The 120,102-nt window shown below is 39.0% G+C and overlaps 4 protein-coding genes across 6 annotated transcripts; 1 reads left to right on the top strand and 3 right to left on the bottom strand.

Moving 5' to 3' along the window:
- Positions 1-5,219: 5,219 nt before the first annotated feature.
- On the bottom strand, positions 5,220-10,367 carry LOC128973342 (lysozyme g-like). Its single transcript, XM_054389636.1, has 6 exons — positions 10,351-10,367; positions 8,737-8,811; positions 7,882-7,971; positions 6,469-6,665; positions 6,078-6,216; positions 5,220-5,439 (listed from the first exon to the last, which is right to left on the bottom strand). Exons 2-6 carry the CDS (start codon positions 8,777-8,779, stop codon positions 5,309-5,311), a joined length of 600 nt encoding a protein of 199 aa, XP_054245611.1. The 5' UTR covers positions 8,780-8,811; positions 10,351-10,367; the 3' UTR covers positions 5,220-5,308.
- An 8,686-nt stretch (positions 10,368-19,053) lies between these two features.
- TXNDC9 (thioredoxin domain containing 9) lies at positions 19,054-28,177 on the bottom strand. 2 transcript variants are annotated; one of them, XM_054399153.1, is made up of 5 exons: positions 28,022-28,177; positions 25,779-25,995; positions 23,602-23,720; positions 21,355-21,609; positions 19,054-19,205 (listed from the first exon to the last, which is right to left on the bottom strand). In XM_054399153.1, exons 2-5 carry the CDS (start codon positions 25,965-25,967, stop codon positions 19,088-19,090), a joined length of 681 nt encoding a protein of 226 aa, XP_054255128.1. In that variant the 5' UTR covers positions 25,968-25,995; positions 28,022-28,177; the 3' UTR covers positions 19,054-19,087. The 2 variants fall into 2 exon arrangements, with proteins under 2 accessions (XP_054255128.1, XP_054255136.1); XM_054399161.1 differs by lacking the exon at positions 28,022-28,177 and adding an exon at positions 27,401-27,643.
- Positions 28,178-30,133: 1,956 nt separating this feature from the next.
- On the top strand, positions 30,134-71,376 carry EIF5B (eukaryotic translation initiation factor 5B). The gene is made up of 24 exons (XM_054400189.1): positions 30,134-30,200; positions 46,242-46,367; positions 46,455-46,539; positions 46,940-47,522; positions 48,010-48,230; positions 48,399-48,549; positions 50,387-50,484; positions 51,570-51,684; positions 53,123-53,206; positions 54,940-55,235; positions 55,861-55,968; positions 56,110-56,220; positions 56,964-57,031; positions 58,278-58,419; positions 59,875-60,006; positions 60,690-60,872; positions 61,000-61,161; positions 64,604-64,735; positions 66,528-66,659; positions 66,768-66,844; positions 66,962-67,126; positions 68,040-68,178; positions 68,787-68,948; positions 69,818-71,376. The coding sequence occupies exons 1-24, from the start codon at positions 30,166-30,168 to the stop codon at positions 69,923-69,925; spliced, it is 3,615 nt and encodes a 1,204-aa protein (XP_054256164.1). The 5' UTR covers positions 30,134-30,165; the 3' UTR covers positions 69,926-71,376.
- A 2,575-nt stretch (positions 71,377-73,951) lies between these two features.
- Positions 73,952-114,299, bottom strand: REV1 (REV1 DNA directed polymerase). Of its 2 annotated transcripts, none has more exons than XM_054390279.1 (22): positions 114,242-114,299; positions 113,327-113,459; positions 111,547-111,715; positions 107,999-108,148; positions 105,300-106,012; positions 103,379-103,486; positions 101,753-101,869; positions 96,947-97,079; positions 95,896-96,024; positions 95,087-95,241; positions 92,639-92,758; positions 90,682-90,902; positions 89,684-89,856; positions 86,073-86,175; positions 83,840-83,996; positions 83,279-83,481; positions 82,424-82,657; positions 78,648-78,756; positions 77,367-77,578; positions 77,036-77,195; positions 76,090-76,192; positions 73,952-74,242 (listed from the first exon to the last, which is right to left on the bottom strand). In XM_054390279.1, exons 1-22 carry the CDS (start codon positions 114,296-114,298, stop codon positions 74,131-74,133), a joined length of 3,771 nt encoding a protein of 1,256 aa, XP_054246254.1. In that variant the 5' UTR covers position 114,299; the 3' UTR covers positions 73,952-74,130. The 2 variants fall into 2 exon arrangements, with proteins under 2 accessions (XP_054246254.1, XP_054246261.1); XM_054390286.1 differs by having other exon boundaries at positions 96,947-97,076.
- Between the last annotated feature and the right edge of the window lie 5,803 nt (positions 114,300-120,102).

Genomic DNA, 120,102 nt, shown 5'->3' with positions numbered 1-120,102 from the left:
TATAGGGGAAAGGCTTCTCTGCAGGGAATGGAAAACTTGTCCATATAAGAATTGCTGGCAATTTGACATAAAACACAGGAGATCACACATAAACAAGGAAAAATGTCTTGCAAGGGATGCTCAAACTGTAAACAAAAGGTCTTCAAATACATCAAAAGCAGCTAGAGGAAGGTCAGGGCTGCTTAGTGAAAAAAGTGTGAAAAGGGCACTCAGAGCTACAAAGCTTTAGTACTCCTTTGTAGCCTTTGTGCCAGTCTTTATTGTGAAGGCCGTGAGGAGGTTGCCTGGGAACCCTGGAACAGTGGATAGGAGCCAGACAATCCTGTGTAAATAGTAATTAAGTACTGGGGCAAACAGAAAGCCTCCTTGCCAGTGAGTCTGCCCTGGCAGGAATGGCTATGGGCACTGAGCTGTGCCAAGGCAAAGCAGGCTGTTGGGCAAGGGCTCTTTCCTGGTGACATTGCCATGCCAGTGGGCAGCTGGTGTTACCTCTGACTGAGGCACCAGCTCCAGAGGGGTCCTTGGGAACACAGTCTGGCACTTGCCCTGGTAAATATAGAAGTATGCTAAAGGTAAGATTACTGAGGCCATGAATAAACTTGATCAGCTAGGAGATGATCAGCCTATCTTCCATAATGGGCAATCCTTCCTTGTTTCCTGATGGTCTTCTAGGATGACGTCAGTAAGTATGTGGATAAAAGCCAGTGGGCAAAGTGTACTTGGATATTCAAAAAGGATTTTGTGAAGATTCAAAACAGTGTTATCAAAGGAACTTATGACCATGGCTGTGCCACTCAGGAGGCTGTAGAGCACATTCCCAAAGCAAATGGATGGATTCATGGGCAAGAAAGGCATACAAAGGATTGTGTCTCCTGCAGCCCTTGTTAAAGAGCTGGGGATGCTGGTGGCATAACAGGAAAATGGGCAACAGTATTGTCCTTTTTGGCCTGGATGAAATGTGAGGTTTGTGTTTACTAGGAAGAAAACCCCTGGTCCTGAGTGTTCCCAAGACAACCACCAGGGAAGAACCACCAGGCTAGGAACAATCTGCTGGCTAGGAAATCCCAGCCCACTTTTTCAATGAGTAACGAAGCAAAACAAACTCAGTTATTCACCGCTACACTGCTGTGGCATTTCCCTTTGTTTTCTGCATTTCTTTCAGAGAGAGACACACGGACATGTGGCTCAAACTGATCCAACTCCAATGTTCAGAGTCAGTCATCAGAACAACCTATTCCCCCATGTGGTTTATGGCTCTGGCCCATGGGGACTTGGTTTTGGCAGTGGTTTCCTACCACTTCAGTTACTGCTGAAACAGGTTGTTTAACTGCTGCCTCTGGTGGTGTTGATGAAAGCCAGTCACTACAGCCCCAAACCTCAGACAGATCCTTACCTGAGCCATGGAGGGATTGGGCCTTACCACCTGCAGATTAACAAGCTGATTAAAGAGAAGCTTGCCACCTCATATTTGATGTTTATTGTAAGAGCACATTTAAAACCACTTCCCAATACTGACACTGGTTGTAAAATCAAAGCATAGGACAATAACAGAGAAGCATTTTCTTCCCTAACAGTAATTTATTGTCTTTTCAATTTGCTCACTACTGATTCCAATGCAGCGATGATAGCCTGTAAAGGTCCTGAAACAACATGCATTGTGTTGCCCTGTTCTACAGCAGTGTGACATGCAACTACTTTTACGTGTGAATCTTCCTCATTCTTTAAAAGGCTCAGTGAATGTTGTATTGCTTCACTACCCTGAAAGATTTTTGAGGTACCCAACACAAACCTGCTGCCAAATACAACAGTATTTGCCTCAAGGGGAAGGGGAGGACGAGTCATTGCCCTCCTTTCTTTTGCATGTTAGAAAATCATCATTGTCCCCCCTTTCTCTTTTCTAGAAAAGAAAGAAAAAGAAAATCTAATTCCTTGTTTCCTATAGGCTATACCTTCCACCTGAGTTGCAGTCCTCCTGAGCACATTTCTGTTGGTATGACAGACTCAAACACCATAGCTGAGGGTCCCTGACGCTGACTGTTGAATAGTTGAGCAGAGAATTAACTCAAATGCTTCATACCCAGTGCTATGTTAAAGATAAGTTGCCAGATGGGATTTTCCCTCTTCTTTTTTTATTTTTTTCTCCTCTCCCTTTCCCCTGGTATCAACTCCTCTGCTTCCCATTGGAGCACTCAGCCTTTTCTGTGGGATGGTCATGTTCCCACTCAAGCCTTGCTTATGCTTGAGGTCCTCAAGAGTTTTTCACCCGTGTTTACTTTATTTCAGTACTTCAATTCCTAATACGCTTTCACACTTTTTAGCCATTAGTGGAAATGCTTTTATTCCCTATCAGCATGGCCATCATCCATGGTTTGATAGCTCTTGTCCACCATTCATTTTTCAACCACAAATTTGAGAGAAACTGGTGTAGGACAGACTTGTGCAGCTCTTGAAGTGCCTCACAAGTCTGACCACAACCTGCTGATAATCAGTGCTTTTTGTACTTATCTTAAGGCCTTTCATGTATGAGGGCACTTCAGATTGCTGCTGAAAGCCCTATCGAGTTCATGATATGGCACAACTGCAGCTTCTCTCTTGGCCCCTTACCCAGTGAGATAAGGACTTTGGTTGATCTAAGGTGGATTTTCCCTCCCCAGTCAAGCTGCCAGAGCCCTTCTCACAGTTTCTTATTGCTTTGTCATCCCTCAGGTGCTCACAAAGAAATCATTCAATCCCCTCTTCTTTGGTCCCAGCTGTCCTGACATGAATGTTGTGCTAATGAATGTTGGAGACAGCCTTGATGCTGGGCTAGCACTGCTTATCACTAGCCAAATCACTGGTGTGTTATCAACACCTTTCTAGATACCAATACAAAGCACAGCACTATGAGGGCGGCTATGGGGAAAGTTAACTCCACCCCAACCAGACCAAATACACCCCTGTTGCTTTTTTCTAACACCTTGCTTGGTATTAGATTGTTTGCTTTGCAAGGGTTTGTTTTGTTTTGTTTTGTTTTTTTTTTAATGGACCACAGGTCAAAAGGCTGACCAAAAGTATCACCACAGCAGCACTGTGTACACCAGTGCCTTCAAGTAACATGGACAAAGGTGACCAAGAAAAGAGGAAGGGAAAAGCAATCTGAACTCATTGTTTGTCAGGAAAGCTTTTGCTCATATCTTAGGGCAATGTGCCAGTGTTAAACCTTCCTGAATTATTTACTCCTTCCTGCCAATTTATTAAGCACTTACATTTCAACTCACTTTCTGCAGAGATTTTCCTTATTCACTACAAAGTGCTGATACCCTAAAATAATATTTGCAATAAAATATGAAATTGCCATAATCAGGATTTTAAAATAGACTTTAAAAACAAATAATCCTTTGTGGCAATGCTGCACAAGCTAGCAGGCAGATCTGCAGGTTATTGGGTGTTAATAACAGTAGCTTCATGGGTAATGATGCAGAAATAAGACTCATGAGGAACTCACAGATCTGCAGGACTGGCAAAACCAGTAGTCATGACAGCGAGGTTGCTAGTGGCAATTAAGGGCAGCACAAAGACAAGCAAAACCATCTCTACTCTTGTTTGCCCTCCAAACTCAAAAAAACCCCAGCTTTATATATGTAGGCAGCAACAAGATTCCCTGCCCCATTTGGATTTTACACTGCTCTACCAAAATGCATTCAAAGGTTTTACATAAGAGGTTTGTATAACATGGAAGTTTATATAACATAATGCACCAAAGACTTCAACTTATGAATTTTACATAGGCTACTTCAAGTAAAGGGGCTCAAACATGCAATATGTTTCATAAGTTTGTATTACAAAGTAATGACTTTACTAAAATGATCTTCGTATAGTGCAGAATTCACTAAATGACATATCCAATACCTGTGGTTGCTCAACACTGAACTGTTTCCTGTAGTCTTAATGAAAAAGAAACCAGTAACCTTAGAGACATCTCAGAGCTCCCTCTGGTCTCCAGAGATGATAAAATGAGTCTTCTTGCAAGTATTTCAATTGTGCACAGTCCTTGCCATGACAGTAAGCAGATGAGTGACTGGCAAGACAAGGATCACAGTGTTAAAGTTGTTCACTTGCAAAAGCTGTCTTCAAACCAGCTCTCCTCCTGCCTGCATTGACCCTGCCCTGGCAGCCTGGGCATGCCGCACAGCCCCATGATGCTGGGCAGGGACTTCCAGGCACATCACTTCTACATCAGCAGTGGTGGCAGCCTGCAGAAAAGCGCCCTGACACCTCCAAAATGGGCCCCATGAAATTTGAGAAAAAAAAAGGAAAAAAGTGGGATGCAGCATTTATCTTTATTTTCTCTCTTGTTCTCAATAAACCTAAATTTGCAACCAGACCTATCCACACAGAAGAACACTTTCAAACATAGCTTATAAACCCAGAGCTATTCACTCCCAATTAGAAGATGGAATTCCTGGCAAAGGGACAGATGCTGAAGTGCTTTTATACTTGGAGAAAACCCAGCATATAGGTGCCAAATCTAAAGCAGGAAAGGCTGTGGATTTTTTCTTTGTCAACACTGTGGCTGTGATAGAGCTCCTGAGGTGGGTACATATGGGGCCAGCTCCTACTCAGAGGGCTGCTCCCTGATGGAAAGGTGTTTTGCATGCTTGCTATGGAATTTGCAGTACCTTCCCTGTGTGAGGCTGCTTTCACCCTGGAGAGGTCTGCAGCCCCCCCATGAACGTGGGCTTCAGAGCTTGGGAGACTGGGAGAAGCATTTTTAGCGTTGTCCCCCACAAGGATGGCCACAGAAATAATCAGCTAGTGCAGAGATCAAAGGCTTGGCAAGAAGTCTCTTTGCTCTGTAGCAAACACAACTGGGCAGGGGGGAGAATTTAGCTTGGGGGTTTCATTGTCCCATTTCCCATTGGCCAGGGAGAGAGAAGGAAATGGATGGAGGAGGTGGGAAGAGAACAGCCAATGCCAACGGCAACCTGCTTGCTTGCCTGTGCCTGGGGGATGAATGAACAGCCCCAGGTTCAGCTTTGAACAGGAAGAGGCACCTTCCTTACCAGACACTTAAACATTGCTGGACTGTCCCTGTTTGCTTTCCAAGGGCCCTGAAGCTTGTGGTATTATGTTCCTGTGGATCCTCTGGAAGGCAGTGCTGAGCTCACCCATTGATGAGAGGGGAGCTGAGGTTTGCTGGAGTGAGCAAAGTGCTGTTACCACCAGCATCGGTCCTGCCAGGAGACCTGAGGAAGTGCCCTGGGTACTATCATCACTACTGTGCTAGTCTATGCAGAGGACAGGATCGGCAGCGGGACAGGTTTCTGAGCTAGAACCCATGTCTCTTGAAGTACTGGGCTCGGCTAATCACGCTGTTGGCATAGTAGTTGTCTCTACCGCATGGGTCTTCATCATAGACCTGGAGGTTGCCCATTCGTGCATGGTAAGTACAGATTCCCCCTGGAAAGAATCAAGGAATTGTAATGGATTTATAAGTAAGAAATAGAGATTTAACAGTAGCTTTTGTTTGGTTGGTTTCTAACTTAACTTACCCATCTGACACCCATTTCACTTGTAGGATGAACAGAGAAGATAACTTAAGATCTGTTCATGTTCACTAAGCACAATGCCTTTTCTATGGAATTTAAGGAGGTTGTGACCCTCTGTGAGTGCTTGTCACTGAAGTCAAGGGGAAGCCTGCCAAGGCTGTGTCTGACACCTTTGCCCAGATCTGCAATGAGATGCCTCCATGCTGCTGCAGCAGCTCCCAGGTTGGGCTGGTTTTCCACTGTTTCCTACTGCAGCAAAGTTGCTGGGGAGCTTGGCATACCACAACAGTCTCTCTTCTGCAGGCAGAAACATTGAAGTCCTGTGGATAAGCTGGAAGGCTGTCTCAGACCTCCTGACAGTCTATTGTTTGGGGATTACCTCTTTTAAACTAGAAAAGTCCAAGTTGGTTTTGTTTGTTTGTTTTGTTTTGTTTTTCAGATCTAAAATCTGCAGAGTGATGCTCTTTCTTGATTGAAAGTGATACCAAGAGATACACAGCACTCCCATCACTCAGCGTGTCCCTTTCCCGCATACGGCTCATTGCGTACCTCTCAGCTGCCGGTCCCAGGTCCAGGTAGGATGTCTTGCCCGTACATCATTAATTGCAAGAACCAGTACAGTAGAGCCCTGATTTATGTGTTCTTCACTATCCCACAATCCATAAAGGTGTTGTTGCAGCCCGCCAAGCTAGAAAAGGCAAGCAGAGAATGGGTTTGGCTCTGAGCACAATTGTCACTGTAGCTTCACCCTCCTCTTTATACTCTCAGGCTGTGATACACTGAAGTGATCTTATTCAGGACCACACTTAAACACAAACTTTGATGCAGAGGGAATGAGTTTAACTGCTGTCTAGAGCAAATAACAGTCATTTGCTAAGGTAAGACCCTGGATATACACTACATTACTATTCTCTTACTCATACTTATCATCCCAACATACCTGCATCAAGCCGTACCTATGCCGTCCCTGGTCCCAGCCATTGTCCAGGAGCAGGCCAGCACGGCTCTCCTGTGAGATGATGCCAGCAATGAGTGCTGGGTCCAAGCACAACCTTCTGGCTACTCTCTTAATTGGGATCTCATATTTCCTCAGGCGTACAATGTCTGCCTCAGCAGTTCTCCGCACTATGGTATATCCTGTGGTATAGGAAAAGGCAGACAGACTTACACACCCATCCTTGCTTTTCCCTTGAGTGGGTGTATCAAAGGAGTAACTTGAGTTTTGAAGCTACACCAATCTGGGCAGTGCTGCTTGAGGAATGTGCACAGTACTATCAGTTCTGACCATGGACAGAGACCTGCTGTGCCAGCACACAAAGATGACAAAAAAAAAAAAAGAGGGCAGCTTCTCAGGAGGAGGATGATGGAGCACTGGAACAGGCTGCCCAGAGAGGTTGTGGAGTCTCCTTTTCTGGAGACTTTCAAAACCCACCTGGATGCATTCCTGTGTGGACTACCCTAAGTGATCCTGCTTTTGCAGGGGGCTTGGACCCAATGATCTCTTGTGGTCCCTTCCAACATCTAATATACTGTGATACTGTGAGACCATGCATGTGTGGTCCTATTCTGTGGCCACACCAATGGAGTTTTGGCTTTGCAGTCAGAAAAATGAAATTTCGAATTGCATTTTAAAAAAAAATGAGAGATGTGTTACTAGTGACCAACCAAACTGCAGCACTAGCTATGTTTTTAGTCTGTGTATAGAAAGGTGGGGATTTTAAAAACTAATTTGGGAACAATCGAGCAGCTTCATATCCATGCTTGCACACCTGCAGTTAGATGTCTACCCTGGAGGCACCTACATCCAGAGTACATGGCAAAGTCTTCAGATATCTCAGTGGTATGAAGCTAACATAGTCAGCTGTGCAGGGGAAATACAAGATAAGAAAGAGGGAAACAGAAAGGAGTTACCAAAACTGGGTCACCCAGAGATAGGATGGCTACATATAGGATATGATGGCCACCCATAGGATGGACCTGGGACATGCTAGCACTCAGGGTATGGCTCTGTGCATCTCTCCCTTTGATCAGGCAGGCCCCAGGGTTTTGTGAGGAATCTGACTAGCTAAAGTTCTGGATGATGAAGAAGCCATTTTAACTTAAAAGGGCTTGTGCCATTTCCCTTTGGTTAGAAGCTCAAGGTCCTGACTACGGAACCTGAAATTTGTCTTCCCACTTACCACCAGGTCTGGAAGCTTCCCAGCACTTGCCATTTTGGGAGAAGAAAGTGCTGCTTTTTTCCTTTTACCTAATGGAATAGCTGCACCACCTTTAATTTGGCAATAACAGAAGGTAAAGCATCTCTCTGTCAGGTACAAACAGGTTGACAAATCGAGTAATGAATGATACATACCACAGTCTGGGGCTCTTACAGGTGTACAGGAGATTGTGGGGACTTGAAGAGTGCTTATATCGCCATAGCAACTGCTACTCATGGTTGGAGCTGAAAAATCAAATGGAGGTGTTTGAATACAAAAGATCTCAGAGCAATATTGTGCTGCAAATGCATACAAGTCAAGCATGGGAGATTCATCTAGAGCAATAACCCACATCACCTTGTCTTGGCCATGCTTGTATGGTTGCTTCTGGTCTTCATCAGTAATGTCATCAAAGAAAGATAAAGAACATGAATTTGTTCTTTTCTAAGTGGATGAATCTAATGACAGCTTATATTAAAAACATCTGCCAGGTTAGGTCTAAAGGCTTGTGAGTTCTTCCCATTCAGTGCCTTCCAATATCTGGGATTCCTTGAATGATGGCTGGTGGTACCTAAGCACCCCAGCTGAGAGCATCTCCTGCATACCTGCATAACTTGGTGAGGAATTAATTCAGGAGACTCCTTGCCTGGCTAAATCACCCTGCTTCCTCAGTAACTGAGGAATGAATAGCCTCCATCAAACAGCTTGCTGCATTTGTGAGACCACTTCCAAGTAGGCAGAGAGATTGTATAAGGTTAGCTGGGAAAATTAGGAAGTATGTCTACGACTCCCTTTTGTTGTCAGTCCTGTACTCCAGACTGCTGTCTTGAAGGATATGTGGGCAGCAAGCAACTTCACAGGGTAGCTGAGGACCTTTAGCCACACAGGGTTTTAGAGTGTTGCACAGAAAGGGGGCCTCAGACCTGACTGCACAACTCCTCTTTGCAGTCTTTCTGCAAACAGTTCCTTGGCTGCTTTCGACAGCAACCCAAACCCAAACTCCAGCTTACCGACAAGGGCCACAAGGCCAAGTAAGAGCAGTGTGGGGATCATGGTGATGGCTCTCTTCAGCTGCCCCAGGAGACCTGAAAAGACAGTGGTTTGCAAACTATGAAGAAATCAGTGTTGATTTTCAACAGCCCTATAGTAAACTCTGTGTGCCCAAAGCCCCCACCCTGAGACACCAGATGGGAGTGGCATTAGCTGAAGACAAATTGGGGAATGGATGCACCCTCTCTGCAGCATGCTCCCTCACCTCCAGCATGGGATGCAGCTGCCAGCTTCAGACAGTGGTGGGAGACCATCTGCTGCTTATTTCCTTCTTGTTTAGGGGAATCAGGCTTCTGTTGTGGCTGAATGTTATCTTCATTTCATGTGTAACTACACCATTACATTAAGAAGGAAGGGCTGAGCCTGGGGAGCTTGGGAGCAAGGAGGCCCCTGTTGGCAGCCTGAGTCAACAGGAATTATTTTAGTCCCTCTCACTTCACATCACTTGCTCATATGACTCTTGAACACTGGTAGCATGTCTTTGCAATGAGAAGGTAGAGTACCTTTGCTTTAATTAAGTGTTTAAAGTTTAACGTGCTACACAGTGCACACATCTTTTGTCTCTCTGTCCAAATGTGTTTTCAAAAATCAAGCAATATGACCCTTAATTCTCTGCTGAGAACATATAAGGCCACTCCAATAGTTAACTGGTAAAATAATACTTCAGTCTTAAATTTGGTATGCAATAATGGCAGATAATCACTTCAGTAATAAATGCATCTGTTGTGCTTATGAATAAAATTCAAAAATGTCATCAGATAATAGCTATCAACTGCAAAAAACATTGGCTGTACTTGCCTTCTTAGTGAATATATTTAAACCAAGTAGCTTTTTTGGCTAACAAATTTTTTTTCTCCCCAAGAGGGCTTCAAATACAGAACTCATCACAAGTCATCATGCAATGCTATTAACACTTGAAAATACCTTATTGAATTTAATAATATGTGACCTTTTCTCTAGCCTGTATTTCTACTGCAAATCAGACTGCAATGATGCAGAAACACAAATAGTCCACCAGTGGGTGTCACTGGAAAGACTCCCTTTTCCTAAGTGAGCTTATTCAGGTCACCAAATGCCCACTGCCAAAACTGGGTACACACAGTAGCTCTGTTTGAGTTCTAACACTGAGCATTCGCAAGCCCAGATCAATGTAACTTGACCCAATACCTGTGAAATTGATGGCAAATCCACACCGACCCCCATCCAAAGCTACACACTGTAGCTGTTTCCACACACGGGAAACTGACAGATTATAAAGTTTAAATCATCAGCCCGTTTTTTCCCCTTCCCATCACAAAAAATCATCTCAGGCCTTAGGTATAAACAGTGTAGCAATCGATGTTGATAAATCAAAACAAAATCAAGGCTTTTGTCTCTAAATAAATATTCTGAGTGAATTCAAACTCACCTGTCTTCAGTCAGCTTTCCTCTGAGGCAGATCATGACAACTTCTATATATATGTATATGAAAGGGTACCCACTCTATTGGCTTTGGAATGTTAATTCCTACCTAGTGTGATGACATTTGTTTAAAGTACAATAAGTAATATATATTAAGAGCTTAGAATACTTACTATTCCTTTCATCCAAAGATTTGCACAAGCAGTGATTAGTAAGACTTGGGACAACCCTGTGAAAGGAAATAAATACTATTTTTCCTCCATCAATAAGCACAACGATGCACAATAAATGACTTGCAGAAAGCATTGCAGTGAATCAGTGGCAGAGCCAGGCAAAAGTCTGATTCCTGTCTAGTGCTGTCCTTGTTTTGCAGCTGAGATCAGTCTGGACACATTTCTGGATGGATATTTTGATTGTTTCCTCAATGATTTTGGATAGGCAAGCTTTTAATTAAATATCACACTTTCATATGAATTCTAAAAAGGACAATTAAAGAAAAGATCTCACTACTCCATTGCTTACAGCAAACCTAATTCAGGAGGGTGATGTGAATACTTTGAAATCAAAGGCAGTGTTTGAATTTCAGATTTAGGAAGGCAGGATGCTGCAGCTGAAATAAGGAGGAAGACAACTGATGTCTCAGCAGCTGGAGACAGTGGGAGCATACAGAGCTCTGTCTCTGAAAGACTTGCTCCTTGTGACTGAGACACTTTGCGCATATTTCACATGGAGATGGAAAAGCAGTCTGGGAGGCCAGAGCCCTTCAATCCTGTCCCCTTTCCTATATTTTTCTCTTCTGAAGGCCTTGTCCAGCATGTACAAAGGCTGTAAAAGCAAGATTTTCTTACAGTTTTATAGTAGCTTTCCCTTAATTATTTAATACATGACAGACCCATTGATTCCCATTGCTCTCTTTTGGGCTTGAGATGTAGTGGGTAGGAAATACTGTTCTGGCCAAGTACCAAAAACTAGGCTCAAAACCAAGAGATGGGTACTAGTCTGAAAAGCACAGGAAATGGCTGAGTGAGCCATGTCACCTTAAAAATCAATACACACAGACATCATGGGGTTAGGTCCTAAGATAGAATGAAAGAGGGGAGCTTCACTGGAGAACCTAGCTGTGTTGTTACAGGAGGGTTGGGATATGAGTTAAGGCAGGTCCTAAGTATGAAACTCCTTCATTTGAGTGAAACATGGAAGTAATAGACATCTTCCCAAAGATCACAGGGCTAGGCATTCATTCGTCACGTACAGACCTGGTATCTCATTGTGGTAGACTATCACTTAATTCTTTTATCGGGGTTTAACATTTGATACAATGCAAGGTAAGAATCTATACGGTATCTTTGGAAATAACATGCAGAAAATAGGGACAGCACATGTACAATGTGGCTTTAATCACTTCGAAAGAAAACAGTAACTGAAGAAATGTTGGAGGGGAGGAAAGCCATAAGACATGAGCTGGAAAAAGGTTAGAGTACCCCACTTTGATGACAACAAAGTCAGTAGATAGATGCCTTCTATAGTACAAGATGTGTTCTTTCAAGCAGATTAAAATAATTTAGTATTAGCATCCAGTTACATTTTATAAAAACAGTATCACATTAGGAATAATAACTGAACCTGTGTTCATGCTTGTGACTTGGCACCTTTTTTTTGAAGTAGCCTCTGACTCTAGCATTGGCCACTTTCTGATGGTCCTTGAAACAAAGTTTTGAATTTAAATACTGTTTGTCTTTGTAATGTATTTTCTAGCTCCTTTATTACTCATGCAGTCACAGATTTTCTAGGTTTCACAGTACTGTCACGTGAATTCTTAATGCTTGCTCTGCACTGCATTGTTCTTTGTTTACTCATTGAATGGTGGACGTTGTAAGTACAATTACTTTTATTTGTGCTGCTGTGTGCTCTTGGGTCCTTGGGACAGGTTCCTTGTATTCACACAATCTCCAGCATAAGGCCTAATAAGAGGGTATTTTTTCACCAGCATTATGAACGGTCCTTTTCCTTTCTAAAAATCTCTTTCTTCTCACAAAATTTGCCAACTGCCTTTTAGAGTGAATGATGAAGGCAGGCACGTTCTATGTGAACAAGGTCATGCTCACACACACTGAATGGTGCAGAGCTCTTTGCCTGTTCACCTGTCCAAGGCACCACTGTGTAAAAGGGCCCTGTAGAACGTTACAAATCATGATCTTCTGCTCAAATGTCTTTGTGGAGCCAGACCACTGAATTCAGGTGAACCACTTAGTGAGAAACCACTTTATGAGAGCAGGTGGCACCTGTCACTAGAACAGCACACTTTTTCATTTTATGCTAGATATAATTTGGAAAATTATGTCAAGTCAGATATGGTCCATAACCCAACAGAAGGGATGTGATGTCACACAGCTGTGACGCGATGCTACTTTTGGTAGGCTGAAGAGGAGATGAGTTAGAAAACAGCTTTGTGTATATGATTACAGCAGCTCTTTCTAAGTGGATGGACTTCATAGATATCCAGGAATGTGCTGGACTGATATCCCTAAAAAAATATCCCTGGTGGGGATGGAAAGTCAAGGAAAGAGGAAGAATTAACTTATAAAATGATATCTATATCTTCTTAACCAGGAAAGGTTCCTGATATTCGCAGGGGCATTCTGGCAATGAGCTGCAGTCAGTGACCACAGACACAGTTTCCCCTGGGTCTTTCACAGACACTGTTAGTTATACCGAGCTAAAGGGAGTATGGTGTGGGGGGAAGAAAAAAAAAGAAAGAGCTACCTGGCAGAACAGCATTTTCCATTTGCTTCACATCATCTAGAAAGCAGCACACACAAGATTTAAAGCAGGGTTCAATGACACTAGTTCTTTCCTACTCACAGATTTTCACCTTTCTTTTCTTCACGCCAAGTGATCTACCAGGGCGAGGTTCTTCCTCGTTCCACTCAATAGAGATGTGATCAAAATGGAGCGTCAATTTGAAAAGCATTATGCATTGTACATGCTATTCTCCTTCAGGATGCAGGTTACAGCATCACATTTCACTGGGAGGTGAGAATACTATCTAAAATGACCTGGAACGATACCCATACTAATTACTGTCTCTGTTGTGAGTTTCAGCTCTGGTTTCATAACACCAACAGGCAGATGCATTTCTCAGGTTATTCCTTTTGTCTGAGATGTAATTATAGGTGACATCAGGTATTCACAGATTTTATAACTGCTTTATAGGGAAGCTGCCCTTGACAGCTGACACATGCTGGATGCCCACCACTACCTGGCCACTTAAAGATGTATCTGTAGCATCTCAGACAACCCTTCTAGAGCCATCTTTCCCAAGTTTCAAAGGGATACAGGCAGCTTAATAATTACATTTCCATAGATTTTCTTTCATACATCTAGTATACCTGTAAGTAATAGTAGCAAAGGTCTTCAAACTTTTAAGACACAGTGTTCAGAAGTGACCAGGTGCTGAAGGCTCCAATCTTTTATCTTGCCTTTCTGAAGAATGCTGATGAGCACTGAAACAGCATCCCACTCTGCACTCCCGAGCCCTAATGTAGAATAACCAAGACTGGAAGTGTGCATGAGGGAGGAAAGAAGTACTTTCCTTCTGTTCTCTGAAATGAGATTTTGAATTTTACTGTAGGAGAGGTGTTCTAGCAAAGTGGTCACTGGACTGGATCTTACAAGATCTCAGTTCACATCCCAGCTTAAAGACAGGTCATCTAAAGCAAGCAATTTGAAGCTCAGGCCAGGAAAGAGTCCTGCACATGGGTTCGGGACAATTTCAAGCACAAATATAGGCTGAGAGGAAAATTGATTGAAGGCATCCCTGAGAAAAAAGACTTGGGGGGTTTGGTTGATGAGAAGCTCATTGTGAGCTGCAATATGCATTTGCATCCAGGCGAACCATATCCTGGGCTGCATCAAAAGAAATGTGGCCAGCAGGTCAATGGAGATGATTCTGGCCCTCAACTCCACCCCGATGAGATACCACCTGGAGTACCATGGTCAGCTCTGGGGCTCCCAATATAAGAAGGACACGAACCCATTGGAACGAGTCCAGAGGAAGGTCACAAAGATGATCAGTGGGCTGGAGCTCCTCTCTTATGAAGAGAGGATGAGAAGATGGGATTGTTGAGCCTGGAGAAGGCTCAGGGGAGTCCTTATAACAGTCTTCCAGGACTTAGAGGGGGCCTAAAGGAATGCTGGAGAAGGACTTTTTATAAGGGCATGTAGTAATAGGCAAGACGAAATGACATTAAGCTGAAAGAAGGTAGATTTAGATTAGATGAAGGAAGAAGTTCTTCACCATAAGGATGGTGAGGCACTCAAAGAGGTTGCCCATAGAAGCGGTGGATGTCCCCCCCCCGCCAGAAGTGCTCAAAGCTAGGTTGGATGGAGCGTTGAACAACCTTGTCTAGTGGACAGCATCCCTGCTCATGGCAGGTGGGTTGAAAGCAGATAATCTTGGAAGCTCCCAAACCATCCTGTGATTCTGCAATAGCTATTAAGAGCATCTCTGGGTGTCTGAAATTCATGATACAAAGCATTAAGGACTGTCAACACTTTAGAAGTCAAGCAGGAAACAATTTCAGAGTCTTTTCTAGGACAGAACAACTAACAAATGAAATAATTAGCAAGGAGGAAGAAGATCAAGAAAGTAATTAATGTGGGTTTGTGCATTACAATCACTTGATTTGCATACAGTGTCATCCTGGGAAAAGTCCATGGTTACTGGAAATTGTATGGTATGTGAAGCAGGCAAGTTAATTTTTAAACCTATTTTTATAAGAGTCACATGTTGAAATCATAACACCAGGGAGATGATGTCTGAACAGGTTGTTTTCAAAAGGCAGATTCAACAGTGAGCTGATACAGCTACATGGCTCCTGCATCGGTGGAGGTTTATTTCAGACAGATCCAACCATGGTTGTAATAGCTAATTAAAAAAAAAAAAAAAGTAACCTTAGAATATGCACTTCATGGGATCTCTAAAAGCAAGTTTTTCTCAGTGCACATGGGCTTAAAAATTAATCCACCAAATCTGAACAATTTTTGGGGGGGTGATGCTCTGGTCTCTTCTGTATTAATTCATCCAGCAAAATATGTTAAACTGATGAAGATACTGGCATATATTCCCTTTTGCAGCATATGATACAGAACAACCCTCTTCATGGGTATGGATTACAAGAAGCATCCAGGAAACTGGAATGTCCTGGATCACCACAATCGTACTAGACAGGCTTAACGCTGAAGACTCCAAAGCATGATTCAAGAACAAAAGATGAGAGTAGATCTCCAAAGCAGTAATTTGCTCAAATGTGGTACAACCCTCAGGGACAACATCCCCCTTAGAACAGTTCTAAATTATTCTGCTGTAAGAAGTACCTTCTCCACTTCCATTCCTAGAAAGGCTTTCCTTAAATTCTGGAGTGTGACCCTCACTCTCAAGTTGTCATATAAAGCTGTTCTAGAGACAAGACAGATTAATCCACTAACAGAATTCTCATTTGAAAAAAGTGGAACACATAGCTATTGAATATGAAATGAGTACAAAAGTAATTCTGCATCAGCTTGTGTTTGTGTGTGTATGCAAGAGATAAAATGACAGCAGAGTCTTCATGCTGGATTGAGGACACTGGCTTTACTCATGTGAAAGACAAAGGGTACATTTTACACACCATGCTGTTCAAAGCCCAAATTTTCTACAGACATTTCTGTAGAGAAGTATTTATTTTAGAATTTCTACATGGGAAATAGCACAATATATATTACTTGGAAGAGAGGCCATTTGAGTTGGCCTCCCTCAGTGAGCTATATTACACTTACAGGCAACACAACCTACTAATGGGGTCTGAAAGCAGCTGCACAGTTCTTGCTCCCTCTAGAGTTTGTTTCTCATTCCATCTCTTTCAGGGCTAGACTTCTTTGCACTTCCCAAATCCCAAAGCTCAACTCAGCACTTCACTTGTAGGTAGATTTCTTGAGCAAACTATAACAAGCATAACACACACCAAGGAGTGCCCAATCAAGTCCAGGCAATCTAGCATTAAGAGCTGAAAACCACAAATCTCGTTCTGTTATTATTGTCTCCATACCTTTCTTTAATGATTACTTCATGCAAGCATCAAGCGCAGACTTAAGCACTAATCACAACTGAAGTTACATGCTGGGCTCACGCATAAGCCCTGTAACTTCAAAAGCAATACATGAGTATTTCTCTTTATTGCATAATGCCCTCTCATGGCTAACACATGTCAAACCAGGTACCATTTTTGTGATTAGGCTACGCTCAGGAACTTTATTTAGTCATGTACTTATGTATATAATCTGTCTGCTGAGGGCAATTAACCATATGCAACCTGCATCTTTTCTAGATACTGCAAATCAGCATCATCATCTCATCTCTTTGCCATACTGCCACTAGAGCACTGTTGACAAAGTTAAGCTTTGTGCTTTTCAAGTCTGTTCAGCTGACACTTGAGTAGTTCTTTGAAGTGCTTGCAATTCTAGTTTGCTGACCCAGGTCTTATCATCATGGATACTTCCACTATTTAATATGCACTACAAAATCAGTAGAATAATTTGTTCCTCACCACTCAAACTTGGAAGAATTTTCCAGTGCTTAAATAATTTGTTTCAGCAAAATAAAATTCCTGGATTTCAGTCGTTCATCTGAAATTAGTTATGTGGACCAAGAACGAAAATCTTACTGAGAGGACAGTTCAATGACAGTTAATCTTCACTCAATACAGAAAATAACTTAAAGCGGACATGAAAATAAAGACTTAAAGCAGACAGATCTATGAGGCTACTACTTACAAATAAATTTAAACTTATTAGTATAGACACTGAATCTTTCCTTTTACCTAAACCACACATTCTTGCAAACTCCTTGTAACAGCATTGGAGTACACATGGCCCTATTACAAGCCAGGTAAGGAAGAGGTCCAACTGAAGGGAAAAAAAAAAAATCAGCATCTTAAAGTGACAGAAAACCACAGACTATGATTAAGATTTGCATTGAGTTTGCAATGGAGCTATTCACACATGGAACTGAAAAACCTCTAACAACGCACCATTGCTGGAACTTGGACAAGCTCACGCTTCCAAACAGCATGCAACTACATGAGACATGATTTTATAGTTCCATAGAATATTGAACATAATTAGGACTCAGAGATGAGTCCTGTGAAGGCACTCCTAAAGTACTGTTGGAACACTGGCTTCCTAAATTAAATTTCATGCAACTGAATTAAAAAGAAAGGAAAAAAAAAAAAAAAAGCATTTTCTAACATGCTTTGAGAGGTTGTGCATTAAAAAAAACAAATCAAAGAAAGGACACTTTATCCTTCTGGTAGATTAACAGACAGCTGCATACATCTTCAGCTGATTGCCTTCTCAAAGTGATGTCATAACGTTAGACAGAACTGTGTGTGGTTTACTAGAGAACTATAAAGAGCACAGGCAACATTCTGATGGGCCTTATTGAAAGAAAAATCCACAGCATCTAGACCACCTTTTTTGAAAGGATGCAAAAGTCAACATTAGAATTAAAATAATTTTATTTCAATGTACATGAACAGAAATAAAATATCGTTTTAAAAAACTTACTTACAGAGATATATTGCTGGGCTGGCCCAATCACAACTGATCTCAACTACAAGGCAGCAAGACTGACCAGACCCGCTTCACTGCTTTATGGACCAACTGGATTCAAAGTACCACCTCTAAAGAATTCTTAAGCACACAGCAAACTTGTTTTTTAAAAAAAACAAAACAAAAATTCATCAGTTCTTCACCTAGCCAAAACTTTTACATTGTGTTTCAAGGAAGATCTTGTTTGAAAACTCTGTCCATTACTGAAGAATAGTACACAGATTGTGGCACTATATCTAAACTTAACGGAACAAGGTTTCTCCCAAATACTTTAATCCACTCTCTTGTACAAAGCATCTGCTACAAAAATCCACATGGTCAAAACCACAGCATTATACAAACCCATGAACAAGGCTGTGTTCAATATGCTTGCTGCAATGCACTATTACCTGCGGTATCAGCTTTAACATGCAGCATGGATGATAAAAGGGCATTTCTCTCAGCCATCCATTTCAGAATTCACAAAGTTATGACTGTTTTTACAACTTTTAGTGCAATGTAGTTAAGTTATTCAGTATCATGTTATGGCACCATAAGGTAAGCAATCATTTGTTAAAATCCACAATTCCTTTACTAATAATTTTGTGGCACTTGATTCATAAGTAATGTTTAAATTTGAAAAGAAAACTGGAAGAGGAATTGATAAGGAAATTTTTTTTAAAGAAGTGCCTATCATCCCCTTTAACAATGAAGATTAGCAAAAACTTGGAATTTTCAGAGTGAAAGAAAACAACAGTTGAACTGTGGACTCTGTGCCATATGATGTGGATGCCAGGATAGTTATGAGGACTTAAAGAGATTTTTCTTTCGTTATTTTAACCAGGAAATGCTTTCAGACACACATTACTTCAAGTATATTCTGGGGAAGCACTATCTGCTTGCCCTGTTTTTACTCTTCCTTGTGCATCTGCTTTTGGCCACTGAAACTGGATGCTGGGCCAGAAGGACCTTTGGTCTGACTTGGTACAGTTCTTTCTACAGTTACTTCAAAACACTTCATAAACTTGTACTTAAGAAAAAGTTCATCATTTGCCACATTATTTAATTAGAAGGACTCAGTTTTTTTTTTTTATTTACAAATTACTTCCAAAAGAGGAAAAAAAAAAATCTAAACTTTTTTAACCCTGCTATGACTCAGTTGTATAAAACTGTATAGAAAAATGAGCATTATGTGCAGATGTAATGAAAAGCTGTAAGCTTTATAAAAAACATTCTTAGAAATGTACCAAGCATAAACAAAAAATGATTTATTTAGCTGTTCTTCTAGTCATCATCAGAATCTGAATCATATTTCTTTCCTCTGATAGTCTTCTTATCCAACTTTGTAAAGCTTGTTCCAAATTTCTTTTGACTTTGAAAAGGTGGGTCCATCAAGTTTCCACTAGAGGAAAAGAGTACAATATGTTGATTAAAGCCATATTCATGCAGACAGTAAATAGCATCTCCAATTACCTGTCTTACGATGTTTTTCTGGAGAAACAACACAATCCCTACAACCTAAAGCCACCCTATGCAGCACTGAGGTATTGTAGCATAGCATATCCTGGACAAAAAGGGGAACTGTAGTTAAGAAAGGATTATCAGTGTAAATGACACCTGTAAGAGGAGCTCTAGAGAAAAAACCACTTGTCTGAAAGTTTTTGCTGCAAACTGTTAGATCAAGCAGTAACCAGGGAATTACAGAAAGAATTTTCAAAACAAATGAGCACCCAGAGCCTTCCAAAAGAAGCTAAAATTTTTTAACAGGGACTTTGGGTGAGATACAGATGAGTCAAAACTGAGTTTCATAATGACAGAAATCACTTTGTACTCTGTCTAGGCCAGACAGAGCAGCTTCCCCATCAGACTCTACACCCCAGCTAGTGGACTCACACCTCAGGGTGCATGGATGACCCTGTAGGGCCTTTCGCATCAGCTTGATGAGAAAAAAAGCTGGAGCACCCACATCTCCTACAGCAGGGTTGTAGAAGGAGGAGAATCCTCTCCCCTTACTTAGGAAAGGACGTGTGCATGCTTTCACTCTCATCACCTGTGAGGTGTTTACATTTAAGAAGCATCAGTGAGTGCATAAGCACTTAGAACCTTCTGGAATTAGCTAGAGAAAGGTGTTTAGAAATTTACAGGTATTAACATTTTGTAAATAATATTTTGCTGATGTTGATCTTAATTGTACAGTTCACCAATTGCTAGTTAATTACATGTCAGTAATAAGTCAAGCCCACTTGAATCCTGACTTTGGTCAAACAACATGACCCAGGCAGTTCTTCCTGTAAATACAGTATATCCTTTCACCATCTGCTATCCCACAGGCTGAAGGAAAAGAACTGTGTCAAAAGGTCTGAGGATGATCATCTCCTTTTCAAGAACACCAGAGAGTGGGATATTACATTCACAGAGCAGTGTGGAAATGCAACACTTGTACACAGAACAGAATCGCAGAATCCTAGGATGGATCTCCTGGGCTGTGCAGATACTGCAGCTCACCTTGCAAAACCAGGGTAGCAAACTTGGGATATGGCAAAATGAAAAAAGAGTGAAACAACTCCCCCATTCCACAAGGAGCTAAGAACAAAATAGACAGTAGCCAAGCAAGATGTAAAACTATGCTGTAATCAAAGGCACTAATATTCAAAAAATGCAATACAGTGTGGTAGAGCTCCACTGAAATATTTCTCCCATAAAATGGTGCTGCTGTCTAGAATACACATCCATGTTGTCTTTGACTCCTCTGCATATCTGCTTGTTACAAGTGGTAATACCCACTTCCCAGTTCAGTAATTTCAGTCATTTCATCAACTGCTACTAAGCTAAATTGAACAGTAATTTCTTTGCCTTTAAGATACAACACCACCACTTACCAGAATTTAGAAATCAGCCATTGACATAAATTCAGATAATGAAATTTAAAATAATAATAAAAGCCAGAAGACATTCAAAACAAAAGAGCAAAGTTAACTTAACAAGATATAGGTGATGTTTTAGCCACAATGGAAAGCAAAGCAGAAATTTTTGGTAAATTATTCTCCTGTAAAGTTAGATTATTATGGTGATAGAAGGCAGATGGTAACTATCCTGTAATGTTGAATACAAGATTTATGATCATTATATTGCACTGCTACACAAATAATTTATCTGCACTTCTGCATCTTATTTTCACTTTCTGTGCTGCTCACGCATCACTTCATTACAACTCTGACATCTGTATCTGATTTAGAAAGGATTACATTAGGTGCATGGCTGTGAGAGGCCGTATCAAAGCAGCATAGCTACTTTATACACTTCACAGCAAGAACTCAATTTTTGTTACTGTACAAACATGACAATGTAATTACAATGTTTCAATACCTTGCCAAAGGGATACTCTCCTCTCCCCCTTGCCAAAATACACAGATTATGTAACTGGATTAAACTCGCATGCCTTAAGCATAAGAACACACCAAAGTTACAAACTTTTGCAGATTCTCCTGTCTGCAAGCATGTTCTCCTTGTACCCTATCTGAAAATAAAATAATCACAAAACAATTAATTACCTGTAATTAATTATGTCTGCACAGCCTAATCTCCATTCTAAGGTTTCTGTAGTGAAGTCATCAGTGTTGCCAAGATCAGTAAAGCCCACAATATAGTCTTGTGTTTTTCCATCTTTTACTAATGCTAAAGTAGGTATTACTTTGATGCGCAGTCTCTCACACAAGAAAGGAGATTTTTCAGCATTTAATTTCAAGAATTTTGTCTCAACATGCTTTTTTGCCAATACAGTCAAATGTTTGTCCATTATTTGGCACCTGTGGAAAAAAAAATACACAAAGTGTTAGAATTGGAAAGTTGAAGAATATGTATTTTAGAGAAAGTTTAACATGAACAGAAAAAAATTAGTTGTATTATGTTAATTCCTCAGATATAACCTTTTTAATTAAGAATTTGGTTTCAACAGAAACCGTTTCAAAGGTATCTGGACTAATAGAACAACAGCCTGGAGCATATTTATTGCACAACTGCACCATCCATTTCTCTGATTTCTTCCTAATTACTCACATATAGGGGAGAGGGGTTAATAAAGACTATCTGTCAGCTGTTTAGTGGCTGGCCCAGCCATAGCCCTTGACATATCTGAAAGCTGCTCTCATTTCTTCATCGTTTATTGATGAAATTTCCCTCTGACTTCTATTCTTCCTACTCTACCTTCACTGCTTGTCAGCTGGAAAAACTTCATCTCACCATGTTACAGCATTTGGGATTTTTTTTCAGTCACTACTTCCAGAACTGAGATGCAGTTACTCACTTTATAAAAAAGAGAAGGAAAAACCCCGTGATTTGCACAGACTGCTTCAGTAATGCTACAGGGAAAAATATTTCACTTTCCTGTTGCAATGGAATAGGAGTGAGAATAAAATTACTGTTTTTCAGCTGAGGGACAGTAATTTGAACTGCTCAAAATACTTGTCAGATGGTAGAGATTTGTGCACTTGTCAGCTGCAATCTCAGATTTCTGGACTGTCTTCTTTAAGTAGTCTGGTTTAGCTGCGTTAACTCTGTGATGTGACTGCCCTTTAACTCAAGAGGAATGGCAAGCAGATCAAAAAGCTGGGGTAGGCACAGACAAAAATAATTTGATATTGTGGTTTGTAAACCTGACATACCAGCTTCAAGCTGGTTGTCAGCACAATACATTTTACAAAGATTTTTCTTTTTTCTGTTTTTCTTTTCTCTTAAAGAACTTTTACATACATTTTTCTCCTGAGTCTACAGACTTTGTTGATTTGAGAAACAAGAATCAAACAATCCAAACTTGTTCGAAGCTACTTTGTTTGCAGAGACAGTCTTTTAACTTCTCTGAGTTAAATACTAGCCAAATATAACCACTTCAGCTACTTCTGAATCATAAACGTTTAACTTTGACTATGTAGGATACAGATACCTCAATGCATAATCTAGCTTTGACATCTTTCAATTACTCACACTGAAGCTGTTTCAGTTTATATTCTGTAAGCTAAAGAGAACGTAATAGGAGGGTGTGTGGAAGTGAATGGCCCAACCAACCACAAACAGGACAGCTGGCTACTCCTTCAACAAACCACTCTACTTTGCAATTGCATTTTAATGGAGACATTGAGATACACCCACTGAGGAACAGCCTACAACCCACATCTTTTAAAATTCTTTCAAGTAGAGATCTTATTTTAGGTTCCTATTCCAAGTCAGGACATCTTCTCAGATCTAGTTCTCTCACACCCTAAAACATGACACATTCACAAAGGTGCAGACACAAAGGGAAAGTATTTGTAACTGGTATCCACAGATCCTTTAAAAGTAGAAGGTTAAATTCTGAGGATGTCTAGACAAGTTTTTGTTTGTATTCTTATTTCCCAGACTAAAAATATTTATATGCCAGAACCATCCAGAATATCTGCCTGGAATAACTAATGTGCTGTTTTTGAAATGTTGTTCCTGTATGGTCACTACATTTACAGACCTTGCTCCCTCAAACTAAATCAACACAGCACTCTCAAATGCTGTCAAAGAAGTTATACTTTTATATTCTAATCAACTATGTAACAGAGTATTAATTGTTATCAAATCATGTTCATATTAGCTGGAATGGAAAAAAAATAAAATAAATAAAACCCCCAAATCCCAAGAAGGAACCTAGATTGGATAATGAAGGAATGAGAATACTTCCCAAAATGCCTATTTATTTGTGGAATTTGAAAGAATGTGCCTGGGTTTGCAGACATTTATAAACAAAAGGTTCCTTGAGCGTAGCTCATTTACTATACCTGAATGTTGTATCTCTATAGAAATGGCAAACCACGTTTTTACTTTCTTTGACTTCTTGGAAAAAGTCTCTCTCACTTGGGATTTCTCTGTATTCTCCATGTCCTTTTGAAAGCCACTCCTTTTGGAAAACATAAACGGAAACAGTTAGTATAGAGTTTGTTAGTTGCACCTATCTTACCGGCTCTACAACTTCTCTTAAAAGTAAGAGGGGAGCTGTAGTAGAAACCCATTTCATATGGTAATAGAGGGAGAAACAAAGTACTTCCCCCCTTTTCAAAACTTTGTTTTGAAAATCTGCAAATGCCACTAGGCTAGACAATACTTTTAAGTTGCCTCTTTCTCAGTGACAGATAGGTGGTTGAGCAGTAAGGCTACCTGAGTTATTTAGAAATATAAATCTTGTACATAGCTGTGCAAATTTCTACACTGCAGCCTCTCAGTAAGACTTGACTAATTCAAAGAGAACACTAAAGACAGAAAATTCTTAGTATTTGAAGAATGTTAATTGACAGCTTCAGCTACTCAGATGTTTTCAGACACTCAAAGAACTCATCTAAAACTTACTCATTACATGCATTAAAATAGATTTAGTCTAATTTTTCCCCTCTCTGAAAAAATCTGGAGAAAAAAGCCTACTAACTTATCTGCAATGGATGATTATCTATCAAACATACACTGAAGGTATATGAGCCAGGCTTCCAGAAAACCATTCAGAAAACACATGGCTTCCACAAAATGTCTGAAGAATTCTAGAAGCTGAAATTTACAGATTAAGTACAGACTACACTAAATTATTAGAAGTACTGGAGTATGACAGAACTTCGCAAGAAGCCTTTAGTTTCTAATGGGGGTGATGGTTAATAATTAGGTCAATTACTATTCTTGATCTTGCAGTTTTGTTTTAGAAGTGGGAAAAAACAACAAAAAACAACAGAGGTTTCCAAGCAAACTAAGAATATGCTGTAAATCAATTTAGGAAAGAATAAAGAATTTCCTTTTGTATAGATTGAACACTGTATACATTAAAAATGCACAGAAGCACGAACACACAAAGAACTCATCATTAATGGTTATGCACTTGTTTCCTTCTGCACAATCCTGTTCCAGAATGGTGTGGCAGTATACTCCTTTTACTCAGTAGTGTCCTACTTCAAATTTGCATTTGAAAACGCATGAGGACAGTGACTTAAGATCAGCCGACACAGGTCTTTGCACGAGAACCACCACATATTCATATCCAAGAACGTTCAAGTATCATGACTGCTGACAAAGGAAAACTGAACTTTTGAAGACAATTATGGTGCCACTTCCTTCACTCCCATGTTTAGAGAACCAAAGCTGCTAACACTGCCTGTCCTCAAGCATCCCAACCATGCCATGATATTTTATTGTATTCCTGTTTCCAAGCATGGCATTAGCTTTTATTGGTTCCATCACACTCAGCACCTCCTTTCATCCCAGTCATATCCCATCCAACCCAGCCTATTTCTTTGTTTGCTTAGGTGGAGTAAGATAAGAAATCTATGGCTTCCCTACTTAAAATTCAGGTCTCACACCATATGTTACCAAAACTTTGTCGAGAACTACATTCAAAGAGACTTCTGGGGAGCATGAGACCTGAATTTAACAAGTATTAGGGACCAAAGCAGAATTTCTTTCATGCAAAAAGAAAGGAGCAGTCATACAAAGACAACATTTCACTGGGCTAGGAGTGAGACAAATGATCCCACCCTAGGAACAATAAAAGACCCTGTATTATTCTTCTACAAAATACCTTAAGAGCTTGCATCATTTACAAGTCATAAGTAACAACCTTCAAAATTCAGAAGCTTAAAGAGCCTAAAGGCTTGTGTTAGGTTGCCTAGAAGGTTTATACTTCCAGATAGCAACATTCAGTGAATACAAACACACTCAAATACTCATAGGAGACTCATTATCCTATCCTTATTGTAAACCATCATAGAGACTCTTCTACCCTGTTAGAAAACACAAAGCATGCACACATGGACAGACACTCAGTTTCCTGGATAATTTAAAAGGAGTAAGTACATAAAGTTAAGGAGGAAGAAAAGAAACCACCCAAACAACTCCAAAGCACTTAGCTCACATATACAATTTCCTTAGGATTTCTATAAATCCTGTACACATCAGGGATCTATATTACTACAGCAATTACTTGTTTCTGCTGCTGGGCCTTTTTTAGTGCCTCAAGTCTTTTTTGTTTAAGGCATTCCAATTCATCTTCATCCATTTGGTCCAGCTTCTGGATTTCAGCATCAAGATGTTCTTCCACAACCTTGGTAGTCTGAAGTATTTCATTCTCCAGAACTTTTTGAAGTATTTCAACAGAGGTATCAGCAGCCATCTCTAAATAGAAAGTGATCTCTTCAGAGCTGTGGAAGTAGCGATATACGGCATTAATACTTATACAAACTCTTAATTAAAAGCCTGACCCGTCTGGCTTGCAGTCCATGTTGCAGGTAAACAAAATGCTATGCCATTTGAAGATAACAGTAAATAGTTCTTTTCTGTATACTGCAGTCCCCTTTGGAGAATACTTTCACAATGAACACAGAGAATAAGAAAGTTATCAGTCAAGTCCTGTGCTCACAATCCCAAAGGCAGCTGTTGACAGTGCAGAGGAACCCGAAATCACTTGTCAGCCTAATGACAATTCATCAGTTCTGAAGGAATACTCATCCTGAGCCAGACCCATGTGCCTTTAATAAATAATCTGAAACAAGACAATTAAATCAGAAAGCTCCAATCTGCTGGGAAGAGACATTAAGATGCCTCAGAGTAAGTCTAAACAATGCTTGGTATGTAAGTTTCTGCCAGTAGTTTAATTACTTTAAGTACCTGGTAAAAAATTAACATATTTAAATCTGAATCAATATTCCTTAGATGAAAAAGACAAGGCACAAACGCTTTAGGCCAATATACTGCCAATACAGTGCTTCAATTAGTACAAGAAAACTATTACAAACATCACCCTATGGCAGCCAGCAATAGGATTTAGTACACTCCAACAACCATTACCTAATTGCTTTGTGAAAAACACAGCTAAAATAATTTTCTGCAGAGTACTCCCTGCCCAAACACTTCAAAAGGCACAAAATACTAATACTGGGGTGCATGAAGAGCTGACTGTATAACTGATCGTTCTTCCCAATAAACTTTACAGTACAAAAAAACTATCACTGTAATGCATGACTGTTTTGAAATGGGGACAATATGCAGTCTCCCTATTCTGATTCTCATCCTGAGGGCCACAGATCTGATGTGTTGAGTCTGATGTCCAGAGTACTCTTGGTTGTATTTCAAAAACAGCCAAACTACCATTGTCGTTATCTCTGTAAATACCTTCCATGGAGAGATAAAAAAAGCATTTTAAGTAGCAACGAACAAAGTATCAACATCACGGCAGCACTCAGAGTGTAATGCAACATCACCAGTGCGGTCTGCTGCCAACCTCTAAATGTGTCATGGCCACACTTGCTCAGACTTGCAGCACCTTGCCCAGGTCCTCTCCCCGAAGCTGCTAACTACAAACTCTCTCTGTATCCCACCTTTCCGTATATCCAGAGGAAGTAAGAACCTTGTTATTACAAAGTCAGGATCCACTAGGTCTACAGAAGAGGGAGGAAACACTGCCCAGCTAGGGCAGATGGAGGCTTGTCCTCCGAGCCAATAGGCAGAAAAACGTAAAACCAACCCAACCAACAGCCTGAAGTCCCCAGAAGGCTCTTGCCTTCTCCCCAAGCCACGGAAGCCTGGATGCCAACAAGCGTTTCCTACGCAGCAAGTCGCCTGAGCCCAAGGGCCGCTCCCGACGGACTCAGCACCGCTGACGAGACGGCAATCCTGCCCGCTATGCCGAGGAGGGGCACTGGGCGCCCGGCCGACCCGTCAGAGCCCAACCCAAGCGAGATCGAGGGACATCGCCGGCTACTGAGTGAGAGGGGCGGGCACAGAGCAGGATACCGCGCAGGCGCCGCGCCTCTCCGCGGTTCCGTTATAGACAACGGCCGCCCGCCCGCGCACCTTCCCCCTAACTAACTCTCCAGAGAAAGCTGCCACGGTACTGACCCGGTGCTAACCACACAAGGACCACTCACCCCTCCTTCGCCTCGCCGTTCCCCGCCCCGCCCCGCCCGCCGGTCAGCCGCGCCCCACCGCTGTCTCGCGAGAGTCTATGCAGAGACCAGCTAGCGCGTGCGTGAGCACGCAGAGCTCCGCTACGCGTTCATTGGCCGGGGCGGCCGGAGCCTAGCGCACATGCGCTGTGGTGGCAGTGGCCCGGACCGCGCGTGTCTGCCCCGCGGGAGAGGTGGGGCTCGCCCCGCGCCCACGCCTCCCCGCGCCGCAGCAGAGGGGGTTTGTGTATTCCGTTACGCGCTGCCCGTTCAGGTCCTGTACCTCTAGCAGTCATGCCCTTCCCGGCATGTGTAGCGGCTTTCCTCGCTTTTCCTTTCTCTTCTGCCTAACGGGCACGTCTGGGGTGCAGGGCGACTCCCCCGGCCCGTGCAAGCGGGGACGCTTTCCGCAGCTGGCTTCGCGGCGCCCCGTTGCTGGGCGGGGAGGGTGTTTCGCCGCGCCTGGGCGCGTCCTGCCCCACCCCTTCCCTCGCCTCAGCGTGAGGTCGCTCGGGGGCGGGTGCGTGGCTGCAGCGAGTGGTTGTAAGGGCTGCTGGCGGAGGGCCCATCGCCGCCGCCTTTCTTAGGGAATCCTTTGGGTTGGGTGTGTGAGGCCGAGTCCCTGCAGGAATTCGGGGCGTGGTGGGGGCGTGACGGCCGGGAGCTGCGGGGTCAGGCCCCTCGAGTGATGCCGTGAGGTAAGGACGGCCGGTGCGGCGAGGGCAGGCAGGGCTGGGGGGGAGGGGGCAGGTGCCGGGTTGCTGCGGGACTTGGCCGGACTGACTGTTCCGCTAGCCTTGCTGAGAAGACGGCTGTGTTGCAGTACCTCGTGCATGTTATCTCTGCTTTTCTTGTAAGTGTGCTTGAAGATCCACAGATCTAAATAATATGTGTAAATTAAAGTGTTTTTTAACAAAGCCAAGTGTTCTGCTTTCTTGTTTCCTGGAAATCTGACTCCTTGGTACTGAAGTATGCTGATTAGTTAGGCGTGGAAGGGAAAATAAACTCCTGGCCTTATCTGCAATCCACTGGGAGCCTGCGTGGGAGAGACTGATAAGGAGTTGTAGCTGCATCAAGGCAAAGAGACGTAGGAATGGAGGGTCTTAGGGAGGGAAGCAAGATGGAGATGGTGACCCGGAGGCAGAAAGATGAACTGTCGGGCTTGCTCCATCTGCAGCGGGAATTTCTGTATCCTGGTGGTGACAAGCAGAAAATGTGCAGCTCGAAGCATATTAAATAGTGTGATGTCTGTGACCCCTGTTTTCTTGTTTTGCTCTTGAGAAAGGTGGCCAGTGGAAGATGGGGTAGCACCTGAGAGCCCCTCTGCCATGATATGCAATATTTGCAATTTGCAATTATATGGCCTATTTCTGTGAACTCGGCCCATGTTCTGCCCAACAGCAGTAGTATCCAACCACTTCTATGAGAGTGCACACGGCACTGTTTTAGCTCCTATGCTACAAAGCTGCTTGGAGGGGAGAGGAAGGAAGTGCTTTGTATGTTGAGAAAAGTCTGTTATGATGAGAAGAAAATATAATACTCTTGATGTTGTAGCCTGGCAGCTGAATTCCCTGCAGGATCCTCTCTTCTGTGCCCAGGGCTGTTTTATCTTTCCTTCTGCACTGAGTTTGTAAACCCAACCCTGCTACCTCTGCCCTGTTGTGGTGGGAAGCCAGTCACCACAGAATCAGAGGGTGGACTTCATGTGTGAGCAGTGCTTGGGGATAAAGGGTACAGCCTTGCCAAGGGCTATGAGAGCACAGCTTGCTTACATGCAGGAGGAACAGACACACCTGAACTACTGCCTCGTCATAGTGCTGTCACAATGCATCCGGAAAGCTTTCCACTTCTTCATTCCGATACTAACCTAGGTGTCCTATTTGCCTTCAGACAAAAGCTTTCCAAACGTGTTTCCTTTATTTTAGCTATCTGGTTGGGTTTTGGAACCAAATGGGCTATGGCCATGCCAAGAGTTCTGGGCCTCTGTGCAGCCCTCTGGGGAGGCAGGAGGACTCCCTAGATTTGAGGGATTACTTAGACATTTTTTTTTGGACTGTCAGACTACGAAACTGATGGAAACAAAGTCGGTTTCAAGAAGTGGGTCGCACCAACCCCCGAGAGCGCCGGAGAACGAGCCGGCGGCGCTGGCCCACCCCAACCTGGGCCTGGGCCGAGCAGCGCCGCCTGCTCCTTCCTCCTCCAGCCGAAAGGGGGCGCCACCGCGCGGAGACGCTGCCTGTCGGGCTACGCAACAGCCGGTCGTCGCGTGCCGGCGCGAGGCAGGCCGGGATGACGGCGGGGGGCGGGGCAGGCGCGTGCGCGGCGCGCGGCAGGGCGGGCGGCGGGGGCGGCTTTACCATATGCACGGGGTTGCTGGCGGGCAGCCGGGCAGCGCTGAGGTGTGGGACAAGCGCCGGGGCCGCTACCATGGGCAAGAAGCAGAAGAACAAGAGCGAGGACAGGTAGGGCGTCAGCCACCCTCTTTCCACGCCGCCCTTCTCCTGCTGCTGTGACAGTAGCAGCATCAGTGGCGGCGAGCGCCGGTGCCGCGGCGCTGAGTCAGGCCTTGCCGGGACTCGTGGCCTCGTCGGAGGTGACGGGCAGGCGGGGTCGCCAGGCCAGGCGTGGCTGCCGTTGGCCGGGCGTCGTCGTCGTCGTGGAAGGCCCGGTCGTGCCCCTCATCTTGGGGAGCGGCACCGGTTAGGTGTGCGGGCCTAGCCGGCGTCGGAGGCCCGAGGAGACTGGGTGTCCCACGGGCGGCACTGTGGAGCGGGTGGCCGGCGACCACTGAGGCTGGCGTCGGCCGGAGAAATTTGGCTGTTGGTGCTGGAGCGGCTGCGTTGTTGTCGCCGCCTTTGCGCTCCCTTCTGTGAGCTTCGCCAGGCTTCTCAGGGAGTTTGTACAGGAACAGGCAGTGTCAGACGCCCGCTGGTTGTGAGCGCAGATCTGGATTGTCAGCTAAAAATCGCTACGTGGTTCATTTGCAGTGCCTGTAGTGATTTTTGGTTTATTGGGTTTCTTTTGGTTATGGTTTGTTGTATCTTTTTTTAATGGGAGGCAGTGATCGTTCTGTAACTTAGTGATTTGTGCATGTTTAATAAATACAGATATGACTTATTTTAGTGATGGGAGGCTAAGACGATCACATCTACAATTATATGTGTATCATCTTGCTACTGCACCATCTGCATATGTTATAGAGAGTCTTATAATGGCAACTATATTAACCATATGGAACACTGAATAATGCAGCATATATATATGCTAGGAGAAGAGAACATATTTTTACTTGTCATTATAAAATAATAAATAAAAGGTACAATCAATTTGGAGAGTAGTTTTAGTTCTTAATTCTTGAAATTAAAAACCAAAAACTGCCATCTTAAAATATATATCAACTAGAAATGACAACTTTCTTTCCTTACCTAGTCTGCTCATATTGTATATCCTTCTTGAGTCATTGCTTCTCTTATAGTACTACCTGTGACAGCTATTTCACAAAATATGATTTAATCTCTAAGCATATCTTACTACCTAGATGAATATTGCATTAAGATGTTGATGTTAATGACTTCAAGTTTTTACCCTTCACCATGTTAAGCCATAAACTTAGTTTCTTTGGTCCTGTTTGGGAGCTATCTGGTCCTGCTAGTGAGGTATCTTTCTCATCTGATTATTTTTCTTGACACCTTTTGCCATGCCATATATGTGTCTGTTATTACTAGCTTGTTTCACAGGCTGTATTTCATAGGTATATGTTTGGAGCAGCTCTGGCGAGGAGATGGGTCAAGTGTGATTTGAGAAAGAAGAGGGAAGAGTTGGATCTTTGTGCTTTAAAGGAAAGAAGGCCTAGTGTTCTTCTTTGTACCTGGTGTGGTAGGAGCCAGGATCATGCAGAAACCTTTGGATGCTGAAGCACTGCTTCAGGCCCTTCCAGTGACAGTGGCTGATATGCAGGAGCCTGTTTTAGAGTCTTGGTGCCTGCTGGATACCTTGTTCTATTTGTATCTCTGCATGTATTTCTGCATGTCTGTAAATCACTGAGCGTGGGCCTCTCTTGGGGGCCTCTCACTGTGCACAAAATCTCATTTGTTTAAAAATGATATGCATACTTTAAAAGAAAAGCCAAGAATTTACTGTTAGAGTAATTGAAATCTTAAGAGACTAACAATAAATAATTCAGATCTAATTGTTACAAAAAAAGGAAAGAACAATGATGCAGCTGAAGTAGTTACTGCCACTGTCTTGCTGCTGTTCAGAGTCCTAAGGTCAGCGGTTTCATCCCGGTGCTGATGAGATGTTACAGCAAGATGTCATCATCAGATGTCCTTCACAAGGAGCAATATGATCATGAACTGATGGAGTGGGGATCCACTCACGATCATTTTTATGCGTTTGCAAATGTGCTTATGTGCCTTTGCTCTTCATTGGTTTGCAGCTCTGCATTATGTCCAGAAACGTAAAAGACACTATATAGTGTTACCCCTAAAACAGTTTTGTTCAAGTCTGCGTTTCTCTTAATCAGCTGTTGATGGGTTTTGGGGTGTCCAGTGCCAAGTTCTATGCAAGCCATCTCTCTTTATCCCATGCCTGTGATCCCCTCTGCTGCATGCTGTATCTCCACTTCTCAAGGTCTCTGCTACCATACCAGGCTTGTGTTTCTCTGCGCTACGTCATTGTTGTGGAATTGTGAATCTCTCATTCTATACAGAGTAACTGCTTGTTACTGCTGTCTGTATGAAACTCTGATTGCAGAGTGCCTGGGTAAACAAAAGGCATAGGCACCTGGTCAGTTAGAGAAATTGCTGTCACAGCTAAATCAAGTGACAGTTGCAGGCAGGTCAAGAAAAGTTCAGCCAAAGTAAGCCTGACAGGCTTTATTCCTAAGGCTTTGCAAATGTGGTACAGAGCTGCTAGCAGTGGCAATGTCATACTACAGGACTACATAGGTGTATGGTAATGGGAGGGATGATGAGGAAGAAGTGTCCAAACAGTATCTCTTTGAGAAGAAGGACAGAATTGTTAGATTGGGTGTATTTTTTAGCAGGGAGTTTGAGGGAATGTACCTGGAAGGCCAGGGATGTTTTGGGATAGGCTCTATTTGCAGCTGTACCCTCAACATCTGATGATGTTGGTTTTAGCTGGCAGCACTGTGAATGTCAGATTGGCTTCATCAATTATTTACATCTGTAGCTTGAAGTTGGACTTTAACATCCCCCATCATTCTCTCTTCCATTCCAGTAGAGTAAGAGAAGAATGGTGCTGTGAAATCAAAGGCTTCCAGTTGGTTTTGACTCTTGCATCTTCAGTTCTGATTTTGCTTGTTGCTCTTCCCTTTCCTCTCTGCTTCCCCAACAGCTATGTTACAGTTACAGTCCCTTACATCGCTTTTGGCTGCAACTTCCAAAGCATGTGGCAGCTCACAGGCATAACTTGCAGTACAGAGGAGGTGTGGGAAGACGCAGGTTGGTATGTCTTTGTTATGAATATTGGTTCAAGAATTGATGTGACAGGAAGGAGATTTTACGCTTGTCATCCGATGTACTGAGACAAGCTATGGAAGGTAGACATCATCTTTGCTCTGCTTTCCTCCCCTCATCCCCATAGCTTTGACTTCTGTTGTGTAGTTTCTTTCTCTGCTGACTACAGCAGAGGTGACTTAACCCTAATGAGCAACTAAGCACCAGGCAGCTGCTCTCTCACTCCTTCCTGTTCCTAGTGGAATGGGGAGGAGAATTGGGGGAAAAAAGTAAAACTTGTGAGTTGAAGGAGTTTAATAATTAAAATAAAATATAATAATTGTAATGTAAAGGAAACTAACATAAAGAGGGAGAAATAAAACTCAGGAAAACACAAGTGATGCACAATACAGTTGCTCACCACCTGCTGATCAATACCTGAACCACCAGTGATCCATGCCTCCTGACCAACTCCCCCCAGTTTATATACTGAGCATGACATACTATGGCATGGTATATCCTTTTGGGTAGTTCAGGTCAACCATCTGGGCCATGCTCGTTCCCAGCTTCTTGTGCACCTGCTTACTAGCAAAGCATGGGAAACTGAAAAAAATCCTTTACTTGGGATAAGTGCTACTTAGTAACAACCAAAACATGAGTGTATTATCAACCTTACTCTCACACTAAATCCAAAACATAGCACTGCACCCTCTACCAGTAAGAAAATTAACTCTATCCCTAACTAAACCAATCCTATGCATGGCCATGCTGCTCTGTATTGGTGCCCAGGAAGCATGCTGGTGAATGAGAGTGAGGATGAATTTTGTCATGTGAACAGGATATAAGTACATAGGGACAAGACCCTGAGTGAGGTGATTGCTATAATGAACAGAGAAAGAATGGAAATGCGGGACTGTTGCCGGTAAGAAATACGTACCAATACCTGAACAATGAAGTGGATCGAGAACAGGCTGAATGTACAGAGGGCTGTGATCAGCGGTGCAGGGTCTAGTTGGAGGCCTGTAGCTAGCGGTGTTCCCCAGGGGTCAGTAGTGGGTCCAGTCTTGTACAATATCTTCAGTGACCTGGATGAAGAGATGTAGTGTGCTCTCAGCAAGTTTTCCCATGATACAAAACTGGGAAGAGTGGCTGACACATAAGCCTATGCTTCTGCTGAGAGTGACCTGAACAGGCTGTAGAGTTGGGCAGGGAAGGAACCTCATGAAGTTCCACAAAGGCAAGTGTAGAATCCTGCACCTTCTCTGGCGACTTTCAAAACCTGCTTGAACACATTCCTGGTGCAGCCTGTTCTAGGTGTACTTCTGTTAGCAGGGGAGCTGGACTCGAAGATGTCCATAGGTCCCTTCCAACCCCTGCTATTCTGTAATTTTGTGAATAACGCACCTACAAATCTGTTTCTACTACACCAGCACCTCTGTTATGCTCCTCTGGACCCCTACTTGATTGCTGTGCATCTGTCAATGAAGAATGTATTTATTTAGAATGGTCACTGTAGCAAAAACACAATGGCATGTTACAGAGCTGTTTCTTAAAGTGGAAAGTGTCTTGGGTCATACAGCCTGGATGAGGCACTTAGTGCCATAGTCTAGTTGATTGGATAGGGCTAGGTGATAGGTTGGACTGGATGATCTTGGAGGTCTCTTCCAACCTGGCTGATTCTAAGATTGGATTCTATGATTCTATGATTCTAAGAGCTCCTAAGCCATATGAAATTGCTTCAATTATTTCATCTTTGGAATTTTTATGGTTGTGTTGATCACTCATTTTCAAATGAAATTACATAGCAGATCTTTCAATAAAAATATGAAATATCTGAATTTTCAGACTTTCCTCACAGAAGTGTAGGTACTCTCATGTACAGTCTAGTTTCTTCTGGGAGTGATTTGTTTTGGATAGAGCTGTAGTGGTGGAAGGTATGCCAAGGTTCTAGCCTCTTGACCTTGTGAATTTAGGATTTTTCTTTTTTTCAAATGTGTGGGAGGAAATGCTGTTCTAACATAGAGTTCAAGCCTCAAACTACTGCTGTAGATGTCTAAACAAGCATGCTACACATTATATGTTACAAATTATTTCCTACCTGGAATATGGATATTTTTCTCTTGATGATTTTATCTCTTTGCATGTTTTTCCTCTTCTCCCAGCTTTAAGTCATCTTTCTCCTTTCTTAAGAGTTTTCCTTAGCTTCCAGTAGGTAGTCTTTAGGTGTATTTATTCCTATGCCCTTTAATTTTGTGAACTGTAGCCTAGGCATACCACTCTGATCATTCATGCGTAGTGCTTTAGAAGTTACTGGTGCCAGCTGTGATTCTGCAGCCAAGAGTGGATGCTGCTGCTAAAATAAGACAGTGCTGTTGCGGATGCTATATATTGCTTTCTCTTCTGCAAATTAAATCGCTGGCATTGTCTACTAGTGGTTCTATTTGGCTGGTGTCTTTTATTAGTGTGTTAAGTAAAATGTTCTTAATATTGTGTAGGAAACTTCTGTGAAGGCTAGACAGCATACAGGCACCTGTAGTTCAGAAACATTCTGTACACCAGAAAGCTTAATAACTGTCTTTATCAGTTTCTCAAGCATTTCCACAAGCAAAGCTTTCTGCAGTTCCATCAAGGAGAACAACCGATAAACTCTGGAAATCATTATTTTGCAAATTGTCTGGAAAATGGCAGAATTTTGTACTGCAGAATGGAGTAAATTAATGCGAAATAATGTCTCTATTACAGAAATTTATCGGACTGTTCTATTCAAATGTATAATTCTCTCGCCCCCAAACCTATATTTTTTAATGCATTTTTTTAAGCAAAGTGTCTTTGTAAAAGACTAAAGATCTTTGAATATTTGTGGTAATGGCAACATAAACAAAAAAGCACTTCAGTATACTAGGTTGGTTGTTAGAAGCAGCTTTTGTATTTGAAATCTTGATGCTCTTCATCTGTTACCTTCTTGAAGGTATCTAAACCTTACATATAACTACTGTATGAAAATAGTGCATCGCAAACTAGCAGGAATTGCAGAAACAGTTCTTTCAGTTCTCTGAAGATCTCTAGAAAGCCTCACTCAGAGGTTTATAGTAAGTTAAACTTTGCTGCTGTTATTGACACTCATAATATTCACCTAGACATACTGACATACCTTGCTGGTTTTAACTATTTGTGTGGTCCTATTTTTCTGACTCTGGACTTGTGTATCACTGTGTATTTGTTCTGTGTTTAGTAACTTTTAATGTTTGTGTAACATTCCTTGCCTTCTTCTCTCTGACTCTGTCCACAGAAATTGTGCAGGAGATAATTTTTCTGTACACAAATTGTGTGCACATGTAATTAATTCAGTCATTAAGTTTGGCTTGCTAAAGAAGTACAATGCAGTCTGATGGATGTTTTGGTCTGGAAGCAGTTGGTGTCTTACAGATGTGTGTTTTGATGATCCTAGTGTTTGCAGCACTAGTGACTTGTTCTTCCCATTCATCATTTTCTTCTTTTATAATAGTCTGTTGGAGATTTTAAACACAATTCTGCTATCTTAACACTGAAATATGTTTCTTCAGATGGGCATCCTTTGCTCTTCATTAAGGACAATCTGAAGTGTATTTTGTGTTCTAAATCGTTTTTTTATCACATAGCTTGATTTCATACAATGAGAAATATATATGATATGGAAATTGTGAAACACTGGACTTGAAGGTAATTTTTCTTATCTTTGCACTTTTTTCTAAACAAACCAACCCAAAGGAACTAGTTCTTTACTTTTCATGTTCCATGCTTTTAGTCATCTTGTCTTAGGTTATCTTCTTGGGAAGGAGTAGCCTCATGCACCACTGCAGTTTAGGGCTTGACCTGCTGGGAAGCAGCTCTATGGAGAAAGGCCTGGGAGTGCTGGTAAACAAGTACACCGTCAGCTGGCAATGTGCCCTCATGTCTAAGAAGGCCCACAGTATTCTGGGGTACAGAAAGAAAAGTGGCCAGCAGGTTGAGGGAAGTTCTCTTTCTCTTCTACTCTGCCCTGGTGAGGGCACATCTGGGATACTGTGTCCAGTTCTGAGCTTCTCAGCTCAAGAGGAACAGGAAGCTACTGGACAGAGTCCAATGCTGGGCCACAGAGATGATTAAGGGACTGGGGCATCTCTTAGGAGGAGAGGCTGAGAGACCTTGGCCTGTTTAGCCTGGAGAAGACTGAGAGGGGATATTAGAGGTGCATATAAATATCTAAAGGGTTGAGGTCACAGAATAGTAGGGGCTGGAAGGGACTAGAACAGGGTCACCTAAAGCAGAAGGTGTAGGAACACATCCAGGGGCTGGGATCTTTTCAGTAGGTGGCCAGTGATAGGACAAGGAGCAGTGTGTACAAACTAGAATACAGGAGGTTTCACTTGAATGAAGAAGAAACAACTTTATTTTGAGGGTGATAGAGCACTAGACCAGGCTGCCCGGACGTTGTGGCATCTCCTCTGGAGACTTCCCAAATCTGTTTGGATGTGTTTCTGTGCAACCTGATCTAGGTGTACCTGCTTTAGCAGTGGACTAGAAAATCTCCAGAGGTCCCTTCCAGCCCCTACTATTCTGTGATTCTATGACGTAAGGACTTAAACTGAACCTTGAAGAGCTGCTTTCTTCCAGAGTTGTGTTGCCAGCTGCTAGCCGCAACAGAAGCTTTATGGAGATTCTCAGTTGTGATGAGCTTTCTTCTTTTTTTAAATTTTTAAATCTGGGTTGTATAAAGGAGACTTTCTGTTGGTGTTTTTTTTCCCTGGGTTTTGTTTTTTTTTAATCATCTCTTGGGTTAAAAGGTGTATTTTCTATGTCTTTTTCAGAAGGTTTTGCTTAGCTGATAGTTATTCCACTTTTCTTTTTCCCCAACCAGACTAGAAAGAGAAGGCCTGGGAGTTTAATATTAAGAATGTAATCATTGTCTTGGGAGCCCAAATGAAAAGCAATTACCCTTTTAGTCAAATTTTACTTCCTTGCTGTCTCATGTAATTAGGTAGCTTTACCAGCTTCTTTCGTCTTACTAGGGAAAAATAGTTAAGGTGTAGTTTCACATCACACTTTGAGCTGTTGGATGTTTCATACCTTGTGGTCTTACTCTTGCTGTTCCTAGCTGGATGCTGTAATTGATTCCATTGTATCGGATTCAATGCTTATGCGCCTACAGTACAACTTCGGTGTGTGGTTTAATCTGATACCAGAAAAGTGTTTTCTGCAAGGGCATGTGTCTGCAGGATTGCCTGAGCTGATGAGAGAGAAAAATGTGGCTGGGGATGGGGAAGGAAGTTCCTTCTCCCCTCCTCTGCCTCAGAGTTTGAGGAAAAACCAAGAGGAGGATGGCCTTTTTCTGGGGCTGTGATTTTATTAATTTTTAATTTTTTTAAAAATTAATTTTTTTTTTTTTTTAAGCACTGTCAGCTGCAGTCGTGGTTTGCATAGCTGGTGCTCACATGGACACTCCTTGGGCTGAGGAGGGAGTGAAGTTCATTCTTTCCTGAATTTCAAACTGTTAAGGGATATGTAATTTAAATGTTTTCAGCAGGAAAAAAAAAGATGTCTGCTTCTACTCTGAAAACAGAAGTTTTCACATTCTTAGATAGGTAAGACTAAGAAAAAGGCCATAGTGCTCTAGGGAAGTAATAGTAAAGACCTGTCTAAAACTGTTGCAAAACCAAACCCAGGGAAACAGATGGTTCGGCTTCTTTTCAGTCTTGTCAACATTCAAGAGCTTTCTATTTATTTATTTATGGTTAATCCAGAGAATATTACTTAATGATAATGATGTTCCTTTGAAGGTGGTTACAAGAGCTGGTGTCATGTAAATGATGAAATAGCTCCCAAGTTGACTCAGCAAAAATGAGTTTTCTGATTATTCAGGAATGTAGACAGTGAGTTCACAGTACTGATGCAATTTTCTTGCTATGTTGACTAACAGACTCTTCTGCCTCATGCACATGAATGTGTTTTTTGTTGTGTGTTGGTGGGGTTTTTTGGTTTGTTTTTATTCAGCCTATCTTTCATTGTATGGCATTTTCAGACATTTGAGCTTCAGCTTCACGGGGGCAGCTTAAAACCAATCCTAACTAAATAGTTTTATCTTGTTATCAGCAGTATGATGAAGGCAAGCCTTAGTAATCATATTTATGTCAGTACAGTGGATCAAAAGGTGCGTGTAATCTTTGAGTCTGCATGTGCCCTTTGGTTTCAGCTGGAGAGTGTTATCCTGTTGACTTTGCAAAGCTGGGTGTTGGATTTCTAGTAGTTAAGTGCTTGTACTCAAACTGAACTCTTCTATTTAATTTCTGCAGTTCCATTTAACTACTTTTGGTAGAGTCAAATTGATATAAATGGGGACAACTCAGCTCCTTGGTATACTGCTAATTAATCCCATTGCTCCATTCTTTTAGTTCGTTGTGTGGATGAATAGTTTCCTTTGCTCTTTATTGTACTGCTGCCTAGTCAGGATGTCATCTCTGCCACATGTAGATGACATGAGTCCTGTTCATAATGAAGTTTTGCTCTGGATTTGGGAATACATATACTGTAGGTACTGTAGTAAATGTACTTAAAGTCATAATTGTGTATGATCATTGGAAAGAGCAGGAGGAGAACATGAATGTTTGCTGGTCGTCTTCCTAATGTAATATGCCTGATTTTGGAGAGTGTGTGAACTGCTGTTGGTGTCTGTTTGCTAGAGAAGGCCACCTGCATGGGAAGTTGGAGGAGCATGTTTGGCAAGAAAGAGCAGTTAGGCATTGCAGTTGCAAAAGTTCACTGACCAAAGAAAATTTGCCAAAAGTCTGTTGGTTCTTAATTTTGATAGCTGTAATCCTGTCTTCCCTGCACTTGCCTGTTTTCTGGGACGATACCCAGGAAGTCTTTCAAGTTTCTGTGCATAGATTTGTCTCTTACACAGATTGTATTGCATACAGTATCTGTCCTTAGTATGGAAGCTTCACACTGAAAATCCTAAGTAATCAGTATATTAACTATTCCAGTACTTGCAATCTTTTTTTCTTTCTTGGTTTCTTTTTTTTTTTTTTAAAGCTTCCATGGAAGGGAAGTGATAGATCATTAATATGAAAATAGTTTAAGAAGCTCTAATGTTTTTTATCTTATTTCAGAACTGTAAATTTTAATCTTGATTTGGAGCATGACAACTTCCATTCTGGTGAGATGTGCACTAATACTTCTAATATTCTAGCCTGCAAAAGAAAAGACAACTTCAGACTTCAAAAGTACATCTCTAATTGTGCACAAGTGCTAGAAACTATGAAATTTTACAGTTTAATTATTTGTAAGCAGAATGGCAAAGCATCCCCTTAAAAGACTAAGCCAAACCTTATGTGGAAACCAAGACTGACAAGAGTATGAACATCTGTAAGTCGGAGCTTGTGCTAGGGTAAACTGTGGTCTCATGGTGGCTTCCAAGGAACTTCTAGGTTTTGGCTGTTGCAGGCCATTGCATCAGAAAAAAAACTTGCTCAAAACCTGTGCTTGGTTCTCATGTCTTAAAGAACAGCACCTCCTATTCCTAAAAATGCCAGACAAATAAACGCCAACATTTTAAGCTATGTGCTATTTTAGTATTTTTTTTTTCAGCACATGCTATGTAATAGCTGAGGGTTTTGATGGCTGGTATTGTTTTTATTCTTTCTTTTTTTTTCCCCCCTGGCATTCTAGTCTTAAATATTGTTTCCTTGTTGTACTAGGAAGAGAAACACTGTTTTTTTTTTTTTTTCTGCATACTGTGCATTTATCAGTCATGAGGTTTTTCAACTTTCTGACTCAATAGCTTGTAACTGTATGGGATGTTATAAGTAGGAGACCTACTGCCCACCTTTTTACATCTGACTGAGCAGTGGTAGGTGGCAGCTCTTAATTTATTTTCTAATTCTGCTTTAATCATACTGAAAACATTTTACACTTTTTCTTATGAGATGATTTGGGATTGTAGCTATTTGTCACTGTTTTTGCTTGACATGTAACACAATAACTTAGGTTGTGTTTTGGTGTGTCACTTTCTCTTACTAGTCAGATATTATGTTTTGATCGCATTACAGATATTGATTTTCCTTTATTGTCCATACTTTCCTTAAATCTCCAAACGCTTATTTGGGATGATCTGTATATGTTCCTGGTTTGGTGCAGAGTGGTGTGCTAGCACAGCATTTAACTAGTGACCCAGTTGAATATTCAGGAATCTGTCCATAAGTGACTTTACCTGTGTAATACAGGTTTTCAATGTTCTATGTGGACAACTTGTACTGGAACTCCTGGGCAACAAATGATTTCTTAATGCATTTTCTAGGGCAGTAAGGCAAATATTTTTCCATATAAAGTATGCAATTGTTTCCATATGCTACTTTTAAAATGCTTTGGAATATTTTCATGTCGTACATTGCTGTAATCCTGTTTACATGCAAAAGATGGTAAAATTGAGTAGGAGAAACGTAGAACACTTTTTTTTTTTTTTAATCAGTGATATAATTCTAAAGAAAAATAGTTTTGCTTGGTATCTGACATTTTTTTTTTCTCATTACTGCCATCTTCTTTAGTTAGCTTGACTGCTGTGTCTTCTTTCACTGCATAGTTTTGCCCTGTATTAGGCACAGACCTAATATTAGGCATCCTCCGTGAAGGAATGTTGCAGCTGGTTAATGTTTTGAAAATTGCTTGCTTAGGGTTGAGTGAAGCATACATACCTAACTCTTGCTCTAATTTACTGCATTGAAATGCTGTTTTAGCAATATCAGAACTCTTTTCATGTTTGGCAGCAAAAATAGGGGTTGGAATCAAAGGTATGTAAATAAGAAAGGTGATTCAGGCTTCACTTCTGAAATGGAGATGAAAAAAGTTAATTGGGGAAATAACCTCTTCTCAGCAGTGCAGTAGTACTTTGCTTTCAGTTTGATGCTTTCCAGACCTCCTTGAGCCTCTTCTGCTGAGGGAACATGGGGTTATCTCAGTGTGTGAACCTGATTGGCAGCAAGAGTCCTTTTGAATCCAAAGCAATATCAGGTTGAATAGCCTAATGGCAAGGCTGTGAAGTCACCATGCAAGAGCTATTTGAGGTCAGAATTGAAACCCATTTGAGCATACTGGTTCTTTCAGGTTCCTGTATCAGACACTCCTGGAATTAGGACCTTTATAATGGCCAAATGGAAGGGCAAGAGAGTCCTTTTTGGAGGACTTGGAGGAGCAGGTTCCTGCAAGAGTGTTTGGGTTTCTGAAATGTGTTTGGGGACTGCTTAAAAATGTTTACAGGGTAGAGTTCCTGGGTGTATATTCCAATGCCAGCAGGAAAGACACTCTCCTGTTACGTGTCTGAGTGCAATGGGTTCCTTGTAAGCATTTCCCTGGAAGAAGGGGTAGGCACCTTCTCAATCTTCTATTCAATTTTATTATTAAATCCTAAGGCGATATTACTGGCTTTAAAAGATAAGGAAATTCAAGGTCAATATGGAAATAAACTCTTAGTAATGGAAGCAAATTCCTTGGCTTTCCAATTATATTCTTACTTTACAGTTCTTGAGAAGAATTATAACTGTATATATATCACACCCTTGATGTTACTTTTTGCTTTATCAAGGTTCAGATGTTTGAAGCCTACTGTGTCACTTCTTAGTAAATGGAAATGTAGTGGAAAGTATAGACTTCTCAGAAACTATCGACTATTAAGCAGTGGAAGCCAAGGTTGGAAAAACTCTTATGCTATATTTATGCCGCTATTGTGACAGCTGAACAGTCTTCATTATTACTCCTAAACAGTTCTTGCTGGTGGGTGTTAAAGCTTAATGTCTCTGAATTAGGTTTTTCAGTGTTTTATTTGAAAGAACGTTAGTTTGTTTGGGTTTTTTTCCCCCAAGAAGATTTTCCCACTTCCTCTTAAAGCCTATATCCTGGAAAACTAAAGGTACCATAAGCATCCTCTTAGCTAGTAGCATAAAAGCCATTTGGTTAATGGTTGGTTATAACTTTCTGCAAAGTTACAATATGAAAAGTCAGCCTGGAGAATATCCATGTAAAATATAAACTGTTTCAAGGCTTGGCACTTCAATATCTGTTCATAGTAGTGGGAGCAGTACAATCATGAACAAAGTAGTAATGGAGCTTATATTTTGATCTCTTCAAACTATTTCAAGCTTGGATTTGACTCAGTCTTCTTCATTAACTCCTAGATTAGGAGGTAGGCAAGTATGTTTGATAAATGCACTGCACTTAATGCAGAAAGAAATGCGAGGGCCCATGTGCGGTCCTAGCTGTAATACAGTTAACCTGATGTTAGGGCTTTAACTGAGGTGCAGAGGTAATTGTTGAGATTTTTATTTTGGCTATGTGATGCACAGTTAGTGAGACTGCTTATAAAAACAACTGTTAAAATTACTGGAACATTAAGTCAGCTGTTCTTATGGTGAAAATGGCCAAAAGTTTATTCTTTCCTCTTGGGGGAGGTGGTGATTAGTTAAGAAATCTTGCATTAACTAGGTTAGAGTTATATTTCTTGAAAAATTATCATGTCAGTGCATAAGAAATACTACTAGGTATATTCAAGGTGCGTTTTTTTTCTTCTCTTGATCAGAAGCTTCTCGGGTAATAAAGATGCTTGTTCAGCCAAGTGCTTTATTATGCTGCTTTTTATTCAGTTTATTCGGTTCATATAGGAAAAAAAGATCTTAAAAATATAAATAATCAGTTTTGTCCTTTAGATAAAGGAAGTGCATTGTTGCTTACTTGTGCTATTGTCACACCTAGGCAATGTTTGGTGACTTGCTTATGCCCAATATTTGGGCTAAACGTAGTTGTGAATGTCAGCATTCACTTAAACTTGTAAAATTATTCTTTTGGCTCTCTCCTTTTACAAAGGGGATTTTACAGCTTAGACTTAATTTCAGAATATTTAAAGGAATGAGTACTTGATTATTAATCAACATTCAACTTCTGAGTTTGTAAATTGGCAAGACTGAAGTTCGGTTAGTTTAGAACTCGGTGGTATCTTGGAGGTCCTGAATTTGGAAGAAATTAGTTTCTCTTATTTTATGGATATAGGTTCAGGTATTTTATGGGTAGCTTTTTTCTGGCTGTTTTGTCCTAAGTGGGTATTGATAACTCAGAATGAAATTGTGAAACAGTTTTCTGCCTGTGTTATCTAAGAGGGAGTTAGGTGAGAAATAAGTAGCATATTTATTAAATGGCTTTCAAAACTGCAAGCTGTGATAAAAGTAGCATACTAATAGACCAATTTTGGTCTGAGTACTGAAGTTCTAAGTGTGAAGTAGGGATTAGGGATATACCTTTCTTACAGTTGCAATGTGAGTGTGATTAGGTGGAAAAACCTCTCATGCTACAAGTCAAGGAAAAAATGCGTCTATTGGTAAAGGACAGGAAAAAAGACACTTCTGCTTAGTTGCAAATGAGAGGTTCTTTATAGCAAGAAAAAGTACTTCTGAAAGAGAAACTTTATGTAATTAGACCTACTGAGGAAGGATGCATGTTTCAGATGCCTGGTGAAACTTTTTATCAAACATTGGAATAAACTTCCCAGGAAAGTAGTTAAATCACCATCCTTGGAGGTGTTTTAAAGGCAACTAGTAGTTCTGAGGGACATAGTTTAGCACCAGACTTGATAGAGTTAGAAAATGGTTGGACTCAATGATCTTCAAGGTCTTCTGCAACCAAAATGATTGTATGATTCTATGATCCTTTTGGCTTGCTTTAGGCCTGGGAGAGTTATTGCTAAAGCAAGTGGTGGAAATGATTGCTTGCCAGGTGTGTTGGTGTTTTTTATGGTCTGCTCTGGAGTCTGACTCACTTCTGAACTGTGTTCCTCTGCATGAGTTCTTTCTCGAAAGATAAGAATAAAACTTGAAGTATGATGGCAAGGCATTGTCAACTGTTACCACAGGTTGGAAACTGTGAAAAACTTTCACTTATTTGCTGAAATAAAATCCAGTAACTTTTTTGTTTGCTGAAGGATGTTTGAAGGAGCAGACTCTTAATAGAATTTCCAAGATTTCTTCTATTTGTGCTTAATTTCTACACTTTCATGATGGGGGCACCTTCTTCTATCAGTGACACTCGCTGTGAGTTGAAGGGTTAAATGATGTGTCTTTAGAGGGAGCAAAGTGAAACAATCTAGTTACATCTTCCAGTGAGTTTTTTCAAGTCTCACCTCTAAACTTGTGAAGTCAGTATTGCAAGAACTGAACATGTTTTAATGTTCCACCTCTGTTCAATCAGGATACACATAGGAAAGCTTTTCCTCTTTACCCTACTGGGTGGATGTGCTAGTTTAAGGCCAGATGGATCTTCTGTTGCCCTGAGAGGCACAAAAGAATGACACTCACACAAATGGATTGGAGAGTGATGGAAAGTTTAAATGGAAAAGCAGTTAGTGTTTTACAGAAACTACAAAGCATAGTGGCAAAGATATCCCAAAGCATACAGAGTTCCTTCTGCAACACCCAAAGGCCCCCAGCACTTCCCTTCTCCCCACCTGAGGATCTACCCAAACCCCCCAGGGCTCTTTCTCACCCCCCACTGCTAGGCAGGTCTCAGGCTGGCCAGGTCTGAGACTGCCCCCTTCCTCTTCCCCTCCCACCCCCACTTCTCCTCTTGGCATTAGGCCTAGACAGGCCTAAGAGGACTTGTGATACTCCCCCACTGCTACCGAATAGGAAGCATCTCCCACTGGAGCAGAGAGGGAAGAAAGAGGAAGGGAATGACTTTGCAGAGGGTTTTATAGTGTGCAGGATTTATGGGTAGAAATACGCTGTTTCCTCTGTCCACCTACTGGGTTGGACACTTGGGACACCAGAGGTGTAGCTTATGTGGCAGTAACAGGAGGCACTCAGGCTAAATTGCCACAGTGGAATAATCTAATAGCGTGTAATGATTTAAATGTGGGGTTTGCCTCTGCATTGCTTATGTTTTGTGATTGATTTTACATTTTGAAGCTTTTGATTTGTTTTATGCAGGTTGCTTCTACTTATGTGAACTTAACATTTGAACTCCTAGTAATCCTGCTTTCCTTTTGCATTTCAGTGCAAAAGATGATATTGATATTGATGCCCTTGCTGCTGAGATAGAAGGTGCAGGTGCTGCAAAGGAGCAAGAGCCTCAGAAATCCAAAGGCAAAAAGAAAAAAGAGAAGAAGAAACAGGATTTTGAGTAAGTTAGTGTTTTTCCTCTGTCTTACTTTATTCCATTATACAAAAGTTCAGTTACTTAAGTACCTTAACTTCTTTCTTATTTTAGTGAAGATGATATCCTGAAGGAGCTGGAAGAATTGTCAATAGAAGCACAAGGAGGGAAAATTGACAGGGAACCTACTACAGGAAAGGTGAACACTGAGAGGGAGGTGGGCTCTTTAAAAGGAAATATTTGAAATAAGAGACACTTCTGTCCCAGAAAGGTTCTAATGTTGTGGTGTAGTTTGAGATCTTGTATAAAACGTGCAGCTACCGTGTATTTTTAATTACTCTTGATCGTATTTTCATAGTAAAGTCAATTGTGAAAGATTTTACCAGAAGCCGTTTCTTCATGCTGCTAATTATTCAAAGCCCATGAGAGTAAATTTAATTGTGGGCTAAGGTGTAGCACACTCAGCAGGTATAGTTACTGCTTTCAAACTTTGTCTTCAGTAAGATAAGTTTTTCTTGACATTTCTCCAAACTACTACTTAGCTTACAGTAAAGAGTGACTTTTTTTGTGGCTGATGTATTGAATTGCTTAATTTCCAGGTTGAAAATGACAATGAAGATAGCTTATCAAAACAAGATAAAAAAAGGAAAGGAAAGAGTAAAAAAGGCAACCTGGAAAATGACTATGACAGTGAGGAAGTGGAAGATAAAGATAAAAAATCTAAAAAAAATCAAAAAGCAAAACAAGATACACTTTCTGGCAGTGATGATGATGATCAGGAGACACAGCTTAAGAAAAACAAAGGGAAAACTCAGAAAGCGGTGTCTTCAGGTGAGAGTGGTGATGAATCAGATGAGGTCTCCCAATCTAGAAAAGGACAAAAGAAGAACCAAAAACCAAAGTCCACTCCTGCTGCTGAAAGTGGGGATGATGAAGAAGAACCTTCATTCAAAGTAAAAACAGTGGCTCAGAAGAAGGCAGAAAAGAAAGAACGTGAAAGGAAAAAACGTGAGGAAGAAAAAGCAAAACTGAGGAAGCAAAAAGAGAAGGAAGAATTAGAAGGTGGTAAAGAACCTGCAAAGCCAAAGGAAGCTCTAAAAAAAGCTGAAGAGAAGGCTTCTCCTGAAGTCACAGCCACTGCTGTCCCTGCGGAAAAGGGGCAGACTCCTGCAGGAGCAGAGGGTTTGTAACATGGTTTCTAAAACTAATTTAAACAGTGTAGCTTTTAGAAGAAGGGCAAAGAGTTGGCAGATGGTGTGGATGATTTGTTGCTTTATTCGGAATTGGAATGCTAGCTAGACTTTTGGTATCCTTATGTGCCTCTGTGTGTTGGCTTACATGTGGCTTAGTTTTTTTTGGCCCGTAGCTTGTACAGGTATGTGGGAAACCAAAATCCAGATGCTGAATTCTTGTTATATTGTATACAGTTCTGTATTGCAAACAAGTTTTTTCCCACTTCCCAATTATTCTGTCACTTTTAAGACTTCAGGCCCTAACATTCTAGTTTAAGAGACAGTTCTTGGGCTTTTTTTCATTATGAAGTGCTAATGTAGTAGCTAGTCAAAATGTTCCTCATTTGGTGTTATTCATCATGTTTGAAATACAAATTGTATTTAGAGTATCTTTAAAATTTCTAAGATCTTTGAATGTGTGCTTCTTCTCTCTGTAGCTGATGACAATGAGGGGGACAAAAAGAAGAAAGAAAAGAAAAAAAAGAAAGGTGAGAAAGAAGAAAAAGAGAAAGAGAAGAAAAAGGGTCCTAGTAAAGCCACGGTTAAAGCTATGCAAGAAGCGTTGGCTAAAATGAAAGAGGAGGAGGAGAGGGCAAAAAGAGAAGAGGAAGAACGTATAAGACGACTGGAGGAACTAGAAGCAAAGCGCAAAGAAGAGGTACTGTGTGTCTTAACTCTGAGGACAGAATAAGGGAGATGGTAATCTTAACTGGTATGCTTGCTGGTGCAACTAGTGAATTAGTCCTTGATATGTTTCTGATCAACAGCCATCTTTTTTGTAAAAGCATGCTTTGAAACATCTGCATATTTCTTAACCTTTTTCTAGGAACGATTAGAGCAAGAGAGGAAAGAAAGAAAGAAACAGAAGGAAAAGGAGAGGAAGGAGCGTTTGAAAAAGGAGGGAAAGCTTTTAACAAAAGCTCAACGAGAAGCCAGAGCCAGGGCAGAGGCTACTCTTAAACTACTCCAAGCTCAGGGTAAGCAGTACAGTTTAAAATAATAATGTTAAAAGAAAAAATAATCATATCCTTTACTGCTCAATGTTTGGTTTTTTTTCTGTCTGGATCTGGGAGAGAAAATACTAAGTAATTCACAGAATCACAGAATTAACCAGGTTGGAAAAGACCTTCAAGATCATAAAATCCAACCTGTCACCCAACATCATCTAATTAACTAAACCATGGCACTAAACTCCTCATCCAGTCTTACTTTAAACACTTCCAGGGACAGTGACTCTGCCACCTCCCTGGGCAGCCCATTCCAATGACCAATATGGCCAATGGCAAATTCCATATAAAGCTGTGCTGTTGTCATGGAAGGCAATATGTATGTGTGCCCCCTGCCTCTCTCTCTTTTTTTTTTTTTTTTTTTTTTTTTTTTCCTCCCCTCCCCCCCAATTAGGTTTAAATGTCTGTGTATTTTCATCTTAAATTCTAAATATCAAGGTTTTTTAATACATCCCACTTGTGGTTTAAAGATGTTAGTTATGGAGCTTATGAAAAAAATCACTTCTTTCCATTGCTTAGTCCAAAGGCCAGGAAAAGCTGTGCTGCAGGTCTCATAAGATCAGTGATCTGGATGCTCTTGGATTAGTTCATGTATTCACTTAAGCAAGTACATTGTTTGGTCTCAAGCTAGTTAGCCCACAGGAACAGTATATCCATATCCTCTTGTGTTTGCTTCAGGAAAAGGGTATATAGGAGCTTTCCTGCTTTTCCATCAAATACAATCAGTTTCCACTTCAGTAAAGTAGATGTATCAAATTTATTGTAAGCCTATATCCTAATTTGTTCCTGGTAATTTTTTGTGGCTAAGAAAAGAAATAAATTCCTGAGTGCCAAGTATCCTTTTTTTTGTATTTGTGGAGAGCACTCTCTGACACTTTGCTGGTAGATGGATGGGTAAGGGTTGGAATCTCTGTAGCTGGGAAAATGTTTGGAGCTCTTAAACAAAGGCCTTATCTCTTCAGTTGCTGTAGTTATTAGAATCCTTCTACTTGTGTGCTGCCACAACTGGATTTTTGTCAAATCTACACTGTAAATCACATAGTATCTGAAGGAATTTTGAGTGTTTCAGAAGGTGTGGCTGTAGTTAAATTACTAATTTGTCTTCACACAACTTCTGTTTTTAATTGAATCCCTTCCAACATTACAGTGCTGTTCTTCTGTGAGGTCAAGATGAGGCTGATGAATTGAACCTGGCATTATTTTAATACATAAAATGTCTACACTGTTTAAAAAAAACCCCAAAACCCAAATTGCCAACAAACAAAAACAATGCAAAAATCCCCCAAACCAAACAAATACCAAAACCCCCAAACCAATAATAACAACACAAAAAAGGTAAATAAAATTTATTGAAAAACCTTAAGCCTTTAAGAAGAGCTGTGCCTCTTAGCTGCTTCAGATTCGTCTGAAACGAGGGCGATGGCCAGACTGGTTTTGGTGAGTTTGGGCATAGCAAATTTTAAGTGGACCTGTTTGTTAAACTTGAGGTCTATGTGTTCATGAAATCCTACATAAGTATGTGATGGCTTCAAACCTGGAGTCTAAGGATCAGATTTGTATGTTGTCCCCTTGACCCTTAGTAGTATAACTTCTTTTTGAGAGCATTTGGAGTATCTGAAGAACTGTACTTTGCTCAAGCTTTGCAGCTTTCAAAAGTCAGACTTTAAACAAAAGATGAAGTACACATTGAATGTACATTCTACTTCCTTCCGTCTTGCAGTTCTGGAAAACGTGTTCTTATTCAAACCACAATTTACACTTACTAATTAATCACCTGGATTTTCTTTTTTTCTTTTCTTTTTTGCAGGTGTCGAAGTGCCATCCAAAGACTCTGTGCCAAAGAAGAGGCCAATATATGAAGACAAAAAGAAAAAGAAGCAGCAGCAGCCAGAAAGCAAAGAAGGTGTAGTTTGCATATAGGGATACCTAATAGATTAGTCACATTTCTGGAAGTATTTGTGTAATAAATTAACTAATCCTAAATTTTTGACACCCCTGCCCCCACACGCAAGTGTTGATGCATTAGGATCCTAAAGTTGTTTTGAAGGCTGCTCATTTTGTTTTACAATCTACTTAACTGTTTTTTTGTTTGTTTTTTTTTTCCCTGACCTGGGTGTTTTCTGTAGAATTTCTAAATGTTAGAGATGTATAGAATGTACAAGTCTTTTACAGATATGAGTTTGAATACTTTGTGTGCTTATGTAGGTTAAATACAATGTGGTGTAAGTAATGATGACTTGTAATTAAGTCTAAATTGATGTTCCAGGATGAAAGAGAATTGATCCTACTTTTAGTACTTTTAAGTTGGAGACAACCTCTTGTTGGTTTGCTTGTGTATAAAAACAGTTTTCAGTTTCCAGGGTGTGAGTTGTTCAGAGAGCATGAAAACTTAGAATTTATTGCACTAGTAAGACATTGAATGAGTCAGAACTTTTTACTCCTGTGCTTCGTGGCTTTCCTGGCAGCTTATTACTGTGGCTCTTCTCAAGACTGTTCCTTAGCTTAAAAACATTACAAACCTCCTTGCATATTTTTTTTGTTATTTAGCTTTTTTTTTAACATTTGATATAAGAGTTATGTGGCTACTTGCCTCTTAAGGAGTGTGTGTCAAGAAGTGAGAACAGTGCTTATCTGCATATCAGTAATTTTTTTTTTGTCTTTCTATAGAACAGTAGAGCAAGAATGGGTAGTTCATTAGTATTATTTCATGTTCTCTTGTCTCTTCAAGAAAGTGAGGCTTGTTTAATGTTCAAAAGCAATGGTAATTCTCTTAACCAATAACTGACCTATCACGTAGATCTATTTAGCCACTTAGAAAGCCAAATGCTTTTCAAATAAGCCATGTGCTCTAACTTTGTTTTAGCTCAGTGGGAGTTCAGTAAATTTGGTTTTACATAAATTCAGATTTTGTTTACTTGTAACATCACAAAAATAAACCTTTAATGTGAAGCTGTAATGTCTAATTTGGTTTGCACTTCGGAAGAATGAAGCCACCAATCTGCTTTCTTGCAATTTCAGAAAGCGTGGATGTGACTTCTCCATCTGAGGATGCTGCAGAACTGGAAGCACCAGTGAAAGAAGAGACTCCTCTTCCGGTAGAGCCAGGTTAGTAGTAATGCTAATGAACTTAAAACACATAAGAGTGGATGGCAGTACTGCGTGGTAGGTGTCATACCTTGTCGGATGGGTTATGAGTGTCTATCCTTTCTTAAGGTAGTTGCTGTTTTGGTTTTTTTCTGGTCTTAAGGGAAGAGCTAATGGAATTTTATAGAATCAAAATGCATGAAGCTTCAATTTGAGAGTGTAAATGTCCCTTATTTTGGGTGAACATCAGTGTTCATTTGGCTTAGGCAGCTATCATAAGTAAGAACATTCAGTGCCTTATGATTAGCTCCCTTGACTTGTCATTTGCATTCTAAAAGGCTGTTTGTCAGCAGTTTATGGGTAGGGAGGAAATATGCTGCTTGTAAATACTGATACTGCAAGATTCACAGTGATTGTGTTTTTCATTCCAAGTGTTTTGCTTTCACAAGCGCTGAATGTGGTAGATAGGTGCTGGCTTGTGAAAGTATATCAGCATAGCAAGTGATTGTTACCCTCATTTTTGCCTACAGGCAGTACTTGTTTTGCAAAATCATATTGTATTTGATGACTTCCTCAGCAAGGAGACTTGAGTTTTACCCTTATTCTTAACACAGACAAAAATACTGACAAAACTTCCAGATTTTTTTTTTAAGGCTGAATGTGTACTCTTTGACTTGACATCTCTTGAAGGAGCGGTTCTGTTGCCGCAAAAGAGAAGGGCTCACTGGCAGAACATTGGTTTCCAGTTAATATTCTAACAGTCTGGAACAGTCTGGAACTTACTCTTCATTTCAAAGAGATGAAATTTCATGACACTCCATGTCTGTAACATATGTATTGTTTAATGCCTCTTTTGGAGAGGGTTAAGAGTTTGCCTTTTTCCATTTGTTTATTATTAAGAGCTGCATTTTATTGATATATCTGACTGAACTCCTGATGAAATGGGTGTACTTAATGCTTCTAGAAGCCATGGTATAATTCTGTGAAGGAACCTGCAGTCCTAAAATAGCACTTTTTTACAATTTGTTATTTTCCTCATTAATTAAAATTAATACTATAATCCAACTTGTTAACTTACATCTCTATCACTTTGTTATACATGGGCAGTCATTAATTGGGCAGCTCCTTTAAAGGAAGTAGTTGTGGTAGAGGTTTGTGGCATGCATTATGCCGGCACTTGCATGATATGCAGACAGGAAGTAGATGAGCAGTTTGGCTCTCTTCCAAAAATACCATTTGCTATGCAAAAATTCTAATACTAATATTTTTTTGGAGAAACCTGAAAGTTTTCTCATAAGTGTGCAGCATTTTCTGGTTAGAGAACATGGAGATAATTTGGTAGAATTATGGTAGTAGCAACTTGTAAATTGCAGTTGTCAGTATGTTGAAGGAAGGGGCATCTGAAAATGTTTGTTGCTGGGCTGTTTCTTGCTTTTAATACTGGATTTCATGGTTTCAGAAGAAAAGGAGGAAGAAGAAGAAACAGAAGATGGTGGTTTGGATGACTGGGAAGCTATGGTTAGTGACGAAGATGGAGAGAAAGGTAGGCATTTAAATACCAAGCAAATATGTTTCCTGATCAAGAGATTTCTCTGGGTTGAGTTTTTTCTTTTGGTGGAAAACAATTTTGTATTTAGATTCTCCTTCTGTTCCATTAGATAAATTATGAGGCAAGTGTGATAATAAATAGGTATAAGATCTTCTCAAAGACAGAGCTTTCAGAAACTGTACAAGTCGTTTACTGCTCCAGTAGACCCTCTGTGACCTAAAATCAGTTGAAATTTTTTGTTCGTTTTTGTGGGAATGAAAGTCGTCTCCTTTTTACATGTGCTTAAACCATGCCTGGGAGTTTAGAGAAACCTTTTGACTGGTGCTGTATTTCTCTGATAAGCATTACAAAGCCATAACGGTTTTGCTTCATAAATCTGGCAACCTCTAGGAGAGTACTTTTGAGACAAGTTCTGAAAGAAGTGAGGGGCTAATATGGTGTGAAGGCTAGTGTATATCCATTACAGAAACTTCTAGATACTTTCTCACTCCTGTTTATTTGAGAGTCTATTGTAGAGCCTCTGTCTAGCCCAACTCACTGTTTTTGGGGAAGTTAAGTGCTGCACTAAAGTGCAGGGATAACTTCTTGGGTGTTTTCTTCCAGAGGCAGAGAAAGCCCTATTGCTGCGACTCTTCCCAAACCGGGAATTTGTTACTGTTTTTAGTGCTTCCATGATGTGTCTTTTTCCTTGATGTTCCTTAAGATCAAAGACTGTTCATCAAGTAATTCTTCTACTTGCTGAGCTTCATGCTTCTGGCACCTGTACTTTAAAGTGTAGTAGTAGTACTTTATATACACACATATACAGCAGTATGGATTTTACTTCAACATAAGTGTGTGTTCCTGTGGTGCTCAACTGTTCTGCTTTGAGTACTGCCTCACCTTGAAAATTCTAGTCTGTCACTATGGTCTTGGGGAGAATGTTGCATCCTACTTCTTGCTGGATTTAAAGGATCTGCCAGTGTGTCCAGAAAAAGAAAAAGAACCTTCCTGGGAATCAGACTGAATGAATTACTAAGCTGGTATATTTTCAGCATAACAAGGAAACGTAACTAATTTCTAAGAGCAGGGAGCCTCCTAGCCAGTTTGTAAGAAAGAGCCTGCATGGCTCTGCAGTGTTCATTAGATTGTCTCTTATGACTTTACAAAGTATGATAAATGGGAAGCATTGAAGGAAAATTACTTTTTGACAGTTCTTTCCATTTGTTTACTGAATAATTCCTCTTAAAACCAAAATCTTCTCTGAACAGTCTAGGAAAAATGGATGAAGAGACTTTCAATGATGTAGAACAGACCATTTCCCTGATTGTTTCTTCTGCTTAAAAATACATTTCTGATCAGTAATTTGTTGAATTTGGAGTATTTTGGCTCTCTGTTTAAAGGTGTCAGTGCGTTTGTTCCTTTATATAGTGCACACAGCTTTAAAGAATGTCACTTTATCTGAATGATGTCAAGTGTAAGTATGCTGACATCATTCTGCCCCACATCCCTATTGCACCGGTTCTCCAACCACAAGTCAGCAAGTCCAAACATGAAACACTTTATGTTGAAAGTTGAAAAATGATCTTGACTAGCACTTCTTCAGTGGAATCTACTCTTTCTGTCCTCACTCTTCTCTAGTAGTCTCTGTTTTGCTGTTGGGTTTTTTTGTTGTTGTTGTTGCCTTCTCCTCAGAAATGTGAATTTAATATAGGTTTACTTTCGATTTTTAAATTTTTTTTTCCCAGAAAGCAAAGCTGTCCACATTGAAGTCAAAGAACAAAATGAAGTGGATGAGGAAGAGGAGGAGGAAGATGATGAGGAGGAAGAGGAAGAAGAGAGTGAAGAATCTGAAGACAGTGAAGGGAGTGAAGATGAGGATGAAAAGACTTCAGATGAAAGAGAGACAGACTCCCAAGCTATTGGAAAACAATCTATGGAAAAAAAAGCCAGCAAGGAAATTAGCTCTGATTCTGAGTATGACTCTGATGATGACCGCACTAAGGAAGAGCGTGCTTATGACAAAGCCAAACGGAGAATTGAGGTATGAAGATACAGCTTTATTTGAACAACTACACTCCTATGCTTTGTAAAGGAACAACTTAACCTGCGGTTCACTGAAAAGCCTTTTAACTGTAATTACCAAAATGATGACTTGTCATGACTAATATTTAGGCAGGTCTGGAATCTGGGTTAAGTAATCAAAAATGACCTATTCTTGTGTGAAGCTGAAGTATTTGATTTTAGAGAACTTGATCACAAAGAATGTGCACCTCAGTGTCATTCCCCTCCACTTCTCCCCCTCCTGGAGAAAGAGACTATTATCATTTACAGGTAGATATTTCAGAGTTTTAAAGGCTATATCTCCAACCTGTTTAATGCTTTTGTGGCTGCTAACTTCCTTGTTTTCCTTACCCAAGATGCTTCTTCAGAATGCACAATAACAAAGCTGCATGTTAGTGAACATAATTACTTAGTCTACTAGACTGTAACCAAAACTGAACAAAACCCCCTGAACCATTGCAAATTTTTCATTTTTCCAAAAGAGGGATGACAAACCTTGAACTGTCCCACTGCTGAACCTGTTTTACTTATATATGTAACCAAGGCAAGAGATGAGCTGTGGTGTTTGTTTTATACTTAGCAATTTTTATGTGTCTTTTACATAGAAGCGCCGAGCTGAAAACAGCAAAAATATGAACACTGAAAAGCTCAGAGCACCAGTTATCTGTGTCCTGGGGCATGTAGACACAGGCAAGACCAAAATTTTAGATAAGGTAAGGTGTGTAATGTGAAGGCATTGTCTGCCATCTTTTTTCATGCATGGGTTTTTTTTGGTTGGAAATAAAAAGAATTAATGTGCTCAGAGATGACTTCAGTCTCTTTAGGTGTAAATGTTTCTGTTTTTTCGTCTTCAGCTCCGTCATACTCATGTACAGGACAGTGAAGCTGGTGGTATCACTCAGCAGATTGGTGCAACTAACGTTCCACTTGAAGCTATTAATGAGCAAACTAAGATGGTGAAAAACGTAAGTAACAGCACTTCAGAGACCGATTTTGAAAATTGTGAAACGTAAACGAGTTAAGACTGTGTGAGATTTCAGGGTGTGGGCAAATGTACCTTTCCCCCATCTTTAATATTGGAGTTGAGAGTTTTGAATTAAAAACTAGTACTCACTCTGTTCTAGATAGTACACACATGTGCATAGACTGCTTACTTTTTCAATGTTTTGGGAGAATTTTGAATCTTACCAAGTATTGCTTTCTGTTAAAAACTTACCTTTTTACTGTGTGGACTGAAATAGGGCAAATTCCTGGGTGGCGAATTTTATTGTGTTACAGAAATAGTAACTGTTCTGAATTGCTTGTTTTGGATTCTGTATCCCATTTTGCCTTCAGCAGCAGCTGACTGGAAAACTTGCCAGTGATGTTTTTTTTCCAACATTTTACTCAATTTATTAAAATTGTAAAGTCAGTGGAGATATTCAAGACAAGGATGATAAATCTCAATAGCCTGAACTATTTTTTTCTGCTATAGTCTGCCTTGTCTTACAGAATTTTATCTGAGCTTATGGCCACTTTGCAGCACATTTCCCTAGTTCTAATTTTAAAAAATATATTATTTTTTAATTTAATTTTTAATATTTGAATGAGCATTGACTTGATTTTTGGGGTGAAGGCTGCAGGCTCTTAGTTTTATGGGTTTGTTTTATTTTTTTGGTTGTTTTTTTTGTGTAATCATTGCAAGATGGCTAATATTATGAAATGTTAGTTTGACAGAGAGAACATAAAAATTCCAGGCATGCTGATCATCGACACTCCAGGACATGAGTCTTTCAGGTAATGAATAGTTCAGGTAATGTTTTCTCACAATTTAGCACTTTCCAGAAGTGATGGCTAAAGCATCTAGATATATTTTTAACAGTGTTAGGTCTTTGCCTAGTCCTCTGTTTCTTCTCATTAAAAAAACCCCACCAAAACACCCAAAAGCAAAACCACAAAATAACCAAACAAAACCAAAACCAACAAAAAAATCAAAACCAGAAAAAACCTGACATGGAGAAATAAGTGGATTTGCTTAGTTTGCAGGTGCTTTTTATATCCTGTCCTATATATGTGGCCTTATATGTCTGATTAATTTTCTCTCTTTGTGCCAATGAAGCCATGAATGTCTGAAAAAGCATGTAAATAATTTTTTTTTCTCAGTAGTTAGTGTAAGAGGAAAGACAGAAGCAGGAAGCTAGCTGGAGAAGAAAAGGTGAGGATTTCAGGTGTCCTAAGTACACTGCTGTGAAAAATTAAAACTTCTCTTCCAGTTCATAGTGTCCCAGTTAAGGTAATTGAGGTCATAAGACTGAAAGTTACCATCTGCACAAGTCAGCTGAATCTTAGCAAAGATCTTACTCTGTCTAACACCACCACTGGCATGCAGGCAAGCCACTAAATCAACTTTTAAGTTTAAAATGTGATTTCCAAAACTGTACTCACTGAGGTAGTGCTCAGGTGAAATCTCCAAACAGAAGGTTTACGACTTTATTGTGACATTCTTAAACAAACCTCTGCAAACATTGTAATGCCAGGTCTTACAGCACTTGCTAACGTTCTCATCTGTTCCTTGGCATCGTACCACTTAACACCTCTTCGTGGTCTGGACAGATTTTAGCAGACTAAAGATGTCTGTGAATCTTAGCCTTGATGTAGTATTACATAAACTGTCTTGTTCGGATTTTACACTCCTGTATTTCACTGTAACTGTCTCAATTCTCACTCAAAAATAAAGATAAATCCGAATATACCTTAGCTCGTATAAGATATGTCATAATAGGGAAACTCTTGGGAGAATAATAGTATTTGTAACCAAAAATTAGAAACTATATATTTTTTCTGTTAAATGGAATTTGTACAGTGTGATCTGAAGTTTTTTTTACTATAGCTTACATTTTTGAGGGGATAAATAACTACTTGATCAGCTTTAGCTTTGTGTTCATCAGTGTAAGTTCAACATTTTATTTGGTATTTCTATTAAAGTTCTCTTGCTACATGACTGACTTGTTTGTTTATATTTTTGTTCTCTTTCATGCCACAGCAATCTAAGAAATAGGGGAAGCTCACTTTGTGATATTGCTATACTTGTAGTTGACATCATGCATGGTTTGGAGCCACAGACAATTGAATCAATAAATCTGCTGAAATCAAAGAAATGCCCCTTTATAGTAGCTCTCAACAAGGTAAGATAGCTTTTTACTCTGTTTCTCTACTCTTAACAGCTGACAATTCTGTTTTCTGTTTTATTCCATAAACTGGAACTGTTTGTGTAAAGTCTGAAGCAGTGGTTCTGAGATCCTCTCTGTTGCATGTTTTATGTCCATGATACCCCAACTGCTTTACAGGAGCTTGGCAGACAATCTGTCAGTTCTTCTCAGAGTCTATATTGCTAAGTCTCTTATGTAACATTATATGACTTCTGTATATGGTTTACAGTTCTGGAAGTCGTAATTCAGTTGTGGTTTGTTTGTTGTTTATTTTTTCTTGCACCTACTTATATGGATTTGTGTGCATTTTCTGATAAAACTGAAGAAGATTCATACTGAAAGGACTTACGTGATTTCGGCTACTGATACTTGTTAGTTTGACTTGAAGACAAGCTGGCTTTTAAAGCTCCTGGACCAGTAATCTTGATCACTGGTGGGAAATATTTCAGGCTCTGCAGCATTACATGGTAAAGCCAGTTGTTTTCAGCCTGGTTTTCAGGAATTCTGTACATGAGAAATTACATTGTCTCTTTGAGATGACTTACATGAGTTACAATAAGGATTGTTGTCCAGTGACTTTGGGTTCTATCTGATGTGCTGAGAGAGAACTTACAGAAGGGTGTTCATGTGCAGTATAATTTAAAAAAATGTCATGAGTGGTAAGACTTAAGGTTGTTGGAACTGAGGTGGTCATTATTGCATTGCTGGAAACTTCTGCTTTTTAAAAAACTGTTGGATTAAAAAAATGTTAAGGCCTGCAGTGAGCCTGAGATTAAATAGCCATAAATTCTTGCATTCCAGGTTGCAGTTCTATCACTTGACCAGTTTATAATCCAGTTTCTAAGGATGTAGTTTTGGTTCATACAGCAAATATAATTGTTTCTTGGAATAAGTCCATCCTGCATTAAAAATGCACTTAGGGGAAGTATTTCTGAATACCTACATACAGTTGTGTCTTTGAACACCCACCCTTGATCCCTTCTCTCTAGCACATAGGAAAGGTCCAAATTCACCAGTAAGATAAAAAGCTCTTTGTAAAACTAGTACAGTCACTTTTCAGAAGAAAACCCAAAGCTTAATATTGGAGGGGTTTTGTATGTGAAATTATACGTGGGTCTCTTTCTTGTCAGTGCTTTACCTTAAACTTGATAGAATTAACGTATATAAACTTCCTGTATGAACCTAAATTATTATAGCTTGAAAACCTGAAGTAGTAGTGGTATCATGCAGTACTGTCTGACATTGGGTAAACACATAAGCAAGAGACAAATATAGCAGATAAAGCAAATAAAGTGATAATAATTTGATTCCTGGAGCAAATAGATGGCCTGCTATGTTGGCTGGTAAAGTGTTTCTCACAGATGGTGTGGCATAATCACAAAGACGTCCTTTAGTAAGCTGCATAAGATGACACGTTACTGTATTTTCCAGATTGATAGGTTGTATGACTGGAAAAAAAGTCCAGATACAGATGTAGCTGTCACCTTGAAAAAGCAGAAAAAGAATACGAAGGATGAATTTGAAGAGCGTGCAAAAGCTATCATAGTGGAATTTGCGAAACAGGTAGGCTGGAATATTTAAGGTTCTTTGTTTGACAAAAGTGCTAGTAAAGGTGGTGGCTGGGTGATGTGGCTTGTGAGTCTGTTTTTGGTTTGGGTTTGTAGATTGAAGTTGTGTTGTTGTTTTGTTTGTTGCTTTGGTTTTTTCTTTCCACAAAGCAACTTAGAATATTAAGAAAGCTGTCACATCTCTACTGACACATTGGTGTTTACCTTTTATAAACTGAATTTTGTTGTTGTTAAATTAGTATTTTTTGGAGAAAAAAAATAGTTTAGAGAAAAACAGAGCTAATTACTGTGCCTGGTCAGTGGAGTCATGAATAACAGATTAAGTTTTCTGTCCCTATTCTTTCACTGTTTGGGAATTGCCCAAGAGGATCCCATCTGTCTCTTGTTCCCTGGGTGCTGGCAGGGCATGAATCGCATTAGTTCTGGGAACTTCTGTAGTGACATCCAATGCTTGTCTAGAAGCTAGATGGTGGTAATTAGTTCTGTAGAACTATCCCATACTGCTTCCAAGTGTGAGTTGAGGCTTTCATGTTCCATAGCATACTGTCTGTAGCAATGTTTGTTTTTTCAACTGGGATTTAAAAACCACAATAGTAATTGACTGGAGCCGAGTGTTACTGTTAGTGCTGGTGTGTGTATGTTTGTTTTTCCCTGTATGACTATTGCTCCTGATTCCAGGGTTTGAACGCTGCCTTGTTTTATGAGAATAAGGATCCCCGCACTTTTGTTTCTCTTGTACCTACCTCTGCTCACACAGGGGATGGCATGGGAAGTCTAATAGCTCTTCTTGTTGAACTAACACAAACTATGCTGACCAAGAGACTGGCTGAGTGTCAGGAGCTGAGAGCTCAAGTCATGGAGGTAAAGAACAGCTGCTGAATTGAAATTGATCTAGAAATGTATTCCTTCTTTGCTCCCTTCTCCCTGGTAACAATAGCTGTATTTGAAGTGCTTAAATTGAGAGTAACTTTCCCCTGCTTTTGTTTAGGTTAAAGCGCTGCCGGGCATGGGTACTACCATAGATGTCATTTTGATTAATGGACGCTTGAAAGAAGGAGACACCATTATTGTTCCTGGGGTAGAAGGTCCTATAGTAACTCAAATTAGAGGTCTTCTGCTACCTCCTCCTATGAAGGAGCTACGAGTTAAGGTACGGAAACTGCTTAGTGTAGGGACATTTGGAGAAGATTCAGAGCCAGGAGCGGCAAAACAGTTTGATAAAAAATGAGAACGTGCAATTACATCTAAGGGTGACTTAATGGATTCAAGTGTGGGCCTACATCTGTGAGGGAAATACCCATCAAACCTGGTGGCCTTCAATGCCAAGGTCACAACATTAATAGATGAGGGGCGAGCAACTGATGTCATTTACCTGGACCTGAGCAAAGCCTTCGACACTGTCCCACACCACATCCTGGTCTCCAAACTGGTGACACATGGGTTTGATGGGTGGCCCACGAGATGGATAAAGAACTGGCTTGATGGCTGCACCCAAAGAGTGGCTGTCAATGACTCCATGTCCCAGTGGAGACCAGTGACAAGTGGAGTCCCTCAGGGATCAGTCCTGGGACCAGTCTTGTTCAACATCTTTCTCGATGATAAGGACAGAGGCATTGAGTGCACCCTCAGCAAGTTTGCTGATGACACCAAGCTGTGTGGTGCAGCAGACGTGCTGGAGGGAAGGGATCCATCCAGAGGGACCTTGACAGGCTGGAGAGGTGGGCACAAGCAAACCTCATGAGGTTCAACAAGACCAAGTGCAGGGTCCTGCATCTGGGTCGAGGCAATCCCAAGCACCAATACAGGCTGGGCAGTGACTGGCTGGAGAGCAGCCCCGAGGAGAGGGACTTGGGGGTGCTGGTGGATGAGAAGCTCAACATGAGCTGTCAAAATGCACTTGCAGTCCAGAAAGCCAACCAGATCCTGGGCTGCATCAAGAGAAGTGTGGCCAGCAGGTCAAGGGAGGTGATTCTCCCCCTCTATTCAGCTCTGGTGAGACCCCAGCTGGAGTACTGTGTCCAGTTCTGGAGCCCCTGTTACAAGAGGGATCTGGACATGCTGGAAGGTGTCCAGAGAAGGGCCACCAGGATGATCAGAGGGCTGGAGCACCTCTGCTATGGGAACAGACTGAAAGAGTTGGAGCTGTTCACTCTGGAGAAGAGAAGGCTCTGAGGTGATCTTATTGTGGCCTTCCAGTATCTGAAGGGGCCTACAAGAAATCTGGGGAGGGACTTTTTAGGCTATCAGGTAGTGACAGGACTGGGGGGAATGGAATAAAGCTGGAAGTGGGGAGATTCAGGCTGGAAGTGAGGAAGAAGTTCTTCACCATGAGAGTGGTGAGAGCCTGGAATGGGTTGTCCAGGGAGGTGGTTGAGGCCCCATCCCTGGAGGTGTTTAAGGCCAGGCTGGATGAGGCTCTGGCCAGCCTGATCTAGTGTGAGGTGTCCCTGCCCATGGCAGGGGGGTTGGAACTAGATGATCCTTGTGGTCCCTTCCAACCCTGACTGATTCTATGATTCTGTGATCTTAAATGGAAATTGGGAGTGTACTAGGACAGTGACTTCTGAGTTAAGCTGCATATTAGTAAGACTGGGGGATTTAATAACAAAAATCATACATGCGTAGGATCGAGAAAAGTGAAGAAGTGAATTTCTAGGAGTACTAGGTGAATGGCAATGACCAGGACCTCTGCAGAATCTGCAGCCTTTGGTCTTTGTCGAGAGTTGAAAGTTTTGCTACCCTAGCATTAACCGAATGGGGAGAGACACTGAATTTGAGTTCCTGTCTGAATTACTTTCTATGAAAGGAGGAGGAGAGCCCCAGAGATGAAAGGCTATAAATAAATTAATACATACAATTCAAAGATGATAAAAAGAGCTGCTCTAATTTTTCCTGTTTAAAAGGGAAGGAATAAGTGTCTACACAGATTTTGCCTAAGGCAAAGAAAGCCATACAGGTAACCTCGGTGTATGTAATAGGACAGACCTTAAAGGTTTGGTTTAGAGGTGGAAAACTACTGTCAGAATCCCAGTCTAAGGCTGTAATAATTGTGATGTGCATCATTTCATTGGAGAACTGTGTCTCTGCAGGCCACTGTAGTCCTTAGTGTTTAATCTAGTTCTTCCTGCAACCTTAGATACTCTTGTAAAGTAATGCTAATAATTGCTGGGGCCTGGGCTGACACTGGCATTCTCTCTGCCATGGTGATTCTCTGTTGTGCGAGCATTGTGGCCTCAGGGGTGCTGAAGGATTCAGTACTGATGTTGAGGTGGGATCTGAGCAAGAGCTTCTTGGCCTGCTTTAAACAGGAAGACAAAATCCACTTGTTTGTATGGCAGTCTAATCAGCTGTGGAGTAGGACAGTTGCCTTGGAGAATCCAAGTCAGGCTTCCAGTTGTGGAGTGTGGCTTTACAGTAATATAACTTGATAATGGCTCAAGTGGCATAAGGAAAACTGATGTTTATGCTGAGGTTCTCATCTTTGCTAGAAGTTGTTGAATATACTCTTGTACTGTGAGGAATGAACTGAAAGCGTTTCTGTCGATTTGCTTCCATTTATTTAAAGCAGAGATAACTTGTGTGTGAAACTTAGGAGACTAAAGATTTTTTTCTTTTTTTTGGTGGGACAGAATAGCAAACTATGACAAATTCCCATCGATGACATCTTCAAATAAGTTTTTGCACTTTGGGAGATGAGCATATGGTACCAGCACTGTGATGAACAGCAGTGGGTTTGGGAACCTTCAGCTGGGGAAGGGGATCTAGGGGAACAGTGTTGTTGGGGTGGGGTGGTGTTTTGTTGTTTTTTTTTTTTTTTTTTGAAGCAGACAGTAAGGGTGCATTTTCAATTCAGCCTGTCCATGGGGAATTGTCATCCTTGAAATAATACCTAAATGTTGGGGTGGAAGCTTGTAGGAACATAGTGCTTACTGAAAAAGGGAGCTGCCCTCCAATTTCAGGAAAAGAGTTGGACTTTTCCCAAATAAAAGAAACAAACCAGAAAATCCTTCTAATGTTAATTTAAAGGTTTTCAGAAATAACTGCTTCCATGATGCCTTAGAGCCAAAGCTCCCCTGGGTGGGGAGGGAGGAGCACCTGGGAAATCAAGCATGGAACTCTACATGAGAAGACTGGGTGGGAGGCCTCCCATGGGACAATGAGATTGCTTCCCTGCACAAAGCCTTGGGCTGCGTCAGCTGAGCATTAGTGGCTTTAGCTGAGCTGTTGACATCTTCCCCTTGTTTCCCTATGGGGCTGAATCCCTGGCTTGATTGGAATTTTTTTTTCAGTGAGCAGCTGCCTGTCACTGCTTTCTCTTTTCTAGTGTATATTCCTTTTTGGCCTCCTCTGTTTTCAGATGGTTTCCCCTGTCCTGCTTCCCTTGGCGAGGGTGGCATTTCAGAAGGGAGAGAAACATTCAGACCGAAATGTGCAAGTGCAAAGTAGAGTCACTGATGAAAGATGAGAGCTGCTGGATTTCTGTCATGCTTTCAGCTGTGCTTGCTGGTAGCAAGTTCTCAGCTGCTTAGCACTTTTGTGTTGCTGTGTTGCATCTACATGAGCTCTGTGCTAGTGTGTATTCTGCTTTTCAGAACCAGTATGAGAAGCATAAAGAAGTTGTCGCTGCTCAAGGCGTGAAGATTCTTGGGAAAGATTTGGAAAAAACACTGGCTGGTTTGCCGTTGCTTGTAGCTTACAAAGAGGATGAAGTCCCAGTCCTCAAGGTGAGATGGATGATGTTGAACTAGGACACTTAAAATGAGGGTAACTGAGTTCTCCGGTGATGAAGCTTATCAAATGTTGAGACCTCAGTATGCCAGTAACTTGCTTTTTTTTGGTTGCATTTTAAAAACTGCTACAATAACATGCTGTAGCCTTGTGTCCCTGTGAGGCATTCATGTGGTGTATCTTGACCCTAACCTTTTCCCTGATATTTTTCTGGAGTGTTTCTGCTGATAGACTAAGGCTTGAAAACAAGTATCATAGCATAGATTGACAATATGTTAGTTACTGATTTGGTATTTGTAGTCATTTGTGCATATATATCAGTTAAGTTGCACTAGAGATATATCCGCTACTAGAGTTCTTCAAGCTATTGTAATTACAGAGCTTACACTTTAAAAATGGCAAGGGAAAGAACTTAGGTATTTTAAATCCAAATGTTATTTGAGATACTTCTGTTTTCCAGAGTTAGGAAGTTAGTTTAACAAGGAAAGTCGCATGTCATTAGCTTACTTTTAACCGTAGTTTTACTTTAGTCTACTGTCTGCTGATCATGGCCTCTAAACAAAGGTTGAATTTTCAGGTCCTCCAAATACAGACTTTGTTTCTGGGTACATATGGTTGTGTATGTAAAGTGTACTAGGAGCAGGTATGTGAAGGCTTAAAGTACATGGCAACACCCATTTATCTGTCAGAGAAGACAACTGAGTGTTTAAAAAGCATCGACTTTTTAAACATGCAGGGCTTATCTTCTCTGGAAGGTGCAAAAAGGCCTCACTGCTCTCACACAGTACTCCAGATGTGGACTTCCTCTGCCCTAGTGAGGCCACTTCTGGAGTATTGTGTCTAGTTCTGGGCCATACAGTTGAAGAGATGGGGAACTGCTGGATTGTCTAGTGGAGGGCTACAAAGATCATGAGGAGACTGTAGCATCTTTTACAAGGGGAGACTGAGACACCTGGGGCTGCTTAGCCTGGAGAAGTCTAAGCGGAGATCTTCTCAATGTTTATCGATATCTAAAGGGCTGGAGTCAAGACAATGAGGCTGGACTGTTTTCAGGGGTGCCCAGTGATAGGACAATGGGCAGCAGGCACAAACTAGAACATAGGAGGTCGCACCTAAACATAAAGAAAGCTCCCTTACTTTGAGGATGACAGCACCGGACCAGGCTGTCCAGAGCGGTGGAGTCTCATTGTCTAGAGATACTCAAAACTCACTCGGATGCGTTCCTGTGCGACCTGACTTATGTGAACCCAAGGGAGTTGGACTTGATGATCCCCAGAGGTTCCTTCAACCCCTAACATTTTGTGATTCTTGCATCCTGTGTTTTGTACCTAGGCCTAAACAGTGCTAAGAATCCTTCCCAGCTCATGTTTTTGGAGTGCTGGCCTTTATTGTTATCCTCAGGCAACCAAAGATATTGCCACACACTGTGGGGTGTGTGTTCCCTCAATCCTGCTTAGAAACTTAAGAGTGCTGGGGAAAGCAATGTCTAGTCTGCAGGGAAATACTACTAACTCCCAAGATGGGCATCTGCTTTGTGTTACATGATCACCTTCTTGCAACATCTTCAAACTTCAGTTCACTTCAGACTTTTCTAATGCCAGAAGCAAGCATCAGCATATCACTGGGCCATGTATGGCTGGTACTGCAAGTCTAAGTTGGTACATGTCAGTGTGGCTGTCATGTACTGTCAGCAGCTTGCGAACAGAAAGATTTTGTACATGAGGCATAAATAGCAGTACGAATAAAACTTTTATTTTTCTTTCTCTCTTTTTTTTTTTTTCCCTAAAGGATGAACTAATACATGAACTGAAGCAAACGTTGAATGCAATCAAACTAGAAGAAAAAGGTGTTTATGTCCAGGCTTCTACTTTAGGGTCTTTAGAAGCATTACTTGAATTTCTCAAAACGTCAGAAGTGCCAGTAAGTTCAGTGCCATACCCGATGTTGTTTCTGCATTTTAATTGGTAACTGTTTCCTTTCAACTTGGAAGTATTAGTGACTGATTTATGTGGCTTTCCCTTTCAACAGTATTCAGGAATTAATATAGGTCCTGTCCATAAAAAGGATGTTATGAAGGCATCAGTTATGTTGGAGCATGACCCACAGTAAGTAACTTTGCTTTATGTCAATGAATGCATGACGGTGTTTCAGGGAGGCTGCTCCTTAGCTCTGGGCTGTGGTTCTATGGCCTGTCTAGTAAACTGACTCATTTTTGCTTACAGGTATGCAGTTATTCTAGCATTTGATGTGAGGATTGAACGTGATGCACAGGAAATGGCCGATAGTTTAGGAGTTCGAATTTTTAGTGCTGAAATAATTTATCACTTATTTGATGCCTTCACAAAATATAGACAAGACTACAAAAAACAGAAACAAGAGGAATTCAAGTAAGTAAGAGCAATCCTATTCTCGATACTTCCCAAATAACTGTCTTTTCATTTGTTGTAGTGTAAGTAAAATTGCATTTAACTTCTCATTTCCTTATTACTGTTTAGGATGTAGGTCCAATGGGAAGGAAGGAGGAAGAGAATAGAATAATAACTTCATTCTAATCATTTACTTCTGGGATTAGGTTTAGTAGGGTGAGAGTTGTGAAGCAGTTACTAGGTTTAGCTAAAGCTATCATGTAATATGGAGAGTTCTTATTAACACTTGCTTTGTGTACTTGGCTGCCGTTCCTAGTTTGTGACAGATGGGTAAGCCTTGCAGAGTTAACAAAACTAAAAGGATTTGGATTCTGTTGTTCCATGGGCTTAATTCTGAATGCAGTAACATTGAATATGAACATATGAATATGCCATAATTTAAGAATTTATGGGGACCCAAAATTAATTTTGGCATCCTTGTCATTGGCTGACCTTCAGTGAAGTAAGGATAGACAAAATAAATGAGAGCTTCTTTCATTTTATATCCATCTCAATTTGAGTTTGTATGCCTCAGTATTTAAACACATTTGTTCACTTTACCAACAAAAATCTTGAACCCTGTGATGGGTTAAGGCAACTTCCATTGCTGTGCTCTTTTGAGATGACAGTTATACTCTAAAACTGCTATTCCTTTGGTCTTGGTCTTAATTCACTTCTCAAGCCACTCAAAATAAAATCTGTGAGCCATGCTTGATTACTGTTGTTGAAGGTCAAGTATTGACTAGAGTTAGCAAGATGATTTTTTTCCTACTTGATTTTTCCCTGAGTGATATTCTTAGAGTGAATGCCTAAGGCTTGTGAGAGAAGGCAGAACTGTTAACTGTTGTGTACACTGTTTGATATCCATTTCAAAATGTCTTGTGTCATCTTCCAGGCACATAGCAGTATTTCCTTGCAAGATGAAAATACTCCCTCAGTTCATTTTCAACTCTCGTGACCCAATAGTGATGGGAGTTGTTGTGGAGGCCGGCCAGGTGAAGCAGGGCACTCCCATGTGTGTACCTAGCAAAAATGTAAGTGCGTGCCTCTTCCCAGCAGATGCTTGATCAACCTGGCAGTTCCTGGGATGGTGCAGCAAGGAACCCTTGCATGCCTTTGCCCAACCTGCAGCGTTTCAGCAGGAAATGAGATTTAGACTTTTAGACTGAGTCTCTTTCCTGGGGATCAGTCATTTTCCTGTTCTCTGCTGGATCAGAGCTGAGTCCTGTGGTGGGCACAGCCTCCCAACTGCTCCAGGGGCCATGGCTAGAGGGTATCTGCCAGTCAGCCTCCTGCCCTTACTCCCCTGCTGTAAGTTCTGTATTGTGATATAAAGTAATGAGCAAAATCATCATTCCTGTAGCTAATGAGAAGGGGAAGTCAACTCCTGACATTTTAAGCGGTAATTGATATCCCAGATGAACTACGTGTGGTTTGGTGTCACTGCCCTTTTCAGTACAATGTGCTTATAGTGCAGTACATTTCAATTTGCAAGTTTTGAGGCGGGTGCTGCTCCAGTGCAGTACTTCATATGAGCAACATGTATTGCTTGCACATGTATCAGCTTAGAGGGGCTTAGGAAAGAGTTTGTGCACCGAGGTGCTGTGGAGGGTGTGTTAACAGCTTCTTCATTGTATTGCAGTTTGTTGACATTGGAATTGTTACAAGTATTGAAATAAACCATAAACCAGTGGAGGTGGCAAAAAAAGGCCAAGAAGTATGTGTTAAAATAGAACCTATCCCTGGTGAATCCCCTAAAATGTATGGACGACATTTTGAAGCAACAGATATCCTCGTCAGTAAGGTAAAGTTGAGAGGACTTGTGGCACAGTGGCAGCTTGTGTGAAGTAAAAATATTACATGGAGCCTGATAAACATACACAAAGAACCTTCTATCCATGACCAACAGGCACTTGCATTGGTTCCTGTGTAGCATTGTTCAGCTGTGTTTCTCTGTAGCCTTATTTTGAGGTTTTCTAGTAGTGCCCCTTGAGAGGACTGAGAGAATGATGTACTGCAGCTAAAAATACCTTGCAGCTTACTGCACCTCAGAGGGTAAACCAGTAAATTAGCTGTTTCCATACAACTGGGTGTAGCGGGTGCTCAGAGCAGTTTAGCAGTCCCTTGTGGCATTGTACCATGGTTGTGTTTGCCTAGTTCTGAGATTATGCAATAAATAGCAATACGTTAGTTGCTCCGATTCTGGAATGCTTGGCTTAGATGAGGAGATGAGCCCTTGTTCAGTTTGCTGCTGTCAGAAGCAAAGCCACAGCTCTCCATACTAAGTGCTTTAGTTACTGTGTTGTAATGTACTCCCTGCTACACACACTGGGTTCTGGTACCCGCAGGTGAGTGGGGTGAGCAGCCACAAGGGCTTTTCTGATGGAGAAGCAGGGTGGTGGAAGCTGGTGCTGTGGGCCCTGGGGGATGTGGGAGGTCCTTGCCTTACCACACAAGGCATGCTTCTATGGTTTCCTAAAGACCAGGTAAGGAGTGTGATCTGAAAAAAAGGAAAATGAGTGGGATGGGTCATGAACAGTAGCAAAACCTGGATTTGAACAGATTTTCTTGCTGTGCAAACTGATGCTCTTTCTTCATGTTTCCTAATGTATTAAAAGCTGCCTTTGTTAATAGGTGTGTTTGTTTCTGATGGGCTTGTCTTGTGTGTTGCAGATCAGCCGTCAGTCCATCGATGCTCTGAAGGACTGGTTCAGGGATGAAATGCAGAAGTCTGATTGGCAGCTTATAGTAGAGCTGAAGAAAGTGTTTGAAATCATCTAGATAACTGTTTTACAGCAATGAGGAGGCAGGAATAAATGCACTCTTCCTGTTCTAATAGTTACCAACAAAGTCATATATTGAAGACAGTGTTGGATGTATGTTTGGGAGGAAAATATGTCGATAAAATGTTTTCCATGAGAAACCAAGAAATTTACACTGGTTTGACAGTGGTCAATTTACATGTTCCCATGGTTCCAATGTGCCTGTTCACCTCTCCTACTGCCCTTCCTAATACTGGCTGCTGTTTTAAAGTTTGCCCTTCCTCCTCTTACACCTTCCTTTCCACCCTTTTCCCCCCTCCCTCTCCAAAATAAAATAAAATAAAATTGAATTTTTATTACAGAACTAAAGCTCTTTCACTTTTATACTGATGAGATCAGTACTGCAGTATTTGATTAACAAAGCTTCTGCAGACTTTGTGATTCTTGAGACATTTTTGATGTAAGAAGTACTTCTTTATTTATGCATACCTCTACCCTTTACTCTCTTTTCCAACATTCTTCTGCTTTGTGCCTATAGAAATTTTTTTAAATAGAAAATTAGGCAATTGGATATTTCTGTATTTGCTTTGTGTGAAACGATGTAAAGCATAGCTGGCCACCTTTTACTGCTTGTACAGTTCATGAAAATCAACCTGTAATCATTATAATGCAGAGCTGCAAATAAAGGAGATGGACATAGCAGCCCGCTTGTTTTACAGTTTGTTTCAATGAACACAAGGTTAACTCCGTGGGCTGTGATGGACATGGAGAGGCCTGACAGAGGTGTGCCTGCGCCTTGGTGCTTGGCAGAGTAGGGGAGGCACATTCCAGCAAAGCCCTTTCTCCCTCTGGCATCACTTACCCTTGTGGAATGTGCACTGTGCCAGGGTGAGGGTGGTGGCTTATGTCTCACTATGTTCCTGATGCACCAGAGCTGCAGGCCAGGTGTTTTGCAAGTCACGATTCCTAGAGAGGTGCTGCTAGGAAGTTTAGAGGTGGCATCTCTTCTCCAGCTGCTGCTCAGAGCTGTGGTAAGCACCTGCAAAAGCTGTCTACAAGTAAGCCATGATATTGGATGCTGCATCAAAGCTATGGAGTCATCTTGATACTGTGGGACTGAACCAGCTTGAAAGGCATTTGGCTGATGATGTTTGTGACAACCGGGAATGCGTCTGCAATCCTTGCATTTTCCTGCCCTTCCTTCCCCTGTCGTTGCCTGCTTAGGATGGCATAAAGTAGGCTCCTGGTAACTTACAGCTTGAGAGGAGCTAAAGAACACGTTTCAAAAGCACAAGCTGAAATAAAATCAATAATGATCTTTATGTAGGTGAGGATCTTAGCTTTTAAAATATTTACAAGAATTTAACTTGCAATAAGCAGTTTAATCAGATTTTTTCTGCCATTTTGTTGTTCAAAAACCCCTGAATTTTATAATTGTGGTGCTGCCTCCATTACAAAGGAACATTGCAGAACTTCTATCTTTTGTCAAAGAAGTTTAACTGCGAGGTTTTTGGGGGTTGTTAAAAGTGCTGCTGAAAAGGACCTGTTCAGTAGGGCTGGTCCATGGTGCAACTATGCTGGTGGTAGCAATGGTTTAGAACTGTGTTCACAGTCAGGAGACTGCATTTAATTGTTATTTCTTTTGCAAACTATGCAATCATGAAAGCTACACTAATAAAAGAAGTTAAGAACCTGGATGTCAAGCATTGTGGTATTCATGCATTCTTGAATGGTTCCCCAAATGTGAAAGGGTGTTCTTCCACAGGTGAATACTGGGAAAAAGCTGGCTGCTGGCTTGGCAGGTTCCCATGGCACATGTAAAACACCTTTGTTAAAATGTTTAGAGGAAGTAGATAACTCTTCAGTATGATCTTTAAAAGCTTGAAGCAGGGTTCATAAAGGAAGATAAAAGGAAATAAAATTACAAATAGCTTTACTCAAGCTTCCCTGTCTTTTGTGTTTTGTTTAAAAAAAAAAAAAAAAAAAAAAAAACTAGTTTCAAGTATGCCCTGTGCAGCACTCTTGGGCCCAGAGCTGTGGTAAAATTCCTGAATTCTAGCAAATTCATTCCTCTATGTGAACAGTTACCATGCCTCTTTTCTTAAGAAGTGCACAATAACAGAAAAGGCAGCTCCAAGAACAGCAACGAAAGGGGCATTGAAAGACCCAGACTAGGAACTGCCTTGCTTCAGCAAGGGTCCCTTGCTGTAGATGAGTATCTGCAAATAGAAGGAGTTGTATAGACATGTCTCTACCAGGCTGAGCTGGTAAAAGCAGTCCTAACTTATCACAGGGTGGTTGAGGTTGGAAGGCACCTCTTGCAGTTGGTCACCAAGTCCCACCACAGTGCTTAAGAGTAAAGACAGTCAGAGCAAGTTGCCGAGGACTGGGGCTGGTCAGGTTCTGAGCATCTCCAATAATCCACAACTTCTGTGGAAAACCTGTTCAAGGGAGTGTGTTTCAAAGAAATGTTTTGTACCAGTTAGCACCAGTCTTGCACCCTTTCATGTGGTAACATAAGGAAGTGTCTTTCCTTATTCCCCTATCAGTTGCTTATGCACCTGGGTAAGATCCACCCCTACCTTCTCTTGGCTGAGCTCTCTCAGCCTCCTTGTAGAGAAGCTGTACTCCTCAAACAACTTTGTTCTGTGCTGGAGCTGCTCTGTACTGTCCATGTCACCCTTGTACTGAGGAGGCCAGAACTGGGCCCAGCTCTCCTGCTCTGTCTCACCAAACTCCTCAGTTGATCTACTGGTGACGCTATTCCTAAAGCAACCTTGGAGGCTGTTGGATGCCTTCATGTGAGGGAGTTGTGCCAGCTCAAGCAACTCACAGGGCCTTACCTGCAGAACAGCTTTCCAGCCCATTGGCCCTGTGCTTGAGGTGGTTCCCCCAGGTGCAGAACTTTGTACCTCTCCTTGCTGAACTTCATGAGGTTCCTGCCACCCAACCTCTCCAGTCTGTTGGTCTCTAGATGCAGCACAGCCCTCTGCCCTATCAGCCAATCTTGTGTCATCAGCAAACTTGCTGAGGGTGCACTCTGCCCCATCATCCAGGTCATTAATGAAGATGCTAAAGAGTACCAGACCTGGTACTGACTATGTGGATACACCACATGAGACTGGCCTTTAACAGGATTTTGTGCCACTGATCACCATGGCCAGGGAGTTTTTAGTCCATCTCTCTCTCAATGAGAATGTTAGAGGAGATACTATGAAAAGCCTTACTAAAAATCAAGGGAAACATCATCTATGGCCTACCCCTCATCTGTCACTTTGCTGGAGAAGGATATCAGGTTGGAACCTCTCCCAGTGTGTGCACTACAAGAGAAGCTGAGGGCACAACTTGAAGCTAGAAAATGCTGTCAACTGCTGTAGCCTGTGCTGCAGCCACTGAGGTGAGGGGAGAGCATTTCCTGCTCTAGCTGTTTCATTAGCTGAAGCTGGTATGAGTGCAGCAGCTCCTGCCCTGTGTTAGTAGAGACGCTTCTGAGTTGGTGGTGCAAATTCAGCTTCAAGGTCAGCTCCAGTTTGAATTCCAGCTTTCAGTTCTACAGTCAGGTAGGCCCATGCCCATCCAGAAGTATGTGGGGTACTTGAACTGCCATTTCTCAATTTGTCAGAAAATAACAAAGATTTTCTTATCACCTGAGTTTTCCTCAAGTGGTCTTCATGTATTGGGCCAAACAGGACTCTGAAACTGAAAACAAGCTCATTCACTTTCCTCACCTTAACATCTTGAAGTCAGCAGAGTGTAAACAAAAAGCAGCCAAGTGAACGCACAGGAGTGTCCTGCGTGCTGTGGGGCAGTGTCACTGTGGAAAACTTTGTGAAATGAATCAAAGCTGCAGCTTTAAGAACAGAGGTCAGCTATATTCAAACTGAAGCATCACAAAATAGAATCAGTACAAAAATATACATACAGTTCTTTATTAAACAACTGTAAACACTTCACTGTAAAAATCCATAAAACTTTATAAACAAACATTTTGTAAATAGATTCTATACTACAATAAAAGAATTTTAACACAATTATTTACATGCAATACTGACAAATTTGGCACTTTCTGAAAAGAAATGTACAAAACACTTTGTTGTTTAAAAAGAAATTTGAAATTATAAAAACTCAGGGCATTACTATCATGCATTTTGCAAATACCTCACAAGCACTTATGGCACAGCTAGCAGAGAGCTCCAGGCTCTCATCAAGCTCTTTACTACAAGTTCAGATAACTTTTAATGTGCTTCCATATGTTTGTTGTAAAACTACCTGAACATTGTCAAGAATGAAGTCAAATGCCATATTCCAAACTGATTCCACAGATGACTGCATTAACCTGAAGAGGAAAAAGAAGAAAAGGGAGAAAATAACTACTACAGAACCAGTCCTTTTTACAGTAAGTTCATACTTCATACTGCAAAGCCAGATGACAACAGTTCTCTATGAATGGTATTAACTACAACGGGGTAGGTTTAGACTGGACATTAGGAAAACTTTTTTCACAGAAAGAGTGGTCAGGCATTGGAATGGGCTGCCCAGGGAAGTGATTGAGTCACCATCCCTGGATGTGTTTAAAGATCATTTAGATGTGGTGCTTGGGGATATGGTTTAGGGATGAAGTCTGTACAGTAGGGTCAATGGTTGGACTTGTTGATCCCAGAGGTCTTGTTAAAGCCCAATGTCTTCACATACACCAAGTTTTACCTAATGCTTCAGAGGCTTCTGTCATTCAATGGTCAAACTTCTAATGTGAGCAGTGTCACATCAGTTTGCAAATGTTAGTGTTTTGCAACTGTAAGTCTGCAATTGAAGTGGTGACCTCCTACCAACTTCACACTGAAGAATCAGAAATGGCAAGCGTCCAGATCCTGATCTTTCCTTCCTCATCCCAAGACATACTTGCTACATTTCCAACAAATGCCAAGCGTGATCAAGAACAGGTTGTGGGGGCACTATTTTGTGTTTATTGATAAAAGTGGAACCAAAAGTGGAGGGCCAGAGAGAGCTAGGAGTTACCTCTAATTTAGCTGCTACTGGAAGCAGATCAAGGAAATGCCCAAGGAAAACAAAAGCAGCTCTGTACTCTCTAGATTACTCTTATGGGAGAGCAGAGGGTCCCTACACTTGCAGCTTTGGATGACCTAACATCAGTATCATATGGACAACTGTGTGTCATCCAGCAACAGATCCTTGTCCCATGCTTGTTACGAGGTTTTGCAAAGTCATGCTGCCTTTGGGGCAAATCTCACCCACAGGGGCACCAGGAATAAGACATGATGCCTTCTGAAGAGTTTTAGAAGAAATTTACTGTACAGCAGACAACAGAACAGTTAACTGCACTCTGCATTTTTCATTTGCTGAGGCCTAAAAGACATTCCATAATACAAAAGCGCAGTGGAGTTTGTACATTGCTGTAGACTTTCAGATGTTTATTAATTCTGTGAAATAAGCATTTTCCAGATCTAAGACATGGAAAACTGAGCTCCAGGGTTAGCATCAGTTAGTAAGCAAGCGATAAATGGAACTTGGGCCTCCTGAATCATGGGAAGAATAACTGGAGCACAATAATTAAGTAATAAACATGGATTTAATAGGTTGGAGATGAGACGGTATCTGGATACCACAGGAGAATGAACCAGATGATTTTTTGACAAGAGGAAATGGCCTGAAGTTGCACCAGGGGAGGTTTAGATTGGATATTAGGAAAAATTTCTTTACTGAAACAGTGGTCAGGCATTGTAATAGGCTGTTCAAAGAGCTGATGGATTCATTGTCCCTGGACGCATTCAAAGAATGTGTAGACATGGCACTTTGAGATATGGTTTAATGAGATATGACCATGGTGGTGGTAGGTTGACAGTTGGAATCAATGATCTTAGAGCTCTTTTCCAACCAAAACAATTCTATGATTCTGTGAATCAAAGGGAAGATCTACAGTACTACCAAAACTACTGAAAAAAAGATGAAGGACAACACTGACAAAAACGATACCCTTTGTCTAGAAACAAATGACTTTGTATCAAATACTATTAAATGCTAGTCTTTCATAAGCTGCCTATTTTAACTTCTCCCTCTAAACTTTTTGAAAATGTCTAATGGTCTTGTGGCCTCATACCGATCTATCAAGTGCATAGATTTTAACAAAAATAGTCTCGATGTCATAAATACTAGCCATTAAGCTACCTTTTCATGTACTTAACAACCAGATCCAACTTTTCCAAATCTTTTTCTTCTATTAGATCAGTACAATACTTTACAACCTGTAGAATGTCTTCTTCCATGGGATCTGTAATTAAAAAAGAAAAAGAGAGTACTTTTCTCTAAATATACTTAGATATAACCATATAATAATTGGAATATAACAGAAAGAAATTCTGCAGTGTTAGCACATCAGGGGCCAATCTGACAGTTGCTGTATTCCCATACCTCCCCTAACATCAGAAGCTGTGTACATAAAATGACTGCAAAGTCTTGAAATATCTATCTTGCAGATGTCTTCTTTTGTCTTCAGTATGAACAAATGACAGCCAAGCTAGTATTAGCCAAAGGAAAAAGAAACAGAAATTTAGAACAGAATGGCTGTTTTGAGTCTTTTGGGAGAAGGGTAACGTTCAGATTATGAAGGATCTCATGGGTCAGATTTCCCAATATATTAAGGCGTTAATAATTGTTTGACATAATGTTAAAAACCAAATCACAGTTTAGCAGTGGTGTTGCACTTTTACACTTTATTCTGGATTTTTTCCCTGCAGTGATTCTGAAAAAAACCTGCATTCCTTTCCCTCTAAAATAACTTCTTCATTAAAGAGGAATTCTCTTATTGTAGCATGCTAGACAAAATGAGCTAAACCTCCCACATAAATTAACATAAAGGAATGACACCAGGGCCTGACCAATGGGTTGGAGAGAGAATAGGTACATTTTCATGATGTTATGCAAGGAATAGGAGCTCTCAAAAACAGAACAACCACCGAGTAGGAAGAATCCAGTTTCTCAAAGACTGTGAGGCAGGAAGATCTCAAAAGATTACCGTGAAAAGCAACCAGTGGAAGTGAAAGTGAAAAAACCCCAATAAAAAATAGTTTTCCTTGTGGAGCATGCAAGATCACCATCAGCATGACATCCCTACCTGAAATAGTTGTAATCCACTCTTTCAACAATGACTTCACATCACTGAATTCAACAGCTCCAGCTAGGTTGGGTGCTTGTGGCCTGTATGAACCAGGTTGTTGTTCAGTTTGCAGAGTTGATGGTCCTGAAGACTCTGAAGTTGATGGAACCGCTTCTGGCTGTTCCAAACATAGAAGTTGACAGTTTGTCATTCTGACAAACATGGTAACACCATATATAAACATAGGGAAGCATCCAGTAAGGAATCCAGTAAAGGAAACAAGATGGATCTGGTCTAAGTCTAAAGAAACAGGAATAACTTTACCAAAGGCTATTAGTGTTAAAATTACCTGAGCAGCCGTTCCTTCTTGCTTCAAGAAACCATCTATTAGCTTCTGTGGGCTTCCAGATGTAGCTGGCAAGTTTTTTGCAGGGCTACCAATGAGTTTGTTTTTCAGAGGACTCTGATTCTTTTTTACAGGACTGGCTGCATTTTTTTTTCTAATTTTTTTCTTATTTTTCACTGTTGCATGCTTCGGGTGTAGGAAAGGATTTTTTGACACTGAAAAACACAGGAATAGTCAGTGGCTGATATATTTAAAATGTAATACCTTTCCACTCTAAGGGGGACTCTGTATCTTCCATGAAAATCTGTGGATCAGCTGAGAGAACATAATGTAGATAAAGCGACATTAATACCCACACAACATTCCAGAGATGGGCAATATTTTAAGTATCTGAAAAGCACTGCTAGACATTAGAGTACTCAGAAGATACTCAACTATTCACAAATCTGTTTTCATAACAAGCAGTTCAGTGCTTGAACATGAACAGCTGGTGAAATCTGAAGCCTTCTGGACCAACCACTGCACCTCAGTCAGAGCTCTGGCCTACCTATATACCTGCTAAGACGTCCCACAACTGGTTATCAGCAAAACCAGCAGCAAAAAGCTCCTCTTAACAGCTTTTATCTTAGTTTAGCAAGCAAAACTGCTCTCACTGCATCATGCTAACACACCTGCATTGGTCCAATGACTACGAAATCAAGGTTTGATTATAATAATGTAATATTTAACTGACATCTCCAACCTATTTTATGAGAAAGCATGTTCACAGGGAATTAGTAATTTCTTTGTACTATTATTAAAAAAGGACCTGTCTGATGATCCCAGAAAAAAAAACATCTGACTATCACACATCTGGCAAGATGTGTCATATCTCTAGGTGCCTGAAATCCATACCACCAGTGTTACAGGTTACAGGAACTATGAGAATGCTATCTGGCATCATTTTAACTAACTTATGTACTGAAAATGCAGTACTTTAAATCACAAGACGTATCAAATTTAGATTCCATTCTGAAAATATACAGACATGGGTAAGTTTAGTGTCACAGTCTGCAGTTTCCATGAATTGAATTAATTGCCCATTTAAGTAAAGCCAGGCATCTGTTTGCAAAATGAAACCACAGCTGGTTGTAACTGACAGTCTGTCAAAAACAGACACAGAAATTCGATTTAACACATGAAGCTTTCATGAAGCTTGGGTTGCATTTTCCAGTTTATTATTTAACTCTCTTTCAATAGTAAACAATTGCTATTCAAAACTACTGTACAACTATATATACTCACTGAAAGTGGTAGCAGGTTGCTGCTCTGGGTGCTTTTGCCTTTGATCATAGGCATCTCTCAGCTCTGCTTGCAACTCAGCAGGCAGTGCAGCAAAAACCTCAGGGTCCACCTGAACAGTAACAAAAGATTCATGTGACTATTTTACCAGTGAGAAACACTGCTTGCTCTCCTCTAGATCATTCACATGAGAAAGGTATTTTATTTATTTTATGTCAAGCAAGTATACATCAGGTATTATCTGAAACACTAAAATATGTTGTACATTTTCTTCCTGTATTTCAGCTTATCAAACCCACAAAAATTTCCATGTAATATTACTCTACATTTACTGTTTCAGAAAAACTACTATTTATGGGCCTATAATAGAGTAACCATTTACATTTGTCTATTAATATATAGTACAGCTATATTAACAGCACAATTAAGCTTAACTCAGAGAACGCTCCCTTCCAATTTCAAAACTCTGATATTAAGCTCCTTTTTCTTTTGAGACTTCTATTTCCTGGAAGCTGCTTCTACATTCCTCAAGCAAAATATCCTTGGAAGTAATTTTCCTTTTTTAAAGATAGGAAATGCAAGTAGCTGCTTCCTATTTTGCACTAGTGCAAAAGGTTTCGTTTCTCTCTCCCACAGCTGCTCGCTCCTTGCTCAGCTGACAGAAATGCAGTCCCTTCCAGCTCTCATAGGGACTTGAAACTCTAGGCAGCAAATCATTTGTTGCCAACTTCTGAACACACTCATGGAAAAAATAAAATTTCATGTATTATTGGTTATCTTCCCTCGCTGCGTCTGAAGCAGCAAATTAGTGACAGACTAGTCTTGTATTCTGAGTTTTCCAGTATTACTGGACAGTGTTTTCAGCTCATAGTCTGCAGAATCTAATTAAAAAAAAGCAAACCTATCATTCAGAGGATTAAATCTGCCCAGTGGGAGAGTGTCCTTCACTTCAGTGTAAAATTCAGAGGTGTGCACAATCGGGTGTTTACTCAAAACTATTCATATACTAAGGGTGCAATACAATTTCTACCATTATCTGAGATGATGATTTATTATGCATCAGTTACCTCATTTTCAGTACAGATTTGATCTTTTTTAAACCTTAATATGTATGTCATGTCAGGAAGGCAGACTGTGCTGATAAACAGGAATACGGTCCCACAAATAAAACTCATTAATTTAGGAAAACAAGTTTTAGAAACTCCATGAGGCAACACAAATTTTTCACCACACAGAATATGTACCAATTAAAGGAAGAAATGGCAACAACTCTGACCTCAGTTATTGCATACATTGCCCAGAATTAAGCATTGTAGTGGAATGTAGCCAATTAGGTCCAGAGGATTAAGTTACATTTAAAATATAAATTGTATTTTTTAAAACTTTAAGAAAAGGTTAGTGTTCTCTGGTTAAGCACTTGAGAGTCAGGAATTTGGGAGGCCCTGAATTAACATTCGTTTTTGTGTATACCACTTAATAATTCATGCAGAAATAATGCAGTAGAGGGAACAGGATGTGTTTTCGCTATTCCCCCTATCATTCCTCTCTGAAAGCCTAACATGTAAAAATTCAGTGTGAAGAGTCATCCGTCAAGTTCATACGAATTATGAATTATGAACACTAATTAGCTGGAGTTTTAGGTAATTTACTGAACAGCTAAAGTGTCCTAACACAGCTTTCACATAGCTGTATCACATTCACATTATGGAGAGCCCTGATTTTAGAAATTTATGTATTACCTCAGCACAGAACTGCCACTACATTTGAAATGTTGTATCTATTTCTTTAGACTGAATCTATACAATGTTAAGACAATGTAAGGATAAGGTGAAGATTTGCCACCAGTAATTAACTCCACTAATATAAGTATCACTCATTTTTAAGTATCTGTAATCTTTACTTCTTGCACCCTATGCTTTTGCAGTATTCAGCCTTCACAGGGATACAGAGCTCTTCTTAATTTTAAGATTGCTTCAGCAGCTGGTGGAAATGAACACAACCTATCTGGATTCTTTTTTATGGGAGAACCTTGCTCAACAAAGGACATTTTCCATGTTTTCTAATGGATAAATCACTATCAGCCAATTAACTTCGTCAGAAAAAACAAAGTTCAGACAAAAGAAATGAAGCATTGAAAATATATCTAATTAAGCTATAAAAAGATGACAGGACATCATTTACATTGGCTGCGTTGATGAGGCTGAAGTATTCAATTTGGAGTGGCTTGCAATATTTCTGCACCTGAAACTAATTACTACTTAGTTCACTGCACCATTTGAAAAAGTCCTCTTAAATGTTTGTGAACACTTTTACAATATAGACTCTACAAAGACTTTAACAATTAAAAAGTCAAAATATATTTAGACAAATATGATATTTACTAATTAGGTTCATGTTTGCTTTTACCACAAATAAATCATGAAGTAATTTTATAGTTAATATTTTTTTTACAGAAAACAAAAACTGTAAATCTTAGATCTTCTTTTTGCTAATAAAGAGAGCTGAATTGTTGTCACCTGAAAATCTGGAGTACAACAAGTATAAGGTATTCTAAAATAGATAGTATGGTTATCCCTGACCAATAAATAGAAGTACCATTCTTGAACTACATATTAAAACAGAAAGTCTGCTCTGCTAAGCTGACATTTTTGGATCAAGTAAGACAGTCACAAAATGCATTAAGAGAAAGAGATAAGAAACCCAGTGTATTTGACTGTGTAGATTAGGTATTTCTAAGACAATTTTAAGAAGGAATGCTGCTACAAAAAGACAACAATCAGTTCTCAACTACATTAATTAACATCAACACAAACCAATTGTAATTTTTAATAGAAATCTGCATGTAGTCAGAATTTACTCTAGAAAAGAATACTGAATGGTAAACAAACCTGGAAGGGTGTACTTCAGAGCACAGCATCATTTAACACAAATCCAAGATAAACTCTTGCCCATGAATGAATGTAACTACATAATTTTGAATAACTGGAGTATGAAGGGATCCTGCACTATTCACACAGTATCTCCACTGGGAATACCCAATTTTTGCAGCTCAGGACTAAAACTGACACAACTGGCTTTGAACCAATGAACCTCAATCAAGGTGAAAAATTTTAGAATTTTAGTAGCAGACTAGAGTAGACAACCATGCAGTAACTACTATTGGCTAAAACCAGGTCTGCTACCTGCTCCCCCTTCAGGCCCCTATTTGGAGAAAAACCTCTACTTCCCTCATTCTGGACATGTTGTATATGAGCACATTTAAAAATTATGGAGATATATACAATCTTTAGCCATGCCTGCTGTTCTCCCAGGAATGTGATATAAACAATCACATCTGCAGAAACTACCGTAGAGGCTGGCTTCACACCATCAAAAAATCCACTTAAACAGAGTGAGTCTCCTGTGAGTAGCTAAGCAGATTTTAGGACTGCTTCAGACTTACAGTGCACTGTCAATTCAGCTGCAATGCAGAAATAAAAGGCTATTTACACTGGAAAAAGTGTTATTTACACACTGGATTGCAATGTAAAGTGTGAATGAGGTTTTACATTAAATGACAGGAAAATCATAGGCATACTGACACTATAAATCTTGAATAAATACTGTCATACTATGTGACAGATCAAACAACATTCGAAAGCAGACTTTCAAAAGGTATTAAAGGACCATAAATATTTTGGGGAAGTCACAGATTCTAATAATGTTGTCTCAAGAAAAAGCTTTTAGCTCTTCCTATAGGTGGGAAGTTGGTGTTTATTGATACCCTGCAAATGTCTTACCTGTGAGAAAGCTGGCAGGGCTATTACATTAATTCCCATACTGGTATTTGGTTCTTGGAGCTCTGGTATCTGTAAAAGCACTGTTCCAACTGGTTGTGACAGAAGTGCTGTGTTACATCCATTTATGGGCTCTTTTTTGCTGTCTCCATAATTCTCTCCTTGCTGAATGGTGCATATTTGCTCCACTTGTTCTCGGAGATCAGGTGGCAGAGCTTCTAACACAGATTTATCTAGCTACAAATATACAACATCTTTTAGGTTTTTCTGAGGAATATAGAGTAAGAGTTAATGTTAGTAAAAATTATTTTAGGCTTAAGTTAGTTCTATAATTCCTGAATTAAAAAAAGGCACAACTCTGTGTATGCAAACATGCTTAGGACCTGACAGTTACACTCTGCATAATATTATGCTCATATAAACACTGAACATTAAGCACAGAATGCGTCTAATTTCTCTGATGGAAGTTTTTCTAAGATTCATTTTACGTACTTAATATTTAGGCTCTAGACTTTGCTTGGAAAACGTAAAGGTAATATTTTTTAATATTTCATCCTTGGCATCTTTTTCATTCCACTGCAATCCTCTGGCAAGTGAAGTGAAAAAGATACCAGAAAATTAAATTTCTTTCTATTGTATATATATATATATATATAATCTTTTTTTGAGTTAAGTCTGTAACTGACTGCTTAAAAGACTAAAAAAAATAGTTTTGCATGAATAACAGTTTCTTACTGTGCGTCGTATTCTACTACAGCCCTTGTCTTTTTTCTAGAAAAGTGTAATGTAACTTTCTTGCTCTACCCAAACAACAGAAACAACGGTATATTGCAGATATTTTATATTCTGAAGTTTTACCTGGGAAGCAGATGGAACCTCAATACTCAAATTAAGCCTGGATTTTACACTGATAGGAGAATGCACACCATTCCATTTGAGAGCAGACTCAGTGTTGTTAACATTGGAATTATGACCAGATGCGAGATGGGTACCGCGAGATGGAAGAAAAGTGCAAGTTCTTGAATCAGAAGATATTTCAAGGTCCATAGCAGCCACAAATACTATACATATGAAAACAAAATACAGAATGATCATCTAAAAATACTCTGAAGAATACAGTGAAGCTAGTTTCCAGTTTTCTTTGCTAAATAGGTTACACAATATATAGTGTAATTGCAACACCTTCTATCTTTATAGTATCCTTTGTTAACTTTTAAAAAGATTGGAAAAATCCTATATAAAGTCTTATTTGTAGCATTTGCATTAGCAAAACCTGCTCTCAAAGAGCTTATGTTAAATAATTTGTACTTACATAATACTGAACAAGAATTCCAAAAGGTAATCTACATAGATGATCTACACTGAAGCCCTTCAGAGCTGATCATTATCACATAGTGCAAAAATACAAAGCTTACTGACCTTCCTTATGTTCTTCTTCTGAGCACTTTTTTGCTTTCTGAACATGAAAAAGATCAATAACTGAATGTGATCCACCAGGTAAGTGTCCAGACTGTACCGTCGAGTGAGCCGAAGAGGTTTTACTGATGGGAACTAACTGCTGTACCTGAATTCCAACCTAAATCCAACAGTAATACATTAATTTTATGAAATTTAAAATAAATAAATAAATTTTTAATACTTTCATAATAGCATTGCCTTCTCTGAAATTGGCTGCCTGTTGTGGGTGGGAGAAGAAAATGAATAAAAGTATGTTGCAATACATATAAATAGCCACTAAAAACATCCCAAAAAAATCCCAGGATTATCCACCACAATCCAACGACTAAGAAATTACAAAGATAATACCATCTTAATTTTTCTGTAACAGTACAGAAAAGTGTTGTTACCAGGATCACAAAACAATGCATTTATAAAGGAATTTTTTAGGCAACAACAAATACAGAGTGCTGATCAGGAAGTCATTAGTATTGAATCTGGTTGCTTGTACAAGAAAGGAATGTTCTTCCTTAGGAAAATATATACTAAATCCTTCACTTCAGTTTACAAATGAAAAAAAAAATGTTTCAGTTCTAGACCTGGTTCTCACAAAGTCTCAATGCATGAAAGTACTTGGGTGAAAGTAGTCTTTATAAGGTGGGGTGTTCCTCACTTTGAAAGACATCCTCATTGTTCATTAACTTCAAATATCAAATCAAGAGAGGTTCAAAAAACTGCATCCAACTAAGAATGCACTGGTACACTGTTTGCTGCTAATCCTTCATAATTATTTAGAAAACCCCCAGCACTTAAAAAAAGATGCATATAGGACTCATAAGCATGAAAAAGACAGTGCATGTATTTCTACCAGGTGGTCTTCTATAATTACATAGCAAGGACATTGTTTGTTAACAGTTGTTAGTTGCAATTAATGGGACATTCAAAATTACTGGACTTTTATCTTTTTGTTTTGGAATATTTCTAGATTTGTATTCTAGGACTTAAGCCTTTGGAATACTGTGCCCAGCTTTGCCTTGGGACTTTTTGCCTTTCAGTACAAGCATTTGAATTAAGGTTATGTGAAGTCTTTGGGATGACCAAGTGGCTTCACCTGCCCAAGTGCAGGCACGAAGAACTAAGAGTATCACTTAAGATCTTTTCTAGCTATTGAGAGGAAAAGGACACTTTAAAGTTTGACTCACCTCATGTATAAACCAGGCAATACAGACATACAGACATGTATGTAGACATACAGGTGTCTGAAGTCAGTTGAAAGGAATACCACTGAGGGACTTTGGATATACCTGTACTTTATTATACCATTTAGAACTGAATGGCCCCTCCAGAACTCAACAGAGCAACCTGGTCAGAAGTAGTACATTGTTTTGCAAAACAGAATGTACAACATCCACAGGACACTAACTTAAAAAAAAAGAATTCTCTAAAAGAAAAGGCTAAAGAAATCAAGTGAAATAGAATGATGTAATAAATCAGTAAAGGGGACAGACAAGAAACTAGGAAAAGACAGGGAGAGGACGATAAATATTTCTTCAACTCTAAGAAGAAATCCAAGCCATGGAGCTGACTTTGCAAGGCAACATTGTGAATCAAACCCCTATTCCTACATCTAGATGACCAATAAATGCACGTTTGTTTTAGAAAGCCTCTGTGCTCCATTTAACAATTGGCTTATGCTATGACAAAACTAGAGATGAGCAAGATTCATGAGCCATGACTCAAAAAAGCCAGCAACTGGTAACTTCTCTGGCTCCAAGACTTGCAGTATAGAGCAAAAACTTCTCTCATCTGTTTCTGATTGGCATTACAAGCAGTATTTATATTAGTTAGATAACTAATGTAAACTTATAAGACAATAAAATTTATACATGCAAATAGAACTGTAGACAATACAGTCTAATTTTGTTACCCCAGGCTGTTTTAAGTTGTGGATTAGTCAACACCACAATAATTTTTTTTCTTTTTTTTTGGTTTTATTTCTTCTCACCTCCCCTCCATTTACAGCTTGTTAACCATGTTTTTTCAAAGGTAAACATACAAACCATAACATGATTGCATAAGCAAATTTATGTGAACTTTGTATGGTCTACTTTTTTGCTTAAATTTGGTTACCATCTACCCCGGAGAACTGAAAATATATGAAGACAACAAAGAACACTGATTAAGTGAATAAATTACAGCTTTCCCATTGACTCACCCCTCGCATATCTGATATGTTCAGTTTCATTGTGTGAAACATGTTGAGTGTTTCCTTCCCAATTACTTTTGCGCTGTCAGTTGCATGGTCTAAAGTCACAGTCCTACAGAGAGTAAGAATGTATGGTTAAAAAGGGTTCACAAACCATAAGCACAAGAACAATTTTTAATCCAGAGAGGACCTCAAAGAAAGACAGATAAATTCTTGGCATACAGACACTGAACACTGTTTTTTTGTTCTGTGGTTTCTTGAACTAAGGATGTTCTACAAAAAAAAATAAAAAGCAGATTACTTACTAATTGAACATTCTCAGTGTGCAGTCCTCATATTACATTGTAAAATACAGTATATATTTAGATATATGCTATCTACTGAAGCCAGACAAAAGTGTTTCACTTTACAGTATTCATAGAAATGCACTCAGGCACTGTCCTTCACTCACACTTGGTTCATGAATAGTTCTCAGTATTATTTCAGTTGCCTATTGTCAAATGTCTCAATCAAGAGTTTCAGAAGAACTCTGCGGGAGATGCAGATAGAGGCACATGCATGTGGATTACACATAACAAAGAACTTGGACTGATGGTAAACAACTGTATTCCAAAGATGCCATGGGCAATTTTTTTCAGCAACTACCACAAAATTACCTGGTTATGAGTTTTAAGAAAAAGGAGATGAATATTACTACTAAGATGCAACTAAACAACACATTAGGGAGAAATGCAAGACGGGTCTAAAGGTAAACATCATTCCAGAAAAATACTTTTCAAAGGGCTATACTGTACTATCAGCACTTGATACCAATGATGCAGTAAAATACTATTAATATCTCAGAAGCTGAATTTGATTTTAAGCCTCTCCATGAGTCTGAATCCTTTGTAGGCTTAGGATTATTGTGCTAGGGAATCTTGACCAGCAGTATGGGAAAGCATAGCAACTCATTCACCTGTGAGGAGAGGGGTCAAGACATATAACTACAAAGAACATTTTTAAGAAACTGGTCACTTTTAGTGCCAGTAAACAATCCCAGCATGTTGGAACTAGGCTATACATAAGGAAAGCACACTTGAAGGAACACCACCCTAAAAATCTAATCCATTTGCCTGAAGCATCTTCCAGAGTTTATCCTGCTGCTGCCAAACAGTCCTCTCCTGGACTGAACAGAAATGCTCTAACCAAAGGCAGCAATACAGCACCTATATCATCAAATAGCATAATTTGGATTGACCGGAGTTACCAAATTCACTAGCAAAGCCAGAAGAAATATAGAGACACTGCCAAATGAGATCCTGGTGTCAGAATTGCTTCAGTTATATGTGAACCACTTAGCAGCCTTGGGTGCCCCTTCATCTTACCTTAATAAAGACTTCACGTATTAGGGAAGTTTCAGGGCACATGTACATTAGCATGCTTGAATAAAGAAATGAGGCTTAAAGCACTGACTGAGAAAGCAGTCTGGCATTAGTTCTGATGAAGGAATAAAACTCTATCTCAACACACTACCAATCCTAAAAAAAAGTGTTCTTAGGCTGCTTAGAGTAAATCTTCATCTCAAAGAACTCAGGATAGCCAGAGGATAAAAGTATAGGCTTCTTGATTTATCAATCCCACAAGATGATGAATTTCTGATAGTGAAAGGTGAATTCTGTAGTTTCAGTCACAAGCTCACAAGTATGAGAGAGGCCCCTAAGCATGCACACCCTAGTGTTGAGCACTAACTCACCAAAAGAACACCCCTACCTCCTCCATTGTCAGGAACCCTAAGCAAATGATCCTTCAGTTCAGAAGGAATTAATCTGTCACAGCACACTGAAATGCAGAGAAAAGTGGAACTCAAAGATGTCAAACGCACCCTCAAACAAAAGCCAAGATCATCCCATTGCCTAAGGAACAATTTAGAAGGTTCTGAGATAATCTTGTATGAAATGGCATGTAACTGCATGATGCTCTATGCTTAGATTTCATTCTGCTTTCAGTATGCAAGCATATAAATACATTTGAGATAAAAAAAATTGTCATAATCCAGCTGAAGAACATGAAACAAAGGAAAATCAGAAATAAATAATAGGTAAGAGTAACAGCACAGTCTGTGGAACCTTTGACAGTGTTCTATCAACTGACTATCCAGGCAGAGCAACTGGGTTATCCCATTTCACCAGGGACGGTCACAAGTACCATCTCAATGAGATGAACAGTGCTGCAGTGAGACCAAGTAGAAAGATTTCATTATGCTGCTGAAGAGAACAAAGGCACTTCTGATGAGGAACTTACAACTATATGAAAAAATGTTAACTGCGAATGTCAAGAGACATGAACAAGTTGCTGTCTTGAACAGCTGAAAAACGGGGCACAGCCTGTGACCTTGAGATTTTGAGATTCAACTTTTTTAGTTCTACTTTGGATCTGTGTCTTTTTCTCTTGTAGGACCAAAAATATTCTCTGAAGATTTATCGCTGAAACAACAGGACAGACAGATTTGACACAAAAAAACTTGTCTGTACTAAGATGAGACAACTGCAGTCCAGGGTGTCAGATGTCAGCTCCAGTTTTCATAACTCAGAGTGGAATGCCAGTTTTATGAAGCAAGTAGTTCTGTCCTAGTTCCCACACACTCTAAACTTGAAGGAGAACAGGACTATCAGACATCCTTCTTGACAAGTAAAAAGGCAATTTTCTTTGAGGACTGACTCCAACGTCACAATCAGCATGTGACCAAATTATCAAGGAAAACCAGAAAGCCCCTCAAGAAAAAATTCAGGGAGAGGAAAAGGTGTGTAGCAGAGGAACATTTCAACTCAGCCAGTCACCAAAAGAATTAAAACTTCTGCTGCATGTGTCATACTACAGGATCTAAGGACGTCTCCTACAAATACTGCAAAAAGAAAACCAGCTCCAATATTAAGCAAGCTGGAGAAAGGTACACCATCAATATATATATATATATATATATGTACATATGTATTACTGTTTGAAGACAAACACCTTAAAATGACAATGCTAGCTAACTTTATTAGCTAGTATTTCATAAAAGTTTACAAATTAAGAGCAACCTTAAACTACAGATTATTAAAGTCAAAAAGAAAAAAAGATGTACCTCCATACCAAGAGAAATGGATAGTCATTATAATTTAATGAAAATATTTAAATAGCATCCACAGACATACAAGAGTACATTCTCTCAAGAGGGCAATTTCAAACCACACAGAATGCACTTGTAGAGTCAGATTCCTTCTTTCACATTCCTGCTTCCTTTGAAAAACCCTGACCTGTTTTTTCTATATGATGTAACTTTTCTGATATATTGTCTTTTTTCCTCATTACTCAGTTTGAAGAAACTCAAAAGCAAAAGATGACTGTTGAAATTATTCTTCTTCTGATTCAGACACTTCATTCTCTTCCTTCTTTTTGTCAAAAGACCACATATGTAAATCCCAATCATTGAGAACTTCCAATAATACTCTACTTCTGATTTTGATGCAGATTTGATACACAGACAGAGGTACCAAACACCTTAAAAATTCTGTCCTATCTTCCTGTAAATCTTGGTGCTCAACATCCTGTGGAAGTGTGCTGATGCCTACTACCAACCATTTTTTTCCATGCATAGTTACCTGGCAATATTATCACAAATTCCATGACCTCCATATTTTGCAGGCTCCACTGGCGCCCCTGCCTTTCTGACCATAATTTTAAGGGTCAACCGTTTACCCTTCATACCAGCAGCTTCAAGTCTACGTTGGATTTCTTCTGAGAGGCTCAGAAGGAAAGCTTCTGCTTCCTTAGGCTGAAAGTGAAAAACAACATGTTTAGATATTGAAGATAAATCATTAAGGATTGATGCAAGCCAGACTGTGCAAGCTGAAAAGAGCAAGCTAGCTCACAGGCAATTATCTTATTCAAGTGTTTCATTTACATTGTAGGTCACTGAAGTTATGTGAGAAGGTAGATTGAAACCCTAATGCTGCAGTAAGTAGGAAATACTAAATACTTTTGGAATTAAGTCTTAAAGAAAACTTTTATGCAGAAACCCAAACACAGAATTGCAGTCTAACTTTAAGATCAGACCTACAGGATAAAAAACTTTTTCACCAAGAGAGAGATCATGCAGTGGAACATGTTGCTCAGAGAAGTTGTGCAGACTTTATTCTTGGAGGTTTCCAACACCAGACTGGGTAAACTCTTGAGGAACTGAGCTGATCTCATAGTTTCCCCTACCTTGAGCAAAGCTGTAGCTACCTTGTAGCTGGACTACACAACATCACAAGGTCTCTCCTAGTCTGATTTTTTTGTAATTTTTATAAATATTTAAGTTCTCAACAAAGAGCTGAGATACTTTTCTAATACAAATTTGTGAACAACGCTCACCCTTCCATAACATTTGTAAAAAGTCTAATAAAAAAGAAGTATTGGAGCAGCTGGTGACAGTTTCAGGCACTGGCAGCTTTGAATAATCAGGATTTTAAATGAAAGAGAATGCTAAGTACTGACAAACCTACTGCAATTCTCTTTTTATGTACCAGGCTTGAAAACAATCAGAATACAATAAGATTCTTTGGCAGCTGAAAGAAGAAGTCAGTCACTGCAGAAAAGAAAGTAAGTTTCAATTTACCTGTGTAAACCTTATTCCATAGTTGATTTCTGCTGAAACAGATTTTCTTTCTTTTTCTGTGCGAACAGGTCGATCATCCAAACCACGACAAAATCTGTAGAGCATTTGTCCTGTTTTAGGACCAAATTCTTTTTGCAGTTTTGACATTGAAGCACATTGCAGATCTCCACAGGTTTTAATTCCCAAAGAAGCCAGTTTAGATTCCATTGTCCTGCCAACTCCTAACAACAAAGGCAATTAGATCTGCTAACTCTACACAATTCAGAGCCAGTTAGGTTTTGAACAAATAAAATTTGTCTTTTTAAACCTACACAAGGTCATATCAAATTAATAAATATACAACATAAATGATAAATTCCACTCAACAAAGCATGGTTCACATGGAAATTTTTGCTGTCTTCACCTGTATTTCTTTAATCTGTTCTATTTATTGGGTTTAAGATGTCATACTGCAGTGTGTTTCTTTATTGTGGTTAAAATGTGAATTGCTTCTGCTTGCAAATCATCTTGACAAGGTACTGCCTGTTACAGAGACTATAGCTCTGAACACCAAAACACACAATCCAAAAAGAATGTCCAACACATAACAGTTTTACTATCATATACAAGTTATTTAATATAAATGAAAATCAACAAATGTTTTGACAACTGTTCCACTGCTTCCTAGATAGAAAAAAAAATACTTCACATAGAAGTGATAGCATACCTGTTATCACTTGTGCTTTGAATTACCAAGCACTGGAAATTGCAGGTATCCATGGCAACAGCACATATGTAACTGTGATAAACTGAAGTGTATTTCTGGGTTTTGGAAAGGTGGTCTGCTACTTCCAAAAAAATATGAGTCCTATGAGTTTACCCCACCAAAGTCAGCAAAAGTTAGAAATCTCAGGTAATCAGCTTCTAACTTTCCTATGTGGCATTATTGATAAACACTTAAGAAGTTCTTCCCATGCAGATGCAAGTGAAATTTGAGAATTTCAAAATACTCAGGTTAAAGCACAATACTATAAGAATACTTTTCTGGAGGAAAAACATCTCCTATAAGTTATGCCAAAGAGAAATGGTGCTGTGCTGTCAATTAAGCTTGGCCATGGAAGGGGATACATAAAAAGACCATTTTGAACTAAATACATGTGTGCACATGCAGGTTAAGCTCAGCTGATCACTAACATACAAAACATAGATGAGTGCTTACTCAGCCCTTTCTGCATTATGTCTGTGTCACATTATACTACTAAAGTACTGAATAACAAAACAATACAGAGTTATGTGTCAGGAAACATTTTAGCTTACAACTCCTCTAAGTATTTTCCTGGAACAATAGAAAACCACACTTCTCTAATTTGGTAACATTCTGCTTTGCTAGATTTTATTTCTTAATTTTCCTTCTAAGAGATCCTTCAAAATATCTGTTTCTTCGATGCAGCAGAGATAAAATGAACTCCTCTCCTTTTTTTCCTTTCATACGCTCTCTGTTTTATTGTGCTATTTTTTTCAACTCCTCACTTCATACCTTCTACTCTGTTATAGAAAGAATACTCTTTTGGGCTAGTTCATGGTTCTAAGCCTCTCACTGTGATATGTACCCAATATCACTCCTTTTATTACATTCATTATGATAACACTAAGTTAGCACTCACTTGAAATTCTCATCTAAATAATTTTATTAAAGAACATATTAAAACATACTAACTCTGAGCTTCTTCCATAGATAATGTTTTGTGAATCTTTAAGATTCTTTACCAAAAAAATGCTTTTCAGATCTAGGGAAAAGTCACAGAGGTTCTTTTCAGAAATCAGTTTGGGGTTTTTTGGGGGTTTTTTGTGGGTTGTTTTTTTTTTTTTCATCATAACCAGGGAATAGCATCTAATATTGTCTGGTCCAGAACACAGATTAGTAGCCAAAACTGTTTTAGTATCAGGAAGTAAAATGCCCTCTAAAAGAAAGGAGTACCTGGAAGACTGGTAACAAGTTGACCTCTTATAAAATCATCCACTTCTTCAGGTTTTAAATGATACTGTCCATCCGGTTTAGCTTTACGAGTTGCCATTCTGGCCAGCAGAATATTAGAACCTGCAAAACCCATAAATGTCTGTGGTAACTTTTGTCTTCTCAAGCAGAATGCCACAGTTCAACAATGAAGGAAAAAATGCAAAAAGCAAAGTCAAATTCTTTGTCTTTACACAGAATTTAATGAAACATATGAATATACATTTGCAGTATCTACTCCAAAAGAACAGCTAGCAGTATTTGTGGTTACAGCCGTATAAATGTAGTGGGAATTGCAGTTATGAAGTTAAACCCACCCAAACAAAAAACACCAAAAACTTCAAAACAACCAACAAGTAAGTGAGTGACACTTCACTAAGAATACCTAATGTATTTGTCTTGGTTATGCTCTACACATGTAGAGGTACAAATACACAGTTAAGTGTAAATGTCTAAAAAATTCAGAAGTATAATCTTTAAACACCGCAGAATTTAAAAACATCCCTTGCGGTCAATGTAAATAATATTTAGGTGACAATTTTATCAAATCTATTCTATGTGAAATACTGGAATTAGGCTAATATTTTGTCCTGAGCACTCACTAAAAAAAATACAATTACTTTATTAAATTTTTATATGCAGTCGTAAAGTGTGGTGGGAACAAGACCTTTTTCAGCACATTTTCTTCCCTGTTACAGCCTTTTTCATGCCCAGCCAGTAAGATCTCTGAAATGATACCCAACCACATTCATTATTGGCGCTCAAACACTCTAAGATAAAGCAAGCTAACAGAAGGTCAGGGGACTTTGCAACTCACATCACGGTGTGTTACCATTGCTTTTCTCCTCCCACCTATGTGGGAGACTTTCGTCTATTCTAAAAGTTAAGTCAAGAAGAACAGTAACAGAGCTTTATGTGCAATGTTTCTCCAGAGAGGTTAAATTGATGAAAGAATTAATGACAGATTCCTCATTAAATTTCCTATTTAACTTTGGGGTCCATGTTTTGTCTATACAGTACTGAAGATTTCTGATCCTCTTATCTATCAACCACACTAATATAGTTGTAATATCATGAAATCTCAGCCATTTACCTTTTGAAACGTATTATTCCCACAACACTGAAGTTAAGTAGGAAAACCTTAATACCTCATTTGGCAAATGAGAAATCAAGATAAGGATGTTTACAGATGAGTGTTTAATCTTTCACTAGCATTGTTTAAATCAGTTTAGCTTAGCCACCAAAATCTTAAGGGCAAAAATTAAATTTATTCAATTGGCACAAACATGTCTGTCTTTAATCAGACAACAATGCTGAGAGATCTCAACAGCATTGTAGTATCTATTCAAATTTACATTTTATTATATTGGTACAATTTTCCATTGGGCAACATTTAAATTGCTGACACAAGATGCATGTTTTTGACAATATTTTAGAAATAAGGCCTCTACATTCATGTAATAGTATATGGTTTCCTCTGATTTATTTACTTAATGATGAATTATGAGTGATAAGACAGAGTCCTTGTCATGTACCTACCACATGCATTTCTAGAAAGGATATCAAAATCATTTTCCAGTATCTTACACAAAGGGATTAATAGAAAAAAAGTAATTGCTCAGAGGTATTTGTCACTTTCATTTAGTAGAACTATCCTGTCAGATTAGAAAATAATGCTTTAAAAATTAGTTCCACTCTTTCTACAGAAAAAAAAAACATGGTAAGTACCTAGAGAAGATTACAAATATGTTTCAAGTCAAAACATGAACAGGAATCGAGGGAATTACAGTCTCTGTACTAAGGTATCACAAGAATTAAAGGAAGAATTCTGCTTATGGTAATGATTTTCAGCTTGACTTAAAAGTGAATTTCATACACTTATATACACTCAGTATATTTATTTACAGATACTCAACTCTAGTACTAATTAGGAAGATAAATGAGAAGGGGGCAAATGAAATCAAGAAAGTCTTTTCAGATGTGTTTCCATATACGATACCTACTACAAATCACACAAATCTTTGCTTTCAATACCTTATAACAATTATGCTAAATCACTCCACCCTGTAAACTCTTACTGATGTCTCTGATAAGGAACAGAATCTGTGCTTAATTTTCTATTTACTGGAAAAAACACAGTAGCATTTAATAAAAATGAATGTAAGAATATCATACAGATAGAATTTTAGCACACTGTCTAGATAGAAGTGATAGCAATTTTATAAATTTTTGCTTAACAACTTTCAACTTACGAAGATTTTCTTGCATTTTAATGTACACTAATTTAGTACAAAAGGCAACATATTCAGTATCAGAGGACACTTATGAAGAGTTTTAGCAACCTTATGTAGCTTTGACACACCTAACAATAGCAGGCACTGCTTGCAAACAGAAATGAAATAAGGTACTTACCCATCCCAACAGAAGCAGTGCATTTAGTCTGGGCTTTGATTTCAGTGCGGATAGCACTTGCAAGCTCATCAGGAGTCAATCTGGTCTCTGTAAGGATTTCAGTGATATCTACCAGGGCTTCATCACAACTGACTGCTTCGATGTTATGAGTATAGCTATCAACACAAAGTAAAGGAGGTGAAACACCAGCAACAGCTCACCATCTGTTAAAACAAGCATGTAGCAAATAAAGTCTTCCTTTTGTGGTGGCATTTCCCTGCTTGTTTTTATCACACACCACTTACATATTAAAAATGCTTAACCAGCATATTACAGCAACATTATGAATTTCAACACACATCAGGATTTTAAAGGAAGAATTGGAGAAGTTTTCATTGACATTGATAATAAATTTCCAGTTTATTTCAAGTGCATTTTAAACCAGAAAGTAGTTTCTAATAGATAATTAATTCTTAAGTTATTCAAAAAACCCCCCAAAATCCCAAACTTTTGGAAAAATTTCACTACCAAGCAATGATCTGCTTCTCATACTGTAATCAGTAAAAATTTAACAATTACTGCTTTGGAAGTCAGATCTTGACTGTTTACAGGATTTGGCTTCAAGATAAAAGAATGCTCCGAAGCAGCACAGCGTCAAAGTAACAAAAACACTACAAAAGGAAGATATCAAATAGGAATGGCTTTATGGAAATGAAGAGTAACATGGAGATGAAAATACTAAATCAAATAATGGCATTCAGCAGTGGCAAATAAAATACACTTCATAACCTTACCATGAAAAGATCATGTAAACAAACAGCACATTTTACCTTGCTAATATTTCATATACTGTCCGTGCAACTTCTTTGTAAGCATCAAAATCATATGAAACTGCTTGGAGATTTGGACACAACTTTTTTGCCTGGCCAAAAAACATTCCATTCTTTATGCCGACTTGTCTAAAATTAAATAATAAACAAAATTACCAAAAAACCCCACAGTATTGTTTTTTCCACAAATTAATATAGGTTATTTCCAAATGAAATGTTTGTCTTCTCCCACAAAAATGAATTACCAGTAAAAAGGAATTCAATCTAACTGTTAGCAGTTTGATTGCTATGAAAAGTAGTATTTGAGAGTATTTGAATTAGCTGCATAATATTCAGGTATGCAGCATGTAATGCCTGCATTTGGGAACATGCTTAAGACAAGGTCCTGGATCTTATATTCCACTGCGCAAGCTTACAAAATCATGCTGCTGCAATAAATAAGCTCTCACTTTTTGAAATACAAATATAAGCCTGCCTATCCTAGCATGGTTGAGAAAGGTTCCTACCAAGAAATTATTTCTGGAGTATTATTTCCATCAGAGAAGAAAACCACTTTTTCAACTCTGTGCTTATATTTAGAACAAGTTGTTTCAAAGTCTGAACATGTATGAGGTATGTTATTTGGGATGCTCAACATAACCTGTGCGAGAAATATTTTTAAGTTGAGTAATCAGTCTTACTGTTTGATTTTAACTAATCCACCTCAGTAACAAAGTGTTCTTAATTCCAGAAAAGAATGCAATTTCGATACAAAGAACTGAAGATTAAATTACAAACCCAACAAAATTACAGTGGATGGCATAAAGTTTTCCTTAAGAGGCTTTGTTTCTAGGAACACATATGTTAGGTTAAAATCTATTACGCAGTGTTTAAAAAGTAGCAGCATCCATAGGGAAGATCATTTGCTAAATTCTAACAACCTACACAACTTTTGAAAATGTAATTCCTCTCTAAATAAATTTCAGGAAACTGACTGTACAACTGCTATTTTTGGAGAGTTTATGCCTATCTGTATGATATTTTTAGGCAACATACGTTAACTTTTACCTACCTGGCTTCATAACTACAAGAAGCTATTTCAGCCATGGACAGAACAGTGAGGTCGAAGTCAGCTCCATTCACATGTGTGGAATCTGGATGCTCCCAGACTGATGAGTCCAGTTTACCAGGTACTCTAATTTCTGCTTGGAAAATAACATTTATGTTATTTTTCTTAAGAGTTCAGTAGAATGAATGTGAATAAAATAAAAAATGTGGATTTTATTTTGTACAATTTTTCTACTGCTACCTGTTGATGAAGAGGTTCTTAGTACTACATGGATTCATATCACGGTCCAGGAAAAAAACCAAACAACAAACAAAAACCACCCCCAAAAAAGAACACCCCAAAACCCAAACAGGACAACCCCCAAACACACAGATAGAGTAATCTGACTCTGCAGGTAGGTCTGAACACATTACTGAGAACAGTATTAAGCTACATAAAAATTTCGTTTCTATTTTCCCCCAAATTACTAGAGAGCAGTTTGTTTGTGACTACATACCACCATACTGTAAAATAAGACTGATCTCAGTTTTAATGTCCATTAAAATGATCAAACACTTGAGGCTAACTGCTACAACCATATCCTGTAAACAAATACGTGACACCGAGAAATTTACCAACTGCTTGGCTGAACATGAAGACACTTAGCCACATTCCTTCTTACAAAAAGTACAAGTACCACCAGAACAGAGAAATTAATTCCAGAATGCAAACCTACCTTTTATTGTACTTACAACCTTTTACTTAAAACTATTTTTCCTAATAATCTAGAATTGATTGTTAAGAAATTAAATAACTGGAATGCTAATTAGCTCAAATAAAAAAATAAAAACCAAACACGAGCTGAAAATTATACTTCCTTTAACACTCTCATGGGGATATTAATTGACAAAACTTCTGCTGTTAGCTCCTATTAATTCTCTTACTAGGCTAGGTCAACTTCTTTCAAATATCACCATAACCTTCTCTTGGCTCAAAATCATACAGTTACAAATACTGCAACCCCAGACTTCAAACGAGACAGTTTCCCTAATTCTGTAAAACTTTACTGCATGAACCAACATAAATTTTAAAGAGTCCTTCAGGTCCACTGTGTATTATGTACTGGAACAAAATTCCATGACACCGAATACTGGAATCAAGTAAAGCATTTTCTATTTGGGTTTTCAGAGTATGTAAACCTTGACAGATATATGCCTATACTCTAAATATAGATCAGCCTCAAAAAAAAAAAAAAAAAAAGGGCTAGATGCAAAGACCGCTATGCCCTCCCAAGCACCCCATCAGAATCAAAACAAGGTATCATACAAACAAGCTTCTATTTACTTAAAAGGAAAGGGTTTTTTTCATTGCTGTAGTCCATTTAATACCATACACCTTTGTAACATAATAAACAGGGAGTTATCTTCAGAGTGCCACAATGCCTAATTCTATTTCAAGCAACTTACACACTGGTAATCTGACTGAAAGGAAATATGGTGCTATGTGCTCATACAGGTAGTTAACAGACCAGAGAAAGTGTTGTAATGAGTGAGTGGCGACAGCAGGGGCAGAGCCTGACTCCTGTGAGAAATGGCTTTTATTCAGAATGTCTGCTAAATTTGTGCACCTTTTTACGTCTTAAATATTTTAAAGTATGAAGTGCTCAGTAAGTTACCTAAGATGTCTGTAACTGAAAATTAGAGCAAACTTATGCCCCAAATAAAGATAAGAATGACAAGAACAATTTCTTTAGTCCATGCCTTCCTGTGCCCTGGCCTGAGATGATGCTGTCATCTTGTCTATCTTCATTGGACTCGTCGACTTTTTCCACATCGCAGCAGAGCAGTTTCCCCCATGAGCTGATGGAGTCACTTCATGTGAAATTCAGGGCAATGCAGAACACATTGTCCTCAATGGAAGGCAAGGTAGAGAACCTCTCACCAAAAGCTGGGAAACTAGACAGGCACATGGTGAATGTGGAGCAACGGATGGAGAAATCAGAGGCCAGGACCCAAGTCTGTGAAAAAGAAATCGCTGAGAATAAATCTGTGACTAATATGATGGTTAAAATCTGCTGCTCTTTAGAATGAAAAAAAACGGAGATATGAGGGTTGAGGGAAAGGAAGCCTAGAAAACATTCACATCTTGGGCATCCTGGCCATGGAAAAGAGAACCCAGACTATGAATCCTGATTAACATATGTTAATCTTCTATCTTTAGAGTACCAGTGCTAAAAGATGACATGTATGTAGAGAAGTAATTCTACTACCCAGAAAGGTTATCTCCAATTTGGAGATTTGGGGTGAGAACAACAGTAAGTCTTAAATTTACAAATATACAAGAAAAGAAAGTATTTTATAAAAGATTCAAGATTCTATTGACACTAGATATTTGTCTAGCAATGCAGATCAAAGGCAGGAATCAGTATCACTAAAGAAGTAATTTGCAAAAAAAAGAAGTAGCTGAAGCAGCAGAATTCAGTATTTGGTCAAAAGTGATTCATAAGGATTTGGGTTTGTGTATTTTTGTTTGTGGGGGGTTTCTTTTTGCTTGTTTTGTTTCATTTTGCTTTGTTGGTGTTTTTTAAATTTGGAACTTTCTTCATAATAAGCAAGACTTGGAGAAGGCAAAAATCAGAGAACAGCCTGAAAAGCATGATGCATCAAAAAATGAAATGGATTCCATGTTGAAGCATGGATGTAAAAATATGCTCATGTTCAAAGCTGGTCCCAACTACCTTTTTATTTCATTTATGTAAAATGTCCCCAAACAAAACTGTGTATGTTTAACAGCAGAACTTAGTATTCTGTATTTCTGACATTTTAGAAAAGTACTTTTCCATGTGATACACGTGTCTACTGGACCATATTTACCTCTGGGGCATGGCACAATTCAACACATGCTGTGAAGTGTGTTACATACACTAAGATACTGTGACGTTAGAAAAGTCTAACCTGCAATTCCACCCATCCAGCTAAGACCACATCTAACTGTCATTTCTTTCCCCCCAAAGGAAGACAAGCTATATACTTAGGAGAGTGCAAGCTGAAACAACAGGTTGTACTTTTTGTTGACAAAATCACTGTGCATGGAGAAAAAATAATAAAGAGACTAAAAAATATTATGAACAGCAGCTAATGAGATAGAGACTGTAAAAAGAGTGTTAGGAGAAAAACCCTTTCACCAAAACAGTAGGTTGCACAATCAGTGTCAAGTATCAAGAAAGAAAGAGCTATCTGCCTGCCTGTGTGGAAGCCAGTGAGATTGGATGCTGACGTTAAAGAAATGAATGTGTGGATATTCAGAAAAAGCTGCTGCAGGTAAGAAACTGAGTTTCTTATATAATGAGGCTGAAATACGCTGTACCCTTAAGCAATATAGTAGAAGAGATACTATTGAATTTGTGAATCACAAAGAATATGCTAAATTATGAGCTAAACTTCCATAATTTAACTGCTTTTCTCTCCAAACAGCACTTGATTGTATCAAGTTATAACTCCTATTAGTGTAAAACCCTAACCCAAGTTACAAAGTCACTGTATAAAACTGACCTACCAATAAATGCTTCATACAAAACTATACTATAGAAAACAACACAGAAGAAACTAAGTCTGGAGTATCATGCAAAGTCCCTAAAAAGTTAAAAAAGGCCAGCATGTTCCACAAACATACATTCTACCTTGGTTTTCAAGTGTTCATAAACTACAGCAAAAATACAAATCAAATGGCACTGCTTCCTGAAATACCTTCTTTCCAAACATCTCTGACAAGTGGCAGATTTTTTTTAAGGTACTAACATTTCAAAACAATTATGGAAGAACAACCTTTTTCCACCTCTTGCATAAACAAAATAACTCAGTGTAGTGTAAACTCTGACACTAATACTTGCTACCACAAGGGTGGTAAAAAGTGCATATAAAAGGGGCAAGGAAGAAAGTCATCTTCTAAATCTAAACTGAAATTAAATAGCGGCTGCCTGCTGTATACGCACTTTTTAACATCACTGTGGTAAATAAGCTTCAAGCTGATGAAGCAGACTGTTGGAGAAAAAAAGAGAAACCAGTTCCTGATGTTTAGCAATGTATTTTCTCAAACTAAATGAGCTCAGGCAGTATAAGTATAGTAAGACCATTTTCATTGTTGTTTACATTAGTATACTACTACCTAAGGACACAAAGTAACAGATTTCTAAATTACTACAAGCAAGTAAGGAATTCTCAAACTAGAGATGCCCTGGTTTTGAGGAAACAAACTACAGGAGATAGAGAACTCAAGAAGTTGCAAAGGCTTCGCTGAGACCTGAAATGCTCTAAGGACCACCCAGATGAATTCATTGTACACAGATATTGCACACATGCACTTCGAAAGCCAGCTAAGCCAACTTCAAACAATCAGTTTCTCACTAGCCTATGTGCTGTCATTTCTATTTCTCTAGCAAAAAAGTTTTATGAGACTTTTAAAATTTATTTTGTACCTTCTTCTCCATAAGAGACTTACTCAGAATGTATTGATCCCAGTCAACCTGTATTTATTTATTTTTAAAAATAATTACTTAATATTATATCTTATTCTCAACCTCAGCAAAAGTGGGCAAAACCTAAAATTACTCTGAAGTAATTCACTCATTCTGAGCAAAGCTAACAAACAAGAATTCACAGTGGCATGTTATTACAGAACATCATGTAGTCCAAAGATGTTTATTTTCTGATATCCCCTGCATGAAAAAAAAACAAATTCATCCACTGTGTACTTTATTAATAACTTTTAACTTAAAGTCTTCAATAACAAGAGTTAAAAAAAATACAGACAAACAAACACACTTATCTGTACCTGCTTTGCCATTCAACAGTTTATTGTGGTAATACTGCTGTTCAAGCTTGGGGTCTGCACCAGGGCGCAGTGGTGCTTTTCCTGCACCTCTGTTACTAGTAACAGCCACTGGTTTTCCTGTGAAGAAGAAATGTATGTATTTATAAGTCAACATCTATAATAGCTTATATTTTAATAATGGCACAACTAGGGTAAAATCATAAGGATGTCTGTTTTTTTATCATTTCTTTCAAGCATTTCTTACAGCATTAAGAAGGAAACCGCTATGAAAGTAACTTTGCATTGCAACTATAAATTTGCTATCTTACTTGCAGTCACATGTAAAGAAAAGCTTTTAAAGAGTGAAAAATAGAGCCATACTAGTTTGTCATTAATAACAAGTAATAATGGAAGTTGTGAAATTTCAACAACATTCTAATGATTCATTAGTTTAACACAGAGCAAACAGTGTCCTGATTTTAAATACTTCATTGTTTTTATTAGCTTAACTAAACTAGGAGCGCATACACATACCAACACACTGAGTTACACTTGTTTAATTAACTGTACAAAATAAAATCTTTAGTAAACTTTTGACTTTTTAGTAGTATCAACAGCTGCATAACTTTTCAACAGGAAAGTAATTTATGCACTGAAAGTTCTGGCAGACTTCCGTGGGACAGAAAAAAATATTTGCACAAAAGTACTGGGCTCTTTATATTCCAGTAATGGAATTAGAAACTTGGCACAAAGTAAAAGATTTTAAGACTCAAACATAGCAGGAGCACCTTTGATACAATTGCTCTTGCTTTTGAACAGAAGATAGCAAAGGAATTGTATAAACAGCTTGCTCTTTCCAAAAATCTACAATAGCTAGGGGTCAGATACTCACCATTGCACCAAGTCTTCAGATTTGTGAATCACCAAGATTCAGCATTTGCATAGAACTAGTATCTCTATTTCTGAAAGGCACATTTGTAAAAATACCACTAAAACTTGCTAAGGTGCTCCAGTAATTCTTCCTACACCCTAAGGACAATCGCAAAATTGATACTTCTAAATGTGAACAGAATTGCTCATCCTCCAGGTTCTATAATACGTCCTCTGTCAGAGCTTAGATAGAAACAAGAAGCAGCAGCAAATTTCCCTTGAAAAAAGACACATCAGGCAAACAGACTATTAATTCTCATTCTTGACCTTTCCACTTTTCTAGTTAAAAGCTCCTTACATCACCTTCAGGAACATTATTAGGATATTCCATTCTTTTTTTCTCTCTTCCTCTTTTTTTTTTTTTTTAACAGTGTTCAATATCCACTTCTGGTACAACTAGGATTTGATCTCCAAATGCTAAAATAGCAGATTTAAGTTTCAGTAAGGTATGGACAAAGTTATAGAGAATGGTTATTCCAGATTTTACTTTTCCTACTTTAGATACTGAAAGGAGACAAGGAGAATTCCTGTGCTCTCTTCCACTTGCTTTTGGATTGTTGGAAAAGTAAGCATGAATACGAATGTTGCATGATCTGACTATAAAAGATGCCAGGAGAAATTATTAACATGCAAAATTCATTTTTTAAGTGTGCAAGTTTGGGTTTAATTTTAAAGGCTTAACTGAGCAAACTGTAACATGCAGAATTAGATACTGACCTTTGAGATCTGGTCTATTTCGGATAGCCACAGACACAAAGAAGCAATCCATATCCAGGTGCATTATACAGCTCTGTGGCTTGGCTGAGCTTGCAACAGACACATTACCTAATATGAAGATACACCAACAGAAAACTTGAACCCTAATTTATATACTTCGGTACTACTCATAGCAGTCATCAAGTTTTGTCACCTTAAACTATAAAGGTATTTGTTTCTTCTCACCAAGAAGATATTTACATTTACAAAATTGACAAAGCAGTGTAAATATCAACAGTAGACAAACAGCCTAAACTCAAAGCTCCTATTTTATTTTCTCATAATTAACACTTTCTACCTAACAAGTTCTCCCAACACAAGAAGATTAATACATGTCATGGGAACTGAATCTTATTTTGCTGTATTAACACTGAATTTGTAACAGACAACTTTACTCCCTTTTCTTCAGTAATCAGAAGACTGTTCCAAAAAAAATATCAAAAAACAGTTTAGCTGCACTAAGGCCTATCCGTAATTCTTCATGAAACACACCAAAATTAAGCTTTAAACCTCCCACGCAATTGGATTTTGTAATTACTGTACCTACACTCATGCAAACATTAAGCGAAGATGAGCAAGACAGCTCCAGACTGAAAAACTTACACGCCTTAAGCACTAGAAATAATTGTGTCAGGTATTCTAGAAGTTCAAGTCTGCATGGCTATGTTGCTGACCTATCAGAGGAGACTATACATAACAAGAAAAAAAAAAAAAACTTAATTTGAGCAATGCATAAAATGTAACAATAAAAAATACTTCAATATATCAAGTGAACTGTTCTGACTAACATAAGAGTTAATTACTGGGCAATCAGAAAAATGTTTTCTTGGTTTTAATAATTTACCATTTGAAATCAGTCTTTGAAAAATAAGGACTTTCTTAGAAAGAATGTATCTACAAATCGAGCAACCAAGTTAATCTTTAAGAAGTTTCTACTTGTCAAATGAAATAGTCATTAACTATTTGAATACTCTAGGCCAAATCAGAAAGAAAAAAATTACTAATTTGTATCTTATTTTAAGTGAAAAATACACATTAAGGTAATTTGTAAGCTAACATGTTTTATAACTAGGGTGTCCTAGCACAAACACAGAATCAGTTAATTTATCTATCAATAACTTGCAATAATTTATAGGATGTGTCAATTTATCAGCAAGTATATTTTCATATATAAGGGAGTATTTTTGAAGCACAACAGAGTCAGAGGCTCTTTGGTGCTACAGAGTTAGCCTTTTAATTTAGTAAGACTGTAAATGAGAGATTCTAAAGATGTGAAATACTAGATCTATACTTGTAAGACTGCCTCTAATGAATTACATTTTTTCATTTTAGCCCTTGATGTAATGACATAGAACATTTCTCTTCTGTCACAAGTGAGGCTCAGAAGTCTCATATGACATTGCTACCCAGAGGTATATAAAACTCTTTCAAGTAAAAAAAAAAAAAGTAACTGAAATTTCAATTAACTTACAATTGTTATTCATATTTTAAGTTCTCACACTGATGTGTAAGCAGCAAGGTTTTTCTTGGTTTTGTGTTTTCCCTTTTAGATTTTCACACCAGAGACTTCTATATTTAGATAGTTATAATATTTTTTTCTCCTTGCTCAATCCACATATCTTGGTAAAGTCAGAAATACTATTTCTACAAGAAGGTAGGACAGAGTATCACATTAAGTCATATTTTTCGTTAAAAAAAACCTCTAACAAAACCAAAAGAAGTTGGAGCCTTTAGTTTTCAGTACATCAAAGTCACCAAGCTTTTCCAGATAGTTAGACTGTAATATGAATATTGAATACTAACCTATTTCAATTAGACAATTAATGTACAAATAAAGATATAGGCACCTTCTCAACATAAACCTTCTTAAACAAGTATCTACCTGTGTCAGTTTTAAGTGCAGACCTGCCTGCTTTCCATTTTTTTAATTTTTCCCTTCCTGGGAAGACACCGCTGTTTTTTTTCTGTAGGCTGTTGACAAACTCTGTCAATTCACACTTCCACGTTGATATATGATGCAATCTTGAACGTGAATAAAATTCAGAAATAAAACTACAATCTGAAGGTTTGGACATAGGTAAGGAAGCTGCCTTGCTAAGAGTAGGTACAGAAGTGCTTTTTGTGCTTGAAGGCCCCTGAACAGTGGAGTGGTGAGCACCATTTATTTTAGCATTACTGTGCAAAGATGAAGATGAGGATGAAATACTCATAGTTCTATGTGGATTCCAATAAAAGTCTGTATTTTTGTTGCTCTGCTGCAACTGCTGTGTCGGGCAGTCTCTGAAGTCAGCCATGCCTTTCTCAGTCTTCCCCTCCTCCTGCACAAGGCCTAGAGAGAACCTACTTGCAACACTGTTGCCCGAGGGCAACGAGCAATCCTGTGTCTTTAAGGCACTGGTAGAAGTGTGTGTGTGTCCGTTAAAAATGGCAGTACTGTCTTTGTGAGACTGAATCCCATTTTGTTTCTGTCCAGGAAGGATCTGTTCCAGCTCTGTAAATCCAAAATTGTCACTTTCTTCTTCCTCTTCTTCATTCCAGCTACTTACTCCATTGGGTGTGATCTCGTTTTCCATCTCACACTTTTTAATATGATTTCTGAAACAGATATGACTGTTTAATACCATATCTTTTATAAAACAAGGCACATTCACAGGTCATTTCAAATGTTAAGTATTTATCTTTCTAGCTGTTATCAGTATGTACCTGAGCAGTTTTTATATATTCAAGACAATTCTCAAACTCTGAGCCATATCCTCTCAATGTCACAAAATACTGTACTACTCTACAAAAGATTTCATAGATTCAATTATTATTAATAAAACAGTACCAGGAGTTTACACAGGAGTGGCTAAAATCATGCTCATGTTAGAAAAGCTATTTCTACAGTCTTTAATTTGTCCAGCAGTCTTGAAATGAATCATAACAATTATTTATTTGTTAACAGAACCGTACAACCATGGAGAGCGTGAATGCTGTGATTTTCCTTATCTAGTTACAAATACAAGAAAAAAGGAAATATACACAGAAAATTCTTTTTTAGAAAATTATTTGAGTATCATACATAGATCATCTTTCAACAAAAATCTGCTCAGGCTCTATAAATCAAACATTTTAAGCTTACCATAGAACCCCAAACAAACTACTTGTTATCTTTTAAGCATACAAAACTAAGTATGCTGCCAGAAGTGCACTGGCAATTTACTTCTACTCTGACAGTGTAGAGGCAAAGCTTTCATTCAAAAAAAATTAACTCTGCAAGAAATCTTTAGTGGAATTAAGCCCAAAGCCTTCAAGAGGTGATCTGCTGAACAAAACAAACAAACAAAACCCCTCCCAACCAACCATCACTCTCAACTCCCAAAGATAGCAATTCAAGTACACACACAAAAAAAAGGTGGTAAATAATTAGCTATCCAGCGTACCAGTGAAAACAGAAAGCCAATTAACTGTGGCAACAATTTGGTTAAGAGTATAACAACCAGAAATTACATTAAACACTTATTTTTTAGGAGTTGCATAGCTGAAAGTGGCACATATTTAGCATCAATGGGTAGGGCAGGCTTTTAAACTCCTACTTTTTAGACTAGATTGGTATTTTTTGAAGTCTGAATTTAGTTCTAATTGAAAAAAACATTAACAATGCAATAAGAAGAGATGGTAATTGTATCACTCATCGTTTAAAAACACAGGTAAGAAATACTGCTCATTTTGTGGAACTGATGGTATTTTTCCTACATGTAGGCAAATCCTCAGCATTATGCAGAACTGGATTTCAAATAAATCAGTTGACCCTGGAAGAACACAGATTGTCATTACAGTATCACTGGCCCTGTTTGAACAGTAGTGTTGGACCAGATGACCCCCAGAAATCTCTTTCAACCTCACCCATTCTACAATTTTGTGATTCGCTAAACACGAAGCATGTGCTTCTGAGAAAGAGGCGGGTACTCTCTTTAAAAAGAGAAAAAAAAAAAATCTACAGAACACTTAGGTCAAGTAGAAAGCATTTTTCCAAATTTCAGCTCCTCTGCAAGTTAAAAATTTTGCTGGTGCTTTCTGTTCTATTCCCTTCTCAAAATCTTTCAGGAGAATTTTTACAAATGTAATTGGATTTTTTAACCCATCTTCTCTCTCAAGAGTGACTTAAACCATGGTGTTAGGTCACCATAAGGTGACATAAGGTATGTTGTGATTTTTTTTTTTTAAAGAAGGAACTTAACAGCTAGTATATATACACATTTGTTTCTACGCACCTTTAGCAAAAGTAATCAAATCATGCCAGCTTCTAGTTTTTGAAATAAAGACCTACTTCTCAGTAGTCAGAATACTTTAATGTATGTTTGTTGCTTCCATATAGATATATTACCTCCTCGGACTCCTCGGTCACATTATGAAGCGAAGTGTGGACCAAAGACTAGATACAAGGCTTGAAAAGTCAAGGTAGCTGTAGTTCTGTCCTCAACTATTTATATAGCTATAGCTTAATTTTAAATTTCAGTGCCTCAGAACTTCCCTCTTATAAATCCAAACCCATTATAAGTGCATCATTAGCATCTGCATTGCAAGATGAGAAACACTTACACCCTGTTGAGATCTTTAGCTATATTGCTTGGACCTGGCATGGCATCTTCGGGTTTGCATACGCTATTGAAGTTGAGACCTTTTTGAACACTTGACTGCTTGGTGTAAAGCTGATATGGAATGTGCGAGAGGAGACGTCCAGCTTTAATGCTGAAACAAAAAAAAAAAAAAGAACATGTTAGTACTTTAGACATTTAAAGAAACCCCCAAGGTTCTATGGTGAAAAACACCTCATGTACAATAAACTATTACTTTGGTCATTACCTTTTGCTGTTCTGCTGTATGGACTTGCAGTCCCTTCCACAATCCCTTTCCCAGTACTAACTGGATTGAACTGAAAAGTAATTTTTGATGCGGTGACTGGTACTTTTGCACAGATATGTTGGTCAGTTGTCTACATCCATTTTTTTTCTCCAATTGACAGAAGCAAAACCCAAATTTTTGATTTAAAAAAACTAAAATAAGCAATGCCCAGATGAAAAAACCCCTCTGGTGACTAGTCCTGGTTATTCTAACAATGCTCACTGAGCTCTTTAACTGGAACAATGCAAACACATGTGTCCTGAGCAAATTTGGGTAGAATGTGAAGCAGGTCAGCTAGGATGCGGTTCACTATTGAAGAGGAATTACTTCTTCTATTCCAAAAGAATAATTATTCCTTCTTGTGAGAAAATTCAACAAAGAAAGCTAGACAAGAAAAATTCCCAAATATACCTTCCATATATATCTTCTGCAATCATTTTAGTTCTGTTCTATGTGTTCCACTGTATCTCTCTCTTCTTTTTCTTCTTCCATTGAAACTGCAATTATACTTCAATAACTGTTAAATTCCTTAGAGAAGTCATGGACTTTGAAGTGGAATCCTCTCCAAAATACACTGCAGCATGACTTCATCTCTCCACCTTAATATCTGTTGCTGGAAGTAGAGGTAACAGCCTTCCCTGCCTATACTTTGCTCTTCATATTGAACACTAGGTCAGAGATGCTTAAACTTCTTACAGATGACCCTCCCCCACATCAAAGCAGATTAATAATTGTGTTCACTTTTGAACATATAATTTGATTCAAATTTTTTAAGATAATTTATCTCAGTGGCAGATACTGTTTTCTGTTATTCAACACCTGAATGCTCTCTGTTGGAGATGTGCTTTTTAACAAACTCAAATCTGTACTACAAAGGAACTGGACAGTGGAATAAAAGCCCTTATAAGCTTTTTTGCTGCAATTAGGGAAAAGAATATAGTGGGATATCACATTTCCCAATTAGATAAATTAAAACTAGTTAGGCATATATCAAGGTCTGCCTGCAAATCTCTTAATTTGTTGCAGAAATGGAAAGACAGAAAAAACACACAACAAGGGGAGTGCAGAAAGAATAATTTTGTTGCTAAAGCAACCACACATTACTCTAGAATACTGAATTTTGCAACTACTCTTACAACAGGATCTTTATGTAACGCTAATCAAGCCAAAATTCTAGAGCTACTTGCATTTAACAACAGGTTTATGACAGTCTGACTTCAGACCACAGTTCAGAATGTTCACAGCTCAGAATATGCAAATCTTTTAAAGCAGCAATAGATTTCAACATGTACCTTACCATCTTTGTATAAGTAACTGAAAAATCCTATCTTAGATAGTTCACATGGCATATTCCAAATGATTGACATTTTTGTTGTTTTATCTTAATGTCTCTTTGGTGGCTCTCAAAAAAAATGAAAATAATGGCTATTTTAATATGTGTCATGGTAAGTTCATTAATTGTTGGAAAGCAGACAGATGCTATAGTGATAAGAACCAATAAAAGACAGCAATTAATTATTCATTCCATTACCAGCAAAGAATTTGAGTCACATGCAGTAAGGAACAGGGTTACGGAGACAAAAAGCAAAAACCAAGTCACTGAATTAGCAATTTGCAACCTGAACTCAATCTTTTCTGTGAAAAGAATGTGGCAGGTATAGTGAAAAGAGATGGCATGTGAACACATAATTAAGGACAAGATCATAATGTGTGCACACAAAGAAATAAATTAAAGCTCCACAGACAAATGACCTTTCCATTTTGCAACCTTTGACAACAAGACTGAAGATCTAGCAACACTGCTTTACCAGCAATTTGCAACAGTAACATTTTAGGGTTGATACTTAACCAAACCAAAAAAACTCAAATCCACCATATTACAGTAACATGATGTGGACATGAATATTCAATAAAATTGGAACCACTGAACTGATCTACTGCAAAGAACATCTGGCATTCCATACACAGAGATGAAGTATTTAACCAATTAGTGTTCTTCACACTGTTGAGAGGATGGGGAAAAATGAGAGGTTGTGAGACTACTTTTACTCCACATTCTAACATAAATACTTGCACTACTGAGACAGTGAGTTCCCTGTCTTCTTGTGCCCAACTCCATGTACCTGTCTATACACAGTTCTTCTGACTGTTCTAAAGAACAACCTTCCAGAACCAGGAGATGCAGAACCTTAACATAAGACATCATAAGGAAAATTCTCAGATGTTATACCTTGGTTCCAGAAAGTTTCTACTGAATGCACTTAAGCTTCTTTTTTTTTTTTTCCAACTTGGTTAAAATCATAGCAAGCTTTAATGGGATAAATTAAAACAGCCACATCCTCCAAATAAAACCACATCTACCATCAGTTTTCAAAGTCCTTAAACTCATGGATGAGGCCCTAAAAACTGTTTAAAAGGTGTACCTAAAGTCTTTTTCAAAACTGAAGAACCTGTAATTTCTGACTAAAGTTTAAAAAATTTACCTTGAAGAAACATGATAAAACTGAATCCAAAGGACTGAAAATCAGCAAACTGAAAACAAGAACCACAAACAGGATTCTACTAGTATGTATGCAGACCTGTTTTTTTAGTGTTTCTGCTGGTCATCTAGGAAGGGGGCTTGTTAAGAATAGCATGACATTGATAGAATGATTTCAAGAACATATTCTTGCCTATTTCCCATGGGTTCCTCAGATGGAAAATGACAGATGCAAGCCAGATTGACTGCTCTGAGTCTGGCTATCATATTTTCCAAGGACCTGAGGACAATTTTAATTGCTCCTATATATTCCTGTGCACTGAGGAACCAAAGAACGTAAATTGTGGGTTTCTGTGGTTTGGGTTGGGTTTTTCTCATTTGTTGTTGTTGTGTTACAAAGCCACAACACAATGTTTAGTTGGATTAATATCAATTTTATGAAAATGCATTTCAATTAATATTCCTCTTTATTTACTAAATGAAGTCAAATTTAGGCCATGGATATTAAATGGAATCAACAAGATAATGTTCAGTTTCCTAATATGCCTAAGACTTGCTGAATGTTCTCAGTGAAGTTTCTTATGAAACAATCACTAAGAAACATATATTCAATATAACAGTAGTAGTTTTACTCAGCTGTTGCAAGATAGATTTATTTTAAACTAAACCATAATCTCAAAACACAATGTTTTGTAATGCTGTTTTTCCACAGTCTTCATATTTTTCTTCCAAAAGAAGCAATCAAAAACAGTAGATGTAAACTTACCTTTCCATGATCCATTCTGGACGAACTACTTTTTCTCCTTTCAATTCTTTTATTTTGGCATTTGGAAGATTTGTGGCAATGATGTGAGTTGTTTTTGATCTGGAATAATACACATGGTATTGGCCTCCATGCAACATCATTAGCCGTCTTAATTCATCAGCTGAGGGATCTATAAAATTAAAACCAGAAATATTCCTGGTTTGTGTCAGCAAATATAGTAAGAAACATAACTCTAAGAAATATGATGCTGTTATCAGAAAAACCTTACAAGTTCTTCAAAGAACAAATCATAAAAAATGTTTCTGAAGAAATGTGTAATATTGTGTTTCTGAAGAGACCAAATCAAAATGTAAAAATGTTACTTGTTACAGAGGATCTTTCCACAACACATATGGTAGAGACGGAAAAAAATACTCAAGTAGGTTTAATGCTAAACTACATTATAAACCACCTTGCATCAACATAACACAAAATCACATTAACTCACTGATCTTTTCACCAGAGCCTGGGAGAGTAGTTTATAACCAAAAGTACTATAAAAGAATTAATACCAAAAAGGTTTACCAATAGCACAGAACTCTTACTATATAATTTCTGATGTATTCTTGAATTGTTACAGGAAACAGAATATCTTAAAAACTAACATCTCTTCTTATCCCTTCAATCATGATAAAAAAGGTACCCATTTTGCAAGCAGAGGAGGGAAAATAAAAGAAAAAAAGTTTCAGTTTTAGGAAAACCTTTGCTGTGGTGTCACACTGACAACAAAAGGTAATGGTTTGGGTCAGCAAAAATAGAGTGTTTTGAATAGTCAGTCTGGCATGAGATACAGTAAAGAAAAATATTTTCAATACAGGAATACAGTTACAATTCCTTCCAGAGGCCTACAGTCAGCTCTCAAAATATTTCTAACACTTGATTACATCTCTAACTCTTAGCTAAAAATAGCATACATTTCCTGTCTTATTTCAGCCTTGAAGAATAAGCAAATGCTAGATTTTCACTAAAGAAATCACGTGTATTAAAACTTAATCATATGTATTAATGGGTTAACAAGTCCACCTTAATCTTTTTCAGTCCACTTGAGCCCTACGCTTAAGCCACTGCTATGTTATCATAGAAGTTGTATGCATCAGTTACGTTATAGTTACAACATTCCTGGCATAGATCCCTGAAAACAGCTTCTGGGAAGTTTCAAAAAGGTTATTAAGCTGCTTTACAGAACCCAGGAGAAATACGATTAAAATTCTTAATGCAGTTAGCATGCACTATCAGCCTATCACAGACAATGCATATATTCGTGTTACCTCTTCTCTTATTCCTTCTTCCACTATTACTGGGTTCACCATCTCAAGCATTACACCACTGAGCAAGAAAATGCCAACATATCAGCCCAAACAAACTGAATGCATACACTCTAACCATCAATAGCTTGAAAAATAAAAAAACTGAATATAGGTAGGAGCACAGAGGAAGTTGGAAGGTTTAATTTCAAATACCTGCAGAAAGGTGGAAAAATTTACTCCTATTTCTATTAGCGACCATTCATGTAAATGATGTACAAAAGTAATACACAACCTAAGCCTGATTTTATATGCAAAACTTTAAACATGAAACACAAACGAACATAATGCACAGAACATATACAGTAATGGTTATGTATTTACTTAGCTGCAAACTCATGTGTTTTACAGTTCTTTAACCTATTTAGGATTTACTTGGTTTACCAACAGACAGTACAACAAAAAAGAACAAACCCTTAAAATAATAAAAGCTTCACCTGTAAAGCCATTGACATAGATAGCAACTCCACTAAAAATAGTTGATGAATTTCCATCCCTCTGGTGCTGTATGGCTGAATCTGACCGGAACTGATCCTCCAGTTTCTTAACCTTTGCCGACATGTATCCACCCTAGTTTTTAAGTTAAAACAAAATAAAACAAGCCCCATGATGTTGGTTTTATTTTCTAATATTTACAGACAGAAATTGGCCAGTTATAAAACTGGAAAAGTAAGCAGTATCCCTTCAAATGTATTTTGGTTAACATATAGAATATGTTTTCTTTTTCCAAATGACAACCAGCATCTTGTTACCAACATGACAGGATTTATTTAGTATTTCTTTTATCTTAGTCTATAAGAAAATAACTATATCTATACATAACTTTTTTAGAATAAAAAAGAAAGAAAAAATAAGAGAATGATGCTAGTCTGGATGCTAAATGAGAGGATCACTGCCTAAACAAACAATGTAGAGAATATTCATTAAGCTTCAAATATTTTCAGTTCTTCAATATATATGCAACAGTAGCAGCATAAATATCTACATAAATTAGGTGTCTCAGTTATTGTTTTCCCACCTATATAGAATGTGGAGTCACCCATAAAGAGTTTTAAGATTATTTAGTTTTTAAATGATGACTTAAAGCTATTTAAGGGTCTGCACCAATTAATTTTGCAGTTTAATTACTGTTTAATTACTTAATCACAGATTACTGTGAATGAAGACTTCAAAAGCTGGTAATTAAAAAAAAATTCTTTAGAATGTAGATCACAAGTGAAACAAAGGGGTTTAATTTAGAACATACCTTTAGCATATACAACAAAACTGTAAAGTTTTTTTTTTACACGGTGCCATTTACCTCTCAAAAAACCCAAACCAAAACAAAACTAAACACTTAGTTTTGAACATACCCATATTCCCCAGCCATCGCCCTCGGCAGCCCGTTTTCGCCATCCACCCCGCCTCATACTGAAGCTTCTGCATAGGAAGAACAATGCTTGATCAATTAGAGGTTTAGTAATATCATCAGTGGCATTTCAATGATGCATTACAGGCCATCTACAGATTATCACAAAAATTATGTTTTTCAGGGAGCTTCACTACAGTATATGAGTCACAACGTTAACCTAGAAATTAAAAATTGCATAAAAGCTAGTTCCTCAGTTTTGTAGTAATGCATACTGTCACTCCTGCTGTGTATCAAAAAACAAACATGCACATTTTGTTCTATTTACCCTGAATACAAAAAAATCGTTACAATGTTCAGTTTCTATTATGATTTATTAAACTCTTCCTGTTTATTATACATCACCTATAAAAAAAAAGAGTAATAAAAGACTCTTAAATATAATTGCTACTATTCATGCAAAATATTGCCCAAGTCAGGTACAACCTTCTATTTCTTGACACTATCTACCTGGTGGGATCCAGGCAAACACCTCCTGGTATGAGACACTGGATTAATTTTGTCAATATATTTACAGCTAATTATAAAAAGTACAAACACTTGTTTTTCCAATGCAATACATCACACAGAATTAAAAAAAAAAAAAGCCCAAAGGTCATCTTACGGTCAATGAAAAGCCAGTTGTTTAAATGATCTAATATGATCTACAGCTAGATTTGTGATTTATTTGGGCTTTTGTTTGTTTGCATTTCTTAATAATGAACAAATACAGCCAACCAGCCAAACTGCCATTTTCCTTTACATAAGCACTTATCCCTGGACCATGAGCTGTACAAAGCAGTGTCCCCGCATGATCTATTAGTTGGCTAGCATAGAAATGGTGGAGAGAAAAAGAAACATTTTGGACTGTAGCCAACTGTTCACTGCATCCAAGTGATTCACATTAACTATAGCTGTTGATTTTAAAATATTGATTAATGATGTAGTAAGATCATGAGGTCACTGCCGGCTATTATATCTCTGATTTTCCACTCTTAACTAGTTCCCTAAATAAAAAAAAAATGTTCTGTCTTTTAGAACTGTCAGCTCTTAAGAGTACAAGGATAAGACTCTGAAACTAAAAGGAAGATTTATGCTAGTCACTTTTATTTTATTATTTATTTTCTATTCCTTTATCCTCCATAAAACCACACCAAACTACAGTTAGTATACAGAAGGAAGTCACTGGTCAGGTAGCTGTTCTCTGGACTATTCATAGTATCATCCAGTAACACAGCACAGAAGCTTCACTCAGTCTCCAGCCCACCAGAAAGGACATACAGCTGTGGATGGAGGTAACAGTGTCCAGGCCTTCTGCTTCACTTTTCTGGAGACTGCATCCTATAGCATATGAAATTTTTGTTTCTTCTGAATCTGGCTAAGAGTTGAATTCTAGCTTTTATTTCTTAAAACTCTGTTCTTCTAGAGCTACCAAACAGGCATATTTTGAAATCCAGTTAAATCACCCTTGATGCAGGAAAGTTTTATTGCAGAAAATGACAGAGATGCAGGAAAGTTTCCATAAATATGATCAATTTCATGGAATACTGCAAATACGACAAATTAGGCAACCTTGGAATTATAGTCAAAGCAGGTATAACTATGCTGAAAAGACAAGCTTAAGTGCTATGTTTCAGGACCTTTGCAAACACAGGAAGATTATGATGCACGTGGTTCTACTTGTAGTTACTGCAATCTGAAACACAGCCTTCACACATGTATGTAATTGCAAAGACAAATCACATGTCAAGGAGATGAACTCTTATTATATCAGCAACCAAAACAAAGCAATCCCTCCTCAGTATGCTGTATTATTTCTCTAGGAACGTGTTTCTTACTCATATACCAACTTCCAAGACACTGGCCTTTCTGATATTTTTAGTGGCTTATATTATACCTAATAGAAACCACAGAACTCTTAAGGAGCAGTGAGAAAAAGGAGAGATCATCTAGATGACCACATTAAATACAAAATGAACATCTTTCCTGTAGAGGACAGTACCTACTGGGAATGGCTAGATGACTTCTTTCATATGGAAAATCTGTATTGTTCCATCAGCTGCAGTCAATTGAAATTCAAATCTATCACTTCTGACTAAGAAGTTCTCAGAGAAAACAGGTATCCACTATGAAAATGCCATCTAGTTTTTTTACATACTATTGGTATCAACGTATGAGCTCATAAGAGACATCAGAATTTAAACTACTGATTACCCACCCTTCCTCCTTAACAAAAATAATCGCAATAGTGACAACCAAAAGGACGTCTATCAAAAGAAACTGTCATGAAAAGAAACTCTAAATCTGAAAAACAAAGCAAAAAAACAACAAAGAATGTTCAAGACTGTACAGAACCTGTTCTACAAGTCACTGCAACATCAGCCTAGCAAAGATATTCTTTATTCCAGTTGCTGAGTTTTTGAGTAGTTTCTCTGACCCCTACATAGACAACCGCTTGCTTAAACTAAAATATCTAATGCCCAACAAACCAAAGAACTTCTTTCATGAGGGTAAGCTTTTCTGAAACCTTGAAAGACATTTCATTTTTATTCAGGACACTGGGAGGTGAGGAAGAGTGATCTCTGTCTAAAAACTATTAGATCAGTCTGCTGGTTTAAGGCTGGACAGATCCTCTATTGCCCCGAGAGGGGCAAAAGAACGACACTCACACAAATTGATTGGATAGTGATGGAAAGTTTAAATGGAAAAGCAATTAAGTGTTTTACAGAAACTGCAAAGCATAGTGGCAGACATCCCAAAGTGTACAGAGTCCCTTCCACCACACCCAAGGGCCCCCTTCTCCCCACTTGAGGGTCCACCCCCAGGGCTCGCTCTTCCTTCTGCTACTGCTAGGCTAATCTCAGGCTAGCCAGGTCTGAGACTGCTACTCCCTTTACCTCCTGGCATTAGGCCTAGACAGCCCTAAGAGGCTCTAAAATACTCCCCCACCATTACCTGATAGGGAACATCTCCCACAGGAGCAGAGAGGGAAGAAAGAGGAAGAGAATGACTTGGCAGACAAATTTATAGGGCACAGGATTTATAGGTAAAAATATGGTGTTTCCTGTGTCCACCTTACTGGGTTGGACACTGGAAGTGTAACTTGTGTGGCAGTAACTGGAGGTACCCAGCCTAAACTGCCACAATCAGAATACCAAAACCAGTGGGGCCAATCAGAACCATGGGTACATGCCTAGTTTGATTAAAGCTAGAAATGTGAAAAACAAAACTATTTTTGGTGTATTAAAAACATGGCATATCAAGCTGTATTTCTAGAGCCTGAAAAACTGGAGATGCTAGGCTGCAATGCCTACTTACAACATCTGATAATGATTTACCATTTTCTTAGCAGACACTGGTTTTGACTTTGCCAGCCCACTTAAATTCCAAACATACAAGTCAGGAACACAGTGCTTCAGTGATTGTTAGGTGCCTTTGGCTCAAGTACTGAGAGACATGGATTATTTTCTTAATGCTGATATGAGCACAAAAGCTCAGTGACTCAGTAATAGTGAGCCACCATGGTTACTAGTTTTCAGAGTATCTCTAGAGCCTAAAGGACAAGCTATAAAGTGACCCTTTCACCCATAGAAAAGCTTTTAAAATAAAATGGAAGTGCTTATATTCTGACCTGTGAGCACAAATAAATCCTCAACAATTAGAATATAAATACCAACAAATTCTAAAACGGCACAAAACCCTGTAAAGGTAGATATAGTATTCCTTGGAATAAAACCTAAGTTTTCAGTGCAAGAGAAGCAATTTTTAAAGAAAATAAGTTAGCAACTCCTGTGATGAAAATAAACGTAACTTGGCCCTGCACCTTTCTGTAGACCATATACAAATGGTAAAATAGGGCACTTCAAAATTCTTCTTTCTTCTGGGCAATCTTTCCCAAAATTGAAGCTATAAGGGAAACTAAAGAGTACTCACATTTTGTACTTGGTGGCTCAGAAATACTCAATACAGCCCACTAGAGAAAGCCATGTAATATCCCTTTGCATACTGCTCCACAGGCCTAGCATTATACTTCCCAGTCCACAACCACTTAATTCTATTGTTGAAGACTGTTAATCAAAGCCCACAAATAGCATTCCATGATGGCATTTAATGTTAAGCCTACGTTTTATGACAATTCTATAAATGTGTCTGTGCGTATAGAAGAGTTGCACAACAAGATTTTAAATCATAACACAAAGAATATAGATGTGAATGCTGAGTTATTATTTGTTTTAATCTCATCTGTAGAACACATGACCTGATGCAGGAAAGTTAACTTCAGTATGGTGTGGTTGTATGTAAGGCAAGAGGCTTTCCATTATCTTGGGCAGTTGGGGTAAGGCAGGTAACAAACAAATCCAGTCCAAAACCAGAGGTATTATGGGGAAAAATGCTTAGGAACACAGAACAGAAATCTCATTGACTCTCTAATAATAAGTGGATATGAATCCTTATGACTTTTAATTCCAGGTCAGTACTAGTGTTGCACAAACTTGAGCTGTCTCTGCCATGCTCCTCATTTTTCCAGGTATATGCTACAGACACATTTCTGCTGCTTCTTCAAGTACAAAAGTACAAGTACAAACACAAAAGGAGGCTGCATTGTGAATCAATAAATAACACTGCCAAACCCATGTCTAAACACATGACATAAACAACTTCTAATTCAGATAATCCAATTTCAGGTAACTAAAAGCTGAGTGAAAGTATAACATACTGCACCAGTTATTTTGCATCTGTGACCAGAGTGAACATCCTGTGAGTGTCCTCTAAGGCAAGTGAACTTGATTTAATTAACACATTCAAACAACACAAGCTTTATTTTTGAAAATGTAACCCTACTGCTAACAGAAGTATGTGATTCTCATGCCTTTGCTGATGAGTGTTGGAATCTTCTGCTTGAACTCTATACTGAATCCATTCCAGCTCACCAGGCTGGTGGCCTGTTTGAGTTTCATGCATGTACATTCCAGGTCCCACATCAAACTCACCGCTCTACTTGGCACTAATCTGCAAGCTCTTTGAGGAAAGAACTGTTCTACGTGTTTACATATTTCTCAGCACAAGAGTGTCCTATTCTTGGCAGAGTCTTCTGGAAAAGAGCTGCTGCAAATGGGTCTAAAACTTTTCTACCACATATTGAAAAGTTCAGAATCCAACAAAAGAACTTACAAATAATTCTAAAAATTGTTAGCAACTTTTTAAAAAACAGACTGTGATTTTGGACACTTCTGAGTTAATACTATTGTTCCATATTAAAATAGATTAATTAGTATGTTGCAAAACAACTGAATTTTATTCTAGGCAGGAAAAAAACTCTCAGGATGAAGTTTTGTAAGATGGTCAAGTCAACTTGATGGCTGACTGCCACCAAAAGGGACAGCTCTGGTCTTCGACCTCTGCTAGCCTAACAGGCTTTATCTCTTCTTCCAAACATCAACACTACCTTCAAATTCACACAACCCCTATGTTTGTACTGGTGCTATGTGCAACTCAGCTCACCAAATCAGTAGAAAATCTTAGTTTCCTAGTAGTTCAGCAAGCTGAACTGACACAAAAAAAGCATCAGACAAAGCTAAAGCAGACAGGCCAGGAAAGAAGAACTGATGGAACTGTTCCTTTCATTGTCTGTGGGACCTTAAGATTAATCTTCACTACTTCTAGAAACTGCCTTTTAGAGTCATGGCTACAACTGTGGTGTAAACATGGATACACAGTTGCAGTGAGCTTAGCCACGCTTGTTTTTTCAGTCCCCAGTAAACATGAGAGGTAGGTTACCTCATCTTTTCCATAAAGTAAAAGTTTGCAAATAAAGTTAACAATGAA

Source organism: Indicator indicator, chromosome 1 (genome assembly GCF_027791375.1).
Source record: "Indicator indicator isolate 239-I01 chromosome 1, UM_Iind_1.1, whole genome shotgun sequence".
In the NCBI taxonomy this organism is placed as follows: domain Eukaryota; kingdom Metazoa; phylum Chordata; class Aves; order Piciformes; family Indicatoridae; genus Indicator; species Indicator indicator.
The sequence above is the reverse complement of the archived record's forward strand: the minus strand, read 5'-3'. Positions and strand labels throughout refer to the sequence as shown.

Coding starts and splice junctions, on each gene's coding strand:
- REV1 (XM_054390279.1), bottom strand. CDS start 114,298: ATGAGGCGGGGTGGATGGCGAAAACGGGCTGCCGAGGGCGATGGCTGG. Junction 96,025..96,946: donor TCTTGTAGTTATGAAGCCAG/GTAGGTAAAAGT, acceptor ATTTAATTTTAG/ACAAGTCGGCATAAAGAATG. Junction 92,759..95,086: donor CACTGCTTCTGTTGGGATGG/GTAAGTACCTTA, acceptor TGGGTTTTGCAG/GTTCTAATATTCTGCTGGCC.
- TXNDC9 (XM_054399153.1), bottom strand. CDS start 25,967: ATGGCTGCTGATACCTCTGTTGAAATACTTCAAAAAGTTCTGGAGAAT. Junction 23,721..25,778: donor AGGCCCAGCAGCAGAAACAA/GTAATTGCTGTA, acceptor GTTTTCCAAAAG/GAGTGGCTTTCAAAAGGACA. Junction 19,206..21,354: donor GCAGACATAATTAATTACAG/GTAATTAATTGT, acceptor CTTTTCCTCTAG/TGGAAACTTGATGGACCCAC.
- LOC128973342 (XM_054389636.1), bottom strand. CDS start 8,779: ATGATCCCCACACTGCTCTTACTTGGCCTTGTGGCCCTTGTCG. Junction 6,217..6,468: donor ATAGGTACGGCTTGATGCAG/GTATGTTGGGAT, acceptor TGCCTTTTCTAG/CTTGGCGGGCTGCAACAACA. Junction 5,440..6,077: donor CTGGGACCGGCAGCTGAGAG/GTACGCAATGAG, acceptor GATTCTTTCCAG/GGGGAATCTGTACTTACCAT.
- EIF5B (XM_054400189.1), top strand. CDS start 30,166: ATGGGCAAGAAGCAGAAGAACAAGAGCGAGGACAG. Junction 60,873..60,999: donor TGAGAGCTCAAGTCATGGAG/GTAAAGAACAGC, acceptor GCTTTTGTTTAG/GTTAAAGCGCTGCCGGGCAT. Junction 61,162..64,603: donor TGAAGGAGCTACGAGTTAAG/GTACGGAAACTG, acceptor TCTGCTTTTCAG/AACCAGTATGAGAAGCATAA.